Source organism: Lepidochelys kempii, chromosome 7 (assembly GCF_965140265.1).
Source record: "Lepidochelys kempii isolate rLepKem1 chromosome 7, rLepKem1.hap2, whole genome shotgun sequence".
Taxonomy (NCBI): domain Eukaryota; kingdom Metazoa; phylum Chordata; order Testudines; family Cheloniidae; genus Lepidochelys; species Lepidochelys kempii.
Genome location: NC_133262.1, coordinates 122,765,299 through 122,882,151, shown reverse-complemented (window position 1 = coordinate 122,882,151; position 116,853 = coordinate 122,765,299). Strand labels below are relative to the sequence as shown.

The 116,853-nt window shown below is 46.9% G+C and overlaps 2 protein-coding genes across 4 annotated transcripts; one reads left to right on the top strand and one right to left on the bottom strand.

Annotated features, from left to right (window-relative positions):
* Window positions 1–39,662: 39,662 nt before the first annotated feature.
* On the bottom strand, window positions 39,663–101,172 carry SLF2 (SMC5-SMC6 complex localization factor 2). 3 transcript variants are annotated; one of them, XM_073354516.1, is made up of 20 exons: window positions 100,944–101,172; window positions 88,824–88,867; window positions 86,102–86,808; window positions 84,928–84,985; window positions 79,769–80,964; window positions 77,281–77,363; window positions 76,289–76,408; window positions 75,465–75,632; window positions 68,672–68,774; window positions 65,333–65,408; window positions 63,557–63,698; window positions 62,645–62,747; window positions 61,480–61,656; window positions 60,724–60,821; window positions 58,888–58,975; window positions 58,168–58,296; window positions 57,305–57,382; window positions 48,131–48,217; window positions 46,509–46,577; window positions 39,663–45,567 (listed from the first exon to the last, which is right to left on the bottom strand). In XM_073354516.1, exons 1-20 carry the CDS (start codon window positions 101,051–101,053, stop codon window positions 45,532–45,534), a joined length of 3,672 nt encoding a protein of 1,223 aa, XP_073210617.1. In that variant the 5' UTR covers window positions 101,054–101,172; the 3' UTR covers window positions 39,663–45,531. The 3 variants fall into 3 exon arrangements, with proteins under 3 accessions (XP_073210617.1, XP_073210618.1, XP_073210619.1); XM_073354517.1 differs by lacking the exon at window positions 46,509–46,577; XM_073354518.1 differs by lacking the exon at window positions 57,305–57,382.
* A 13,011-nt stretch (window positions 101,173–114,183) lies between these two features.
* On the top strand, window positions 114,184–116,164 carry LOC140915393 (uncharacterized). The gene is made up of 2 exons (XM_073354979.1): window positions 114,184–114,898; window positions 115,486–116,164. The coding sequence occupies exons 1-2, from the start codon at window positions 114,316–114,318 to the stop codon at window positions 116,025–116,027; spliced, it is 1,125 nt and encodes a 374-aa protein (XP_073211080.1). The 5' UTR covers window positions 114,184–114,315; the 3' UTR covers window positions 116,028–116,164.
* The last annotated feature ends 689 nt before the right edge of the window (window positions 116,165–116,853 follow it).

Here is a 116,853-nt window from a genome sequence, read left to right as displayed (position 1 = left end):
CTCTTAATGGCTCAGGGCTCCTCAGTCCAAGGCCAACGAACCAGCCCATTATCTGGACAGCCAGGTTAGCTGGGCAGTTGTCGCCTGCTTCCGGGCTAGGAGTCTCCGTGCCCCTGCTGGAGCTTCCGGCTGCAGATGGTGGAACCAGGGATGTTTAGATCAAGGTGTAGGCCAGGTTTTGTGGTCTCACAAAGATTTCTCACCACCATGAGTAGCAGATATCCCAGGAGATCAGCTCCTGGGAGACGGCCGTCATCTTGACCTGGACCTGGAAAACAGGCCCCTTCTGCGTTTGGGCTCACCTTGGAACCAGCATGGGTTCAACCCTGGCCTCCAGCCCCAAAGCACGTGTGGTGTCAAGGCAAAGTTGGGCTGCAGGTTCCCATTCACTATACTCCTGACCAGTAACTGGTCCCAGAGCCTCCCAACTTCAAGGTGCCCATTGGAGCCAAAGGCAAAACTCTCCTTGACTTGAAGGGGTCAGGATTTCAATGTGCTGGGTCCTGGTGTTCTGCGAAGACCATTCCCCGTTCTATTTGACTTGTCCTAGCCCACACAATCCCACAACGCAGCCTGGGGCGTGGGCCTGGCAAAGGGGTACGGCTCCCCCCAAATAAATCAGGTGCATAAATCCGCCTGGACTAACAACACCCTTCTTCTTGGGAGCCGGGGAGGCGGGGCAGAGAAGGTCTGGTTTAAGGGAAACAGAACAACTTCAAACAGGATTTCAGCTGTTTGGAACAACAGGTTAGATCAAGCAGCCAGCTTCACAGGGAAGCAAACACAATGGGGATTAGGAGAAACTCTGATCACACGGATGGCCCAGGGCTCTGGTAATGAGATACAGAGCCTTCCGCCTCTGAGCTGCTGGCTCCAACTCAGACCCAGGGCACAATGGCGGAGGGGAAGTTTTCCAAAGGCACAGATAGGAGTGGGAGGCGCACATCTTCCACTGACTTCCCATGGGAGTTGGGCACCTGAAACACCTTTTGTGCCCGCAAAAAGAAAAGGAGGACTTGTGGCACCTTAGAGACTAACCAATTTATTTGAGCATGAGCTTTCGTGAGCTACAGCTCACTTCATCGGATGCATTCAGTGGAAAATACAGTGGGGAGATTTCTGTACATAGAGAACATGAAACAATGGGTGTTACCATACACACTGTAACGAGAGTGATCACTTAAGGTGAGCTATTACCAGCAGGAGAGTGGGGGGGGGGGCTGCAATCAAAAGGCTGTTTCAGGAGGGATTTGGGAAATGCTGGCATTAACTTGGTCCCTCCATGACGGACTCAGGGGAGAAGCTGATTGGACTAGAGTAGTCCTCAAGGCTGTCACTCCAGATGGGAGGTGGAGCAGCAGGACTAGGGGGTGGGGACTTGTGACTGCACAATGGAATAGCCCTTCTCCAATGCTTTCAGTCAGTGTCACAACTCACGTGAGCAAGGATTTGGCTCTTAAGCTGCTTGTTATTATGAGTCATGAGACTATCCATCCCCTGACAAAACCCAGCCACCAATTTGAGCCGATGCTTCCTGCAGCAGTGAATTGCACAGGTTGTGTGAGAAAATATTACCCCTTTTTTGTTCTAAATTGACCAGTCATTGACATTGTGGTAAGCATTCAGGAAGGAGCCTACAAAGACCGAGCTGAATGTATACCTATAGGTGACCTGTTGCATAAGAACCACTGAAATGCGCTTCTGCCCCCTGAATTGCGGGGATGGTAGCTTTAAGCAGGATGAGTGAGCAGTGTTCTTTCCGAGCCACTTTCACGAGGAGGGGAAAGGAATGTGGAGCCAGTTACTTGACGTCTGAACTCAGGCAAGAGAGCAAAGTGTCTGATGCAGGGCCCTGTTAAAACTTGTCTGTGTCTAATGCTTAGCACGCCTCTGGATGAAGAGCACTTTCTAGCCATTCTCACCCTGCTGAGCTAGGCATTATAAGACCATTTGATTCCTCCTGTTCCCAGAAGGCTGAACTCCCCACCCATCCGTGTCTGTCCAAACTTTCCAAATACCAGCCACTCTCAGGCAGAGACGGCGCCTGGAAAACATCAGCCCAAAAGGTAGAAGCTGTGAGCGACTGAAAACAGCAGGAGAGTGGAATGAAAACAGTTGTGCAACCTTTAATAGCCGCAGAGCCTCCCATCTTGGATGTCTGCCTACAAGAGAGGATCTCCATCAGGGAGAATGGAGGGAGGTGGGATGTGATTACCCAGCATGCAGTTTGGCCAGGATGCCCAGCCTAACAACCCAATGCCCTTGCAAAAATGCATGGTAGGTTCTTTAATGACCACACCTGGCCAGAAGCTCCATTGGACAGTTCATCCAAAAGATAGCACCTCCAGAAGAACAGCGCCCCCTAATGCCAGTTTTAGGCACCAACATCACATAGCACGAATATACTTCAGGGACGAGACGGTAAATCGAATTCCCATGACGTGTCCATTTCCCTTAGCCTGTTGCCCCAGCGTGCCCGTCGCTCCTTTGGCACCGACAACAATACGGGGCTTGTTTAAGCCTGTCAGCGCTGCAGTTATGCAGTGGGGCTCGAGTTTATTCCAGCTGGCAACGGTGCCTTAACCTCAGTCATTTCCTTTAAGGAGGCTTCATGTCTCCCATTGCTCACCAGCGATCTCCCCATTCTCAACCATCTTCTAACTCTGCTCCGGGTGCTGCCAACCTCACTGGTGCTCAGAATATCCTGCCCCATGGGGACGGCTTTTTTCCTTCATCTCCTGTGTAATTTCCCACTCCCCGGTGATCCTCCTTCTCCATTTTGTAGCTACATCTATATTTACTGCATCTGTTTTTTAGAATGGAAATGGCTGTCTCAAAATAATCATTATAGCTTCTCTGCAGGGATCAAAGGGGATAGGGATGGAGAGGGGAATACTGTGATCTCTTTGTGGATGGATTTAAGGTCCTTTTGCAGTGGGCAGGCGTCTCCCGTAATAGACTCGAGCTGGTTCCCTTCTTGACAGATTCCCAAGCGTGGCAATGGATTGTCTACCTCATGGCGCCTTTCCGTCAGGGATTGGATGTCTGCCTACCAGAGAGGATCTAGCTCACTAGCAATTGTAATCATGCTAATCTGGGACTGCGAGAGTCCCACGGTGATGGAGGCCAGCAAGTATAGACAGAGGCAGGAATTACTGGGTGAGATTCTCTGACCTGTGTTATGCAGTAGGTCGGATTACATGATCATAACGGTTCCTTCTAGCCTTAAAATCTATGACTAAGGGGTCCCTGGAGAATAAACCCCCCTCTTATTCCAAGGGTTGGTCTTTCCTGGCCAGGCTGGTGGCCCAGTAGCTGGGGAGGGGGAGTGAGGTGGGGAATGTTTGTTCTACAGCTTTGAATGCCATACCTGTTCTGGGAGATAGTTAGAAGATGTCAGTCTATAAGGCTGGCAATGCACCCTGCACAACCACTGAACTCCCTTAAAGAAAAAAATTATGAGCTGAGAATTAGATGGCAGAGTTTCCAATGCTTGCTGACTAAACAGATATGGAGAGACAGACCGAATTTCTGTGCTGATCAACATATTCCTTAATGATCTGGAAAAGGGAATGAACAGAGAAGTGGCCAAGTTTGCAGAAGATACAAAATTACGCAAGCTAGTTAAGTCCAAAGCTGACTGTCAAGAGTTACAAAGGGATCTCACAAACCTGTGTGACTGGGCAACAAAATGGCAGAAGAAATTCAAAATTGATAAGTGCAAAGTAATGCACGTTGGAAATAAATAACCCCAGCTACATATATATAATGATGGGTTTGGAATTAGCTGTTACCACTCAAGAAAGAGATCTTGGAGTCACAGTGAATAGTTCTCTAAAAACATCCACTCGATGAACAGTAGCTGTCAGAAAAGTTAACAGAATGTTAGGAACTATTAGGAAGGGGATAAAAAGTAAGACAGAAAATATCGTAATGCCACTATATAAATCCAGGGTGCACCCACACCTTGAATACTGTGTGCAGATCTGGTCACCCCATCTCAGAAAGGATATAGTAGAACTGGCAAGGGTCCAAAGAAGGGCAACAAAGATGATCAAGGGTACGGAACAGCTTTCATATGAGGAGAGGCTAGAAAGATTAGAGCTTTTCAGCTTACAAAAGAGATGATTGAGGAGGATATGGCAGAGTTCAATAAAATCATGAATGGTGTGGACAAAAGAATAGAGAAGTGTTATTTACCCAGTCTCACAACACAAAGAGCCAAGGGGCACCTGATGAAATTAATACATTAATACACCAGGTTTAATACAAAGAAGAGGAAGTACTTTTTCACACATCACTCCGTTAACCTTGGAACTCATTGCCATGGCGATGTTGTGATGGCAAAAAGTATAACTAGGTTAAAGAAAGAATGAGGTGAGTTCATGGAGGATAGGTCCATGAACGGCTATTAGCCAAGATGATCAGGGATGCAACTCCATGCTTGGGGCGATGCTAAACCCCTGACCGCCAGAAGCCAGGAGGGGAAGCCAGGGGTGAATGACTCCAACTGCCCTGTTCTGTACACTGCCCCTGAAGCTCTGGTACTGGTCACTGTCAGAGATAGGCTACTGGACTAGATGGACCAGCACGGCCTTTCTTAGGAAGGACTGAGCCTCCAGAACCACCATCTCTGCTGCACATGGAGTCAGGAGCACACGTTAGAGCCGGGGTGGCCAACCTGAGCCTGAGAAGGAGCCAAAATTTACCAGTGTACATTGTCAAATTGCCACAGTAATACGTCAGCAGCCCCCCGTCAGCTCCCCACACTACCCCACTTCCAGCGTCTCCCACCCATCAGCAGCCCAGCTGATCAGCGCCTCCCCCTCCCCACATCTCCCGATCAGCTGATTTGTGGCATGCAGGAGGCTCTGGGGGGAGGAGGAGGAGAGATGGCCACAGGTGCCAACTCCGTGGGTGCTCTGGGGCTGGAGCACCCACAGGGAAAAATTGGTGGGTGCTCTGCACCCACCGGCAGCTTCCTGCTCTGCCCCCCCGCCCTAGCTCACCTCCGCTCCGCCTCCTCCCCTGAGCGCACCACTGCGTCCTGCTTCTCCCCCTCCCTCCCAGTGCTTGCGCCGCGAAACAGCTGTTTCATGCGGCAAGCGCTGGGAGGAAGGGGGGAGGAGGAGGAACGTAGCGCACTCGGGGAAGAGGCAGGCCCAAGGAGGGGATTTGGGGAGGGGTCCAATAGGGGCAGGGAGGGGGCGCAGTCGGGGCGGGGGGGCAGAAGTGTTGGGGCCGGGGGCAAGGGCACGGCAGGGTGAGGGGAGGGCACAGGAAGGGGTGGAGTGGGGGCAGGACCTGGGCCAGAGCCAGGGGTTGAACAGTGAGCAACCCCCGGCACATTGAAAGTTGGCCCCTGTAGCTCCAGCCCCGGAGTCGGCGCCTGGACAAGGAGCCGCAGATTAACTTCTGAAGAGCCGCATGTGGCTCCGGAGCCCCAGGTTGGCCACCCCGGCGTGAGAGGGTTGTTTTGTTGGTGGTGGGGTTTGTTCCTTCACCCCCATAGGCAACTGTGCTCCCCAATCCTGATGTTACCAGAGGAATACTAAAAAGAGAGATGTTTAAGGGTCACTGCTTCCAAAGCAAGTTCGATTTCCCTGAATTAGGGTCTATCACCTATAAACAGTCGCAGTAAAACAAGATACTTAAAGATATTTAAAGGGTGAACTAAAAGGATTTATTAATAAAGAAGATCTACAGACATAAACCAGGTATAGAGCGATAGAAAACAACTATAAAACAGCTCGGTGGTTTACCAAACAAATGGGCATTAAGCCAGATCCCAACGAGAATAAATGGGCTACCGAACAAATAGTCTTAATGGTACGGTTAGATGACCAGAGGCTGGGGAACCTCCAGGACCACACCACCAAGGGGTCAGGACCCCCAGACGTCTGGAGCAGGTCACCATCACCGGGTGGATTGCAGGCAGGTGGTTGATGTTCTCCTGAAGAACCGCGCGACCCGAACGCAGGATCACGGGCTACGTCCTGGGCGGACAGCAACCTGTCACCCTACGTCCGTCCCTTATATCCTGTCCTGTTACCAGGCAGATTACTTAGGACTATGTGACCCTTTCCTGCTCTTTTTGTCTGAGTTTCCCGCCTTTGCTCAGTTGCTGGGCAGGATTACCTAAACGTTCACCAATCAAAAACGAGACATCACAAAAAGACGGGCAAATCCAAGCCTGAAGATAGTGCATCGGAATGGAGGGTAAAAGCTTGCCCCGGGATTCCTGCCGCCCCTGTGCCTCTCTCGGTGTGCACACCCGTGACAGCACCCCGGGGGGATGTCACCCGGGGAAGGAAGCTGATGAAGAAGGAGTTGCTGACCCTGAGCATTGGAGAAATGGGGGGGCCGTGAGATTGGAGGCAGTGTGTGATCACTTACGGATGCTCTTGGAGCTTTGCAGTCCCACCCCTCCTGCAGGGCGAGTGCTGGGGTACAATGGCACCACGTGCGAGTTCCCTAGCAACCTCTCTGTCCCTCGATCTCAAAGCGCTTTACAACGGTGGGCACGGATCACTAGCCTCATTTTACAGAGAGGAAACTGAGGCAAAAGGTGACGGGACTTGTCCACCATCACGCAGCAGCCCAGTGTCAGAGCCAGGAACAGAGCCTGGTATCCTGCACCCCAGGCCAGTGCTCTACCCACTAGGTCACACTGCCTCTCGCGTTATAATGGTAATAATGTTACCTAGAACAAATCCATTTAAAATGTCACCCTTTTCAGGCCTGCTTCTTTTGAGACAAACCCCTTGGATGCTGCTCTCTCGCCCCCCTGCTGGGGTTGCTTTTTCTCTCTCTCTCTCTCTCTCTCTGTGCCATCTGCTGCTCTAATTAGTTCTCATCTCTGGGAATTTTGTTTTCACTGGATTGCTTTGCCACCTCGCTGTTCCTGGAGAAGGCCTGCGTGGGAAGGGTGTTTTACGTATCGCTGTTCCCATCCAAGCAGCAGTTAAGCAGCATTCTTGGTTCGCTGCAGTGTCGTGTGCTTCAGAGAGATCCCAGAGGAACGGGAGTGGGAGGGAGGGAATGGAAATGACCCATGCGCTCCTCAGCTGGCAATGCAATGGCTGGCCTTGTGTGTGATGAGTTTGGTGGGTCTCTGCCCAATTCTCTGTGGACAGGTGCTGACATCACCAAATCCAGCCCACCTGACACGATCGGCCCCTCTCTTGCAGCTTCAACAGAAAGACCCTTTCCCCCGACTCTGAAACAGCCTGTGTCATGGGGGCACACACACACCTGGCCCCCACTCTCACCTGCGGCTTCCTCTGGCCCTGAGAAGCGCTATGCTGTGGCTGAGCAACTTGGAACCCAGACGTTACCTGGCCACGGCCGTGAAGGAACACCCGTTCGCTGCAGACAGAGGCGGTGAATGAAGCCCGGAGGAGGTCTGGGCAGGGAATCACAGCTGTTCATCGCATGCCGATCTGGGTAACCTTCCTCCACTGCAAAAATCAATTTGCTCTCTAAAACCGGTCAGGGTAAAGTTCATGTTAGAGCTACCATGGAAATGAGCTGAGCCAGTTGGGGGGGACCCCACACACACCATAACCTGCTCACTGGTGTGACCACATGGTTTGCGTGTGGTCTGAAATCGCAGGCCCCAAGCAGGTGCAGTCAATTGCAGGATCAGCCCTTACTTTGTAATTGATATTACTTCATACCACACTCCTCCTGCCGGCTACCCCTCTGGCTTAAAGACTAGACTCTTTATGGATTTTGCTGCATTAACGACATACCCTGTAATGAAATAATTATCACATAAGAGAAGAGAGATCACAACCTTGTGCATTAAATGCTGCACATTCACAAGACAAAACCTGAGCTGCTTAATTAAAGAGACACTGTCAGGTGAGAGATTATATATTTGAAAAGCTCTTGCCGCTTTTACGAACAGCCACTGAGATTGTTCCAAAGGAGAGAATTTAAAGAGACACCATCCACTTAAATTCAACTCCCATCATTTCGGAAAGAAAAGTTTCTATAAAAGCCAAAAGCAACACGGTTTTTAAAACATTCCAGTGAAAACGGTCATTTGTATAACAACAAACTCTCCCCCATAGGGGCTGAAACACCAAGACTGCAGGGCCAGAGAAAGAAAAGTAAATAAAGAGCATTTCCAGTGTCAGGGACAACAGGAGAGAGGAATTGCCAGACTGGATCAGCCTCACCATCCATCTTGTTCAGCCAGGGGCGCCGGAACAGGGGGGCCAGGGGGCCATGGTCCCATCACTTTTAAAAGTGGGAGGGCTATGCCCTGCAACTTTTTAGTGGCTGTAAGGGTGAGCGGCTGTAAGGGTGACAGGAGGGAGGGGGCAGAGAGGAGTGAGCGGGGGCGGGGCCTCGAGGAGAAGGGGCAACATGGGGGCAGGGCCTCAGGGGTGGAGGCGGGGCCACGGTTCAGGTGCCGGTGGCTCCCCCACTTTTAGGAAGCTTCTGCCCCTCCTGTATCCAATACAAAGGCCTGTACCAGGAGCGGGACAATGATGGGGAAACCTGCCTTGGGAATATTTCCTCCTTGGATCCTGAATGTTTTCACTGTTAATCACAGGCAATGTCTCCCGCAGGAGTGCTGTACGGGCCTAGGAATACCGGTCTACTACACCAGCAGAGCACGCCTCGTCTGGATGGAGCTATGCCATAAAAACTGCACTCTGTAAAGGGCCCCCGCCCACAAGTGAAACAACATATACCAGCAAACACAGTCATTTGTGAACAAGGGTCTGATGTTCAACCTCTTGAGGGGCGTAGAAAAGAGCAGCTCATTTGGTCTGGAAATAGTCTGTGTTCTCGACCTGAACGTCAGCCCTATTCAGAAACTGGGAAAACCAAACCGAGGCCAGAAAGACCGTCTTGCTCTGGAAGGTGTGTACAGGCTACCGAAGAAACGGGAGCTCTCGGTGATGCCAGGCAGGACCGTCCCTAGGGTTTATGGGGCCCTATGCAGTATTATTAAACTGGTGCCCCTACGCCCGACGTGCTCTTAGCAACACAAACATAAGCTTACAGCGCTGGAAAACTTACCACATGCACTGGATTAAAAACAGCTTAAACACATGAAGCGCCCTATGATGCTGGTGGACTATACTTCCACTAAAGAAGTAGCACTGCAGAAAAAGTTTGGATCTATCGACAGAATGATGCGGAGAGTCACAGTTCCCCGCAGAGACCCGACCCCCGTCCCCCCGCACATCGTGCAGGCTAGCGGCCCCGTGCGTACCAACTCCTCCCCTTCCCTCCCAGTGCTTCCGGAGTCCCGCAAACAGCCAATTCACGGCGTTCAAGCTCCGGGAGGGAGAGGGGGGAGAAGCAGGGATGGGGCGCGCTCGGGGGAGGAGGCGGGGCAGGGGTGGAGCAGGGGTGGAAGGAGGTGGGGCAGAGGCTTGGGGGAAGGGGTGGAGTGGGGGCAGGGCCTGGAGTGGAGGTGGGGGGGTTGAGCACCCCTCAGCAAGATGAGAAGGTGGTGCCTATGGTCCTGGTGGTGCCCCAAATTTTCGGGGGCCCTACGCAGCCACGTATACTGTGTATGCCTAAGGACGGCCCTGATGCTAGGAAGGTAGAGTGTGTGAAGAAGTTTGTATGCCCAGTAATTCCTCCACATGAACCTATTTGCTTTAGTAAATGTCTTCCTCCTGTGGAACCTTGCTCCAAGGGACACACAGACTTGGCCACAGTGAGGAATATTGTAGAAAAGCCCATCCAACAGCATCAGTCACAAGGCAAACAGATTCATGTGAACGCTGATGGCACATCAGACAAATCCTTCAAGAGCGGTGGTTGTGGGTGTCTTCATGCAGTGGCCTATTGGAAGGAGAACAAGTTCAGGACATAGCCACTCAAACAATATGGCCAAACTGAAAACTTTCTTCACTGCACTGCAAGAAATACACAGAGCAGAAATAGAGGTGGATGCCGTGACATTTGTTAACTTGCAGGTGGCAATCCTCGGTTCCTTTTGGAGAAACCAGAATCCCACCAACAATGCAATTCATAAGAGGACTCGGAAAGCAAGGCAGTATGTTGACTTTTCAGTGGATTCCATCACAATTTGATGCAAATGGGAATGTATAGGGCCCTTCTGGTCTTAAAGTCTGTGAGTCTATGAAGTAGCAGATGGCCAAAACTGGAAGATTGGAAACACCGCTGAAATGACAACGGTTGAGGATATTGACACCCTAAAAAGGAAATATTAACTGAAATAAATGGTCAGAAGATGGAATCTCCTCCGAGTGATACCAAAGCATCTTGGAAAATAACATCCACTGTTGTGAGCCTGAGGACAGGGCACACTGCGGAACTGAAAACCAATAGAGATGGGACCAAGACCATCTCTGCATGATGTATCAGGAGCTGGCTTTGACACCTGCCCACGCTTTTGAATGTAATATTGTAAGGAAAGTGAAGCTTTGCAGATTGGATACCTTGGAGCAAACCTTTACAAAGGACCCTGAATGAGCTGCCAAATTCATTCTTGAACCTCGTGGCCTAATCTGATTATCGTGGGACAAAACAACAACAACAGTGCAATTTTGCCGGTATAACTCTGTCTACACGAGCAGCTTCTGCCAATCAGGCTGTATCAGTCAGCGATCATACCCTCACAGTCCTGATTGGCACAGCTCTGCCAGCAGAAGTTTCCACTATAGATCTGCCCTGAGATGGAGTCAGTGAGCTAGAGAAATACATTGCACTAGTTTACAACGTATCGTTTTTTTAAGATGACTGTGTCATTTTCAATGAAGAATCTAACATACTCTTTGCCACTGACGAGGCCAAGAACTTAGCGGGATCTTTGAGGGGGGTCAAGAAGCATGTGGACAAAGGGGATCCAGTGGATATAGATTTTCAGAATGCCTTTGACAAGGTCCCTTGTTAGGGGGCTTATTCCTTCACCCACTTACTTCCCTGGTCCTTCTCGCATGAACAGAGAGCAACAATACCCGAAGTCCAAAGCTGCAAACAATTCAATGTTTATTGGGGTGAACTTCCAGCAAGCATGATTCCAGTTTCCTTCCTTAGTGTCCCCCTTCCCAGCTCTGACACCACAGAGCCTTACACCTGTGTCTCTGTTCCCATTCTTGCCTTTAGCCAAACATGATTCCAACTTCCTTACCCCCATTCCCTGTTCCCATCTCCCCCTTTAGCAAAACATGATTCCAATTTCCTTACCCCCATTCCCTGTTCCCATTTCCCCCTTTAGCAAAACACCTTATCCACAGTACACCCAATTGTCCACCCCTTGCGTAGGCCATTGATTCTGCTCCTCCATAGTCATAGGAGAGGGGCACATCCAAACATCTTCTATTGATTTACACTATTTTACACACCCCTCCATTGATTCCCAGTGAGCTCCTCCCCTTCTCATTATTTCCATAGGGCTTGTGGGGGCCACCTTAGTTGCCATTCCATTTCCAGGTACCATGGTAGCTATTACACAGGTGCTGGCCTCCTAGTTGAGCATTTTGCATTCCCATACACATCTCCCCCGCCCAAGGCCAGCCTTTGGAAGCCATCCCCCACCCATGTCATGAGGTTTTCTGTTCATTAAAACACAACAATGCTAGCAACAAGACAAACACCACCAGACAAACAACACAAAACATAGATCCATGGTATTCTGGGTTATTTTTCCCGCTGGCGCCAGCTTGCTTGTAGTGTCTGAAAAACAAAAGAAACAATTTCCACCCCCATGGTGGGGACAGACTATTGCTTAATAATAATAATACCACTTTCTCTTACAAATTTCCTTGCTAATTGCAGGAAAAACAGAAGAATTACCTCCAGGCTGTCCTTATTTTGTTCTATAGTCAGGCTAGTGAATTACTCCACTCACTGGTCATTTACGAAATTCATGAGATGGTGTACCTCAGTTTCCCCTCTTGTACAACAGACCAATAGTTTCTCTGCTGTACCAAGCTTTAAGTTTATTCTCAGGTAATAGCTGAGACACAGCTTCAGACTTTAGCACTGTACACACACACACACACCCCTTAAGGTTAACCTGTCCCCCTTATTTTCAGGCTTGACTTGTTTTTTCACCTCCCTTTCCTGGAGGGCCATAATCTGAGTCTTCTAGTAGCTTGTTTGCTGACCAGATGTATTCATTATTTGCAGCTCCTTTGTGCCCATCAGCTAGGTAATTTGCATTTACACAGAGGCTTACTAGCTTGCTTCTGGATCCAAAGCTGTTAGCAGTTTAGAGAGTGTCTTAAAAGGGAAACATTCCACTTCCACTAGAGTTCTGATTACTTTCCACTTTCATCTCCTGCTCCAAAAAAAAGCGATCTGAAAAAGAAAGCACAATCTATTGTGGCTCCTTTTGGAGCCCTATTAGGATTTTAATGAGGTACCATGTTTTATTTGCATTTCTTTTACCCTTTCTCCAATATATACTGCACATGTCCTGGGAAAATGCACATTCCTTCCATATAGTTTAACCTCCATAACATTAGCCATATTAATTTTACACATGGTGTAACTGCCTCTCCCATGCCCACAGAGTTTTCATGCACACCCACCAAAGCAACAATCTGATCCCCCAGAGCCACCCCAAGGCTCAGTGTTCCCATCATCCCTCACCAAAGGCTCTTAAGCAAAGTAAGCTGCCATGGGATAAGAGGGAAGGTCCTCTCATGGATCGGTAACTGGTTAAAAGATAAGTAAACAAAGAGTAGGAATAAATGGTGAGTTTTCAGAACGGAGAGAGGTGAATAGTGGTGAGACAGGATACCCTGTGCCAGATACTAAGGGCGTGTCTACATGGGAAAGTTATACCAGTATAATTATACCCCGTGTGGACACTCTTAGGCCAGCTTTTTCAGTTTAGCTTATATCCCTTCCACAGTGACGTAAACGACACTAAAAAAAGGCCATTCTTATACCAGAATAAGAGTGTTCACACAGGGATTGATCCCCATCGGACGGTACTGACTTAAATTCCTCCTATAGCTTCCACCGGTATAAATGTCCTGTGTAGACAAGCCCCCAGGGTCCCAAACCACAGATATAACAGTGCTAGGCATGGTATAAGAACCCATACAGAATAGAACAGAACAGGGGTTGGGGTCCCATGCAGTACACACTGGACAGAAAATCCCGAAGTAATCCTTGCCCCAGCTGCCTCACTGAGCTGTTGGGGGGGGGGAGGGGGCTTGCACCTTTCCCTGTGAGACAATGAGCACTTGTAACCCACTGGTGAGTGTGTTTTATGGGACTCCCCCTCTGGGCCTGATCTACAGGGGTAGGAGTCTGTTCTACGGCCCCAGTTACAGAGCTTTGGCTCAAGCCGTAGCTGCTGCAGCTTTTAGCACTGGAGGTGCCTGGTGCAAACCCTGGCATGTCGGCCAAAAGGGCAGCCCTTGCGCACTCACAACAGCAAACAGAGGTGATGGGCAGTGAGGGTGCTCAGCACCGTGCAGGATCAGGCCTTTGATTGTCTGTGCGGCTTTCTGAGATCCTCTGATGAAATCTGCAACATCCAGCAAGCGCAAAGCGTCATTCAACACGTGAAGTGCGAGGCAAGTACGAAGCACTCCCGTTCTCTTTACACATGGAATGAGACCGGTTGGCCTTTCAGGCACCCAGAAATCTAGGTTAAACCCAGCTCCACTGAAACATTTCAATCAACAATATATTCTTTTTCTCCCCAGCTGGCGTTCTAGATGAAGTGTGTAATTAACACACTTTGGCGGCGCAGCAAGACGGTTGCGACTCCGAACTGCAGAAGCAGCTAAGCTCTATCAAGGCAATTAGCGATGGCAGACAGAGAAATATTAATGGGATTAAAATGGTATCAGCTCTTCTATAAATAAGAACACTGACTGACTGCTCCAGCCCTTGCCTTATGTTCTCCTGTGTACTGATGCACTTCTGCAGTGTTTCAAAAGCAGGGACAGGGCTTGCCCTGAGCAGGGTTCATTGCACGGGGGGATCAAACGATGCCAAGGTTGGTTTAAAAAAAGAAACAAAGAGGCTCATTAGAAGTAAAACCCAGCAGGCAAAGCCGCCTCGGTCTGGTAGGATTCTCGACAGGAACAAGGCGGCCGAAGGTGCACAAATGTCAGACTCCCGCTGCTAGGCTCCTTTCCCTTTCCAGAGTTTCCGCGGCCGAATGTGGAAAGCAGGGAGTTGTTTGTTAGTTAAGCTGTCATGCAGCAGAGGTCCTTTAGCTGGCATTAGCACACGCGTGTGTAACGCAGACAGACCCTGGGCATCGGCAGACGGGATTGAACCTGGGATCTCTGAAGCTTAGTGTATGAGCCTCGACTGCATGAGCCAAAAGCCGTGTGTCTCTTAGCTAGCGCTGTAGCAGACTCATTAATCTCTAGGTGGTTGAGGTGCCACTAGACGGGGACAGAGCACCAAGCCCAGCAGGCATGGGTTACGCGTGCACACACGCACACCCACACCCCCACCCCCACACACACACGTTCTAATTGCAAGGAATCTGCAGGGGGGATGAATTTTTCATTAAAACCAGGACATTTCTTTATGCATGCCCATGCAAACAAATCCATCTCAGCCGATCAGAATGGAGACATTCAATCTGGCCGTCTTGGTTGGCTCGCCAGTTGTTGCTGTTTGGTTGTGATATATACGAGAAAGGGGCCCTTCTTTCCTGGCTATGCAGCTTCTGAGACTAAATGAACACTCATCATGAATTTAGATTCAATCATTGAGAAAGACCCTTGATCTATCCCCCCGCAGTGCAGAGGATAAAGCAATACAGGGTGGTGTCACACATTAGTTCCTAATCCACACTGTGGATGGGAAGCAGATGCCAGGATAATAATTTTGTATAACATCTCTGTGACCCAGGGACAGATTGGTTCCAACTGGCAGTGGGCACAGGGCACGCATAGGGTTTAATAGGGATCCCCGGGTCGGATATCTGCATCATAGTTCACGCGAGTACGGCACGTGAGGTCTCTACCATGAGCATAATCACTGAGGAATGTATGTATCCATACTCATTAAGGAACTACATCTCTACGCTAAAAATTATGCTCTTAAAATCTTGGAATTAAGGTAGGTCACCAGGCAGTGACAAACCTCAGAAGTGTTCCTTTCAGGCAGGAAATAACTAAGACTTATCTTCTTGTATATATTTGTGTATTGTAGGCCTATTTGCATATGGACCCAGGTGTGAATTAAGCAACAGCAAAATCTACAAGAGGGGGAATCTATAGGAAGAAACAAAGAGCAGGGGGGTGTCCTGTTTATAAACAAAGACATCAGATTATTCTGGTATATCTTGGAGTGCAACGGGACACACTGAATCCTTCACATAGAGGCAAACTGACAGAACACATGTCTCATGAAAGAATGGTCCCAGCCAGCCCAGCTGTAAAGCACTGCAAGGATTTTGGGTGAGCAATACTTGGTTAGACAGATGAGTATCTTGTTAATTAACTCTAGGTTCTGGGATGTGTGTTATGATTTTATTTTATATGTAACTGTGTGCTTCCAATACTTCTACTTGGTATCTCACTTGAACCTCCACGCTTTGTATGTGATTTCACTATCAACATATCTCAGTGCTGCATGTTCAGCAGACTGGTGATCTGCGGGGGAATTGGTAAGCTGGGGTGCACTGGTTCTTTGGAACCAGCGAATTGGTGAATACTGCCAGCGTCCCAGGGCTAGACACTCCAGGGAGATTCTTGGAGGGGAAGGAGCTCGGGGTGTGCAAATCGCTAACCTGTAGAGGGTCATTGAGGCCTGAACGGGAGGACTTGCATTGCCAGTGGCTAGTGGAGCTGATGCATAGCGGCACGGACAAAGCTTCCTCACACGAAGGGCAGGGGGTAGTGAGGTGCCTCGCAACCCTGGGTACCCTCAGGAGGTGTCACAACTTCCCCAGGTGCTACCCAGGACAATCTGGCTGCAGAGAGAGAGAGGAATCCCAAAGCAGAGAGAAGCAGCATGAGCCAGTGTAAGAGTCTGGGCCCATGGGGGTTCTAGGCTGCCAACACTTCTGCATTGCCAGCGGGAAGTTCAGGCTCTGTGAAGCTGGACGCTGCAGGAAGTACCACCCCCTGCAGCCCACTCATGGGCCCAAGCTGGTATATAAACCAGGAAGCTGTCACAAGGAATCGTCTGAGCAGCAATGCAGACTGCTTGTTTCTGCTCCAGACCTTGCCGTGCTGTGAACCCCAGATTCTGGCTCCTGCCCCTGGTGTGTCCCCGACTTCGCTACTTGCCTCCTGCCTGCGGCCCAGTGCTGACCCCGGCTTCCTGGCCTCCTGGCCCCGACGCCTCTGCTTGTCTCCTGACCACAAGCTGGTAAGTGACCTGTGTTCTCAGACACCCATAACCCGGCCCAGACAGCTCTGGCCCCCTGCCATTCAGCCCTCCACTGAAGATGGAAGAGGCGGGTGAAGTCACTCATCTGCAGGGGGAGAACCTCACGTTACAGACCCCTACAGTGTTTGCAACCGAAGCACAGACCATGCACGAGCCGTTAGCCCGCTCGCAGGCCCTAGGGAGGCGGCCAGTGTGCTCAGAGGGAGAAGCAGCCATACGACGTGTCTCAACCCATCACCTGCACAGGCTCCCAGGATGCTGCTGCCTGACTGGGCCTGTCCGACATTCTGGCGGTTCCTGAGCCAACCCAGGCTGCTCTTCGTGCTCCGCCCCTGAAAGTATCCCACAGACCAGACAAAGGTGGGGCTAGTCGTCAGCCTGCTCACCGGGAAGGTGCTCAGCTGGGCTTCCCCCCAGTTGGAGCAGAGCAGCCTGTTGCTCTCCGCCAGGGACACCTTCCTGCTTCTTCTGCAGGGGCTGCCAACCAGAGGCTTTGTCGGGGCAAGAGCCGGCTACCTCCCATGCCCCTCACTTCTTATGGCTTGTGGCTGATGTTGAATGGAATGTGGTGGCCCAACTACCCCAGTTCTGGTGGGGACTCAGTGTGGAGGTAAAAGATGAGCTAGCCCACTTTGAAAACCCCACCTGCCTAGAGGCCTGGTGTCTCTAGGTCACTGGTTCCAATAAACCCCAAGTCAGTAAATACCCAGCCTTGTTCCCGTCCAATGGGCATCTGGTGGTCCATGTGACCAGAGACGTGATGGGTCAAGGGTGTGTCAGAAAGCCCACCGTCCTACTTGGCACTTGTGTAACCTCTGGGTGGGCTAGAGTTTGCTTCAGTGCCCTTCTCCAGGGACTAAAAAACCCAACTCCCATGGAAAAGCACCTGGAGATCCAGAATTCAGTCACTAAGGATTGCACAGGGTTCACCTAACCATGTTCAAGTCCAAAAGGAATTAAATTCCTAAGTACCAACTTTCTAAAGTCTTATGATAAAGAAAGAAACAACAACTTAACTGCTACAGCATAACATGATGGCTGTGTAAGCCACACACATTATCTTCAGTTCTACATCAACAAAGAAAATTAAAATAAATTAAATCTAAACAGGTCGGTCCCCACAGAAACACAGGGAGAAGAAACTCAAGAGTTCCCAAAAGCTGAGCTTGAGTTCCCCTGAGTCTCAGTTAAGAGTCTTTGATCACCAAATTTATACAGGCTTCTGAGTCAAAAGCAACATCTTCCCTCCCCTTGCTTGTAGACATCTTCAGTTGGAATCCATGCAGACTCCTCCTCTGTTGTAACCACTCAGCGAGCTAGTCAGCTAATTAAGTAACCAATCACTCAGTTAAGTACATAGATTAAAAACAAAAACCCTGCTGCATAATGCTTCCGAGTTAGGAACACCAGCCGGCTTTCTGCATCTGCCTTCAGCTTCTCCCAACTCACACAGGGCACGTGGCCTTTTGCCAAGCAGCTGCCCTGACCACACGCCCTCCTGGAGTCTGAGTCCAGCTACGGGGGACCTAGTGAGCAGACCCCAAACCACTGCACCCAATTCCAGAAACTTCTGAGTGTGGAGAGCTACTTGTGATCTGCCCAGCCGCAATGACCCAGACACTGCTCGTTCCTACCCCCACCCCCACCCCAGACCTCCGAAAGCGACATCTCCCTGTTAGGTACGTGGGTTACACCAACATACCCTCCTGTTGGCCAAGAACAAGACGGGGCTTACACAACCCCCCCCCTCCGCTGATCTCTCCAGGGCAGGGAGCAGGTCCATGAGGTGAAGGACACGGTGTACCATGGCTGCGAGTGCTGTGTCTGTTCGGTGGATTCAGGGCTCTCAGTCCAGCCTCTCTCGCCAGCCCTGAAGTGGCCAACTGTTAAGGAGGAAGGATGGCTCAGTAGTTAGAGCTCAAGCCTGTGACGTCAGTGACCTGGTGCAATGCCCAGGGGTCAGGCAGGTCAAAGGGCAGCCAGCTCTGGACTCAGCGTTCACCCAAGAGGTCTGATAGCCAGGAGATCCAATCCAAGGGTCGGGCGAGGCGGGGTCCAGGTAGTGACTAGCAGGCAACAGCTTGTTGCTCAGACAAGGCCAGATAGGAAGCGGGACGTTTATATATATATATATATTTATATGGTCACCAGCCAATCAGGGTCAAGCCCATGTGGCTAATCAGGAAGCAGGTGGACGCTGGCCCACCCAGGTCTGTGAATCCCCTGGTGATGGGCTGAGTCAGTGTGGCACAATGGCCAAGGCTGCTTCCCAAGGACCCAGAGGCCCTGGGTATAAGACCATGGTCCTGACACCCGGCTTTATTGCTCTGCTCTGCCCCAGCCTTCCTGCGTGACCCGGGGCCCAGCGTAGGCTCCTAACTCCCGTTGATTCCTGAGGATGTTAGGAGCCTAAATACCGCTGAGGCTCTGTGTTTTACCCTCTCTGCCTCAGTTCCCCATCTGTACAATGGGCGTAACAGCCTAGCCCTGGCTCACAGGGGTGTCATGGGGGTAAATGCGTTAATGATTGTGCTGTGCTCTGGTACTTCAGTGACAGGAGCCAGAGAAGCAGGTCAGATAATTTGTTTAGAGCAACGCCCCGCCCCACTTTTAGATTTCTGTGCCAGGCCCTCTCCAGCAGCATGTAGCTCAACCCTACTGTCCCATTGCCAGAGATGGGAGCTGGTACATTTATTTAGACGGGAGGAAGTTTTAATTGCAGGTTGCAGCAGTGTAAACACAAACAAGAGGAGGCTTAGCGGGATCAAATAACCAGCTGCAGTCAATTGAAACTAAGCTGGCTGTGTAATTAGAGAGTCACTTGTGTAGTTATGCAAAAAGCAGCCATGGGGAGTGCTGCGTTCCAGTGCCCAGGGCTGGAGTGGGAGCGGTCTCCTTGGAGAGGAGATGGGAGAGCTGCTGTTGGAATCACGGCATCTGGGGAAAATTAAGCCGAGCAGTGCCTGTCGGGGCTGGTCAGCTCCTCAGATCTCACCCCCCCTGCAGGTATGGGCCTGATCACTACCTGGATGGGAGACACAGCCAGGGAAGCTGCCGGGAGTGATGCTGGAGCCACCCCCGTGCCAATGGCCTAGACTGGCACTCGAAGGCACAGCACATGACAATTCTACGAGCCTGGAGACGAATGATTGCACCTGTCCCAGGGACCAACCCCACCTAAAGGCTGTGCGGACGTCTGGGTGAAATGGGCGGCTGGGAAACCATCCATTTCCCAGAGACCTCACAAAATCCATCATTGCAACTGGCTTTACCTGGTCCCTTCGTCATCATCTCAGCAGAGACCGGGCCATGGAGAGTGAACTTGCCTGGACAGAGTGAACTTGCCTTGGCTGGCCCCTCTAAGTCAGGAGTGGGCAACATGGCGGCAATAGGTGGGGGAAGCCACACGTGCTGCGGGGCTAGAGAGGGAATTCAGGGCCGTCAAGCCAGCAGCCTTGACAGCCCTGCATCCACTTTAAATGAAAATGGGGGAAGATATCCAAGAAACCCATCAAGGCAGCATGTAACTTCGAAACGGGGAACTACACAAAAATGAGGAGGTCAGTGAAATGGAAGGGGGAAAAAGGAGCCGTCACCAGAGTGAAATGCCTGCAAACTGCATGGAAACTTTTTTTCAGACACCATGATAGAGGCTCAAACTAAATGTGTACCCCAAATGAAAACAGCAGGAGGACCAAAGAAATGTCCCCATGGCTAAACAGAGTAAAAGAGTCAAAGACAAAAAAGACATCCTTTAAAAACTGGACGTTAAATCCTACTGAGGAAAATAGAAAGGACCCTAAACTTGTTTGGGGGGGCGTAGGGGGGAGGCTATCCCTAACCCTAGGGCTAGGCAAGCGGGTGAAGGCCTTTGTGTGCTATGTATCCATGGATTTAGGGCCACGCTATGTGGCTATTAAAAGAGAGAAACCAAACCATCTCTGCGGAAACACAGCTGAGGTCCCAAGAAACAAATCAGAATGAGACTCATCGCCTCCCTCAGCCCATCTGAGCTCCTGGCCCAACCACAGACCCAGGGATTTCGGAGCCAACTGCCAGCAAATCCCCTTCAGCCTGAGAGGTCACAGGCGCTGCTGTGCATTGTGCTACGCTGGGGTATGTGCGGGGTGGATGGGGAACGGTGCCCAGCACACTCTGTCCCAGCTGGGAGGTCACCCGAGGACTGAGAATAGATTGCGGCCTATTTAAATCCTGAGGCTACCAGAACAATAAAAGGCCTCACCCTTCTCCGATGAAGCAAGTTACGGGGGACAACGGATGGAAAACAGGGAGGAGGGTGTACATCACCAGGTCCAAACAAGGGGTCGAGGGGGGACACTGACTAGAGAGCCCCAGACAACACCCACTGCTCCGCCAGGGAGTTGGCGGAAGCAGCCCAGAGGAACTGACTCAATACGTGCACGGCTGAGGGACCAGAAAGAGTGCCAGTCCCTGGAGGTCCTATCTCCCCAGTGTAGGGGTAGAGCCGGTGCAAGCTTCCCACGTACCAGCCCCCCTCACAGCCCAATGGAGCGCCTGAGCGTGGACGGATGAGCTCAGTTTCCTTGGCCTCTCTCCACTGAGGCTGCGATCTAGAGCCCTCTTGGTCAACAGCTGGGACTGAATTGGAGTCCTCCAGAGAACTCTGCCCAGCTCTCTAGCCGCTCAAGCTGAAGAGCCAGGCCCTCTAGCTGTACCAGGCCCCTCCCCTCAGTGGACCAGGGACAGGGAGGGACACGTAACACACGCTGACTGGCGTGTGCCGTCCCACTGCCATCTGAACTGGGACCCACCTACTCAGGTCCCGTAAGCTGCTGAGATGCCTTCAGCGGGTGCTGTTCAGCTATGGTACCGCTGCTCCTGAGCTGGGCTGCATTTGACCTGGTGGTTTAGAGGGGGAAGGCTCCCAGCTCTCAAGCCGTGTGTTTTTACACAGATACCCACACCTGGATCCACCCAGCCTCACCCCGAATCCACGCTGCCTGGGGGTTGTACCCTCAATGGTACAAGGATGGGCAGAATTACACAAGGGCTCGTCCAAGCCGCGAGAAGTGCTCAGAACGTTCTTATTCACGTTCATCTCACCAGCACGAGGAGCTGGGGTTAAAACCCTGCACAGGGTACTCATCCCAGACGCCCGCCCCCTGTGGGGTCGTGGGTAGGTCACGGGGCTGGGAAACTGGGGTTCTGCTCCCAGCTCTACCCCGACCCGCTGTGTGAGTTTGGGTGACTCACATCCCTGCTCTGTGCCTCAGTTTTCCTTCACTGTGAAACATGGCTGATGGGTCAATACAATTGAGGTAGACAAAGAATCCCCCTCTCCCCCGCTCAGGGAGATCAGGAGGGTTAATTCAATCCTCTCTCAAGTAGCTGTGAGATGCCAGGGTAGACGGTGCTCTCAAAATGCCCAACATTGACTTACTGATAAGAGCCAGTGGCCGGGCCCATGCCCTGAGTCTCCGCCACAATGAACTAATTAAAGGGGAGTGATTAGCCCTCAGCACTGTCTCCATTCAGTGAATTAATAACCTCCTTCAGGGGATGGCTCTGAAGGCAAATGGGCCCGTACATTCGCTGAGCCGAACCCGTCAGCGGGCGCGGGGATAGTTAGTCCGGAAATGACAGCTTCCTGCTTCGCTCAGGTGGGCACCCGGGGATTCCCCGCCGTAATGAGCGGCTTGGATTTATCGAAGGCATCCAGGCAAATGCTACGTCTCATTCACCTCCGAGAGCTGCCGCAGAGCTAGGGTGACTGAGCCTGGAGAACCGAACACCCAGCCCGATGCTGAGAGCCCGCCAGGGAGAGGCAGAGAAAATGATGAGCGAAAACCCAGGCTCTGGTAATGCCCTACGGGTGGGGTGTGTGGGGAGCATGAGTGTGAGAGAGAAAGAAAATAAGATTTAGCCACGTTCCCATTTTATTAACTTTCTTCTCAGACATCTTGTTACTTTTCCACCGTTTTTCTCGGCGATTCCACTGTGTCCTTGCGCCAGTTCATTGGCAAGGGCCGTCCTGTCCTTTTCTGGATGCAGAGATCTGACCTGCTTAGCAGATGTCTTTGTCCTAATGGAAAGCCCTGCAGAAGCTGCTGGCCTTCCCGCCCCCAGACCCGGCTTTACATAAATCTTCCCCAAAATTTTGTTACCTTTTCTGTGGCAGCAGGCTGGCTCCACTTCAGAGCCCCTGAAATTTGCATTGACACTAGGGTCCACTTTTCCTGCCCAGGGGCTCCCCAGCAGCTCAGCTCTATCAGAACCAACGCTGGTGTGACTGCTTCTTTTGGACGCTGTTGGAAGCACCAGTGCCCTGGGACCGGATTTCCAGCTGCTGCAGAGGCTACTGAGCTGAACCAGGTCATCAAATTCAGCATCTCTCTTTGAGCCGGCGACTGAGGGGGGCAGCCCAAGACATGGGTCTAGCTGCAGCCACCCTGCGGGGTTCCTAGTGCAGAAGGGAGCAGGCTCCCACCTGGGACTGTGAGTCACCAGGCACAGGTCAGAGCAGCCCCTGAATTCCTGCCCCTACTACTCATTAGACCCAACAGCCCCTCGGAAAGGAGTCACCTTGGCCGGCATCATCCTCCAAGCGTGGGGCCTGGTAGATCCAAAGATCTGGGCCTCTGTAGTTCCAGCCCTGGAGTTTTTACGGGGTGGCTATCAAGCATGAGAGCCTCATTTCTTGCACCTCCAAAACTCCCGTTGACTTATGTAGATTTTTGGGTGTGCAAAGCAACGCAGGATCGGACCAGAAATAAACGAATAACACCTTCTCCTCAACAAAGCCGCGGTCCGGTGACTACAGGGGCAAAGGTCTGGAAACTAAAAGGGGGAAAAGGTTTCTGCAAAGCTCACATGTCAATCGCACGTGCCCACCCCCACCCCATCGCGTCCGGCCCTTTGGGAGCGTTCCCAGAGCTCAGACATCAGCGGGCAGGTGGAAATGCATTGCGGACAATGACATGTGCAAATGAATGACGTGCAAATGAACGACGTCAAACAAGCCTTTCCACCTCTGCGATTGTCCCGGTAATTGCAAACCAGGCACTGTTAGCCCCGGAGAAGTGGGACGACAGCCCGGTACACGAGCACAAAAGGCAGGTTTTCTCATATCAGGGCAGCGTGAGTAACTCCGTTGTTTGGCTGCACGGTGCAGGAGGAAGGGCCAGGCTCACGCCGTGTCATTTGTCCGCCTGCGTTTGCAAGGACGCCCGGGTGAGACGGGCGAGTAAACAGACCCCGCCTCTGCTCTCGGTTACCCCGAACCCCCGCCCTGAACCCCCGCTCCCACGCTCCACGGCCGAGGTCTCTCCCAAGGTCGCTGCCTTGTCAGCGGGCTGCGCGCACCGGCAGAGCTGGTCGGTGCAGGTGGCGTGGCTCTGTCCCGGCAGACAGCAGCGTCTCTCAGCTCCCCAAGGAGGGAAGCATCGTGAGCCAGAGCCTCAGTTGGTATAGACGAGCCTACATCCATGCACCAGCTCCGGGCTTGGCCCCAAATCCACAAAGAGCCCATGGCATAGGTGCCAACTCCAGGGGTGCTCAGCACCCAGCAGCCACAGCTGTTTGGTGGTGGCCCCAATTAGCTGATTGGGCAGCGGGAGGAGAGGTTTTGGGGAGGGCAGAGAGCAACGAGCAGGTGGGGGCCTGGGGAGGGGGAGGGAACAGGCAGAGCGAGGGCAAGGCCTTGGGGGAGGAGAGCCCTGCTGGATTCTCCATCGCTGACCATTTTTTTTAATCGAGATGGGCTGTTTTTCTAAGAAATCTGCTCTTGGAATTGCTTTGGGACCCTTCTCTGGCCTGTGCCACACGAGATGATCACAATGGCCCCTTCTGGTCTTGGCTTCTATGACTCTAATTTTTCTTCCTGCTCCGCACCATCGTCCTCCAGCCAAGAGCAGACCCAGGGCAGCTTCCCCTCCTTCCGGCAACGCGAGCCGAGTACGTTCATGCCTCCAAAACCAAACCGTGGGAATACTCAGCAAGCCCGCACACACGAGCCAGAATGCCCTGCACTCTGCCGGGTTTCCCAGGCCCCACATGGGCGTCTTTGTCAGCTGCTCCATGAAACAGCCCAGAGCAATGACGAGTCCGCCTGTCAGCACCGTACTCACAGCGCGGTCACCATCCTGGCTGAGCGTGGAGGTGTTTGCTCACTGCCGGCACTCCGGTGTGGCTGGGCGTAGCAGGCCTCCTCTCCTCTGCCCTCCCCTGCCGATGGCTGCTCCAGCCCTGCGGTGCTCTGGGTCTTCTCATGCCTCCAACCTCCCCACACCTCAGGGTTTGTCCCCGCCCCTTTTGGGAGGATACGGCCTCTTCAGACCTTTCCCTGAGCCTCTAGCCAGACTCTCTCCAGCTCCTTTCAGGGTTAGAACATCTTTAAAACCTTCAGTCGACTCCGTTCCCCCAAAGGCCACCAGCCCGCCCTTCAGGGACCGGCACACGCTGTTCCCAGCCCGATTCCCTCCCTGACCCTTCTCTCGCGGCTCAACTCCCTTTTCAAAGCCCTCGCCCAGTCCTGCCTGCTGCCCAGGGATGGTCCAGGTCCCTTCCCCTTCAGCTCAGCTTTCCTGACCTTTTTCCAGAGCTTCCTCTCAGCAAACAATCCCTGTGCTGCTTCCTCCTCTTCTGCCTTGAAGCCCTACCCTTGGAGTAGCCACCTCGTCCTCGCCAGGTGGGTCTCATCACAAATTGGTCCTGACCCCTCATCCAGGTGCAACTAGATGCACTTATTGGGCTCTCCAGCTCCTCTTAACCTCTTCAGTGCTGGCACGGGGGTTTACCCCCCATCACACCAAGATTTTCAAAAGTGACTAGTGATTTTGGGTGCCCAGTTTCAAAGGGACCTGGTTTTCAGCAGGTGGCTGCTCAGCACCTCCTGATCCTCAGAGCTCCTTTCCGGTGTCTCAGATTGGCTACCACAACAATCAAGGCACCAAAAACCCCTCGATGTTTTTGCAAATCTTTTTCCAGGGCTTTATGGCAACATACTGTACAGGGATTTCAGCATTATCTACTGCAACTAACCACAGCTCACTCCTACTGCCCAGCAAGTGAGTTGGACCTTTTCTTCCTGTGCAGTGGCCAGTTGATCCGGGCTTGTCAGCAATGGAACAAATGGCTGCCACCACCCCAAGCACTGTCCCCACAGCTGCCATTGGCCGGGAACCTGTGGACAGGGCAGCGCGCAGAGCCACCTGGCTGCGCCTCCGTATAGGAGCACATGTGCAAAAGGTCCCAATAGAAATGCTCATTACTTTCAAGCTGCTGAACCAATTTTCATCAACCATGGCTTATTTCTTTAGATCTCGGTGAGATTTACAAAGCAAACCAAGCACCGTTTCTGAAGGCAAGAGTTTGGTTTGGGTTTTATTTTACTGGAAAGGCTGAAGCTAACTTTCAAAATAACTGTCTCTTGGCTGAGAGCCAGCAGGGAAAATTTGAGTTCCAAAGGACTGTGTGTAGGAGAAAGTTATAACCAGCTGAAAAGGGGATGTCAATCAGAAGCTGGGTCTCAACCTTAAAGCACACCCTGTTTGTAGCTGCTGTAATGGACGTGGTGTTCATTTCCTCTTGCGAAGTGCTGAATTGCTAGCTCCTAACGCTCAGTAACAGCAGTCGTTACTTCCCCGAGTTACATAAAGCAGCAGTCCTTTCCCCCAGCTTCTTGATCACATGCTGTATTTCTCCACTGTCCCCATTTGGTGGGGAAAATTGGGATTTTCTGCCTAAGGCTGATCATTAGCACAGGCTCCTGCCGTGTGACTCTCAGCCGTGCAGTGTGATGCCAGGCCAGCCTGGAGTTTCTCAGGAGAAAGGAGGGTGAGTCATGGCAGTGTATGATTTGTTCCTATGTGTCAATTAAGCTCGGGGCGCATAGAGGACAAGAGTTTGGCTCGGGAACCTGGCTGGTTCATTGGTTGGTTTGTAACCTTTTTCAGTACCTAGGCTGCGTTACAATGTGACTAACTTCCCTTGTTCAGGGTGTGTCATTGCGGCAGGAAATGGGAGTTGTGATTGCTTTGATAAACAGCTATACAGGGCTGGGTCCTCCCCTGCCCTTCTCCCGAGCAGCTGCACTGGGCTGGAGCTTTCTGCACAGCCATGTTGAAATCGTAAGTGGCCCTAAAACTCTCTTCTCCCCTCTCCTTCAGATGCACTGGGAGGAAAAGCAGCAATCTCTGCCACGTGATAGGCCGAGGACACCATCATTCACTGTGCAAAGAACACCGTATTGGCCTTCAAGTCAGAGACTGCCCGTAGGCACGTCTGTCCAGCGCCTAGCGCAAGGGAGCCCAGGCCTGGCTGGCCTGTGGGTGATATTGCAATCACAAAGCTGTGGTTAACCAGGAAAGTAGCCTTTTCCCCCAGATTTTAAAATTGCCGGCTGGATGAGAAACAGCTTTGTGAGCAGTATCCAGGCTGCCGTTCCGTCACAAGTGGGGAGCAGGGGTTGTGGTGTGGCGGTCCAAACACAACACTGACATCTGTTCTCAGCTTCGCCACTGATTTGCTGTGTGACCCTGAGCATGTCCTTAAACCTCTCTCTGTGGCCTTTGAAACAGGGATCGTGAGACTTATTTACTTCCCATGGGGATTAATGCTGCACGTACAAAGCGCCTTGAGAACCACAGGTGAAAGGGATTAGCAGATGTTAGGAACTGCTCAAGTTTACCTTCAGCCTTACTCAAGGAAGCAGTGGGTCTCTGTCAGGTGGCCAAAGCAGCAACCAAACTCTGGCACTGAATTGTCATAGGGGAAGCCCTCTGCATTCTCCCTTCCATAATCATTCCCCTTTCTTCCCTCATGCTGATTGCTCCAGGTGCAGCGAGGGAAATAATGGTTGGCTTCAAACTGGCCACATCAGAGGGACAGAAATCGTTTTTAAAAGCAGTGGAATTTCTCTTCTCGCTTTCTACCTGTATTACTTCTATGGGCCACGTGAGCATCATCTCTGAGCACCTCCCACTCTCTGATGTGTTCCTCTTCACAACACAGGGCAGTGCTTTTATCCCCGTTTCCCAGACAGGGAGCTGAGGCATGGAGAGACTAAGTGATCTGCTCAAGGTCAAACAGGCCATCTGTGGCAGAGCAGGCAACTGACCTCAGATTTCCCAGGACCAAGCTAGTGTCTTCATCACTGAACCATCTGTCCTCTGCTTTAGATTCCCACCCCATTCCCCAGCAAAACTTTACATACAAGCATAAGAATGGGCAAACTGGGTCAGAGCAATGGTCCAGCTAGCCCAGTGTCCTGTGTCTGATAGCCAGTGCCAGGTGCCCCAGAGGGAATGAACAGAACAGGGCAATTCCAAGTGATCCGTTCCCTGTTGTCCAGTCCCAGATTCTGACGCTCAGAGATTTAGGGACACCCAGAGCATGGGGCTGCGTCCCTGACCATCTTGGCCAATAGCCATTGATGGACCTATCCCCCAGGAACTTAGCTAATTCTTTTCTGAACTCTGTTATACTTTCAGCCTTCATGGAAAGGAGTGCCAAAGATTGACTGTGTGTTGTGTGAAGAAATACTTCCTTTTGTTTTAAACCTGCTGCTTATCAATTTCATTGGGTGACTCCTCGTTCTTGTGTTATGTAGTGGGGTAAATAACACTTCCTTATTTACTTTCTCCACACCCAGATAGCAAGCGTAAAAAATTGGGACAGGGGGTGGGCGAGTAATAGGAGCCTATATAAGAAAAAGCCCCCAAAATCAGGACTGTCCCTATAAAATCGGGACATCTGGTCACCCTACCTCCTATGGAAGCTGTTCCATACCCCAATCGGTTTTGTTGCCCTTCTCTGTATTTTTTCCAATTCTCATATGTCTTTCTGAGATGGAGTGATCAGAACTGCGGGCAGTATTCAAGGCATGGGTGCACCATGGATTTATATAGTGACAATATGATATTTACTGTCTTACTATTTATTCCTTTCCTAATGGGTCACACACACACAGAACCATCAGGTTAGAAGGGACCGCAAGGGTCATCTAGCAGAAGTGCCGACTTTCTAATGTGCCGGGGGGTGCTCCCTCCGGGCTCCGTCCCAGGCCCTGCCCCCACTCCACCCCTTCCCCCAAGGCCCCACCCCTGCTCTGCTCCGCACCACCTTTTCCCACCCCATTCTGCCCCCTCCCATGAGCACACCCTGCCCTCACTCCTCCCTCCCCGTGCCTCATGCATGACGCAGAACAGCTGATCCATGGGGAGGTGCTGACTGGGGAGGGGTGGTCAGCGCCTAGTCTAACCACCTGCCAAGATGCAGGATTTGGTGTGTCTAAACCCAGGGCCGTCCTTAGGCATACACAGCACATGCGGCTGTGAAGGGCACCCGGAAATTTGGGGTACCAGCCTCGCTGGCTGCAGCATGGACTCCTCTCCGGCCCCTCCCCTGCACTGGGCTGGCAGGCTTCTCCCCAACCCCCTGGCCCCTCAGCTGGCCGGCTGAGGGCTCCAGCTCAGGCCGGGCCTCAGGGGGCCAGGAGCGAAAGTTTGCATGAGAATGAGCAGGAGGAGCTGGGCCAGGTGTGTGTGTGGGGGGGGGGCAAGGCTGCCAACAGAGTGGGGGGATACCTGGAGTCTGGGAAGAGAGTGGGGGAGCCAAGCTCGGAGGGTAGAGCTGGGCACAGGATTTCAGGGAGCAGGGGGCAGAGAAGGAATCAGGCTGGGGATGACTGGGGGTGTCGGGCTGGGAAGGGAAAAGAGCCGGGGGGGTGTCTTTGTTTGGCTCAATGAGCAAGCAGCAAATGCGCTAGGGCCTCCGGGGGAGCAGGCTAGTGACCCCAGGGGAGAGCAGCTGTTTCGAGCAGCCGCCCATTCTGCCTGCCCCTCTCCCCTCTTCTACCCATATGCCCTGCCCCAGCAACTCCCTGCAATCTCTCTCCTCGGCTCCTTTTCACTCTGCCTCCCGCTTCTCTGAAGTTTAATCCCAGACGGGGAAGATCCCCTCTGGACTGTCACCTTTCCTCTCCTCCCTTCCTCAGCGGGGATCAGCATCCGCGGACTGGGAGGAGGAAGAGGCGCACACAGCCAGGCTGGGGAGGAGGGAAAGTTAAAGGGAAATAAAAGGTGGCATTTGCTTTTCCTGCCCATTCACAATAGCCCGGTGAAGACAGGAGGAAATGGACCCTGACACAAAACGAGGAGGGGGATGTACCTGGAGCAGAAAAGCCGCAATCAGGGCTGCAGAATGTGAGGGAGGGAGATGGACTCACACTTGACAAGGCTGGAGTAGCTGAAAACTTTTATTTAGGCAAAAGGGACGTGACTTTTCTTCTTGTGGACCCAAGTATCTCCAGGGCTGTCTGTCGAGCTGGCAGCATTGTGACCGAGGGGGAGAGCCAAACAGTGCAGCGTTGAGTGGGATTTGAAAGGTCCCTTCTTCCTCGCCCATGGGAAAGACCTTGAAAAACAGCCTGAAATAATCCAAAACAAGAGCCACTGTTCAAATGAGTCCTGGCAGGTTATGGCTCCAGCCCCACTGTTGAAGCATGGTTGAAACTGCGAGCAGAGTTATACCCAGTGCAATCCCACTGAGCCGTGTGTGGCAACCAGGGGTGTAAATCAGGGCAGAAGAAAGGCCTGCTGCCTGAATAAAATTCCTTTTCTTATTAAACTGCACCTCCCAAGCACCTCTTCATTGGTCAGGACTAGAGGGAAATGCTCTAGTTTAGGGAGAACGAAAGGCTGTTTGGGAGTTGATGGCCCAGAGTGGTGGCAGGCAAGGGCCCGGAAGAGGGCTGGACTCAGCCATTGGTATCAGCTATTTCTTTTTTGTCATTCAAACGGATTTTGGGCCATGGCTGACATCCCAGCCATCATGTAAAATGCTTCTCTGTGGCCTTTTGACATGCACAGCGAGGTATCTCACTGCCAAGTTCCCATCCTAGCAGGGGAGAGGAGAGGAGGGGGAAGGCTGCAGGGGGATCTCCCACCTCCATGCAGCCAGTGGCCTATGCTTGCCACTGCCATGCTGGAGCCTCCACATTTATTTATTGACAACCTTTGCAGAATTTTAAAATATTGTGCACAGAATTTAATTTTTTGGTGCTGAATTCCCTCAGGAATATGGGGTGCTGGGTAGTTGCAGGAGGCTGTGGGTGGGGGGAGATCGCTGGGCATAGGGATCTGTGGTAGAGAACTCTGGGTGAGGGGCCACTGGGCACGGGGGTTGCTGGCATAAGGGGGTGGGGGGTACTGGGCAGGGGAGCAGTGTGGCGGGGTACACTGGCAGCGCAGGGCTGGGGTTAGGGGCGCAGGTGGGAGGGAAGTGCGGAGGTTAGGGGTGAAGGCGGCACAATTAAACTGTTTTTAATAAAGTGCTTGTGGCAAGTTTTCCAATACTGTAATCTTATGTTTGTGTTGCTAAGAGAAATTTAGGTATAGGGCCACCAGTTTAATAATACTCCATAGGACCCCATAAATCCTAAGGACGGCCCTGTCTAAATCATCTATGACAGATGGCTCCAGCCTCCTTTTGTAGACTTCCACTGAAGGAGCTTCCACAGCCTCCTGAGGTGTCTGTTCTATTGTCCTCCTGTTCTTACAGTTGGGAAGTTTTTCCTCAGATTTAATCTAAATCTGCTCCGCTGTAGTTTGAACCCATGGCCTCTTGTCCTGATCTCTGTAACAAAAGAGAACAACTTTTCTCCATCTTTTTAATGGCAGCCTTTGAAGTATTTGAAGACTGCTCTCATATGCCCCCTTAATCTCCTCTTTTCCAAACTAAACATACCCAGTTCCTTCAGCCTTTGCTCACATGGTTTGCATTCCATCCCTCTGATCATCTTTGTCACTCGCCTCTGGATCCTTTCCAGTTTCTCTACATCCTTTCTAGACATTGGTGACCAAAACTGGACACAGTTCTCCAGCTGAGGCCTAACCAATACAGCGTAGAGTGGTACTATCACCTCCCGTGACTTGCATGCTGTGCCTCTGTTAATGCAACCTAAAATTGCATTTGCTTTTTTTGCAACAGCGTCGCCTTGCTGACTCAAGTCGAGGTTGTGACCCACCACAACCCCCAGATCCCTCTCAGCAGTGCTGCTGCTAAGCCAGTTCTCCCCCCCTCTGTGTTTCTTCCCTAAGTGGAGCTCCTGACATTGGTCTTTGTTGAATGTCATTTTGTCGCATATACCCCAATTCTCCATGTTAAGATCCCGCTGAATGTTAGCTCTGTCCTCCAAAATGTTGGCAATCCCTCCTAGCTTTGTATCACCTGCACACTTGATCAGTGTGCTGTCGACCTCCATCCAGGTCATCAATAGAGCTGTTAAACAACACTGGACCCAGAACAGATCCCTGTGGAATCCCGCTTGAGACCTCCCCCAAATCTGACATCATTCCATTCATAGTTACTCTTGGTTTGCAGTTGTCCAACCCATGATGTGTCCACTTAATGGTCGTTCTGCCAAGACCACATTTCTCCAGCTTATTTATCAGAATGTCATGTGGGACTGTGCCCAAAGCCTTCCTAAAGTCCAGGTATATTACGTCCACCGCATGCCCCCATCCACCAAGCCAGTTAGCCTGTCAAAGAAGGAAATCAAGCTGGTTTGGCATGATTTGTTCTTGGTAACTCTACGCTGGCTGCTAGTGATCACCCCTCCGTCCTCCAGGTATTGCAAATAGAATGTTTTATGCATTGCTCCAGTAGCTTTCCAGGTATCGAAGTCAGGCTGACTGGTCTATAGGTCCCCAGCTCCTCCTTTCACCCCTTTTCAAAGACAGGCACTATGGTAGCCCTTCTCCAGTCTTCCAGGACCTCTCCTGTGATCCATGAGTTTGTAAATATTACCGCCAGCGGCTCTGAGATTTCTTCAGCACCTCAGGTGAATAGCATGTGGCCCTGCTGATTTGAATTCATTCAAATTGGTCCGAAGATCCTGGCTGTGTGTATAGATTATTTCACCTACCACCACTGCAGCTACCTCTAGGGAGGAAAAAAATTAGGTCAGTAGGGTGTGAATAAACCAAAGTGCAGTCTTCCTCCACTGGCCAAAAACTCAATTTTTACATCTGATCCAAAAGACCCTCATCTCGTTGTTCCCTCACTGGCCCTTGGGTCACTCGTGACTTGGAGGGATACCTACAGCTGTGGTTTTCAACCTTTTTTTATTTGTGGACCTCTAAAAAATTATGAATGGAGGCATGGACCCCTTTGGAAATCTTAGTCCGCAGACCGTCAGGGGTCTGTGGACTACAAGTTGAAAACCACTGTTTTATGGTAACAACCACCTTTCATGGGCCCCTTAGACATGGGCTGCGGACCTCTAGGGGTCTGCGGACCACAGATTGGAAACCACTGACCTAGTGCATTTCCAGCTTCTCTTTCTGAAGCATGGGGTTGTTTCAGAAAGACTTTTCATGCAAGTCCTTGCCCAGCTAGCTGGTGCCTTCTTAGGATGAACTGCCATGGGATCAAATGAGTCAGCAGAACCAAGGAAGATTTGAGGGCATTCTTGATATCTCTAGTTCTATTCTAAAGTTGCTGTTGAGGGCAACCTTCCCCAGATGCAGCTGAGAGTATAGCTTTTGTCATTGCAAAAGACAAGGGAGTTAAATATGTACTTACCCAGTGAGTCATCTGATAATGGAACAAAATGGACAATACATATGATTTGCCGAAAGGCTTAAAAGGGGACATGGCCAAGGTTGACTGGGCTGAAATGCTACCTACCTTTTCAAAACTACAAGACAGGGTCTCAGAAAGTCTCCTCCCAGTTCCTACATCCTTATCCCATTGTGTCTACTGCCCGTCTCCCCCTCCAAAAAGAGCCAGGTACTGCAAAAAGGCTGTTACAGCTGAGTCCTAATAGATTGTGCACAGGTCAGAGAGAGATGTAGGATTATTTCCTGCTCCACTTCGCCTCACTGCCTTGTTGAGTCACTCCACTTATCTGTTCTTCAGCTTCCCTCGCTGTAAAGGGGACAGTGCCCACCTTTTTAAAGGGCATTGTAATCTATGGATGGCTAAAGCCCTGAATTAATGATGTGTGGGGTTATTAACAGAACTTTCCTCTCTAGGTAACCCCACATTGATCATTGGTCTTCCAGGTCTATGGGGTGCTAGGATATGTTTGCTTTGGGAGGGCAGAAAAGACACTTCGAGGTACACGTACAGTGTCATGACCAACGTAATTCTTTCCCTCACCTTGCATGTGTCCTTATGAACCAGCAGTTTAATGTTACCAGAGTCATACAAAAGAGACAAACTCTTCTGGTTGAAAGACAGGAGAAGATGACGACTGTGGAAAGAGCCACACATAAGCTGTGGCAGGCAGGTCCGTTTATCAGTATTAACATTTCACACTTCACCCTGAAGCATCTCCATGTGTTTTAACCATGCAGCCCCCCTGAAAGGCAAGCAATGAGCACAGACTGGGCTGCGCACCCGTAAGGGCAGGGTAAATCCTGGTACACTGGAACAATTCTTTTATGGAAAGTGCCACAACAGAGCAGAGAAGACCTTGAATTTTAGGTCCCATCCAAAAGCGGGAGCCAGGAACCTGCAAGGAGCTCCATTTTCTCTAACCCAGAGTCAGCCCTCCTGGGAACAGAACCTTTGGCTCCATCCAGTCTACGTGTTTTCACTATTAACCCATCCCCTCTGGCAGGTGGGGTGCTAGCTTGGACCCTGTCCTTTTTTAAATGGTGTTTTTAATTAGCTGCATGGGTGTGTGAGAACATGACGTCGGAGAAATTCTGCTGGCTCTTTGTAAATCTGCATGTACAAACTCCATTGATAGCAGAAGTGCTATAAAACCAGGATCCAAGTGCAGTCCAGTATGGAAATCTTTCAAAAATCTGATTCATTTTTAAAGTACATTGCTGTATACATTAACTAATTTAGAATCTGACTAGGCTAACAGTTAGTAGTGTGATGTGATACGTTTGCTAAAACCACCAGAGAAACTTCACGGGCTACAATATCTATTTGCATAAAATAGCATGTAAGGTAGCATTTGTGCCCAAAAATATTTTATGTTGGGTACCTGAAGCCTCTGTATGTAACCTGGGGAAAAAAACCCCCAAAATAGCAACATCAGGACACATACAATAATGCCAACGTGTTAACTGAGAAAGATAAACAAAGCTCATGTCAGTGGAGCGCAAGAGTTACCAGCGACTGGGCGGTTGTGGTACAAGTCGATATATTTCAGTCCAGTTCCTAGTGGTCAGGTGTTTACCTCACAAAAACCAACAACCTAAATGGCACCATGACTCAGAAGGGAGGTCCAAGACCGAATGGGGCCACGGATGCTAGACGGCACTGACAGTCAGACTGAGGTTCCTTCCTGTGCCTCTTTGCAGCACGTGATATTAACACACAGTGTGATTTAATTAATAACCACTCTAAGTTGTGAACGAATCAGGAGGCTTTTACCATGTTATTAACCAACGGTAGTTGATAAAATACTGCTACTTGGTCAGTCATTTTGCTGTGAGAATCATAGATCTAGTAAATGAATCCATGAATTCACACTATGGTGGCTCTCTTGGGTAATAGCTCCTGACCCACTGAGGTCCAGGTATCAGAGTATCTTTGGAATCCAGGCAACAGGTGGAATCTTGTACATGTTATTCATGCCGTACCACTGCTGTAGAGAGCGCACTTCCATTTCTAGGGCTACCAATTTAGCATCCTTCATCAGCAAGACATTTGCCCACACACCTCCAAAAGAAAATTTTTTAAGCCTGAGATTAAAATTGCTCACTAATTTCTTCTGTTCAAATAAATACTTGCTTTGAGATTATTGGCAGTAAAACTCAATCTATTTAATATTAACGGGTGGAATAGTTTTCAGCTATTTACTCCCGAGGTTCCCCTATAGCGAGGCTACATCTGTAAAGATCCAGGTGTGCAATATTGCATTAGGTCTCCCCGACCTTCGTGTGGCTTTAGTTGTAGTCCGATTTTTACAAGGGAGCTTCTGTTCCTATATGTGACTATGAAAATCTTAACATGCATGGATTGCTAGGAGATTAAGGGAATATAGGCAAATGAATACAATAAGATTAAAGATTACAGGACAAATTCTGCCTGCAGTAAGGGTTATGTTATCACAGGACTGGAGGGATTAAACCATAGTTAATTCTATTACCAACAATAAAGGAAATGTAGTGTAATGTACAGCCTTAGTGGTTTGCAAGTGATCAATAAAAAAAGGCAGATTCCCTCCAAATAAATGAGATTTGGACAGAGATCAATTTTAAAATCTCTTATTTTGGAAGTTTCCGCCAATCAAATTGTTGCAGCTTGGCAGTATACTAGGAAAGGCTGAAGAAAGATGGCTTAAAATATATATGCCTGGCTACAGAAGATAGGCCAGACTAGAGGAAGGAGAGCAGGGTTTAGGACATCAGGAAGTCCAGCATTGTACGCTCTGCCACTGTGGTGCTGGGTGACTCTGGGCAAAGCCCTTCACCAGTCACGGTGGGCAGGTGCATCAGAGAGAAAGAGAACCTCCCACAAGTCTGTCGCAGCAGAAAAGGCCTACTGGCTTTTTGGTGATGGGATGAACAGCCTTCCCCTTCGCTGTTCCTAGTGGGTGCCCACCCCCCCACTGCTGACTCCGGTCAGGCCCCGCCCTGGCACTTTCAGCAAAGAGGCCAAGGACTGAATGAACCACAGAGACTTAGGTCTGGTCTACGCTACAGAGCTACATCAGAACAACTACATTGCTCGGGGCTGTGAAAAACCCACACACCCCTGAATGATGGCATTATACTGACCGAGCCCCCAGTGTAGACAGTGCTCTGTCGGTGGGGGAGCTTCTCCCATCAACATAGCTACTGCCTCAGGGGGAGGTGGATTAACTATGCCGGCAGGAGTAGCTCTCCCAATGGCTTAGAGCGTCTTCATTAAAACGCGACAGCTGCACGGGTGCAGCGTTTTAAGTGTAGCCCCAGCTCCATGGTTGCTTTAGTAGGCCTGTGTGGGGAAGTTTGCCCCATAACCATCTATGCCCCATAGACCTGATCTGGCAATAGACAGACTTCAGACTTGCTATAAATCCAACATCCCTCCCATGTGTTATATTTATGAAAGGGGGGGGGGCAGAATTCACTTTGAAATTCCATTGCAGATTGTTGTTTTTATATCTCCAAATTAAGCAGGCAGTTAGTCACTGCAGCTCAGAGAACAACCAGCAATCTGCTGGTGGTTAAATAAAAAAAAAAAAGGCAGCACAGTGAGTAAACATGACAATTGATGGCAGCATAGTGGATTGGTCTCATTGAATTACAGAGCCAATTTGGAAACAGGTGCCCATGCAGTTCTCAATCAAAGGGGGAAAAAAAGTTAAATACATCAGAAATCAGAAACCTGCCCAATAATCAGCTGGATGATTGATGGGGCTAAAGGAGCATTCAAGAAAGACAAGGCTGTTGCAGAGAAGCTAAATTAATTTTTTTGCATCAGTCTTCACTGAAGAGGACATGGGGGAAGATGGTTTAGGTGACAAATCTGAAGAACGGTCCCAAATTGAGATGTCAGTAGAGGTGGTTTTGGGAGAAATTGATAAACTAAATGGTAATAAAAGTCACCAGGACCAGATGATATTCACCCAAGAGTTCTGAAGGAACTCAGATGTGAAATTGTAGCTACTAACGGGGGTGTTCAACCTATTCCTTAAATCAGCCTCTGTACCAGGTGACTGGAGTGTAGCTAATATAATGTTGATTTTTAAAATAGGCTCCAAAGGTGATCCTGGCAACTACAGGTTGGTAAGTAACTTCAGTACAAGGCAAACTGGTTAAAACTATAACAAAGAACAGCATTATCAGACAAACAAATGAATAGGATAGGTTGGGGAGGAGTAACACAGCTTTTGTAAAGGGAAATCATGCCTCGCCAGTCTACTAGAATTCTTTGAGGGTGTCAACAAGCATGTGGACAAGGGTGATCCCATGGATATAGTACTTGGACTTTCAGAAAGCCTTTGACAAGATCCCTCACCAAAGGCTCCTAAGCAGTCATAGGATAAGAGGGAAGGTCCTCTCATGGATCAGCAACTGGTTGAAAGACAGGAAACAAAGGGTAGGAATAAATACGTCAGTTTGCAGAATGGAGAGAGGTAAATACCAGTGTCCCCCAAGGATCTGTATTGGGATCAGTGGTGTTCAACATATTGTGACAAAATTCCTCCTCTACCTTGGTGGGTCTTTCACTTATTGGCGGATTTACTCGCCTTGGAGCTTCACAGCAGCCCTCAGTTTGGCCGTTTTCATGAACCCACAGTCCAGGTCAACTCCTTCTGTGTCTGACCAGGAGTTGGGAGGTTTGGAGGGAACCCGGGCCCCTCTACTCCGGGTTCCAGCCTAGGGCCCTGTGGAATGCAGCTGTCTAGAGTGCCTCCTGGAACAGCTGTGCGACAGCTACAACTCCCTGGACTACTTCCCCATGGCCTCCTCCTAACACCTTCTTTATCCTCACCATAGGACCTTCCTTCTGGTGTCTGAAAATGCTTGTACACCTCAGTCCTCCAACAGTCCGTGTTCTCACTCTCAGCTTCTAGCGCCTCTTGCTCCCAGCTCCTCACACGCACACCACAAACTGAAGTGAGCTGCTTTTTAAACCCAATGCCCTGATTAGCCTGCCTTAATTGATTCAAGCAGCTTCTTGATTAGAACACCTGCAGCCAATCAGCCTGTCTTAATTGTCTCCAGAAGGTTCCTGTTCTGGAACCTTCTCTTGTTACTATACCCAGGGGAAAGGGACCTACTTAACCTGGGGCTAATATATCTGCCTTCTATTACTCTCCTGTAGCCAGCTGGCCGGACCCTGTCACAATATTCATATATGATCTGGAAAAGGGGGTGAAAGTTGAGGTGGCAAAATTTGCAAACAACTATCTTGAGTAATTTTGTATTAAGTCCAAAGCTGACTGCAAAGAGTTACAAAGGGATCTCACTAAACTGGGTGACTGGGCAAGAAAATAGCAAATGAAATCCAATATCAGTAAAGAATCCAAAAATCCAAAATGTAAAGTAATGCACAGAGGAAAAAATAAACTATACACACAACATGATGGATTCTAAATTGGCTGTTACCACTCAAAGATCTTGGAATCATTGTGGATAGGTCTTTGAAAACATCTGTTCAGGGTTCATCTGTTCAAAAAATGAGTTACAGCTGGCAAGAAACGTTACAGACAACAGGAAGGGGGGTCTTCAAATGTGTCAGACAAAAATGGAAAGATCAAGGACAGTGTGGGTCCACTGCTCAATGAAGGCGGCAAGCTGGTAATGGAAGACGATAGGAAGACAGAGCTGCTTATTGCCTACTTTGCTTCAGTAGTCTCACAAAAATATGTGACCGGACAACTAGCAAAGTTATCAGACAATAAAGGGGATGGGATGCAGATAAGAATAAGTATGCCCACCCCTTTTGAAAAGGAAAGCAGCAAATATCTCCAACCGTCAGTGATGGGACACTAGATGGGAAGGGCTCTGATTTACAACAGAGAATTCTTGCCCAGGTGGCTGAGAAAGTCCCACCAGCTACATGCTGAGGGTCTAACTAATCACCATATTTGGGGTCAGGAAGGAATTTCCCCCTGGGTCAGATGGGCAGAGATCCTGGATTTTTTTTTGCCTCTCTGCAGCATGGGTCATTTGCAAGTTTAAACTAGTGTAAATGGTGGATTCTCTGTAACTTGAAGTCTTTACGTAATTGTAGGACTCCACGAACTCAACCAGAGGTTAGGGGTCTATGACAGGAGTGGGTGGGTGACGTTCTGTGGCCTGCGATGTGCAAGTCAGACTAGATGATCATGATGGTCCCTTCTAACCTTAGTCTATGTGGACTGCCTTTTTCCGTGTCTGTACAATGCCTAGAACAATGGGGTCTGGTCCGTGACTGCTGCTCCTAGGCACTACAGTACAACAACTATCCAAATTGGAATTTAGGCACGACACCAGGGTTAACATCCACCTCTACTTTTTGCCAAGTGCCATGGGCTCTTTAATGAGCCATCTGTTTTATGTCTCATTCATACCACAGCCCCTTCAGGAGCACAACAGCACCATAGCACTGTGCTGATTCAAAAGAAAACCACCACCTATTGACCCACCAATGCCAATCTATGCTGCAACAAACTACGTTTTAATGAGTCTTTGTAGTTTTGACTCAACAAATGAAGACTCTAGAGAGTACCTGCCTTCACTGATCCTGCCAAAGAGTTACGATAGGAAGTAGATTCAAGCAGTTCTCAGCAAGCAGGGGAGGCTAACGTACTGTAGGGAAAACCAGAGCCAAGAAGAGTGTGAGGTATAAAAGTCAATTGGAATAAAACCCACATCATACTAAGTAAAGTTTATAAAAAACGTTAACACCGAAGCCCAAAATACCAAAACAAGTTTAATATACAGAACTAGACATTCAGACAAAAGGTACAAAGCAACAAAATGCTGTAAAAAGTCACAAAATAAATCCTTGACATTTTCTTCCCCACAGCTTGCATAAGACAAAGATATGAATGACATTGTTCGTTCAGTGCACAGACCAGAACAGCGGCAGAAACCCCATTGTGAACAGTGACCTCTAGGAAAAGCTCACAGCTGTAACACAAATGACACTGCTTTTACAAAAGTCTGCAGTTTGAACAACACAGGAAAAATCAATGCTTGCTGACTCTTTCCCTCTGCCTGCTCCCAAAAGCCTGACTACTCAAACGCCTGCTACCGAGTTCTTTTTTTGCCATCCTAAACATGGTGTTTATATATTGAGGTGAGTAGCTGGAACACCTGCCATCAATCCAAGAGCACAAAAGTCAGTCTTTCATTTCTAAGCAAGCTAAATAGAGAAACTAGTAAACAAAAAAACCCCTCCCCTGTGATCCCTCAGTGAAGCTTCAGACCAGGACCTGAGATGAAACACTTGTAGCTCTGGTGATTGACCTCCTCCCATTCATAGACAAAGAAAGTACAGCCATAATCATCCTGCTGGATCTCTCTGCAGCATGGATATGCAATTAGGTTACCCACCTCTTAGACATGACAGGGGTGAATGTAACCACCTTGAAACGCCTCAATTCTATTCTCCCACACTGAACCCAGGAGTCTTTATGGGCAATTTTTCATCCCCAGAGCAGTCACCTACAGAGTCCCCAAGACTCCATTGCTCCCTATTATTCAACACCTGTCATGAAAGAATCGGTGAGACAAATGGAGATGAAGTGCCAAGCAGCTCACAGACACCCAGCTCTGCATCACCTCTCAACTTTCTCACCATGAGGATGAAGAGGAGGTGCCCAAAGCTGAACCCAGGCAAGACTAAAGCGATGCTGGTAGGAAGAGGGAAGCACTTTGAAGAACTTTAACAGCCCCCATTTTCAAGGGCACCTGCCTTGAAATTATTTCACTGCCTCAGAGCTCCTGGGATGCTACTGGGTGCTTCAACAGTCATGGGGGCAGAACATGCCTACTTCCATGTGTGACCAACCAAAAGATTTATCTCTCATTACATCGGGCACACATCTGGCCGCAAAAACCTCCGGGCTTGATTGAAAAACTTTTGGCTAGGTATGGAGCCACAGAGCCTAAAAAAGCTCCCACTGACACAAAACACAGGAACCCATCTGTTTGGCAACACATGTCACTGAACAGATCACCCCTATGCTCTGCTCTCTGCACTCCACCATAGAAAGGGATTTCAGTTCAAGCAGTACTTGAAATCCTCCATGGGATCGGCCTTGGCTTCCTGAGAGGTCGCTACTCCCTCTGCAACCAGAATCCCCCATAATTACTACATTTCACTGAAAAATAAAGGGGTAAACAACAGGCTCATGAGTGCCGGAGGCAGATTCTCAGGAGCTAGGCCTAGACCGCGGAAGCGACAAAAAAAATCCGCTACGTTAAGTCAGAGGAAGATTTTGCATTTAGATACTGCAAACCCTACTCCCCACGCAAATTCTTCTCACAATAAAGAAAATCACCAATTTATAAATTAACCAAGCTCTCTTACAGGCTGGGAAAAATGGAAGACTTATTTTTATTTCTATTTTTAAATAGTTGGCAGATGGGAGGAACCATATAAATTGTATAGGAGATGCTCTCATCCCACCTGACAGTGGCAGGGTCCTTGGTTAAGACACTGTTTTCACCGCCTATCCACACCGCAGCAATGCAATGCACTAGAGCACGAAACCCTCAGCTCTTAGGAAACTCCAGCTAGTACAGAGCTCTGCAGCAGGTCACCTTGGCATCATGGGCTACTGCCATCACATCAAATTTAATCTCCATCCTCTACACTGACTTCCCATAGAATACTAAGTCAAGTTCAAGGTCTCAGTCCTTCTCTTCAAGGTGCTCAGTGGGCTGGGCCCAGCGCTCCTATAAGACGGTTAACGTTCCTCAATAAAAACAGTGGTAAAGAGCTCTATTCCTCTGGTACAACAAAATTTTCTACCAGAAGGGTAAAGCTCATCTGTGCAGTAGGACTGGTCTAAGACTGTGGAATAAACTCCCATAGAACTAAGGATAATCAGGAATCTCAGCACCTTCTGACTTACAATGCAAGACAACTGAGAGCTGCCTTCTGACAGAGCAGTATGTACATTTAAAAAAAAACTAACACGAGCACTGTACTGCATACATATTTCTCTCCTTGGAAGGGGAGAACAAATCACATGTTGCAGATTTGTGGTCACACTGCTTAATGCAGTAATGAAAGCGTACAGATACTACAGTAATAAGCATGGTATAAGAACCTATACAGATCATAATATCTAGATACATTATTTCCATACTCCAAGTGCATAGAGTTTGAATAGCTAAAATTGCACAACCCATTAATAATTTTATCAAAAAGCATTTTCTGTTAAAAACGTGTTTACTTCCATGATCCACCTATTGTACTGATCTTGATATGCACCCAACAAGTTATACATATGCCATATGTCCCTGATGTTCTAGTTACCTGAGATCCACTAAGCTCAACAGCTGAATTCCCTTCATAGGCTTCAAAAAGTTCTCACAACTGTCACCTTGAATGAAGTTTTTCAAACGCACCTGTGGAGTGTAAGTCCCCACTGACTTTTCAATGGGACTTGAACTCAAATCATTTAGGCACTGTAGAAAAGCCCAACTCATATACTTAAGACCAAAGCACAATAATAGGGACAAGACAGTAGAGTACAAATATTTGTTGCCACTGTGCTATCAGATTTTCTTAATTTAAAAACATTTTATTGATCTAGTTTTGTAAACCAAACAATGCTTGTCAGTAAAACAAACGTGTTGCGTAGAAGCATGAATGTACATTGCGTAGTCATCCTTTCATTTCCTGTCTGTGACAGCGTAGCAACGTGTACCTAATTACCCATGGAATGAGATAAAGCGGCTCTCGGTGCAGCTAGCATCATTTTGAAAGATAAACCTCAGTGCAAAGTGCTTATTTGAAGACAGCAGAACACATTAATGGTGCAATTAGCCTTTCTCCAGAGGAGCATTAGCATCATAGGGAGCTAGCAGGAGCACAGTGGGCTAGCAAAGCACAACAGCCATGGATTCGGTCAAAGTTGGCAGCAGCCAGCAGTTCTGGAGGCAGTACTGAGCTCAGAACAGATGACAGGTGAATGCAAGGAATCCCTGGCATGACACTGAAGCAAAGCTTTGGAACCATCTCTGTAAATCAATGATAGGTTCCCACAGAACCACTGTCCAACTTTCACTGGCTGGGGAGCTGTTCCTTCAAACACAGGAGAGTTGAAAGTGATTGTGTACAAATCAAAAGAGAAAGGAAAAATCCCAGGGTTTACAAAAAAGGCAAAAGTGCAAAAAGTACAGGAGTACGTGTGCTGTTACTTCAAGACGTATTGTAAGGCATTGCAGTAAGACAGAAATAGGATGTGCAGTGATTTTTCACGAAGTGAAAGTTCTTATTTGCATGACTGCCTGTTTTATGTGCAGAGACATCTAATTAAAAAACAATTCTAGCTTTATTTTCCATTGGAGCTATTAAATAAAAAAGCAAATATCAAAGTGGCTATTTAATCTGAAAAAATCAGCAGTTTCAATTGGCTTTGAACGGCAATAAAAAACGAGACTGGCTGTCCAAACCCTCACCTACCAGTCCTCAGAAATGTACAAGACAGGAGCTTCCTCTTCACTTAGTAAGAAAATATATACACATTAATTACAGTAAGTAAAAACCAATATATTCGGCACTTTTTTTAAACTTTACACGTGAGAAAAATATAAACACTAATAAAATTATGTACAATAATATAGTCACAAATGCATCCTGACACTAAAGGATGCATTTATATAGGACAAACTGTAGAGAGAGAAGTCCCCTACCCTTCATTACCCAAATAAAAAAAATACCCTTGAGGTAGATTTCTCCAAATCCTGGTGACAGGTTAAGATTTTTTGTTTTTAATAGTGCCATCACCATGAATCTTGTTCTAACATGTGAAGACCTTGTGAAAGGCACAAAGATGCTGTGGCTTTCGACTTTATTAATAAACTCACACACTAACGCTTGAAATGGAGGACAAGAAATAGTCTGAAAAGCAATTTAGCAGCGAGTGTCAAAAGCAAATAAAGTCAGGTAAGGATACTTTTCTCCTCCTTACAGGTCACTCCACAATTCTATAATAGTTTCTTCTACATATTTACATGAGGGAGCTTTTTTTAAAATTGAGTCTTTTTTGGCTATTTTCTCCTGGGAAAGAGTTTGGAATATGAGTTTTATTATACAAATCAACCATAAGTACAATTAATACTTGTAAAACCAAAAAAAAAACATTACATGTGTATTCTATGTTGATATCACTAGAATCTCTGGGCTTGCCAACACAACCCTGCAGCCCACACTAGTATGCTATGCTGTAACTTCCCCATATAGACCCTGAGAGCATGAACTAAAAGGTACTTAGCTTGCATTAATGCAGTCCTGTTTTTAAAAAAAGAGGACTACATTCACACAAACTAGGTACACCTTTTAGTTTGCACCAGCAGCATCCACATGGGGCAGTTACAGCTTGTGCATACTGCAGTTCAAACTCTGGCAGTCTGAACTGGAGGGCCATGTAGACATAGCCTAAGTTTTAATTAGCAAAAGATTCTTGTTGATGTTTCTACCAAATACTTGAACTTATCTATTTAAGCACATATATTTCATAGATGAAGTGGTATGCTAAGCACACTATAAGTAGTGAGTGCCAACATTTGCTCACAAACAAAGGTATTTTGTCCTTAGAATATTACACACAGCTCAAAGATTTCAACAAGAGTTCTGAGCACACCTCTAAGGGCAAAATTTAGCACAAATGATTTTGGACAAGTCTAATATGACTTTCTCAGCTACTTCAACGTTGGCAAAGTCAAATAAGTTCTCATTTCCCAAATCTAAGGTGATATTTTAAAATTGCTATTTTTAAGTTGATATTTTGGTCATTTACAGAAAGGTGCTGAAGTCAGACTACATACGTAAACAGGTGAAATTTGTGTTTTGGATACTATGACAGCAAATGTTGCAGGAAGATTTCTCCTTGTAATATTCGTCTTACATACAACTTAGTTTTCTGCACACTGTCACTATATATAAATTACACAGACTTGCTAAAGCATGAAGGAGGAAAATTAAGTTTAAATTGAACCTAATACATCACTGTAATGACCTCTTAAATTCTCCTTTGTTTATGGGTACAGCACAGCCATGGAACAAAGAAAAGTTCAACAATCAATCTGCCTGGACCACTATTTACACTGCAGTCCCCATCCCTTTCATTGAGGGGCCACCATTTCCTACTTCGCACACTCAATTCATGGCTGTTCATTTTCTAGCTGTGCAATAGCAATACTTATGGATGCATTTGGGCAACAGAACAAAAGAAATTATATTACCATAGTTTTACATTGTAGTGATTAGCAAGGGAAGGGAAATGAGAAAACTCTCTCAGCTTTCAATAGGATAGAAGACTAGTGGACAATTCAGATAGGCATACTGAAAAGGTATTATTTAAATCTTGCACATACATATACACAATTTTTCAGGAATGTTACTGTATCTATCATAAAGTCAGAAATCAATTGCACAGGTTATGTTTTTTCTAGTTGCCTGCACCAAGCTGAAGTTTTGATTCAAGTTGTTGATTTAGTCTGTTCGACCAGGCTAGAGTTTCAACCCTCTTGGAAAGTCTTCCTTAGTTGCAAAAGAAGTTCTTGTTCAATTTCTTTCTTTGTTGTTTTCTCTGACCTGGCTTATGTTTCACAAATCTGGCTCCCAGAAATCATGCAGCTTCCCCTTAAAAGAAAAAAGAACAGGAAAAAAAATTGAGAAACATACAAATTTTATTTTTGAGAGAGTAATAAGGTAAGTAGATAAGTAGCTTGAGCTACGGTACTGCAAGTAAACCTGTAAATCCATATAATCTTCTTACTTTAAACAATAAGCCTACCAATGAAAAGCAAGTTTCCTAGGCAACAGCCAAATGCATATCTAATTTAAAAAACAATTAGAGAATTGCATCATCAGAAATTTCCACAACCTGATTTATAGAAAGCTTTTTCAGAAGTGTATCACCCTCTAGTTCCTTTCCTTTCATGGCATTTTCTCTCACAGGGATTCCATTCATTTTACCAATGTTACAATTATGTCAAATTTTCAGCAAGACTGCAAGAGCTATCAATATGCTAACAATGCCAATGTTTAATTATTCAATAATTATTTCAAATAGATTTAAGTGTTTATACGTGCTTAAAACTCAGTCCAAGAAGCCTCTTTCAGATTACTGGTTCAAGCAAAACAAATTTCGCTTTAAGATAATTGATTATATCCCCAGTTAGTATTAAAATAGAAAATAGGTACTCTGATACCATGGCATCCTACTGAGATACAAAACCTAGAGATTGATAGAAACAGCCCCAAATCTTGGATATCCAACTTGGATATTTGTACATTCCACACGAGATCATCTACATATCTTGAAGGCACATCACTTACAAAGTGCAATCAGAGTTTACTTGGTCACTCAAGCCATTTGTTAGAAAAAAGGCTGAAATCCTACCGAAATCATAGGCAGGATTTCACCCAAGATTATAGCAGCACAGCTAGTAGATAGTGTACTTTACTACTGACTTCATTTACTAATTAGAAATTGCTTTTTAAAACTGCTACATTATACTTTCAAGCAACACAAATTAGTAAAATGCATTTAGCAATAAGAAAAATTGGTTTAACAGTACCTGAGTAGGCCGAGAATTTTGTATCATTTCCTGCCACTTGCCATATATCCTAGCAACTAAGTCTTTTACCTATAAACAAAAATTAATTCATTTACCTATTTAATAGAATAAAAACAAATGTGAGACTTATCGGACAGCATATGAAGATCCCTTTTAAAGCTGTGATACAGCAGGGCTTTGGGGTGATAGCATTTGAGCTCTTAATCAAATGCTTATACTCCATATGCGGATACTAGAGCGATAGACAATTTTACAAGCAAGATTAAACTTGATTATCTCAATTTAACACGTAAATAATGTCAGTGCTAGAGATCAGCGTGAAAGCATTTGCCTGAGATCAGCGTGAAAGCATTTGCCTGAGATCAGCGTGAAAGCATTTGCCTGAGATCAGCGTGAAAGCATTTGCCTGATAATACCGGTGTCTCACTCTTTTTGGGTTAGCAGGGTGTAAAATGCAAGTCTTGCAGTTTGCCATTGGATTGATTATCTTGTTACAGTAATTACTCTGGGCAACAAACAGCAGCACAGACAGCTTCTAAAAGGTGTTCCTGATACATAAGGCCATACTTCATGGCTACCAATCTTGAGTATGCACTCAAATTTCTGCTCTGAAGAGCTTACCTTATTTCTTACTCTGCTTGTACAGCACCCAACACAATGGTACCCCCACCCCCAAGAGCTACTTCACAACAATACATACAAGCAGAAGTGGTGGGGAGAAGCAATTAAACAGGAAAATAATAACCCCTTCCCACCTCAAGGGTAAGCGGAAAAAATACACAAAAAGATATGTATGGTGGTGGGGATACAGTTTAAACTTGAAATATAGTTAAAGTAGGTCTGCAGTATTAATTGCACCAAATGACAGCTCTATAGAATCAAATGTCAATAAAGAGGCTTTTTGAAGGGTAGGAATTTAGTGAATTCTCTAAGCTGGTGTAAAACAGCATTAAAATATAAAGGTTTGACTTAACTGAACAAAAGGCTTTTGAAAGGTAAGGACTGCCATGCCATGGCTTGCTACTAAAGCACATGAAAGTAACTCAAGTAACAAACTTGAGACCCTCATAAGTAAAGCACCACAACATATTATAAAATAGGTGAGCTAGGCTTAATTCTGCATCACTTTGGGTTTTTTGGTGGCTTAATTAATTATGTATGTATGTAAATTACTTGTTAATTCAAATAAAAGCTATGGATCACTGTGCAAAAGAATCAGATTACTTTCCAAGTCCTCTTATCTTTTTCTCTGTAAGTGCTGCTTGGACAGATCCCTTGTCCCAAAGAGCACTTCCCCCATCAACAATCAGTGACGTCTCTAGGCAGGAAAAACCAGCAGTATCCAGAGATCCTTTGCAGCTATCTTTTTTTTCTGGCCATGTGGCCCCGATCTGTCAGTGATTTACACACGTGCTTAACTCTATGCACTGAAGAGTCCTTCTGACAGCAAATGAGACTATTCGCAGTGCACAGAGTTAAGCAACATGAGCAAGTCTTTGCAGGATTAGGGCCTACATGTATAAAAAGCCAGCAAGGAAATGTAAGGGAATCTCAGTACTTCTAGAACCTCCTAAATTGGGGCACGGAAATGGAACACACTTCGAAGACACACATATGCTTACCTTAGTTCTATAAAATAGCCTTGCATCTTCCCTAATATCACACTTCACATGTTTTTCTAAGGCACCACAGAGCCTCAGTAAGCACTTCTAAATAAACACAAATTCAAAAGTATGTTTAAGTTCATCACTTCAAAATTAAACTTTGTCTAAACCCTAAACAGAAAAATTGCAAATACAGGAAAAAGCACACAGTTTTTGCAGGGCTTTTTAATTTTAATTTTTTTCAGTTTTTTTTTTTTTTTTTTTTTAATTTGAAGCATTTTCTCCAATACACACATCTGGCTGACTTTAGAACCATAAGGCCACTGCTGTTAGGTACCTTTAACACCACTTAACTCATGACTAAACATTTTTTTAAATAGTAGTTCCAAAGTTATATTCACGGAGCAGATGTGACAAAGCGGGACTGTTCTTAAGGTTTCTTCTGAATAGTGTGGGGGTGCCTCAGTTTCCCCTATGCAGTTCTTAAGTATCTAGGGGGTGGGATAAGGGTGTATGATCATTGCAGAGCCCTGGAGGGCAGGTGTGTGCAGGGGTCTGGACACAGTTAATGGCCAACACCCTGTTTCCTGGCAACTGATGGCCTGGGTCCTTCCCCCCTGCACAGTGAGAGCTAAAGGGGTTGGAGAACAAAGGAACCAGGTGACCTCCTGGCCCAGGAAAGGGACAAAGCCCAGAGGAGGAGGGGCTGGAGAGAGTTTCGGTTTGGGGCTGGCTGGGGACATGGAGTGAAGTGCAGACGTGGTTGTCTGGCTCACTGCCCCACAAAATGGACCTGGCTGAGGGGTCCTGTTTAATTCTGACTGGCTAGTTTTTTGAGTCTTCAATGCCCTAGAAGACTACAGGTGCCAGATCAGAAAAGCCACTCAGATCAAATTTTCATGGAAAGCATTGAAACTACAATAGTCAAAATATAATTTTTCAGCAGACAAGTCAGGTAATCATTAGGCATTTCCTGGAAGAATTAATGGTCTTTTCATGTTTGTGGCAGCTCTCCTGGAAGATTATTACTCTTCTGGCAACATCCTTTTGCTTAAATATGAACTAGGATCCATTTTACAGTAGTTTTGGACAATGAAAGCCTGTTCCCATATCTAACGGAAGCTTCACTGCAGAATTCTGTTTCCTTCCTAAACAAGTCTCCAAAAACCAGAGTTGACTTTCCTCTGTGGAGACTGGAATTGTGTGCTTGGAGGAGGGAAGCTTGCACTTTGAAGCATGGACCTTTTATTTTTGATTAATAAAAATGGAAAAATCAAGGAAGATCTGAATCTCAAGATAGATCATTTAAATGGAAAATAAATATACTAGTGGGTTATGCACAGGCCCTTCACTTCTAGAAACCTACTTAAGGTCATCAGAAGTGAAGCAGGCGAACAACATCCTATTCTCCACAGCAGTAGTTCCCTAACCTTTTTTCCAATTCTATGAACCACTTCATAAGAGACTTCTGTCCTCCATCTCCCAGTGAATAGCCGTCAAAAGGTTTCATTCTGTGGACCACTGCTGATCCACAGTAAAGAACCACTGCTCAGGGACATCCACTAGCATCACAAAGATACCGTATAATCCTATGTAGTTGGTTCAGTCTAATCAGGAGAGACAATACTGAAAACAGCTGCAAGTGCTAAAGGCTTTATACATTGCCTATCCCATTGACTAGACTGTAGAAAGGTATTCTATCATGCCACCACTTTTCATTAAAAAAGTAAATTTGGTGGAGAAGAAATGAGTGGGATTTCTAACTGAAAACACAACATTAGGGAGGGGGCAATGTATTAAGGTACCTATTTTAAAAAAATGAATTTCCAGGAAAAATGTGTAAACAAAAGGTTTATACAATACAAGTCACTAACATCTTCACAATAAAGCTACTATGAATCTTTCTCCACTTTCAAAGGAGTCGAAGATTCTCAGTCACACAAATATTAGCAACAGACTGGAGCAGACATAAGAATGACATTCTCCGTCTTAAGGGAGTCACATGATAGTCAGATTTCTTTAACCACCATGTGGGAAGATCCATGGAGTGGCAACAGCATCAGCGGTAAGAACTGTTCAGCTACCTTACAGTAAGCAATTCAATGGGAACAGATAAAGAAAGACCAAATTACTGTATGGGATAACAGATGTCTCCTGGTCAATATCCGCTCAATAAATGGATTGTAACATCCTAGGCCAAAAGAGAGCTATTGCTATTGAGCCTATAATGGCTGCTATATTAGCCTGCCGTTGCTGCACTCCAGTACTTCACTACGCTCTCTTAAATACTTTGCAATATCTAGAGTGGGTCAAAACATTTTTGACTAAATGTTTATTTGTCAAAATATGCTGTTTTAGAGCTGAAACTTTTGCTGAGATGTATCCATTTCAAAAAGAGTTCGGTGTGAAGGTTTTGAGGTCCAGGTGGACTGTCAGGTCACTTACAGAGACCTGAAACAAAAATCTAACCTTTTTCATCCGAAAAGACAGACAAACACAATTCTGTTTCATGAAAGTGTTCGAAAGAGAGGGTTACTCACCTTGTGCAGTAACTGAGGTTTTTCAAGATGGTTGTCCCTGTGTGTGCTCCACTTTCGGTGTCTTGATGCCCTGCGCTTGTAATTGGAGATTTGTGGTAGCTGTGCCCAGGTGGGCCACGCACGTGCCGTAGCTGTCTCATGCTGTTCCGAGTGGTTGCATAGCGGTGTGTAGTCAGCCATCCCCCTCTTCCTTTTCTACCCCCGAGAATCCGCACGAAACGCCAAAGTAGAAGGGAGGAGAGAGGGTAGTGGAGCACCCACAGGGACAACCATCTGGAAGAATCTCAGTCACTGCACAAGGTGAGTAACCCTCTCCTTCAAGGAGTGTCCCTGTGGGTGCGCCACTTTAGGTGACTGTTCAACTTTGAAGCCCCTCCCCTCCACTGAGGGGCACTGCTCGTCTGTTGATGCTGGATAACATCTTAAATCCAAAGTGAGCATCTGATGCTGATTGTTGTTCTAAAGCATAGTTTTTAGTGAAAGTATGGACTGATATTCAGGTAGCTGCTCTACAAATGTCAGTGATAGGCCACATAGGCTGCCAGTGCTCTGGCAGAGTGTGTGTGAACTCCTGCTGGAAGTTGTACATTATTGTTTTGGTAGCACATCTGGATAGATCTATGGTGGGGAACCCCCATAGTTTGAATATGGACTTGAGAATTCCGGGATTCATCTCCCATTCGTGAATTTGTGAGAAATCCCTGCTTAGTACACCCACTATTGTATTTGGACATCCCAGAAGATAGGTTGCAGATATCTCTATGTTGTTGGTGATGCACCAATTCCAAAGTCATATTGACTGAGTACATAGGGAGTATGATCATGCTTCCCCTTGGTGGTTTATATAAAACATGCATGCTATATTGTCCATGAGGATCTTGATGGCATTGTTCTTGATTAGAGGGAGAAAGTGGTTGCATGCATTTTGGACTGCCCTTAACTCCAGTAAGTTTATGTGCAGGTTGGACTCCGCTGGAGACCAGTGGCCATGAACCATATTGTTGAGTTGGTGTGCCCCCCCCCAAGCTATTAGGGAAGCATCTGTCATGATTGTAATGGTTGGAGTTCTTTGCTGGAACGGGACTCTTGAACAGACATTCTTTGGTTGTGTCCACCGTGTTACAGGGTCTCACTCTGCATGACATTGTGAGGTGTCTGTTGAGAGAATATCTGTGTGGTATATATGCTGGCAGTATATACTACACCTGCAAACATCTCACATGGAGTCTGTAGGGTTGCCAATTTTGGTTGGATGGATTCCTTGAGGTTTTATCACGACAATCTTTAATTAAAGATTAACCTTTAACTCCTAGAGATTCCAGGACAATCCCGGAGGGTGGCAACCCTAGGAGTCTGACACGTTTTACAACAAACATCGTTGCTGACATATGCCTAAGAGTTGTAAGTATGTTCTGGTGGATGTTTGTGGGCTGTCCATCACCGTTCAATTAGGCTGACTAGAGTGAGGAAGCGTAGTTGGGGGTAACGTTGCTGTGAGACAATCGAGGTAGGCTCCTATGAATTCCAACTTTTGGACAGGGACAGATGTGGACTTTTGTACATTTATTTGCAACCCTAGGTCCGTGAACAGGGTTATTGTGCGCTGCGTGGCATTTATTGCTTCTTGCTGCATTGGTGCCCTTGGACACCTTCTTTATAAGTATGGAAATATCATTACTCCTTGTCTGCGGAAGTGAGCTGCAATGACAGCAAGAACTTTTGAGAAGACTCTCAGAGCGGTGGACCGGCCGAAGGGTAGTACCCTGTACTAGAAGTCTTGCTTCCCTAGGATGAATCTCAGGAATGTTCTGTGTGACGGGTATATAGTGATATGAAAATATGCATCTTGGAGGTCAAGGGCCAAGTGCCAATCTCCCTTCTCTGGTGCTGGAATTATTGTAGTTGGTCACCATTCTGAAATGTTGTGTTCTTACAAATTTGTTGAGTTTGTGTAGATCCAGGATGGGTCTCCACCCGCTGGTCTTTTTCTGAGTTAGAAAATAGTGTGAGCAGATACCTCTGTCCCTGTGTTGTAATGGTATGGGTTTCACAGCACCTACTTGTACAAGGTGGTTTATTTCCTGTTGTAGTAGGTGCTCCTGAGAAGGGTCCCTAAAGTGGGACGGGGAAGGGGGTGGGTAGGTGGGATAGAAATAAAGGGGATGGAGTAAACCTTTCAGATAATCTCTGACACCCATTTGTCTGTCATGATGGAGTGCCAGACTGGGTAGCATGGTGACAGATGGTCTCCAAAAAGATGGGGGACCATTTCAGATTCTGGAATAAGAGCGTGTGAAAGACTCATGTCCTCAACTATGCCTTCAAAATTGTTTTCTGGAAGTGGATTGTTGAGACTTTGAAGGCTGGTCTTGATTCTGCAGACATCTATTCTGTCTTTGTTTAAAACCTGCTCTGCTTCTTTTTGTTTGCAGGTATGTAGATGCCCAGGCTTTTTAAGGTCGCCCTTGAGTCTTTTAGGGTATGTAATGAGTCCTGGGGCCGGTTTTGTTCAATATCTTCATTAATGATCTGGAGGATGGCATGGATTGCACCCTTGGCAAGTTTGCAGATGACACTAAACTGGGAGGAGAGGTAGATATGCTGGAGGGTAGGGATAGGATACAGAGGGACCTAGACAAATTGGAGGATTGGGCCAAAAGAAATCTGATGAGGTTCAACAAGGACAAGTGCAGAGTCCTGCACTTAGGATGGAAGAATCCCAAGCACCGCTACAGACTAGGGACCAAATGGCTAGGCAGCAGTTCTGCCAAAAAGGACCTAGGGGTTACAGTGGACGAGAAGCTGGATATGAGTCAACAGTGTGCCCTTGTTGCCAAGAAGGCCATGGCATTTTGTGATGTATAAGTAGGGGCATTGCCAGCAGATCGAGGGACGTGATCGTTCCCCTCTATTCGACATTGGTGAGGCCTCATCTGGAGTACTGTGTCCAGTTTTGGGCCCCACACTACAAGAAGGATGTGGAAAAATTGGAAAGAGTCCAGCGGAGGGTAAGAAAACTGATTAGGGGACTGGAGCACATGACCTATGAGGAGAGGCTGAGGGAACTGGGATTGTTTAGTCTGCGGAAGAGAAGAATGAGGGGGGATTTGATAATTGCTTTCAACTACCTGAAAGGGGGTTCCAAAGAGGATAGATCTAGACTGTTCTCAGTGGTAGCAGATGACAGAACAAGGAGTAATGGTTTCAAGTTGCAGTGGGGAGGTTTAGGTTGGATATTAGGAAAAACTTTCACTAGGAGGGTGGTGAAACACTGGAACGCGTTACCTAGGGAGGTGGTGGAATCTCCTTCCTTTGAAGTATTTAAGGTCAGTCTTGACAAAACCCTGGCTGGGATGATTTATTTGGGGCTTGGTCCTGCTTTGAGCAGGGGGTTGGACTAGATGACCTCCTGAGGTCCCTTCCAACCCTGATATTCTGTGAGACATTGGTTTTGTCTGCAAATAGTTTCTGACCCTCGAAGGTTAAGTCCTCGACTGTTGCTTGGACCTCCCCTGGAAACCTGGAGAGGTGGAGCCAAGATGTATGGCGCATGACCACAGATTTCATGATGGATTGTGCTGCCGTGTCTGCAGAGTCAAGGGAGGCCTGTAGGGCCATCCTGGTGATGAGAGACTCTTCAGAAATATTTGCTTTGTACTGTTCTTTTTTTGTCACTGGGTAAATTTTCAATAAAAGTTGACATTTTGGAGAACATATTGTGTGTATACTTGGTCAGCAGAGCCACATAGTTAGCTATGCAGAACTGAAGTGTAGCTGAGGAATAAGCTTTTTGATTGAAAAGGTCTAGCCTTTTCCAATCCTTGTCATATGGTGTCATTCAGGAGTTGTGTTGTTTCCCCCTTTGGTTGACTGCCTCCACTACTAAGGAGTTTGGCATAGGGTATGTAAATAGGAACTCAGCCCCTTTTGCTGGCACGTAATATTTTTTGTCAGTTCTTTTACACGAGGGTGGTGCTGTAGCAGGTGTCTGCCAGATTATTTTTTCAGGCTCAATGATTGCATCATCAATTGGCAGAGCTATCTTTGCCGACGGGGATGCCTGGAGTACGTCTGTGAGCTTCGGTTGGGCTTCTGGTAGCTGTTCTAGTGAAGTGTCTAGAGATTCGGCTACCCTTTTCAAGAGGTCCTGAAAGGATTTGAAATCATCCCCCGTGGTGGGTGATGGCGGCATTATGGTTTTTGTTCAGTGATGACGAAGAGAGGTAAGTAGGCAGCCAAGTGTCATATTCAGCTATGTTCTCAGGTCACTCAGTCTCTTCCTCTTGTGTTTCCGAGGGAGCTGGGACAGTTGGTGAAGAGTATCATGCTGTTCTGGACCTGGGCGGGCTAATGAGTCTGTGGTGTTGGGCCATATACATTGCCCATATATCCTAGTAGGACCAGTTAGGTGGGAATGGTATGGTGGGGGCGGTGCCCATGGCTGACCATACCATCCTCATATGGTAGGTGTTTGGTGGTGAGATGGTCTGGGCTTGGGTGAGGAATGGTGAAGAGTGTATATTACTGCTTCATCCTCCTCTTCCTCATCACCAGAGATAGGAGGGGCTGATCTGCAGGGAGTAGTCAGCTGGCTTGGTACTGATCTCGATGGGGTACCCTTGGTTCTGATCAAAGGAGATTCAGGCACAGAGCCCACTATCAGGTCTGAATGCCTCATGAACTGCTGCAGACCGGCACTGAGCCTCACGGGAGACGGCATGGCGGATGGCCCAGGAGTATGAGCTGAAGCTGGTGGTGCCAAGGATTTAGAGCTGTGAGGTATTAGGTACAGCAGGTGAAGCCATTGTACCACTCACTACCGAGGTAGTCTTCGGCTCTGTGGGTGCCGAGTTGGAAAGTTTCACTTTGCTGTGAGAACCTCCATTAAAGCTTGCCCACATAGGTTTTCAGCTCTTTGGGAATTCTCGGTGCCGGACGTTCCCAGTGCTCCGCGGTCCGGCACTCTGAGTGCCGTCGGTACCAGGGCAGATTTTTCCGTTGGAGATCGTTTTCTTTTAGGCAATTCTCGGTGTGGGGATGTCTATGCCTGCTTTTTGGTAGCCATGCTTGGAACAGGCTCCTTGTGAGCCATTGTTGGAGCAGAACCCATCAGCTGCTGTTCCCAGCAACCGTTGGCCAGGGGGTGTCCTGGACTCTGGATTTGAGGCTAGCCTGAGGGATTTCTCCATCATGAGGAGCTTCAGTTGGAGATCCCTGGCTTTTTTTGCCTGGGCACTTTTGAGTGATGTGTTATGTCAGAGACCAGTATAGAAAGTCTGCAAGTCAGGCAGCATTTAAAGCCAGCTGACGCGGGCATGCCTGAGAGCGTCTGTTTCTTCAAGGAAAAAACTGGGATGGCCCTGTTTGAGGCTATCGCTGTGTGCCTCTTGAAAAGACAGGGGGACAGTAAAAGGAAAAAGAATTTTTTTTTTTTTTTCATATGAAGAACATAAGAACGCCATACTGGGTCAGACCAAAGGTCCATCTAGCCCAGTATCCTGTCTTCCAACAATGGCCAATGCCAGGTGCCCCAGAGGGAATGAATAGAACAGGTAATCATCAAGTGATCCATCCCCTGTCTCCCATTCCCAGCTTCTGGCAAACAGAGGCTAGGGACACCATCCCTGCACAACCTGGCAAATAGCTATTGATGAAACTATCCTCCATGAACTTATCTAGTTCTTTTTTGAAACCTGTTATAGTCTTGGCCTTCACAACATCCTCTGGCAAGGAGTTCCACAGGTTGACTGTGTGTTGTGTGAAGAAATACTTCCTTTTGTTTTAAACCTGCCGCCTATTAACTTCATTTGGTGACCCCTAGTTCTTGTGTTATGAGGAGGAGTAAATAACACTTCCTTCTTTACTTTCTCCACACCAATCACAATTTTATAGATCTCTATCATATCCCCCCTTAGTTGTCTTTTTTCCAAGCTGACAAGTCCCAGTCTTATTAATCTCTCCTCATAGGGCAAACCGTGCCATACCCCCAATCATTTTTGTTACCCTTTTCTGAACCTTTTCCAATTCCAATTTTTTTTTTTTTAAATGGGGCGACCACATCTGCACGCAGTATTCAAGATGTGGGCGTACGAGGATTTATATTGAGGCAATATATTTTCTATTATATATAAATAAAGAAATATAAGACATTATAGTAGGGCAAGGCAGTAGGGTAGCTAACTACAACTAAGCTAACACTATTAACTATGAACTATCTGAGGTAAGAGAGGGAACTGCTGATGGCTCTGACTCAACCCAAAGGCGGCAGAGAAAAAACTGAAGGACGGTTGGCTGAGCACCACTAGGTAACTGCTCAGAACGGTGCAAGATGGCTACAGCGCGTGCACAGCCCAACCAAGCACTGCTACCACAAATCTCCAATTACACGCACAGGGTGTCAAGACACCTGAAGTGGAGCATCCACAGAGACGCTACTCGAAGAAGGTTTTGTTTCTGTTCTACTTTGGAAGGAAAATAAATTTTGAAGCCTCAAAATTTGTTACAAAACAGAATTGTCCTCCAGCTAGCTCCACTGATCTCTTACACAAAAGTAAGAAATGTTTTCCTCTAATATTTAACAAAATTTAAACTGTGTCCCTTTACAAAAAAAAGCACCATCATAAGCAGCCAATCACTTGAGCCAGTTACTTACCCTCTGATTAGAATTCACAACGTCAAAACAACTAACTTCACTGACCAAGTGAAGAAGATTGTAGGTCAGATAGTAGGCCTAGAAAGAAGCCAACATAATGAATGCTTTTAATATTACATGTGTGAACTTGAATCTTCGTTAAATTCAGAGTGCTGCCACCCTCCTCTGAAACTACACCATGGATAATTGATTTTAGGATCATTTTATTTTAGTGCTATATCATCTAGTTTTAAGCCCTCAGGAAAGCCAGATGGCAAGGTCATTAAACATGTATATCTGAAAATTTGCCTAAATAAATAATTTGAAACAAAATGGACAAGAGCACTGGAAAATACAATTTTGGAACAATTTTACATGGGTCCCTACATGACCTGAAAGGTTTTCTGTATTTCCAATTGTTATAATTAAACAAACTGGATGCATGAAATGGGTAGCTATGTTTTTCTCTCAGCTTACCTCCCAACATCAAACATGTATACCAAGATCCTGAAGGAATGGCTTTCAGACTAAGCCATCCTGCACAATCTCCAGTCTTCCAATATAGGCAAAGAATAATATTACTGCAGAGTAGACAGCTTCTAGACAGACGGTAAGCTTTTTGGGGGCACAAAGTGCCTTATTATGTGCTAGGCATTTTTCATGCACAATTCGAACTCAATCTCAGCTGTGGCCTCTAAGCACTACCATAACAATAAATAATAATAGTATCTCAGCTCATATGAATGGATATAAAATACTAAGAGCAAGATGCTGCAAGGCATTCCATACACAGAACCCCTCAAGCACTTAACTCTAAAACTGTGAAAGTCAACATGTTCCAAATGACAAAATAAATGTGTAGGAGGAATGCAAATCACATATACCTGCTGCTCTAGTTCTGTACAGACGGACTCTCCACTGAGGTCATCCTGTTGCTCCTTTCTTGCTTCTATCTTTTTCTGTAATAAGTCAGAAGGCTTCATCTGCACCAGATACTGATATAGAAGAGACATCTATATAAAAGCCAATAAACAAATGTTCTAGGAATTAGTATAGCTTCCTGACACTGCAAAGCTCAATACAGTACAAACAACAGATCACCACCAGTTGGAGACTATTTTGTCCACCAAAATGAAAACTCAACATCTAAAACAGTAGGTAATTTTACTCTATTCACAAACTAACAAGTTAATTCTTGTGTGTTGCCAACATTAAGCCAACACTATGTTAGTAACCAAATGCTGATTTTTGCATGACAAGCAATAAGCAGGAGAAACTTGCAAAAGGCATGGTACCATTATTGTCAGGAAAATGGATCTTAAGGAGTTAACATTAAAAAAAATAAATCACCTATTACAGAATAAAGCAATGGTAGCTGTGGAATAAGTCAGGGAATTGAAGAGCTATATTTAACAGCATACAGCACTTGTGATTTACAGAATTTTAGAAATCTAATCGGTCATCTTGAAGAACTCCTAAACCACAGCAAATATGAGCCTCAGAGAGTCAAGACCAAGATGTAAATTAAACACATTTAATCACTAAATAGCAAAATGAAACAAAACCCACACACAAAATTTTAACAGAAGGTATGTATACAGTACCTGCAGGTCACTGGTAACAGGTAAACTTGTATACTTTTTGTTAAGAAGCTTTGAAATTATCGTTAGGCTAAGGTGTCGTCTTATTTGTCTGAAAGAGAAGTTTGTTTTTTTAAAAAAGGAACATCTCAAATAAGTGCTTTTTAACATTGCATATGAGGCAAAATATGATTTCCCTAAAGTATTTTAGCATGTGCTTTTTTGCATATCTAGTGCAGATCTTCCAGCTTCACTAAATAAAGGTAGAAGGCCCAGTTTTTTAAAAATCTTTCCTCACAGGTCACGTTTTCTAAACCTTTTATCACTTTTGTTGCTCTCCTCTGGACTCTCTAATTTGTCCACATTTTTCCTAAAGCTGGACACAATACTCCAGCTGGGGCCCCACCAGTGCCAAGTACTATGGGACCCAATTACTTCCCATGTCTTACACACAAGAATCCTGTTAATATACCAAAGAATATTTTGTCAGGATTGCATCACATTGCTAACTCATTCAATTTGTGATCCACGATAACCCCCAGATCCTTTTCAGCAGCACCACCTAGCCAGTTATTTCCCATTTTGCAGTTGTGCGTTTGATTTTTCTTTCCTTAATGAAGTACTTTGCACTTGTCTTTACTGAATTCTATTTTGCTGATTTCAGACCAATTCTCCAATTTGTCAAGGTCATTTTGAATTCTAATCCTGCCCTCCAAAATGCTTGAAACCCCTCTCAGCTGGGCATCACTTGCAAATTTTATACATACACTCTCCATTCCATCATCCAAGTCATTAATGAAAATATTGTATAGTATTGCCAAAATTGACGCCTGCGGGACCCCCTAGAAACAACCTCACAGTCTGTCAGAGAACTACTGGTAGTTATGAGTATGGTCTTTCAACCAGTTGTGCACCCACCTTATAGGAGTTTCATCTAGACCACACTTCCCTAGTTTGCTTATGAAAAAAAGTCATGTGGTACTGTGTCAAAAGCTGCAGTGCTTCCCCCACACCCACTAGGCCAATAACCCTGTCCAATAAGGCAGTCAGGCTGGTTTGGCATGATTTGTTCTTGACAAATCCATGCTGGCTATTCCTTATAATCCTATTATCCTCTAGGTGCTTACAAACTGTTTAATAATTTAAATTTTGATTGTTTAATAATTTGTTCCTGAATCTTTCCAGGTATTGAAGTTAGGTGACAGGTCTATAATTCCCAAGGTCCTCTTTGTTCCACTTTTTAAAAAGACAGGCACTAGGTTTCCCCTTCTCCAGTCTTCTGGGGCCTCAACCGTCCTTTATGAATTCTCAAAGATAATTGCTAACGGTTCAGAGATTGCTTCAGCTAGTTCCTTAAGTAACTGAGGATGAATTTGATCAGGCCCTGCTGACCTGAATATATCTAACTGACCCAAATATTCTTGTACTTGTTCTTTTCCCTATTTCGGTTTGCGTTCCTTCCCCCTTGTTCTTGATATTATGTTGACTACCTTTTCAGTGAAAACTGAAGCAAAACTACCTCAGTCTTCTTGATGTCATCAGTTATCTCTTCCTGCCCACTAAGCAAAGGACCTATACTTTTCCTTTGTCTTTCTCTTGCTCCTAATGTAATTAAAGAATCTTTGTATTGCCTCTTACATCCCTTACTAGAAGCAACACATTTTGTGCCTTAGCCTTTCTACATGCTTATGCTATTCTTTTATACTACTTCTTAGTAATTTCTTCCAATGTTTCCACTTTTTGTAGGCTACTTTACTTAAACCTGTGTGTATTTCAGGATACGTCTAACGTGCTTAGCACAATTTTGATATTACATAAACTGTTAACTTATAAACATCAAATAAATGCAACACTTATTACCTTCCACGCTTTACCCAGCTAGGGACCAGTTGAACTAACCAAAGGAGATCATGGTGATGACTGGAAAGTTCACTAATTGTCAGACAGAGCTGAGGCATCTTAAAAAGGAAAAAGTTTTACTAAGAATGGATTATATTAAAATGGTCAGCTGTTACATGTATGAAAAGTGGTCAGAAAATCCACATATCTACAATCAAACCATTATCCCCTTCCTGGAGCCGTGCAGAAAGAAGGGAGAGTATGTCCTCAATGATATTTTTTGCATTGCATTTGTAGGTAGTCAGCCCATAGATATTCCAGGTTTATTAATTTACAGTAGGACAGTCAAGGTTTGTATGCCAAAAAACTTGCTTGCCAGCTACATTTAGGATAATGCTTTGCTTCATTCTTTCAAGCAGACATTCTAAATTTACAAGAACTCTGTTGAGTCAGATTCTTGTACAATTCAATATAGTGCTCGCTTACAAACAAGCCAGACAAGCACAATGGTAGAGAAACATTTACACTTACCCTTCTCCCCCACACAGTCAGTCACTTCCCCCATGATTACTCATCTTGCTTATGCTGAATTTTCCAATTGTGATTTTGTTATTTAAGTTAAAAAAATTTTTTTTTTTTTGCTAAGTCAAGAACGCAAGTCAGGATGACCACATGAACGTACTTCAGTACAGGCCGACGTTTAAATAAGAGCGGGTTTCCTTGGACCCAAGCTGTAATTTTGTATACCTAGCATTATAAAATCAGGTATGACGTTACCTGGGCATCCCAGTCTCTGATATTTTTCAGTAGGTTTAACAGCAGGCCCTGAAGATCGATCAACGGAATTTGCTGCAGTCGTTTTTCCAGGCTAATTTTAAACAGCAGTAACAGCAGCAGCAAAAGCTCCTTGTCCGCATACCCGTCCGGATACATAGTTGTACAAAAACCAAGAAACTTTTTGGGGAAAAAAACCCAAACATATTAAATTATGAGATTTTCAGTTAAATTACAACAGTAGAGTCCCATTTATCTGACCCCCTCCTTACTGGCTCTCTGCATTTACAGAACAACCAGGACTCCAGGGCCAGAAGCAGGTGATCTCGCCTGTGGCCACTAGATGGCGATGCAGCATTGCATTTTCCCATTCTTTGTCCAATCTGGCAAGGGGTCCCAACAAGACCAGATAAACAGGGCTCTGCCGTATTTTAAAATATATTCTAGGAGCTTAAATTTGCCAGCAGGCATATTAAATGTGTACTAACTGATGGGTTTCCCTTGCAACATCTCCTATCATACCAGGGGACTAAAAGGGAGTATTTTTTCATTTACAGTAGCACATTTTTCTTAAACTATTCACTCCCTCCTTTCTGTCATTCAGACAGGGTGTCTTTTCATCTGATTCCAATACAATATTCCCCAGAGAGGCTGGGAAAAGGTGCTGTAGCAGTGATCATCCCCCATGGAACAGACATTCTATATAAATATAGGGTGGTGAGTGGCTGACAAGCTTCCCAGCTAAACGAACAATACTTGAAAAATCTAAGATTTTGACTAGACGCTCTCAGGTATTACTGTATGGGTTAATCCCACTTTATTCTCTTCTGAAAATATATGTATTCCTTAACCTACATCCTGAAATACACATATTCTGGATTTCTCAAGAATGTTGCTCTAAATATTTCCTGTAAACAGTAATGCTATCATACAGTTACCGCTTTCCCTACACAAATGATATGTTATGACAAAGTATTTCCACAAGATATTTTTGAAGCCAGTTAAAAATTTTGTATTTAAATTTTAGAAACTTTTACTCAGAAGAGCTAGCTCAAAAACATGAGCTTGACTTTCTCTCAGGGTAGTATTACCCTCACAAGACATACCCAGTACTGCACTCAGACATAGATCTCCCTTAAAAAAAAAAACAGCACTTGAGAAATCTCACCTTGACCACGTTAATTAGGTTGGTTTCTGGCAGACAAGAAAAAGCGGGACCTGCAGAGGTTTCTCCACTTGTTTGTTTCCCCACTGTTATTTGCATTTCAGATCTAAGAGAAAACGTGTTAAACGACCTACACATTTTTTTTAAAAAAAAAGATACTCCAAAGCCATTTTGATTCAATTTAAGAAAAATATTGCATGATTTCTTAGAAAGCGTTACAGGGAACAAGCTCTGGGTGTCTCTAAAGCGAGGGGTCTCAACCTTTTTCTTTCGGAAGCCCCCCCACCATGCTAGAAAAACTCCACAGCTCACCTGTGCCCCAGCAACTGGTTTTCTGCATATAAAAGCCAGAGCCGGCATTAGGGGGTAGCAAGCAGGGCAACTGCCTGGGGCCCCATGCCACAGGGGGCCTCACAAAGCTACATTGCTGAGGCTCAGCCTAGGTGGCAGGGGTCAGGGACCTGGGCTTCAGCCCCATGCAGTGGGGCTTCGGCTTTCTGCCCTGGGCCACAGCGAGTCTAATATTGGCCCTGTCTGGAGGCCCCCCTGAAACTTGCTCGAGGACCCCTAGGGGGACCCCAGGCCCCTGGTTGAGAACCACTGCTCTAAAGCACTCTTAATGGTTTGGCCCAATTTCCTAGGTTGTGCTTTTTATAAAACTCAGCAAAAAGTTAAAGCAGGAAGAGCCAAGGACCAATAAACCCTCTGGTTTGTTGAACATTTAACTGGCAGAAATTGTTATAATGGTATGTGTTCTATGTACTATATGGTTAACAGTCAGGCTGTGTACACTTAAAAATCCAGAGAGAGTGGACATGACAGAAGAAAACCAAGGAAGCAGCTCCTAGTCTACATTCCAGCGTGAGATAGGATATTTATTGTTTAGAGCAAAGAAAGCAAGAGCTAATTACTTACAAAATATCATCTTCACTAAAGGTGGGCTGTAGATGCTGTAGAGGAAATAAAGATCTAAAAGGTACTCCCATATTGATAAATATAGCCGATATATCAGACAGTGAGGGAATCCACGCTTTAGACTGTGCATCATTGATGGAAGCTACAAGTACAAAACAAGACACTGATGTTTAAAAAGTTAATTTTAGAGTTTGTTGCTTTTAAACGAACTGAATATGTGTAATGGCCATATATGTGATACAAGTGCTAAGCACTACTAACATGGAGGATCTTCTGTACATCGAAGTACAGGCCCGTTATCCACAAAGCCACCAGGATAATTTTGTAGCACTAAAGGTGTGGTGCTTGACACTGAAAGGCGATATTGGTTTTCTAGTTCAGAGCAGTTTATGTTTTAGGTGAGTTTTTGAAGTTGCTCCCCAACCCAGGGCATGATACGTAGGGTGAGGGTTACTTTCAGAGGACCAGATAAACTGCCAGTGGGGCTATTATCAGAATACCGGAAGGGTTATGCCTGCCTCTAAGAATGGACACAATTTCTAAACCAGAAAGCATTGTACAGGTATAATTTACTCTTGTTTGATGGCAGTTACCAAAAAGATGATGCTCAAAGCCTAGGGGATATTGGTTTATAGCATGCATTACTGTCTGACATACACATAGCAATTGTAGAAGATGCTCTCGAGCCTAGGGGTAGCTAAGTTAAGAAGGGAAGATAAAAATGAGATGCAAAATTTTTCAGACAAAAAGAATCAGGATTATAGCTCTGAACTGGGTCACGCTTTTATAAACTGGAACTTGATGCTGTTGCGAGGAATGCTGAAAACAGTGGAAACTGAAAGTGCCCCAAGCAGGATCAAACCCTACTCCTATGGAGTAACATTTGAGACAAAGATACACACGGTGATGTACAAGACAGAGGAGGACATGTTCCCTGTCCCGGAAGCTTACAATCTAAACAGACAACAGAAATCAAGGAGAAAATAAATAGGATGGTTCAGAGAAACTCAACCCATAGCAGCTTTTTAAAAGTTTATATGAAATGGGTGAGTAACTGCCTTTTTAATTAAAAGAATTAGCTGGTAGGCTTTAATCAGTAACGAGTTTTGAGGGATTTGAATGAACAAAAAAGCTGGAGAATATCTGGAGTGGTCAGACAGAAGTCCTTGAAACTGCAAATGAGAGAGGGAAGGATAAGCAGGAAATGAGAGCAGAGATGTAGGCAGGGGCAGATGCTTGAAGGCCATTTCCATACACGGGGCCCTCTGTTACCACTTCTGCTATTTATCCTGAAGGAAAACCATGCAGCGTTTGATATAACCAGATATAACCATCTGAAAAAAATCACACTGCCTTCTAGTTTTTAGTCTATGGACTGTTTGCCTATACCTCACAAAATAAAGGCTGAGGAAAAGACTTCTGGGAGGGAAAAAGTCAACATTTGATCTACTGGACAGATGTCTTCCTAGTTTTAGTGCTATTTGGGCAAGGATGGAAAGTAGTTGACCAGAGTAACCTTTGTATTGGGTGTATCACCCCTGCAGCTGTACAGTGAGATCATGACCAGCTGCATGGCTTGCATACAATCACTGAAAGACTAGCAGCTATGAAATGTGTGCCATATCACACAGCAAAGGGACCTAAACTCACAATCTGGATCTACAGTGGCAATGTAATGAAAGAGAACCAACGTATTCTCTGTTTTTCCTCTTTCTAGATTTGGGCCTAATGACCATTTTCCTCAGTCAATCACACTGTCTCGTTTAAAAGACTCACCATTTTTAATTGTTATCTCCATCAGCGTATCCAAAATCTGCACTGAAACATAGTAGTCTGAATGAACTGACATCATCTGTTGAAAGAAGCATTGCAAACTAAATTACGTATTAGGTACACTGCAGTTTTATTAATAAAATAACCTGAATCCTTGTTAAGAGAAGAAACACATTACAAAAAGATAAATGCCAAAGCCTCCTAAGCAAGGAACAATGTGAGGCATGATACCACAGGGTATTTGGGTTATTTGCAAAAAGAAAAGGAGTACTTGTGGCACCTTAGAGACTAACCAATTTATTTGAGCATAAGCTTTCGTGAGCTACAGCTCACTTCATTGGATGCATACTGTGGAAACTGCAGAAGATATTATATACACAGAGACCATGAAACAATACCTCCTCCCACCCCACCCTCCTGCTGGTAATGGCTTATCTAAAGTGATCACTCTCCTTACAATGGGGGGGGGGAGGAGAGAGAGAAAGAGAGAGAGAAAGAGAGAGAGAAAGAGAGAGAGAAAGAGAGAGAGAGAGAAAGAGAGAGAGTGTGTGTTTGTTTTGTGGGGGGCGAGGGTGAGAAAACCTGGATTTGTGCTGGAAATGGCCCAACTTGATCATCACACTCATTGTAAGGAGAGTGATCACTTTAGATAAGCTATTACCAGCAGGAGAGTGGGGTGGGAGGAGGTATTGTTTCATGGTCTCTGTGTATATAATGTCTTCTGCAGTTTCCACAGTATGCATCCGATGAAGTGAGCTGTAGCTCACGAAAGCTTATGCTCAAATAAATTGGTTAGTCTAAGGTGCCACAAGTACTCCTTTTCTTTTTGCGAATACAGACTAACACGGCTGTTACTCTGAAACCTGATCTCTGAATCTTGACCTCTTCCCCTCAGAAACATTTGAGATGTAGCAAACAGTAAAGAAAAATTGGTAAGGAGGGAGAGCAGCATATCCTAAAACCAGCAGTACTGTATTAATCCATTTGGAGACCATCTTCCTGAATATTGTTGGAGAACTGGGGAGGAAGGTTTTTTAAAGATATAAAGACAACCCTAAAGAAGATTTCCTAAATGGTGGTTCACGTCTTTTCCTAAGGCCAATGTGGCAAGTGGGCTCCTGCCTTCTGGAATCAGTTTTTCGGAAGCTGCATATTCTCCAATGATTCAGAACTTGACCCACCTACTCATGCATGTTGAGGATTTTGGGCAAGATGAATAATTCCTTGTGATAAATGGAAGGATGTTTACCTTGATACTAAATGAACTACAGAGAACTGCTGTATGTAATATGCTGTAAAGCCAGTGCCTTCTAAGAGCAGAGACTTCAGACTCTTTCTGTGTAAGTCTTTGACACCAGGAAGCATGTCTTTATGGAGAGAAAGAACGGAGGGGACATCTACTTTCCAGTGACTTGATAGGTTGCAAGAGCTTATAACCCTACTCCAGGTTGGAAAACAGCTAACTTTTGGATAGACAAATTGCCCTAAAAACTTTGATATCAAAGTCTCTGAGCTACCTTATGACAAACCTGTGAACACTATTTGCTGCTGAGATGCAACTGTTCAACTCCAAGTCTAGGATGAGCTGCAAGTAATCCAGTGGAGATGGAATCTCTGGTTTCCAAGTTGATCTCCCCCCCCCGAAACCATTACTAGAACTGTCAATACTCCGTATAAGCTGAAAAAGGTAAAATGCCCACAAGAAAGCTAGGAGAGTACCTTGTTTAGCAACTGCTGCTGAACAGCCAAGCTACCCCGTTTAGGTAGTTGAGGCGGTTTCCAAGAACAGACTATGGGACGGGAGAGGCTGTCTGCAGAGAAGGAACTGTTACATCTCTTCATTTAACTAGTTGAGAACCATGTATTCTTGGGCAATTGGGGTGACCACTGATTGCTTCTTCAGTTTTGATCTTCTGAATCACTCATTTAGTAGTTGCGTGAGGGGCTGGAAAAAGAGTGGTGTCAGAGCTATTTATCAGAATCCCACATGCCTGAATCATGTAACCAGGAAAGTACCCTGGGGTGCTTCCTGTATGGCCCCTGGGGATGAAGCTCTGATGAGAATGTCAAGATGAATTCCTGGACTCCTTAAGTCTGGCTAGTGTCACTACTGACAACATCAGAGCATCCTGGGGGCAGAAGACAGACTAAAAAGTAATGCTTTTTGTGGTGATTTCTGCAACTGAGCAATAGAAGTTAAACAGGTCTGAGAGACATGCAGATAAGCTTCTGCCATAACCACCAGTGTCAATATGTTTGATGGAGAAATTTCTGCTATAACTGCAACTAGAGTCTCCATCTTGAACTTTGCCCTCATCTAGCTGTTCATTCTCCTGAGGTCCAAGACAGGTCAAACTCTTCATAATCTATTCTTTACTGTGGAGAATACAGACTACGGCCTTGAGCATCTTTTATCACGAAAGACAGGCTTTAAGACCCTTAACTATAGAAGTGAAAGGTCTCCTTCAGTCAGTTTAATTTTTCTCAGGGTCTAAAGAGGAAATGAAGGGTGTGGAGGAGCTCCAGAGAACATCTATACTGTACAGACTCCTGTACCCACATGTCTGAAGTCAACAGCATCCATATGATAGACAAGAGATATTCCACCCTTAGGCCTGTTTCAGGACAGAACCACCCCTGTTGAGGGTCTCTACAGAAGCCTGCTGGTGATAGGGGAAGCGTCACAAGGGAATGGAAAACCTGATTTGCTGTCCAGAGTCAGAGCCCCTTCCCCAGCATAAGATTCTATGGAATGGGAGCAGGTGTGGCAGAGCTCCCCAATCCTTCTGACTCCTGACAGAAAGAGCACCTACTGGTCTTCTACTTGCACTGTTTGGCCAGCTCTGCCTTGATTGGGGAGGGAAGAGGCGAAAAAAGGAGTTTGGTAGATGATCATACTAGACAGACTGGGTACAAGAAATTTGATCTCCTAAAAGGGATAACAGGGATGGGAAGATGGAAGAGAGAGCTTTCTGTTGTCCCCAAAATAAGATTTAAGACACTAGGATTCTAAAGAATAAGGCAGGATTACTGAAGTCCTATTCTGTTTGTAGTGCCAGGAAGGTGAAAAGACCGAAGTGGCATGGCCAAGCCCCAGAACCCCACAGTGTCTGAAATGTCTCTGGTGTTTGCAGGAAGAGAGGTGCAGCTGAAATATTTCAGATTGGAGGACAGATCAGGATCCAGAAAGACAGGGTGATTTATGTTTAAATTAGAAACTGATCTAATAGGTTCACAATCTTGGGTATTCTAACTGTATGACTGTATAACTATATGTCCCCAAATAAACTAATCATGAATATAATTGTACCTAGGAGAAGTGAAAAATAGCAGTGATCTTACCTGAAACAGCCACTTCAAAACTGGCATGGGGCACTGTGTACAACTGTAAGCACAACTGAGGAAACCCTGAGTTGTTAAAGAAAGCTGCTGTGTTACCTCTGATCTGTGAAAATAGTTAGAAAGAGAACAGAAATCAATTTGGTGACAAAATCGACATCTCCAAAACCATAAAAACAGTATTCCCCCCCCCAAGATCTCACTTAACGAGAATTCTGAGTTTATGAAACATCCATTACAAATATTCTTTTCACTATATTCCTGGTGGATACAAGTTGCAGGCCATGTCTATGCTACAGAATTAAGTCACCTTAAGTTTTGACAATGATCATAAGTTGCTTTAACATCGGTGGAGCACGTCCACGCAACGTTGTGTCAGCTGAGCACGTCCACAGTCATTGCTCTTGCATTGACAGAGAGTGTGTTGGATTAGGGGTAGCTATTCCACTGTACAACTCACCACCCTTTGTGACCCTCTGCTGCTGGGAGCTCTGGGAATGGATCATAGTGCATTATGGGGCTGTGCATGCCATCCTGTGATGCAAGTCTTTCCATCCCATCATTCCATGGGCTTCCTACCTCATTTCACACCATTTTTCAACAGCCCTAGTAAACTGTGTGCCCACTGCCGGTAATTGACAGTATGGATCCTCAGCTACCGATCACTGTGATGCTGAGCATACGAACACAAGGCAACTGGTCCGGCAGTTTTCCATGAGCTGCAGAACAGGGTGAACTGGTGTTCCCTGCTCTGCAGTCTGCTATGGAAACAAATAATTCAAGATTGCTGCTGCCATTCACAGAACAGCTTGCCAGGGTAGACCATCAGTACTGGGCTAAGGAAACAAGCACTAAGTGGTGGGAATCGCCTCGTGATGCATGTATGGGATGACAAGCAGTGGCTGCAGAACTTTCAGATGCGTAAAGCCACATTCTTAGAACCGTGTGCGAAGCTCACCCCAGACTGAGGTGCAAGGACACCAGAACGAGAGCTGCCCTCACTGTGGAAAAAAGGAGTGGTGATCACTGTGTGGAAGCTGGCAACTCCAGACTGCTAAAAGTCAGTCGCAAATCACTTTGGAGTTGGAAAGTCCACCCTGGGTGCTGCGGTGATGTAATGGCTAGGGCCATTAACTGCATCCAGCTATGAAGGACTGTGACTCAGTAACATCCAAGAAATAATAGATAGCTTTGCGGCAATGAGATTCCCTATCTGCGACGGGGTGATAGATGGAATGCATATCCCAATTTTGACCTCTGACCATCTTGAAACAGATTACATCAACCAAAAGGGTGACTTCTCCATGGTCTTGCAGGCACTGGTGCATCACCCAGGCTGTTTCACTGACTTCAGTGTGGCGTGGTCAGAGAAACTGCACGATGCATACATCTTTCGGAACACTGGAATGTATAGACAGCTGCATGCTGGGACTTTCTTCCCAGAAAATTCCAATGAGGGATGTGCAAATGCTCATAGTGATCCTTGGAGACTGTGCATACCCCTTAGCTCCCGTGGCTCATGAAGCCTTATACAAGAACCTAGCCAGCAGAAAGGAGCACTTCAATAACAGGCTCAGCAGGTGCCAAATGACTGCTGAATATGCCTTTGGCCGATTAAAAGATTGCTGGTGCTGTCTTTTTGGCTGGTTAGACCTCAATGAGGAAAATATTCCAATGGTCATTACAGCCAGCTGTATTCTCCATAATATTTGTGAATCAAAAGGGGAAAGTTTCTTCAGGGATGGGCCACTGATTCTGAGCAGCCAGCTGCCGATTCTGAGCAGCCAGATTCAAGAGCAATTAAAGGGGCGCAGCGGGAGGCTTTTCAAATCAGGGAGGCTTCGAAGGAGCATTTTGACAATGACTCCCAGTAATGTGTCAGTATGTGATGCATTTGGCCAAGTAATGTTGACATGCCACCATGAATTACCCCTGTAGTGCTTGCTTCTTGAGCATTAATTGCAAGGAGCAAATAGTCCTATCTATAGCCAATGTGTTTCAATGTTAGCACTGAGCAATGTATGTATTTCACAAATAAAGACATTTAATTTCAGAGTCTCAAGTCAAACAACAGGATCAAATGCAAACTTTTGGTCAAACAGGGGACACAACAAAGAAGAACAATCTCACAGTTAGGGCTCTCACAGCTGGGTATAACTCCAGCTTTCACTAGGAAACCAGTCCCCCAGCATAGCGTGCACATGGTACGACAAGGGACGAGGAACCTACAATGAATGTGGTGGGGGAATTTGGGGAGCGCATGGACCAGAATTCTGTAGCGGCTGGAGGAGGAGACAGGCACAGATTTGCTGTGATTGCAGGCTAATGAAGGACTTCAACATCTCTGTCTGGTCCTCGAGGACCTTAATTATCCGCTCCTGCCCATGTCCTTTCCTGGCTATCCAGCCTCAGTCTTTCATTGTCTCCCTCCATACTCTTTGTTTCGCTCTATGCTGTATCTGTTGACTGCAGCACCTCCCGAAACATATCCTCCTTTCTCCTCCTGAGTCACTGTCTTATCTGATGGAGGTGCTCTGCTGGTGCGAAGGAGTGTGTTTCTCAAGGGCACATCTGTAGACGAAGGCAAAGAAACAATGAATAGAGACAATATTGTGAGTGCACTCACAGCTGAGACTATCAAAAGTTACACACACCTCTTTCTCACTGTCTCTTGGCTAGCACACAGGTCGCCGTGAGTCCCAATCATGGTGAGTTTGGGGGGAGGAGGGGGGACAGAGGGGACAAAGGGTGTTTTGCGAAGGGGGTTACTATAAGTGGCTTGGGAACCTACTCTGAATATTGGTACATTTTTCCACAGGCTGGGGTAATTGAACCCAATATCTCACTCCTAAGGGTAACCCAGGATGCAAGGGGGCATCTGCTGCATGCAGGTGGCTTCAGACTAGCTCCATAGGCTGCTTGCTTGCATACTGCTCTGGTCCCTGCAAAAATAATTGCTGCGTGGAGCAGCAAAGTTTCCTACAGATGGGGGAGAAACAGAGCAACTCTCCCAAGGAACCTTCAGCAGAGGATTGCAGAATATCTTCAGGAAAGTTTCCTAGAGATCACTATGGAGGATTCCAAAGAGACATCCCTGTGTACACTAACAAACTTTTCTGCCGTGGCCCCACTGCATAGATGGACAGGCTCTGTTAATTTCTGTCCCTTACCCCATCCTCCAACCTATAGCAAAGTACATGAGAGCTCAATCTCTTTTCACCATGCAGTATGAAAGCAAAATGAGCACTTACCGGAGCTCCCCTCTCCTGCACATCAGAGCAGGACTGCAGGGACTGGCTAGACCCTTCCAGAGTGGAAAAGAGGTCCTGACTAGCCATGGCACTGGACAACTCTGCCATGTGCTGCACAGCATCCTCCAGCTCCACCTCCTCGTCCACCACTTCCTCATCAGGGCTGAGTCAGCAGTCTCCATTCGCCCCAAAGTATCCACGGGACTCTTGGTGGTGGAGGTGGGGTCGTCGCCGAGGATAGCGTTCAGCTCCTTTTAGAAGTGGCATGCCTTCGGTGCTGAACCAGAGCGACGGTTGGCCTCCCTTGCCTTCTGGTACACCTGCTTCAGCCGCTTTATTTTATCATGACATTGCTGCGTGTCCCTGTCGTGCCCCTCTCCTGCATGTCACTGGCAATCAGCCCATAGGTATTGAAATTCCCATGGCTGGTGCGAAGCTGTGATTGCACAGCCTCCTCTCCCCATATAGTCAGCAGATCTAACAGCTTCTCTGGGCTCTATGCAGGAGCGCGTCTGCTGCATAAAGCCAGCATGGTCAGCCGGGATGATGCCGTGTGAACTGCGCACACCGAGCAAATGAGGAATTTCAAAAATTCCTGGGCCTTTAAACGGGGGAGGGGTGCATACCTGTGTACCTTCAAACTGGTGACCAGAGCAGTCATGAGGGGCATTGTGAAACACCTCCTGGAGGCAAATTAGGAGACATAATCAAGTGAGCTGTCTATACTAACACTGCATTGCTTTAACTACATCGCAATAAATTCTATGCCGCTCCTCGAGGTGGTTTTATTGTGTCAGCATAGCAGGAGAATTACATCAGCAGGAGAAGCATTTCAATGTGTATACCTCTACTGTTTTGCTGACTTTTGTCGACAAAACTGTAGTTTAGACAAGGCCTTAGTCTACTACAGTGGCTGTACCTTATTCATAATAAAACTTTTCAAACTCAGGTGACTAATTTTAAAGCAATTAGTCCTCTCTCAACTGTCATAATATACATTGAAAATTTTAAGATTAAGAAAGAATAATTCGCTTTCAAATATTCACTGGTCTTCATTAAAAGGCATAATTGTTTTAAAGATATGTACTTTTTAAACAGTGTACTAGCTCTACTAATGAAAAAACAAATTCTAAGACTAATTTGGATTATATTTTTATAACCAAATATATGCACTGCTAAGATGGATCAAACCAGTGGCCCCCGCTAGTCCAGTACCCTGCCTCTGAAAATAGGGGCTACCAGTTTCTTTAGTGGAAAAACAGAAGAAACTTTATAGTGAACACTTGTGAAATAAGCCCACGGATGAAGTGTCTTCCTAATTAGATACTGGCTTATACCTTGAAGCATGTGTGTTTTTACCCCTTCTAAGCAACCGTCTCATATAACCATGTATGTTTTTATCATCAGTGTCTAATTTGCTGAATCACTGGCCTCAATTATAGCAACTTCTGGTAAGAGTTCACAGGTTAATTAGGCATAGTAGTATTTCCTTTTATCAGTTTTATACCTGTGGAATTACAATCTTATTGAATCTTTTGTTCCTATATTACGAGAAAGGATAACTAAGAGCATCTAGTTTTCCTTCTATGTCCAAATCATCATTTTGTATACCTCTATCATATACACATATATCCCTTCTCTAAAGTGAAAGGGATAATCACCTCAGTCTCTATTCTGGGAATGGTTTAATAAAATTTAAAAAAAAAACAGAAAAAATTGAAAACTACTTGCATTCCAATATTTTCCTGCAGTATTTAAAAGCCAAACACCGTAGCATCATAAAACAAGAGATTCTGGAGGTGAAACTGACTAACTTAAAAAAAGAATTTAAAAAAGCAGCACAGTCTAATTTCCTGCCCAAGCTCAGCAAAATGCAAAAGGAAAATTAAAAACTGAATAGTGAAACATTCGAAATTTAAAACTGAGTTTTGATCTTTATGAAACTATCAAAGGGGTATAGTGTCAGCTGTTGCTTTTGTGATGTGTATGAAGCCATTTAAAGTACAAGGAAATTTTGCTCTTGTGGGTTACACAGGCATACAAAGGATCTTAGTTCTATGATTAAGCCTTGATAAGGGGGATAGGGATGCCACAGATTGTAACTTTTTTTTAGGTCCCTATTAATTTTATCCTCTGATGATAGGTGAAGAGAAACACTTCTGTTTGTTTCCCCAAAAGGGAATGAAGAGAAGATGCTGGACCCTTGGTTTCCCTCCCCTTCCTCTGGAAAGCAGTATGGACCGATGGATAGGGAACTGGATTATGAGTCAGAAAAATTGGGTTCTTTTTGCAGCTGGTGTGTTATGTGACCTAAGACAAGCCACTTCACCTCTTTTCACATTCAGTTAGGGCCTCTAAACGCTAATGTAAAACAGATAAGGAATTAAGTGCCACCTCCCTGTAAGGGAAAGAAGATGGAAGGAGTTTGCCATGACTTACCGTTACTTCCAAATTTTCTCATGACAAGACAGCCGTATGCTTAAATTGGTTCTAGGGGTTTTGTCATGAGACTCAACTAGTTCTTCTGATGGGCTGCGTGATTAGATACACGAAGGATTCTAGGCTTCACGTCACCCCAGAACATAATGATTAAGCTGTAAAAACTTTTGTTTGAATCCTCCTTAGCATGGCAACCTTTCTACAAATGAGTGCAACAAGTACTACAGCTCACAGTCCATTTTAGGAGACCCGATCTTCTGGGTCTTGCCATACCCAAGCAGCTAACTTTCTTCATTCATTATACTGTATTTTTCAGGTCTGCCTTAGCAAACTGTCAAGCTTGTGAAGGATTCCATGGGCCAAGGATTCCAAGAGCCAACAGAAACAGGGGGAAGCACTCTATCCTGAATCCTTCTTCATCCATGTTAATGAAAAATGGAGGTGGGTTGTTCAGTGAGCCTGGAGGTGGCGTGACTGGGTTTATAAACCGCTCACTGGACAGGCAGGGTTAAGGAGCACCTCTGGGCTCAGGAGGCCCTGTACCTGCCTGTGTCCAGCATTCTTGGGTTGGAGGCGAGATTGAAAAGGCAGCCAAACAGCATAGTTGGGGGTGGCAGGACAGGGAGAAGGATATGCTCTAGGAGCTCCAGGGAAGGAGGTGACCCAATACCGCACCAAGTCAACCCTGGATCGGAACCCAGTGAAGTGGGAGGACCTGGGGTTCCCTACCCTACGTGAGAACTGCACCACGATTGGGCTGCCACTCGGGAACTGTGCCCACAAGGTAGAGCTGCCACCTGGAGCCCTAACCACTAGGCAGGAGACCCAGGTTCCCACCTACAGGGGGAAACAGCAAAGCCTCCTTTCATGCAGTGGCATAATTGTTTTGTAAAGCCCCCTAGGAAAACCTGAGTTCCAGATAAAGGGGTCAGCACTGGTTTTCAAGGTAAAGCAGAACTCACTTCCATCCAAAGGCTTTTTTTTTTTTTTTTTTTAAACTCTTCAGAAAAATCTAGACAGTATGACAGCCTTGCAAATAAAGGGCAACAACATTGGGGGGGGGGGGGGGGGAAGAAGAAGAAGAGGGGGAAAAAAAATATCCTCACCTAAGAAGGAGTTTTTCTATAGGATTTTGAGGGATGAAACCAGAATTCCTCAAATCAAGGTTTTGTTGATTGAAGATTTTCCCAGAGTTTGAGAAGTGAAATATTTCTTCTCCAGGATGAGAATCAGGAATGGCATCAGATACTACTGAAAACCTCTTTATAAATGCCCTGTAATACACACAATTGTTCTTGTGAACTTAGATAATTGGTACTACCTGTCTGAGACAGTTTTATCCTTGGCTGATGAACATTTCAGCCTTAAACTGAAAAGCCTCTTTAGCCTAGATTCAATACAGTTATTGCCAAGTAATTATGTAGGACCCTGAAGATAAAGTAGGCGCTTGCATTTTAAAAAAACAAAGAGGTAACAGGGATAGGTTACAGGAGCCACATAAATCAGGAGTTCTCAAACTTTTTCTTTCCAAGTCCCCCCCAACTTGCTATAAAAACTCCACAGCCCACCTGTGCCACAACAACTGTTTTTTGCATATAAAAGGCAGGGCCAGCGTTAGCGGGTAGCAAGCAGGGCAATTATCCAAGGCCCCACGCCACAAGGGGCCCCACAAAGCGAAGTTGCTGAGGCTTTGGCTTTAGCCCCAGATGTCGGGGCTCAGAGCCCAGGGCTTTGCCTTTCTGTCCTGGGCCCCAGTGAGTCTAATGTCGGCCCTGCTTGGTGGACCTCCTGAAACCTGCTCAGACCCCTCCGGGGGGCTCAGACCCCTGGTTGAGAACCACTGACATAAACATTACACTGACTATGCATGCCCATGTGGGAGAATAAAGAAACTAAACAACAGATTTAGGTGATATTAAAGAGGAAAAACCTGTGTTCTTCTGACAGATCTCTATCTTCATCAGAGTTTTCTTGCTCTTCGTCTCCAGTTGAAGAATTTAGTCCAATTTCCTGCATGTCTTCTTGTAGTTGCTTCTCTAGTTCATCTATCCTGCAGTGGAGGCAAGAGCAGAACACCCTATTATTGCTAGTCCATTTTTACAACGAACGGAAGTACGATTAGCGTTCAGATCTCTGATTTCAGCATCACATGAAGCACATTATAAGGTGATAAAACTGGCTGAATGTACTCTTCTGAGTATATCAGTTTAAAACAAAAATTTGATGAAGACTACTATAGCTGTATGATCCTACTTGTAAATAATATCAAGAAATTATTAACAACAGGTAAAAGATCAACGGGAAGAATACTCTTTTTCTATTACTTTAAACAGCTTTTGAATTTACTTCTAAGATCAAGTTCGTTACTAGCTAGATTGTCAATAGCACCCCCTCCCATCATCACAAACTGGCATCAATACACATTCCAGCCTATGGCTTTTGCCTTAAGGACATCTTGGAAGGATGCTAATTGATTGCACCCACCAAACTGTGGCTGTTCTGATCCTAGTATGCAGCAAGAACGACGTTAGTGTCTGATAGGCCTACCTCTATAACAGCAACCAACTCAGAAGAAGCGACAGTAAAAAGTCTATGTAAGTATGTACCTGCCTAGCAGCTGTTTGGTGACCTACAATAAGGGAGACGATAGGAACTGGAATGAGACTAAGGACAGGTATACACATCACAAAAGCCACAACTAACACTATGTCCTTTTACTGACAGTCTCATTAACACACATTCAGATGGTCCCTCTAGGTACAGATTGAGGCACACTGGCAGCAGTAGCCAAATCTTAACTTGCTACGGCTCATGCTGTGCCAGTTCTGGGAGGAATAAAGAACCTATGATTCCACAAGCAAGTTTAGCATTTTTCACAAGTATCATTAGTATTATTTACCTTAAAACAACAAACATGCTAACCTTTTGGATTCTTCCTTCTCCTTCAAGAGATGCTCTAGGCTGTTCACATAAGACACTTGACTCACAACAGGCATCTTCGAAAGCTGTAATGAAGTAGTATGAATTTTTTTTTTTATAATGGGGAAAACAGTCTTCTTAAGAGGATTCACGGCTAGACAAAAGGCAGCATTCATAATAATAATTTAATCCATCTGCTCAAGAAGATATATTATATGAATTTGCACTTAGAAACATACAGGAGATCCTGAAAAATAAAATCTAAGCCAAAGAGCCCCATTTGACAGATTACACAACCAATTGCAAAGAGCAGAAACATTTTCTCTCAGACAGCACTGACCAGCAGATGAAACATTGGTCTTACCATCTCAGATCTTAGTTCTGTTTTCAGCTCTATTACAAGCTTCCTATGAGGCACTGGGCAAAAAAATCACAACCTCTCTAAGCCTCATTTAACCGATACGTAAAATGGGTGTCAGATACTGCAGTGAAAAGCATCATATAAAAGTTACGCAAACACGCTTGCTAACTTCTTAAGGAAGCGATGCCAGGTTTTACCAAATAAGGGCTGAAGAGAATTAAGGCTAGGCAATAGAATAGAGGAGGAGTCTAAAACACTGGGCACAGGGTTCAGAGCTAGGTGGGGCTAGCAATCACAGAAGCTCAAAGGAACATTTTGGTGGGGAATGAAGAAGCGCTTTTACCAGATCCTGCATTTGATTAACATTTAGAAATTCGACCCCGAGATAGCTTTAGCACAATTCAGGAGCTTTTTTTTAATTTCTGATTTTTGTTCTATATTGTTGTGTGCACACCCTTTAAAAAATAAATAAATAAAACATGAGACTATCCCACAAAAGATATGGTCATGACAATTCTTGAGTAACATACTATTTATCTGTAGTGTCCGTTTAATTCCACAGACACATAACTAGGTAAGATGTTTGCAGTAAATGTATGTGACCAAACATCTGATCTAGTATGTGCCTCTAATTAATGGTCATTACATGTGTGTATAATATTTGTGTTTTTTCAGGAAACAAGGCAAACAGCACACACACATAGACCCCACTATTTCAAGAGTTAGAAACAGAATAAATTTTTATGTAGTCATGATATTTGTAAGACAACTTTGACTAACGTTTTAAAAAAATCAGCTGTTTTCAAGGTAATTAGCCTTCTGTTAGGAGCACTACATTAGGAAAGTCTTATGCTAGAAGTGCTTAAAGTTAACCCTCCTTTATATTTTATTATAAAAATTTAAATTAGAAAAAAAAGCAGCTTTTTTTCCAGGTTGTGCTACTGAACAAATAATTTGTAAAGTGCTAACCTTAAGTTATCCCCATAATACTCATGTAAATTGTAAGATGTGGTTCATCCTAATGGACAGACCGAGGAAAAAAGGAGAAGTGATGGCAGGATAAGTCCTAGCACCTCTTGCAAGTTCCCAAGTATTCTCAGCTTCCTTGAAATTCAGGCTCCCTCAATAGGATGGTCTGATACACTTCAAAGAACACTTCATGCTCACAGGTCAACCTCCTGAGCCTTCACAGCTCACTAACTACCTAGGTTCCCGCTAAGCTGCGTGGTCGCACAGCAGCCTATTAAGCACCGCGCAGGGCTGTGGTGGGGAGAGATGACTCTTCCCCAGTCCCAGACCTGCCGCAGCCCAGGGTGGGGGTGGGAAGAGGTGCCTCTCCCACCCACCCAGGTGCTGCTGCGGGTAGGGCGAGCTGTGGGGAGTTCTCTCTCCCCACTGTAGCGCAGGGCAGCCTGCACCCCAAAGCCCTCATCCCCAGCCCCATCCCAGAGTCCACACCCCCAGCCAGAGTTCTCACCCCTTGCACTCCAACCCTCTGCTCCAGCCCTGAGTCCCCTCCCACACTCCAAACCCCTCGGCCCCACTCCCGCCGCATGAATTTTGTTATGTGCGCCAATATGGCACACATCACCTCCATACTGGTGCACATAACAAAATTCATTCCGCACATGCGTGGAAAAAAATTAGAGTGAACACTGCTAACTACTTTTAAATTCATCAAGGTGGATGAACTTCTAGAGACTGGGGAACAGCTTACTCAGCAGCCAGCCCAACAAATATTGAACTCCCAGAAGAAATGAAGCAGACCAAGGAAGGATCTTGCCACATTCAGGACAGTATGGAAATGTAAAGCCTATTTCTGTTTTAACAGGAAGAGTAAGTGGAAAACAAAGTTCCTGAAACCACTAATATGCTCAAGTGGAAGAGGCCAAAGGAACTTATTTACTTTATGTAATCACTGCAAATGCTCAGATAGCATAGGTATGAGTGTGGTATAATACACGATGAAAGGATGCTCACCATGTTATAGGATCAGAACTGACTACCCAGTTTTACAGCCAATTACACAAGACTTTACAAGAGAGATTCTTCTTACATAGGAAACACTGAAGTGTCAGAAGAAAAACACCTATAAATTTGACTCAGATGAAAAAAATTTTAGCCACTTACAGGACGTTTGGGTGATGGAGTCAAGGTGTCCTGTGAAAGATCCTCAAGACAAGCTCCCTCTGGAGTTCCAGCACATGATTTTGAAGTTGAGGACAGGATATCTTGCAGTGGCAAGAGCATTTCTTCTTCATCGCTGTCCAGATTACAGTCAAAACTCTCATCTTCACTATCAGAACTGATGCTTAATTTTCTATTCAACACAGAAGTTGTTATGGTGGAGCTTTCAATGTTCAACTCATTTGAAATCTGTGAAGAACTAGTGCTATTAGCTGAGCAACCATCTTCAAAATACAGTGAACGTGCAACAACTTTGCCAATCTTTACTGAAAATACAGGCTTCTCAAAAATTTCCACTGAAGGCAAGTTAGAATCATCTTCTGAAGTCTTTACACTGTTCTCTTTTGATTTAGTAAAGTTCTTGTGAGAATCTGAGGGAAGCTGTACATTATCATCTTTACAAAGGATAGGTTCAGTCTGTCTCACTCTGTCTTGCTCTTTCTTAGTTTCCAATACCTGAGATGAACTAGCACTTTCAATGTGGGAAGAAGAATGTAGGCATTTCATTTCTTCTGTGCACACTGTGTTTGACTGAGTTTTAGTTAATTCATGGATATAAGTCTTTACAGTAGCTTTTTCCTGAGAAAAAGATGTTGACTTTTCTAAGAGGAAATGTGAGCGGGTTGCTTGCAACTGATTTTCTTTGGTATCTGCAACATGGATTTGGTCATTTTTATTAGCACAGTGTCCAGAATTTAAAGGTGATAAACCCACATATGAGGAATTACCTTTTTCCTTTTTGTGGCTTATGTCAAAATATTCCTCTGAAAGAGACAAGTCTTCTCTATGTGACATAGCAGCATCCTTTAGTTGCAGAACACCATTACCTGGAGACTCTAGTACAATGTGTTTAATGAATTCAGACTTTCTACTTTGGCATTTTTCAGACGACCTGCTGAAATGAGGTTCATTCAAACTTTGTACCACAGGTTTTCCTGAACTTTTCAAATCCATATTCATAGATATTCTTTTTTTTTTCCCAGGAAAGTCTTTTTGTTTGGACAGTCCCGAAGAAATTTTTGAGTTAAGGCGGAATGACTGGTTTTTCCATATATTAACAGCCTTTTCAGATGACCATCTTGATAGAAGTGGGGAAGAAACTTCAGGTTTTGAAACCTGCTTTGATTGAGATGAATCATCTGTGGAAAAAGTTTGAAAAAAGTTTCATATTTTGTAAAAATTTCAGTGTCTCTCTTGAAACTGTGTCACAACATTCCTCTTTTATAAAGTAGTAAGACAACTGTTAGTTCCTCATTAATGACATAACTGACAAAATGTTTGAGCACAAACAGCAACTCTCTCACTTAGCCCACAGTATTCAGGCTAAGATCAGTTATCTTTAGTTGAGATTATACATGTGCATTACTACTTGTAACTAATTTGGCAATGAAATAAGAACAGTTTCTTTTAAGAAAGGAGCTCAATATCATATTGGGGCACATGCTCCATATGCTAGAATTAAAATATGTTGGACTGATAGTAGCCCAGACTAAGGGAAGAGGGATCATGTCTGAGAACAGAGGAAAGTTTCCATTAAGTCTGAAGTAATTTATTTCAAATACATTTATTTATACCTGGGCTTCTGAAAACTGATTTTGAAAACAGAATTAAAAGTATCACAGTAACTAACATACTTATCAGATCCCATTCCCTTTTGGATTCTTTTAAAATATAGGTACTGATCTTCTGGGTGGTGGTCCAATTCCAAATTTCTAATTAGGCATTGTCACCTCTGGCAGCCTGGTCGGAGGGGTGGGGGGTAAAAAATGCTACCGTATATAAAGCTATTGGTTGGTAAATCCATCCAACTTAAAGAGAGACCCAAGGATGCCTTCTTCTAAAGCTAAATTTGATACCTGAGACACAGAGCTGGGCAAAAGCACTGTTATTCTGAAAACTGGTGCACTAACATGCACTGTTTATTTTGCTATATTTTGATATTTAAGTAAACAGAATCAATATCTCACATTGTCAACTATGCATTAATTTTGTGATGTTCGCTTTTTAGGTAAGTATGAATCTGTCCTTTTAAAAAAAAAAAAAAAACAGATTAAGCAAAGTGACCTATGCACAAAGTGAATGAAATTCTGCTCTTATTTATTCTAATTAAGGCTATGCTTTAGTCATGGGTATTTTTAGTAAAAAAGTCATGGACAGGTCATGGGCAGTAAACAAAAAGTCCATGACTTTTACCATATACCCCTAACTAAAACTTGGGTGGGGGGTCGTGGGTGCTCAATGGGGAGGGTGCTGTCTGGAATCCTGCTGGTGCTGGGGTTTTTTGTGGGGCGGGCAGGGGCTCCCTACCTAGTTCCGTGTGTCCCCTGCAGCTCCTAGGCGGCGGAGGGGTCAGAGGGCTCCGCGCGCTGCTCCCGGTCCCGCCAGAAGCGCCGGCTGCGTAGCTCCCATTGGCCAGGAACCACAGCCAATGGGAGCTGCGGGGGCAGGGCCTGAGGGCACAGGCAGCACACAGAGCCCCATGGCCCCTCCTCTACCTAGGAGGTGCAGGGCCATGCCAGTGAGAGCCAGGGAGCCCTCCACCCCAGGATAAGTGTCCCCCACACCACCCAAACCCCTGCCCCTAGCCCTGAGCCCCCTCCCACACACCCAAACTGTAGCACAGGCTGCAGAAGTCACGTAGGTCACGGAATCCATGACTTCCGTGACAGACTCGCAGCTTTAATTCTAATGTAAACTCAAAATAATTCCATTGAAATCAATGGAATTACTTTAGGATTTACTCATTTGGTTTAATCTTTTTTTTTAATTCAGTTTATGCAACATCTATATACTGAATAGTACAAAATTATGGTTTAAAAGGAAAGCAATATATTAAAAGTACAGCTGTCAAGTGATTTAAAAAATTAAACGCACTGTTAAACTAATAGAATACTGTCTATTTAAATATTTTTGGATGTTTTCTACATTTTCAAACATATTGATTTCAATTACAGCACAGAATACAAAGTGTACAGTGCTCACTTTATATTTATTTTGACAAATATTTGCACTGTAAAAAACAAAAGAAATAGTATATTTCATTTCACCTAATACATCTCTTTATAATGCAAGTTGAACTTACAAATGCACAAAAAAAATAACTGCATTGAAAAACAATGTAAAAACTTGAGGACCTACAAGTCCACTCAGTCCTACTTCTTGTTCAGCCAATTCCTAAGACAAACAAGTTTGTTTACATTTACAGGAGATACTGCTGACAGCTTCTTATTTACGTCACCTGAAAGTGAGAAAAGGTGTTCACATGGTACTTTTGTAGACGGCATTGCAAGGTATTTACATGCCAGATATGCTAAACATTCATATGCCCCTTCGTGCTTTGGCCACCATTCCAGAGGACATGCTTCCATGTTGATGATGCTCGTTAAAAAAACGTGTTAATTACATTTGTGACTGAACTCCTTGGGGGAGAATTGTATGTCTCCGGTTCTGTTTTACCTGCGTTCTGCCATATATTTCATGTTATAGCAGTCTCGGGTGATGACCCAGCACGTGTTCATTTTAAGAACACTTTCACAGCAGATCTGACAAAACGCAAAGAAGGTACCAATGTGACATTTCTAAGGATAGATACAGCCGCCGACCCAAGGTATAAGAATCTGAAGTGCCCTCCAAAATCTGAGAGGAGCGAGGTGTAGAGAATCCTTTCAGATGTCTTAAAAGAGCAACACTCCAATGCAGAAACTACAGAACCCAAACCACCAAAAAAGAAAATCAACCTTCTGCTGGTGGTATCTGACTCAGATAATAAAAATGAACAGGCATCCGTCCACTTTGCTTTGGATTGTTATTGAGCAGAACCCATCATCAGCATGTACGCATGTCTTCCGGAATAGTGGTTGAAGCATGAAGGGATAGATGAATCTTTAGCACATCTGGCACATAAATATCTTGTGATGCTGGCGACAACAGTGCCATGCAAACACCTGTTCTCACTTTCAGGTGACACTGTAAACAAGAAATGGGCACCATTATCTCCTGAAAATTGTAACCAAACTTGTTTGTCTGAGCAATTGGCTGAAGTAGGACTGAGTGGACTTGTAGTGCTAAAGTTTCACATTGTTTTGATTTTGAGTGCAGCTATGTAACAAAAAAACCCCAAACTACATTTGTAAGTTACACTTTAAAGATAAAGAGATTGCAATACAGTACTTGTATGAGGTGAATTGAAAAAGTTTCATCATTTTTACAGTGCAAATATTTGTAATAAAAATATACAGTGAGCACTGTATACTTTGTATTCTGTGTTGTAATAGAAATCAATATATTTGAAAATGTAAAAAAAATCCAAAACTATTTAATAAATTTCAATTGGTATTCTTCTATTGTTTAATAGTGCAATTAATTTTTTTAATCAGTTAATTTTTTTGAGTTAACTGCGATCAATCGACAGCCCTAATTAAAAAGTAAAACCATTATTTTTTTTTTAAACAGTTGAAAAAGACAAAAGTTGTAAAAACTACAACAATAAAGGTGGAATTTCCAAATTAATCTTGAATCCATATTGTGGTTTCTATGTTTAAAGGTCTTAGGAATTCATGCTTAATCCTTTTATAGCAAACTGATAACACAGCTCATTTCTGCAACATCATATCCTGATTTAATTATATATACACTAGAGAAAGACCAGGTAAGTGAGGTAATATCTTTTATTGGACCAAGTTCTGTTGGTGAGAGAGACCAGCTTTCAAGTTTACAAAAGCCCTCATCTCTCTAATATCCTGTGACCAACATGGCTACAGCACCACTTAATTACATACTGTATTTTAATACTTTCAGCAGCTCCAAGTCATTTTTAAACTTTGCCACACCAGACCAAACCACTGCAAAGCAGAAATAGTTAGGTCTGTTTAACTGACATTACTTAAAAAAACCCACAGAATATTTGTGGTACAGTTTCATGTTTAGTTTCTTAGTTACTGATGAGCCTCTATGAAATTATGAGAGTCTCAGTTCATCTTCATACACATACAAGGAGTATTCAAACTTCAAAAGGAATCTAGCCATTAATAAAGGACAATCATTAAAATGAGATAACCTATTTGCTCCAACTAATTCTACATCATTAGCATTGTTGTTTCTACCTGAGGCAGTCTCCCATGAAGCAGAGCTTGATCTTTTTCTTAAAAGACATCCATTGCCCTGTTAATAAGATGAAAAAAAAAAAAGTTACTTGGTTGAGCGTAACAGTGTTTTTAAACAGGGCTCACCGGTTGGTGAAATAAATACCATATTCAATTTTAGAAAAAAATACCAATGCCATTTCCATTTATTTAAAACTACTTTTTGTTTCTCTTGGCTGTAAGGTTCACATCTAAAAGAGTGTTATGCTTTAACTCAGGGGTTCTCAAACTTCATTGCACCGCGACTCCCCTCTGACAACAAAAATTACGACATTACCCTAGGAGTGGGGACCAAAGCCCAGGCCCACACAAGCCCTGTCACCCCAGGCCGGGAGAAGGGCGCAAAACCCAAGCTCAAGGCTTCAGCCCCAGGCAGGAAGCCTGTAACCTGAGCCCCGCCACCCATGGCTAAGGCCGAAGCCAGAGCCCCACCGCACAGGGATGAAGCCCTCGACACCAGCAAGTCTAACACCACCACTGGTGACCCTATTAAAATAGGGTCATGACCACTTTGGACTCCCCAGCCACAGTTTGAGAACCGCTGCCTTAATTCTAAGGTTGTAAATACCTAAAAAGTGGCACACAGGGAGAGAGGATCACTGCTTCACCTAAAATTACCTTGTCAAAAACAAGCTTTTTTTTTTTTTTTTAAAAATAAAATGCCATCAGTTATATCAATATACTTCACTTCATACTATTTTTGCACACTTGTACTGGTTTCCAGCATCAGTACACCTGCCTTTGCATTTAAGTTTACCACTGGGAGAGGGACTACAATTTCCATCAAAGCACTGTGTTTGCACTGAAAATTGAGATTGAAAGCAGACCACTGCTGCCAGGAAGAGAGCTAATGTCCCTTCCTATTGCTCAATGCTTATGGCTAAGGTTATGAATTATCAGATGGGTCCTCAAGATTTGGTGTATTAGAGTAAACTTTACCTAGCTTCGGTAGTCTTCTGTTTTAACCAGGCAACTTTTCAGCTAGTTGTTTCTGATTAACCTAAAAATAGCTAGTAATCACTTTATCAATGCTTTGCTTAAAAAGACAATACTATGTAATATATTCTGTATGTAAATCACATTCATCTAAAATATTGGTCAGAGGTTTGGCCCTTATTGACACTTGCAGACATACCTGATTTGATATACCTGGTCCTAAGAATACCTTTACTGGACTGAAGGGCTGCAGTTTAGGTTGTTCCATTCTTTGTCTCTTCTTCTCTCCTTCTCTGCAGTAAGTTTCCAGTGGTAACCAAAACTGAGATTCAACGGGGCTGTACTGGAGCTTTGTGGAATGCCCTGCTTTTTGGCACAAAGGTTTATTGTTCACGTTACCATTACTTCTGGCATAGTTTTTTAAGATGTCAACTTCTGATGTTGAAACCCATTTGCTGGCAACATCTGAACTGGCCTCCTCTAGATCCACGCAGTCAATCCGCTGTTCCCTACCATTTTCATAAAACGGTGTTCTTGTTTTAATTGGACACTTTTCATTCCTCCCAGGTTCTCTCTTACTAGTCGTATCCTTTTTTGTCAAGGAATAGCTGGGAGAGCCTGCAGACATAAGGAGTTTTCGAACCACAACCTTCGGATACTTTGTGTTTAGCACCATGCATGGTCTAGTCTCTAAAATTTTTGGACTGTCCTTTCTCTCTCTGTTAGCTCCTCTCAATAAGTCATCCATTACAGGACTCTTGTTTGGCGATTGGACTGGAATCCTTTCCCTTCTAGCTTTCTTCTGAGATGATATTTTCTTTTCAAATCGTTCTGTACATATGACTGACAGTTCAACATCCCCATTTTTTACATTTCTTTTGTCCGGAGAACACAATACAATTCTGTCTTTATTGCCAAATTTAAAGAGATACAAAATATAAAATTAATTATGCATAATTTAGTCACCACACTATTACAGAGAGAAATAAAAAAGCTTTTAGACACAAAATATGAAGTAACAATGCAGAACCTACAGTCAAATAAAGAAAAGGTATGTCTGTCCTGCAAAAAAAGGGTGTATCCTTAATTCAGTTTTAAAAGGGTGTGTCCTTAACATGGCAGTGAAGAGCAACACAGTTTTTAACTCTGTTTAGCAGCTTGAGTTAAAACCTCTATGGGAACCCAAGTTAAAAACTAATTTGGATTAGCAGCTTGAGTTCAATGCCATGCTCCCAGAGACTAACTCAACCTGCTAACCAAAGTTAAAAACTGAGTTGCTGTCTCTCTACTGCTAGTTTAGTTAACTAACCCAAATTCAGAACACACCTTTTTTGCACAGCATAGACCGGAGCGGGCAAACTTTTTGGCCTGAGGGCCACATCAGGTTTCCAAAATTGTATGGAGGACCGGTTAGGGGAGGCTGTGCCTCCTCAAACAGCCAGGCATGGCCTGGCCCCCGACCCCTATCCAACCCCCCCTGCTTTTCTCCCCCTGATGGCCCCCCCTGGACTCCTGCCCCATCCACCACCACCCCCCCGACCACCCACGCCCCGCCCTCCTTCTCTCCTCCTACTCCCTCCCCGCCCCCCCAGCCCTGCCACCCAGAGCATTGTGCCAGTATGAGCTGAGGCTGGGGGAGGACGGGGCGGGGGTGGTCAGGGGACAGGGAGTGGTGGATGGGGCAGGAGTCCCAGGGGGGCCATCAGGAGGAGAAAAGCAGGGAGGGTTGGATAGGGGTCGGGGGCCAGGCCATGCCTGGCTGTTTGAGGAGGCACAGCCTCCCCTAACCAGCCAGGAGCTCAGGGGACCAGGCAGGAGGGTCTCATGGGCCAGATGTGGCCCGCAGGCTGTAGTTTGCCCACCTCTGGCATAGACATATCCACAGACTCCATCTTTCTCTCTCACCAGCCAAACAGACTATTAAGTAATTCAGTGTTCACTTGCACTACGTAAATTATTTTGAACAGTATTTTAATGCCCAAAACATAAAAATGAAACTGTGTCATAGCTTGGGTTACTATCCACCATCTAGCTTAACTAGCCTCAATGGAAAGGAAATTTGTAACCTTGCCATTATTACCCTACTAGAATTCATGCAGGGTTACATCGGACCTATTTGATCAACAACATTACACACACATCTGGTTATACAGCTAAGGCAGGGGTGGGTAAACTTTTTGGCCCGAGGGCCACATCTGGGTGGGGAAATTGCATGCAAGGCCATGAATGTAGGGCTGGGGCAGGGAATGCGGGGTGTGGGAGGGGGTACGGTGTGCAGGAAGAGGTTCAGGGCAAGGGGTTGGGGCACAGAAGGGGTGTGGGGTGCACGAGGGGGCTCAGGGCAGGGGGTTGGGACGCAGGAGGGGACTTGGGACAAGGGGTTGGGGTGCAAGCTCTGGCCCGGCGCCACTTACCTGCAGCGGCTCCGGGGTGGCAGCAGCACCCAGCGGGGCTAAAACAGGTTCCCTGCCTGCCCAGGCCCCACCGCTCCCGGAAGTGGCCAGCACCATGTCTCTGCAGCCCGAGGGCTCCACACGCTGCCCTCGCCTACGGGTACCTCCCCCAAAGCTCCTACTGGCTGCGGTTCCCCATCCCTGGCCAATGGGAGCTGCAGGGGACGGTGCCAGAAGGCAAGGGCAGCGCACAGAGCCCTCTGCCATCCTGGCCCCCCCGGGATGTGGTGCCGGCTGCTTCCGGGAGCAGTGCGGAGCCCGTGGTGCCACGAGGGTGGTGATCTGGCCCGCATCCAATGCCCTAACTGCCTGGATCCGGCCCACAGGCCATAGTTTGCCCACACCTGAGCTAAGATCTTCTATAGATTACAAGTTTCGCAACTGGAAATAAGTTTAGTTAGATTTCTGCACTTGTATAATTTAAGAAAACTCATGTACGAAAGATCTTTCATAACAATATTAACTTACCTTGTTTTGGAGCTGGTTTGAAGAAATCTGTAATAGACTGATTTCTGAAAAGGAAACAGAAGTATTATAGCCTAAATATACAGTTTTTATAATATCAATGCTGTCATAAGAAATACAGATAAAACTGAAATCCTGCAATATTTTACCCATTCATTACAGAAAATTTTGTAAATGTCAAAACTAAGTTCCAATAGCATTCTGTCCAGTATAAAGCCTTGAAAAAAACAAGCAGATGACATCATTCCTTTTCCCACTCTGAATGGAATGAGAAACTATAAATAAAGTAGGTTTCAGAGTAGCAGCCGTGTTAGTCTGTATTCGCAAAAAGAAAAGGAGGACTTGTGGCACCTTAGAGACTAACCAATTTATCTGAGCATAAGCTTTCGTGAGCTACAGCTCACTTCATCAGATGCATCCGATGAAGTGAGCTGTAGCTCACGAAAGCTTATGCTCAGATAAATTGGTTAGTCTCCAAGGTGCCACAAGCCCTCCTTTTCTTTTTATAAATAAAGTACTAAGCTAAGTTCTCTGCAAGCTGTGTGGCCACACAGCAGCCTATTTAGCTGCGCGGAGGCACTCAGAGAACCTGCTCGGGGACCTGCCCCAACCTACTGCAGCTGGGGCAGCCCCCCACCCCAACTATGCCACAGCCCTGGACCTGCCTTGGCCAGGGTGGCTCCCAGCCCCAACTATGCCGGGGCCGGGGCCCAGCCAGGGCCGGGGAAGCGCAGCATGGCCCGGCCCCAGCCTGGACTTGTCACGGGGTGATCCTCCCCGAACCAAGCCCTGGCCAGACCTGCAGGGGCTGGGGGAGGGCACCCTATCCTGAAGTTCCAGCTGTGGAGCTGCTGTGGCAGGGAGAGGTGCCTTTCCCCCGCAGCCCAGGTGCTGCTGGGGGGAGAGGTGGGGAGGGAGTCCCCTCTCCCTGTCATAGCCCCCTTCTGCACCCCAAATCCCTCATACCTAGCCCCACCTCAGAGTCCGCACCACCAGCCAGAGCCCTCACATCCCTGCACCCCAACCCACTGCCCCAGCCCTGAGCCCCTCATCCCTGGCCCCATCCCAGAGCCCGCACCCCAAGCCGGAGCCCTCACACCCCCTCCCACACTCCAAACCCCTCAGCCCCACCTCTACCACATGGATTTTGTTATGTGCACTGATACGAACAAAATTCATTCCAAACATAGGTGGGAAAAATTAGACGGAACACTGGTACTAAGTGGTCATTTTTTAAGGGTGAGATTTTCAAAGTTGATGAGGGGATTTAGCCACACTGCTTCCATTAATTTCATTTGAACCTGTGTGGCTAAAACCCCTGCATTCAACTCTGAAAATATCAACCAACCAGTCTTGTTGATCAAGCTCTGGAGATAGGTATAGCTGATTTACAACAATTGCAGCCTCCTCCTCTCTGAACACACTGCCTTCTCTCTTTGTTATCCAATAATCACATCATGCCCCTATCTGAATCCCTCCACCGACTCCACTCTTCCAAGGCATCAACTTCAAGCTTCTCCTCCTACCATTCAAGACCTTTACAATTCTCCTCCTTCCCACTTCAGTATAAGTGCACTCAATTTACTCCTTTTGAGTCTAGCATGAGCTAGACCAGACACACTGCGAAGTAACACTAGAGATGCTGCAATGCCCTATCTCTAATGATCAACACCCCCCAGGAAAACACCTTTCAAGGTCCATGGCTCCATAGCACAATATGTGGTGTTCCTCATTCAGTGCACTAAATGCCCCAATAGCAACTATGTGGGTGAAACCAGACTATCACTATGCTCTCAAATGCACTCACAGAGAAAAATGAGGAGAGACAAAACACACTATATCACACGTGGGTGAATTTGCTTTTCACAAAGTGATCACTATCTCTGACCTATCAGCCCTAATTGTCAAAGGAAACCAGCACAATACTTTCAAAAGAAAGCCTGGGAGCTTAAATTAAAATTTTTGCTACACACTAAAAATCATGGGTTTCAGAGTAGCAGCCGTGTCAGTCTGTATCCGCAAAAAGAAAAGGAGTACTATTTGTTAGTCTCTAAGGTGCCACAAGTACTCCTTTTCTCTTTACTAAAAATCATGGACTCATTCGACACAGTGGATTTTATAGCTTATTACAGCAATCTATAACCTTCTAACAACCCCCTTCCCCAGTTTGCAAATTAATTCCAGTTCTGCAGTTTCTCATTGAACTCTGTTTTTGAAGTTAGATATGCAGACAGAGTTGGAAACGCGGTTTGTTGCAGGGATTGGTTCCTGGGTTAGAAGTCACCTACTACAGGACAGGCCCAACAAAGAAAATAACAGAATGCCACTAGCCATCACCTACAGCCCCCAACTAAAACCCCTCCAGCACATCATCAAGGATCTACAACATATCCTGGAGGACGATCCCTCACTCTCAGACCTTGGGAGACAGGCCAGTCCTCACTTACAGACAGCCCCCTAACCTGAAGCAAATACTCACCAGCAACTACACACCACACAATAGAAACACTAACCCAGGAACCAATCCCTGCAACAAACCACATTGCCTACTCTATCCGCATATCTATTCAAGGGACATCATCATAGCACCTAACCACATCAGCCACACCATCAGGGGCTCATTCACTTGCCCATCTATCAATGTGATATATGCCATCATATGCCAGTAATGCCTCTCTGCCATGTGCATTTTCCAAACCAGACAATCTATGCAAAAGAATAAATGGACACATAGGACATCAAGAATTGGAACATTCAAAAACCAGTAGGAGAGCACTTCAATCTCCCTGGACACTCAACAACAGACTTGAAAGTGGCAATTCTTCAACAAAAAAAACTTCAAAAACAAATGAGAAACTGCAGAACTGGAATTAATTTGCAAACTTTACACCATCAAATTAGGCCTGAATAAAAACTTGGAGTGGCTTGGTCACTACAAAAAATAATTTTCCCTCTGTTGCTACTCATACCTTCTTGTCAACTGTTGGAAATGGGCCACAGCCACGCTACCTGAATTGGCCTTGTTAGCAATTACCCCCCACTCGGTAAGGCAACTCCCATCTTTTCACGTGCTGTGTATTTATACCTGCCTACTGTATTTTCCACTCCATGTATCTGATGAAGTGGGTTATAGCCCATGAAAGCTTATGCCCAAATAAATTTGTTAGTCTCTAAGGTGCCACAAGGACTCCTCGTTTTTGCTGATATTTGTATGTTTGTCAATATCACTTTTCACAGCACACTCAGTAGCTAGCTGGGAGGCTGTGATAAATGATACAATACTAACAAATATACAAGTACCACTTACCACAGCCTCTCAGCTAGTTAGTAAGTCTGCTGTGAAAAGTGATACTTCTATGTTTGTTAATTCACTTCTCAGCAAGCCCCAGGACAAATTAAGCCCTGGATGAGGAGGTCAGAGGGGGAAGGCAGTGAGGGCCCAAAGCAATGGGGGGAGAGGCAGGGTTGAGCCTGAATGGCCGGAGACGGGGGTCAGCGCACGCTGCTGTGTGGTCAGAGCAGGGTCTACACAGCTGAAGCCGCAGGGTGGAGCCCACTGCTGTGCAGCCAGGACCAGGGGGTCAGCACCCAGGGCCAGCTCCTGCCACATAGCAGCAGGTGCCTGGGACCAGAGCCAGAGGGCAGCAGCCAGAGCTGGAGGCCAGAACCCGCACAGCCTGGCTCCTGAAGTCCTGCCACTGGAGGCACCCCAGGGGGAACCCGTAACAGTCTAATTCGGGGTGGCCAACCTGTGGCTCCAGAGCCACATGCAGCTCTTCAAAAGTTAACATGCAGCTCCTTGTATAGGCACCGACTCTGGGGCTGGAATTATGGTGCCAACTTTCCAGTGTGCCGGGGGGGGGGGGTGCTCACTGCTCAACTCCTGGCTCTGCCACAGGCCCTGCCCCCACTCCACCCCTTCCCACTCCCACCCCTTAGCCTGCCATGTCCTCGTTCCTTCCCTCACAGAGCCTCCTGCACACCATGAAACAGATGATTGGGAGGTACGGAGAGGCACTGATTGGTGGGGCTGCCAGTGGGTGAGAGGTGCTAGGACCGGGGGGCTACTGAAATATTATAGTGGGTCTTTGCCAATGTACATTGGTAAATTCTGGCTCCTTCTCAAGCTCAGGTTAGCCACCCCAGTCTAACTCAAAAGTAATTAAATGACCACCATCTACGCTCTTCCAAGAAGAGAAGGAAATTATTACTGACTTGCAAGATGGTTCCTATTTTTTTTATTTGTGGAAGTTTCTTTAGGTTCCAAACAAATGATGTTGAAAGGATGAGTCTGATGTATGGTGAGAGATCTTTATTAAAATTGTTTCCTATGGGTGATGTAACCAGAGTGTACTTTCTAACACTCTAGTCAAACTGAATTAGTATGCAGATGGAAAGTATAAGATTACAAAGACCAGCTTTATTTGTTGAGGACTGTCATTTAAGATCTCCAATTACCCATATTTTGGTTATGCTTTTACAGATTAAAGTGATAGCTTGTTATATTGGAATTAAGCAAGGAGAGACATGTTACAAAACTCTCTTTAGCTCTGAGCCAGAAGAGGACAGTTAGCTCTGTATCTAGAAGTCCAGCAAATGCCTCAATTCAGGGACTTAAGCACATGCCTTCAGAAAGTCAGTGTGACTACAGTACCCACATATTTAGAGTTAGGAACATACTTAAGTACCTTGCTGAACTGAGGCTTAAGTTTATAGCACTTTTCAGTCACCTTTTAAGAGTAATATATTAATTTTTACATTTGATTTTTAAAAAGACTGGAGGAGAAACCTTATGTTTAAAAAAAACAACACTAACTTTTGATTCTGTTGCTTTTAAGGCGCACACACGGGAAATTTCCTGCACCTAACGTTAATTTAAATGGGTTAAATTAACATTTGAATTTCAGAGTATACTCACAATTGCAACAAACATGTGCTGTGACCAGACTATATGACCACCTGGATTTGTGCTGGATATGGCCCAACTTGATGATCACTTTAGATAAGCTATTACCAGCAGGACAGTGGGGTGGGAGGAGGTATTGTTTCATGGTCTCTGTGTGTATATAATGTCTCCTGCAGTTTCCACGGTATGCATCCGATGAAGTGAGCTGTAGCTCACGAAAGCTCATGCTCAAATAAATTGGTTAGTCTCTAAGGTGCCACAAGTACTCCTTTTCTTTTTGCGAATACAGACTAACATGGCTGCTACTCTGAAACCTATAATAACTATGTATTCTTGTTAACATCTAGGGTAGATGTAACATCACAGCCACGCTTGGGGGGAAATCCATACTTAGGAGAAAATAATTTTACATACTATCAAGATAGACAAGTCATGAATAGTACATAAAAAGCCCTGATCATCATTATTCCGATAATTAATGATCTTCCACCTTTGCCTCACCCAGCAGGAGAAGGCAGGCTCTTGGAGGAAGCTCTACTCTCCAGCCTTCTCCCTGCAGGCCCACAGCAGTACCATTTTCCCTGCCCTTGCACGCTGAAGCAACAGTGGTCAGAAACTTCAGTCCAAAAGAAGGGACAGAAAAACCTGAGTATATATGCTTTTCTTTCAGGGTTAAAACAGTAAATGCTATGGAATTTTATTTGGTATTTGCTCTTTCCATCAATTTTTTTAATGTCACTGTAAAATTTAGAACAGAAAGGGTAGAAGGATAGACCTTAAAGACACATTGCCTTTTGTAACCAGGGGCGATAGTATCTGTCCTATTAATAGGTCAATGATCACTCAAGACTAATATCCTCTCTCAGACAATGGAGTATATTAGATACTTCAGATAAAGGCAAAACACGACAGACAAATAACTCAGTGGGGGTAAAAACCTAAAAGGATGCATAGGTATGTGCGTATTCAGGGAAGCAGTGCATTTTTGCTTCCCCTTAACAAAAAAACAAAAACAAAAACCCAAAAAACATTGAAAATCCAGGTCATCAGCCCTGGAAGATGGAGAACTAGTGAAGTGACAGTGTCACAATAATTAAAAGAATGAAAGCAAGTAATTGAGAGGGGAAAGATTTTCAGTCAGACTTTAAAATGTTTTTGTCAACACCTACTTCAATTTATTTATGTTTTCAAGGGGGGAAAAAGCCTTTACTAACACTCTTTCAATTAATGTGCAAGTATTAATCCAAGACAATAAATCCGAGACCATCAAAAAGGACTCAGGAGGACCCCACACACAACCGGGATGATCTTACTCAACATTCCTGATAATAAGACAAGAAGCAAACAAAATCCTTCAATTAAAAAAAAAAAAAGCAAACAACCCTTCTAACACTTTTCAAGCTTTCTTCATATCTCATACAACAGGAAACAACAGCACAAGCCTATTTTTAATAAAAGTTCCTTATAAAGGACTTTTAACCACTGAAACTAATGTTTAATACCCTAAGAACATAAGGGTCCACAGCCCTTCCAAACTATTTATTATCTATATCCATCTTATTCAGATCCAGTAAGATCCACGTTTAATCTCCAAAGAAATCTGCAGCAGCACCAATATTGCTAGTCCATCAGACAAAGCACAGTTACACAAAATGGGAGCAGGGTACCAAACATATCTGCCCCTGCCGCAATGGAGCATCTCAAACTAATAGATCTATAGGAGTAATGACTTCGTTTTGTCCTCCTGGAAGCTTTTTAACATCTACCATCTCATGACAGTCTTTTCAAAGTCTGCAAAGTAATAGGATGCAAGTTGGCCAAAACACATTTTCAAAATAACCACTTTCATCTAAACGCTTCACAAAGAACGAAAGCCACACAGATCAGTTTCACTTTCCCAAACAGGAAGTAATACAGAGAGGAAAATGAAACCATACCTGTTTTCCCTCTAGAACAGGTAATATTAAGATGGAGGAAAAATAAAGGAAATAGAAGGGCAAAATAAGGTGCTCCATCATGTAGGAGAAAGCCTCCTGTCACGTACAGAAAATTTGGGATGGAGCTGACCAAGTCATCAGCAGAATTCAGCTGACTGCAAGCATAGCACCAATAGAACCTGGTCAGCAGTGGGCGGGATAAACTTGAGACCTCTGAAGCTTAGTGTATGAGCCTCAATTGCATAAACTAAAAGCCACATGGTTCTTACCCGAGACTGTAGCAGACTCAATCTCTAGCTCAGTGGCTCTCAAACTTTTGTACTGGTGACCCCTTTCACATACCAAGCCTCCGAGTGCGACCCTCTCCTTATACATTAAAAACACTTTTTAATATATTTAACACCATTATAAATGCTGGAGGCAAAGTGGGGTTTGGGGTGGAGGTTGCCAGCTCATGACCCCCCCCATGTAATAACCCTGCGATCCCCTGAGGGGTCCCGACCCCCAGTTTGAGAACCCCTGCTCTAGCTGGGCTAGGTGCCACTAGAGGGGGACACAGCACCACACCAAGCAAGCATGGGTCACACAAACAGCTGGACAGATGAACCCAGCTGGTATAAAAAAAAATTCATTTGGTGCCACCCTCATGTTGCTTTGATTTCAAAACCATGAGCTGGTATTAGTCATATCTGGGACAGGCCAACTAGAGTTAAAGATAAACAGAAGCTCTCTCTTTTGATCTGAGCTCTTAAGACCAGTTCTCTCGATTGGCTACAATTCTTCCTGGACTCAAAACAGACCAGCACATGTTGACAGCTGCAACCTCTGCACACAGGAGTATGACTTCCTGAATTAGTACTTCTTGGGTCAGCCACCATTTTCAATTTGCTCCCAAGTCTGCCATTCAGCCATCTTGTGTTATCAGAACCACCGGCATCAAATAAAAGTAAAGAAAGAGCTAGCCCATCACCTACCACCCTCCGAAGAGTGGAGAGATCAATTTGCCATCAGCACCTGTTATTAAGCAACACAACACTATCAATTCTTCATCTGGGTGTTGGCGCTGCTGCAGTTTTTCCTCACAAGCAGGTGAGCACACGAACTGCATAAGCAACCACCCAGAGCTCCACAGAGGCAAGCCCAACAGCCCTTCTAAACCACGAGATGCACTTTGCATCTCATGAAGGCCAAACCAAGCCCAGAAGGCATCTGTCTGTTTTGACAGTGTCCCAAGTGGGTGGAACTTGGGAGTGTAGCTGGCGACAGAACTTATTTTCCTCTGAGTTGGGCACTTGCAAATGTCTATATGGGAGAATCCTCCTAGAAAAACTGAGATGCAGCAGCACATGGCAAATGCTGCCATCTCCTCTGGAGGGGAAGGGAGGCACAGCCCCCCCCCCCCCCCAGGGCACGCTGGGCACTGCAACAGGTTTCAGAGTAGCGGCCGTGTTAGTCTGTATTCGCAAAAAGAAAAGGAGGACTTGTGGCACCTTAAAGACTAACCAATTTATTTGAGCATGAGCTTTCGTGAGCATCCGATGAAGTGAGCTGTAGCTCACGAAAGCTCATGCTCAAATAAATTGGTTAGTCTCTAAGGTACCACAAGTCCTCCTTTTCTTTTTGGGCACTGCGGTCTCCCTGCGGGGGGGGGGGGGGGAAGGATGCACAGACACCCCCCCCAGGGCACGCTGGGCGCTGCCGTCTCCCTGCGGGGGGAGGGGGGGAGGAGGCACACCCCCCCCCCCGGGCGCGCTGGGCGCTGCGGTCTCCCTGCGGGGGGAGGGCGGGAGGAGGCACAGCCCCCCCCCGGGCACGCTGGGCGCTGCGGTCTCCCTGCGGGGGGAGGGCAGGAGGAGGCACAGCCCCCCCCCAGGGCATGCTGGGCGCTGCGGTCTCCCTGCGGGGGGAGGGCGGGAGGAGGCACAGCCCCCCCCCCCCAGGGCACACTGGGCGCTGCGGTCTCCCTGCGGGGGGAGGGGGGAGGAGGCACAGCCCCCCCCCAGGGCACGCTGGGCGCTGCGGTCTCCCTGCGGGGGGAGGGGGGAGGAGGCACAGCCCCCCCCAGGGCACGCTGGGGTCTCCCTGCGGGGGGAGGGGGGAGGAGGCACAGCCCCCCCCCCAGGGCACGCTGGGCGCTGCGGTCTCCCGGAGGGGGGAGGGGGGAGGAGGCACAGCCCCCCCCCACAGGGCACGCTGGGCGCTGCGGTCTCCCTGCGGGGGGGGGAGGAGGAGGCACAGCCCCCCCCACAGGGCACGCTGGGCGCTGCGGTCTCCCTGCGGGGGGGGGAGGAGGAGGCACAGCCCCCCCCACAGGGCACGCTGGGCGCTGCGGTCTCCCTGCGGGAGGAGGGGGCACAGCCCCCCCCCAGGGCACGCTGGGCGCTGCGGTCTCCCTGCGGGGGGAGGGCGGGAGGAGGCACAGCCCCCCCCCCCCCCCCCAGGGCACGCTGGGCGCTGCGGTCTCCCTGCGGGGGGAGGAGGCACAGCCCCCCCCCCAGGGCACGCTGGGCGCTGCGGTCTCCCTGCGGGGGGAGGGGGGAGGAGGCACAGCCCCCCCCCCCCAGGGCACGCTGGGCGCTGCGGTCTCCCTGCGGGGGGAGGGGGGAGGAGGCACAGCCCCCCCCCCCAGGGCACGCTGGGCGCTGCGGTCTCCCTGCGGGGGGAGGGGGGAGGAGGCACAGCCCCCCCCCCCCCCCAGGGCACGCTGGGCGCTGCGGTCTCCCTGCGGGGGGAGGGGGGAGGAGGCACAGCCCCCCCCCCAGGGCACGCTGGGCGCTGCGGTCTCCCTGCGGGGGGAGGGGGGAGGAGGCACAGCCCCCCCCCCACAGGGCACGCTGGGCGCTGCGGTCTCCCTGGGGGGGAGGGGGGAGGAGGCACAGCCCCCCCCCCCACAGGGCACGCTGGGCGCTGCGGTCTCCCTGCGGGGGGAGGGGGGAGGAGGCACAGCCCCCCCCCAGGGCACGCTGGGCGCTGCGGTCTCCCTGCGGGGGGAGGGGGGAGGAGGCACAGCCCCCCCCCAGGGCACGCTGGGCGCTGCGGTCTCCCTGCGGGGGGAGGGGGGAGGAGGCACAGCCCCCCCCCCCCCCCAGGGCACTCTGGGCGCTGCGGTCTCCCTGCGGGGGGAGGGGGGAGGGGGGAGGAGGCACAGCCCCCCCCCCCCCCCCAGGGCACGCTGGGCGCTGCCGTCTCCCTGCGGGGGGAGGAGGCACAGCCCCCCCCCCAGGGCACGCTGGGCGCTGCCGTCTCCCTGCGGGGGGAGGAGGCACAGCCCCCCCCCCAGGGCACGCTGGGCGCTGCCGTCTCCCTGCGGGGGGAGGAGGCACAGCCCCCCCCCCAGGGCACGCTGGGCGCTGCCGTCTCCCTGCGGGGGGAGGAGGCACAGCCCCCGCCCCAGGGCACGCTGGGCGCTGCCGTCTCCCTGCGGGGGGAGGAGGGGAGGAGGCACAGCCCCCCCCCAGGGCATGCTGGGCGCTGCGGTCTCCCTGCGGGGGGAGGGCGGGAGGAGGCACAGCCCCCCCCCCCCCAGGGCACGCTGGGCGCTGCGGTCTCCCTGCGGGGGGAGGGGGGAGGAGGCACAGCCCCCCCCCCCCAGGGCACGCTGGGTGCTGCGGTCTCCCTGCGGGGGGAGGAGGCACAGCCCCCCCCCAGGGCACGCTGGGCGCTGCGGTCTCCCTGCGGGGGGAGGAGGCACAGCCCCCCCCCAGGGCACGCTGGGCGCTGCGGTCTCCCTGCGGGGGGAGGAGGCACAGCCCCCCCCCAGGGCACGCTGGGCGCTGCGGTCTCCCTGCGGGGGGAGGAGGCACAGCCCCCCCCCCAGGGCACGCTGGGCGCTGCGGTCTCCCTGCGGGGGGAGGAGGCACAGCCCCCCCCCAGGGCACGCTGGGCGCTGCGGTCTCCCTGCGGGGGGAGGAGGCACAGCCCCCCCCCCAGGGCACGCTGGGCGCTGCGGTCTCCCTGCGGGGGGAGGAGGCACAGCCCCCCCCCAGGGCACGCTGGGCGCTGCGGTCTCCCTGCGGGGGGAGGAGGCACAGCCCCCCCCCCAGGGCACGCTGGGCGCTGCGGTCTCCCTGCGGGGGGAGGAGGCACAGCCCCCCCCCAGGGCACGCTGGGCGCTGCGGTCTCCCTGCGGGGGGAGTGGGGGGAGGAGGCACAGCCCCCCCCCGGGCGCGCTGGGCGCTGCGGTCTCCCTGCGGGGGGGGGGGGGAGGAGGCACAGCCCCCCCCACAGGGCACGCTGGGCGCTGCGGTCTCCCTGGGGGGGAGGGGGGAGGAGGCACAGCCCCCCCCCCAGGGCACGCTGGGCGCTGCGGTCTCCCTGGGGGGGAGGGGGGAGGAGGCACAGCCCCCCCCCAGGGCACGCTGGGCGCTGCGGTCTCCCTGGGGGGGAGGGGGGGAGGAGGCACAGCCCCCCCCCCAGGGCACGCTGGGCGCTGCGGTCTCCCTGGGGGGGAGGGGGGAGGAGGCACAGCCCCCCCCCCCAGGGCACGCTGGGCGCTGCGGTCTCCCTGCGGGGGGGGGGGAGGAGGCACAGCCCCCCCCCCAGGGCACGCTGGGCGCTGCGGTCTCCCCTGCGGGGGGGGGGGAGGAGGCACAGCCCCCCCCCAGGGCACGCTGGGCGCTGCGGTCTCCCTGGGGGGGAGGGGGGAGGAGGCACAGCCCCCCCCCCCCAGGGCACGCTGGGCGCTGCGGTCTCCCTGGGGGGGAGGAGGCACAGCCCCCCCCCCAGGGCACGCTGGGCGCTGCGGTCTCCCTGCGGGGGGGGGGAGGAGACAGCGCCCCCCCCCAGGGCACGCTGGGCGCTGCGGTCTCCCTGCGGGGGGAGGGGGGAAGAGGCACAGCCCCCCCCCGGGCGCGCTGGGCGCTGCGGTCTCCCTGCGGGGGGAGGGGGGAGGAGGCACAGCCCCCCCCCCCGGGCACGCTGGGCGCTGCGGTCTCCCTGTGGGGGGAGGGGGGAGGAGGCACAGCCCCCCCCCAGGGCACGCTGGGCGCTGCGGTCTCCCTGCGGGGGGGGGGGAGGAGGCACAGCCCCCCCCCAGGGCACGCTGGGCGCTGCGGTCTCCCTGCGGGGGGAGGGGGGAGGAGGCACAGCCCCCCCCCCCAGGGCACGCTGGGCGCTGCGGTCTCCCTGCGGGGGGAGGGGGGAAGAGGCACAGCCCCCCCCCGGGCGCGCTGGGCGCTGCGGTCTCCCTGGGGGTGTCACCCCCCGCCGAGAGGGGGCGGGCCAGGACGTTTGTTCACACCCGCTGCCGCGCCCCAGAGCCCCGGTCCTGCCCGCCGGTACCTGCCGTCTCGGGCGCTCTCTCTCCCGGCGGCCGCCGGCTTAAAATGGCGGCCGGGGGTCCCCCCGGGAGAGCCCTGTGCGGAGGAGCCAGCGCCGAGGTGCCGGGTCATGGCTCCGGCTGCACGAAGGCCGCCGCCCAGGCGCGAGAGGAAACCAGGGCCGCGCCCGCCGCCTTCCCCACAGCCCGGCCCGGCCCGGCCCGGCCCTCCAACGCCAGCCGCGAGCGACTCCGCCCCTCTTGCGTGCAGACCTCTGATTGGCTGCGTAGGCGAGGCGCGAACTCTCCAATTGGCTCCCACAATGCATGGGGGGGGGTCGGACAAGAGACCGAGCGTCCCTCTGATTGGCTGCTAGGCTGTAAGGGCGGGGGAGCGGCGTTGAGCGAGAGCCTCCCCCCCCGGCTCCGCCTCCCGACGGATAGAGGTGGGGGGGGGGAAAGGGGGTGGGAAGGTGCCTGGCGGCCCCGCCTCGTGCCGCCTCTCCCTCTCCCATTGGTCCGTGCCCGGCGCGCGAGGGGGAGGGCGGGAAAGCTTCGCGCTGGTGTTGTTATTGCGCGCGCCAAGCGTCGTCTGCGGGTCACAAAGGGGTTGGGGCGGGTGGCAGGCTCCGTCCTTGTGTGAGGGGAGTATGACCCCATACAGACACCCCACCCCCCGAGCTCAGTCACTGCTTGGGCCCTGCCTGACAGCCCAGCCTAGTGCCCTTTCCAGCGGGGGGCCAGTCAGCAACCCCCTGCCTGGTGCTGAGGGGCCAGTGCTGGCCCTACCCCTGAGCAGCCTCCCTCTCTCTGGCTCTCCCCCCAGTCCACTGCCGCACGCCGATCCCCGCCCTTGATGTAGGGCCACAAGCACATTTAAACAGAGCAAGACCCGTGCTTCCAGCTGTTGTAGGGGCACAGTGTAGTGGGGTCCCCTCGTGCAAACAAAGCCCCTCAGAGCAACAGTCTTCAGCCCTGGAGAGCACTGACCTAGTGTAAATAGAGGCAGAGGTGGCCAGCCAGCAGCACAAAACCCATATGGGCCTGTTTAAGGTACTTGTATGGTTCCCGTAACCATAGTATTCATGTCTCTTTAACACATCCTCACAGGGTCACAACACCCCTCTGAGGCAGAGAAGTGCTGTTATACCTGTTTCACAGTTGGAAAATGGAATAAATGACTTGGCCAAGGTCACACAGCAAGCCTCTGACAAAGCAGGACTCAAACCCATCTCTCCGAAATCCTAGAGGAGCATCCAACCACTTGACCAAGCTTTCCTCCCAGGTTACCCCTGCCTGGAGCAAACAGTGCCTTTCTAGGCAAGGGGTTTATATTAGTCTGATTCACCGAGTAGGTAACACGAATGGTTGCCTGTGCGGCATAGACAAAAACCTCAAGCCTTAGCCAAAGGCTCAGAGAAATCAATAGCATAACCAGCAACCTCTAGCACCAGCTGTTAGGCTATAGATATTCAGGCCTGTCTGTAAAGGCCTATACTCTAAGAATATAGGTGTATTCTTAGCACTTGGCTAGTTATAGAGGTATAAAAGCAAGAATCAAAATCACTGTCTGTCGGTGTAAGAGCCTTCTCTTACTGTGACAGTCTGAGGCCCTGTGCTTAGGCTAAGGCCTTTGGCTAAGCAACAGAGGCAGCTGTAAGCTGGGAAGCGACCAGTCACCTCCTCACATTCCAACCTTGTCACATTGAAAGAAGGTGCTAGTGGGCTGTTAGGATACAATCCTGTCCTGATAGTGCCTATCGCCTCCAGAGAAAGGGAAGTGCCTAGAAGATGTAAAAGGAAATTTAGTTTGATAGCATCCTGTCTGGCAAGAACTCATTTATCAATAGCTGGGATGTGAAATCCTCATTTCTTTAAAAGAAAAGGAGGACTTGTGGCACCTTAGAGACTAACCAATTTATTTGAGCATAAGCTTTCGTGAGCTACAGCTCACTTCATCGGATGCAGAAAGTGGAAAATGCAGTGAGGATGTTTTATACACACACACCATGAAAAAATGGGTGTTTATCACTTCAAAAGGTTTTCTCTCCCCCCACCCCACTCTCCTGCTGGTAATAGCTTATCTAAATGATCACTCTCCTTACAATGTGTATGATAATCAAGGTGGGCCATTTCCAGCACCCATTGATAAATGATAAACACCCATTTTTTCATGGTCTGTGTGTATAAAACATCCTCACTGCATTTTCCACTTTATGCATCCGATGAAGTGAGCTGTAGCTCACAAAAGCTTATGCTCAAATAAATTGGTTAGTCCCTAAGGTGCCACAAGTACTCCTTTTCTTTTTGCGAATACAGACTAACACGGCTGCTCCATTGAATATAAAGACTAGAGTGCAAAAGAGGTTATGATTTCCCTCCTCAGAACAGTGCCATAGAAAGGAAACTCGGGAAAGTTACACTTTATATTGAAATTATTTTTTCATGCAGCATTTTGTCTAAAAATACTATCTTTAAAAAGTTAGCCACCACCAAGACATACAGCATAAAGACTGGGGTTTGATGTAACAGGAGGTAAGCCAAGCATTAACATAGCAGCAAGGGTGCTGCACTGGGGTTGAGGAGAAAAAATGGGAACAGCCAGGATCTTCCCAAGAACCAGAACTGCAGTAGAGACTTGCCACCCCCTCCCTCCATTGTGGAGAAACTAGGACAAGGTGGTGAATCCCTGCCATGTGGCCTTGGGGAAAATCTGTAGAGGATGGAACTAGAGACTGTAGCTGGTAAGAGCAGCTACAGGAGCAACCAAAGCAGACATGTAGAAAACTTTTTAGAGTTTTGACTGGCCTTGAAGAGTTTGCAGGTACAGTGCACTCTCCTTTGGTTGAGGATATATACAGTACCTACAATCAATCAATTTGGGCTGCAGTTTAGGAGCACGCTTGGATTCTTCGCCAACACTAAGATCTCACATAGCCACTTCTGCAAGTAATGCTTTCTATCATCTCTGGTTGGCTAAGAGACTACATCCCATCATGGTGACTTGGCCTGTTATTCACACCTTTTGTCACTTTTTGGTGGGAGTACAGCAATGCAGTGTAGCTGGGCATAAAGCCTTCAGCACTTAAACTCCAACTAGTACAGATGGTGAAGCACAACTCAGCAACAAAGGCTACAGCAAGCACATCATACCTATTCTACACTCTCTCTACTGGCTTCCCATAGAATTTTCAATCAAGTTCAAGGTCTTAATCCTGATCTTTAGGAGCTCCATGTCCTGGGCCCAGGATATCTGAAAGATCTAAAGATGATGTTCAGAGGTGAAGACAGTGTTTGACCACTACACTTTTCTGGCACAATGGAAGTCTCCACACAATGGGTAAAGCTTGTCTGTGCAGGAGACAGAACTTTCTCAGAGGCTGGGCCGAGCCTGTGGAATGAACTCCTTCAGGAACCAAGCGCCTTCTGCTTCAAGTGCAAGACATTTCTTTGACCGTGTCTTCTCCAACAAAAAAACAAACAAACAAACCGAAAACCCTACCAAAACAAGACACACTGTTGTACATGCTTCTCTCTCTGGGGAAGAGGATTAGAGAACCACCACCACATGGTGGATGTATTGTCTCATTATTTAAGGCCGAAGTTACTGGAAGGTGCTTAGATACTATCGTGTTGAGAACAGTACAAGAACAGATTAAAAAAAAAAATAGACTGTCTGCCCTGTGCTGATAGTTGTTTGCTCCAGCCCTCTCCCTCCATCAGTCTCTTCACCTCAGCTTCATTCCACTTCTGTCCGATCCCACTTATTCCCCTCTCCTTCCATGTCCCTTCATTCACTTTCTTTCCATTTAATTTACCTCCTCCTAATGGAGAGCACACCCAAAAAATATTGTGGAACTAACACTACATCTGCTGCCATTATAGTACACTCCTCTTATGTGTTCAATCCAGGAGCGTCAGATGCTTCCTAAAAATGGGGTGGGGCATCTGTGCCCAAACCAAGGCCCCCCCCCCCGAGGCCATGCCCTGCCTTTCCCCCTGCCCCCGAGTCCCCGCCCCCTGCTCGCTTGCTCCTCTCCTCCCATACCCCCCGTTGCTTACCCTTACAGCCAGTAAAAAGTTGCAGGGACATGGCCTCCTGCTCCCCCCCCTTCCAGCGCCCCTGGTTCTATCCCTTTCGCTAATCCTGGGTCTGTCTTGTCTATTTAGATATGCACACTCTGGGGCAAGAGCTGTCTTCTACTGTCTGTACAATGCCTGACACAGAATGGTTGATCCTTAGGCATTGCCATATTAAACAGGTGCTTAATAGAATATTTGTATCCAGTATTTGACACTCAACAAATACAAATAGTATATTTGTATCCATATTTGACACTCAACACTCTTGAGGGATATTTTAGGATTAAGTTGGTGCCTCTGGTCTTGTTATTGTATAGATTTGCTTGAATAGAAGTGACAGCGCATACCTGAATTCGTTTTTAACTAAAAGTTTACAAAAAGCTTCCTGCCCAAGGCTATGAATTGAAGTATTAGGGATTATTTCTGCAATTCTCTTGAGGAGATGGGAGTGCAAATTATAGTATGAAGATTGTGGTTTCCTTTCAGTTTAGAATTCTCAGCCTTGAACAACTGACAGTATTTTGGAACTGATTTGGTGGCAGTATGTAAATAAGTTGTCAAATAACCAGCCAAAGCCAGACATACAATACACCAATCTGTCTGAAGAAAACTGCAGAGCAAGCACTGCAGTTTTGCAAAGGCCAAATAGATTCAAGGAGAGGTTAATGGCAGCAGGAGGTTATGATGTCATGTTAGTCATATGGGAATCTGAAGGAGAAGATAATGAAAATACAAAAAGCAGCAATTGTATTGAACAGACTAGATATGTGATATCTTTTGGCTAGTACTTGAATTAGAGTAACTGAAAAGAGAAGATAATCATGGTAAAGAGTGAGTGAGGGGAACACGAAGAGAGGAAAAATTTGTCTACTATTGTATCAGTCAAGTATTTTCCGTGGGAGAGCTACAAACACTACAGATGCGTGCCATTTAATATGCCCACACAACACCGGGTTTAACCCTAAAGATGTAGGCAACACTCTTTAAAGGCACAGATACAGACGTAAATAGGAGTTAATACAACACTTGATAGTCCTCTTTATGTTAATTAATTCTCATTTTAACTAGAGTAGCTATTCAGATCACCCTAAACGTTATTTACTACTGGAGACTGAGGACTCATGTTCCCAGACTCTTCCAACCAGAGCACTAAATTGACTTACTTATTTTAGACCTGTCTCTGCACTTTCACATTCCTTTCCTCTGGATTAAGCAAAACAGTTAAAAGAAGCTTACCTCATAATGTCTTGCATTATAGAAGTTATAGGAGCTTAAAACTTCTTGTCCAATCCCCTTGCTTTCTGTTTTCATTAATGTTCCCTGTATTCTCTGACGGTTCAATCTTAAAACATTTATTTCTGCATTTTGCTCCCCAAAAAAGCAAACAGTCAAAAACCGAGAAAGTTAAATACCTGGAAAACTATTAAGCTTTTGGAGTGGAATCAGCACTATACAATACATGATGTTACACAAGACATTCATAGCAATAAGTTTCATTTCTGTCTCCAGAATTAGTCATGCCTTTGCTATTCCGCAAAACCAAGATGATATTGTTCTGGCTAATATTCCACAAGGAAGCCCCAGATGGACTAGTCACAATACAGATAAATCATAGTGAAGAACTAGACACTGCCTAAGGGCCTTTAACATCTGGAATGGATTGGCCATAATCCTGCAGTCTGTTACGTAATTTCTCAAAATTTAAGCTTTTAGATAAAGTTGTTTTAAAAAACCTTATTCTGAGAAGGGCAAAAATACTCCCAGGCAAAAAATAAAAACAAAGAGAAACCAAAACACCATTGTCAATCTGGGAGGAAATCCGTTTCAGACTCCAGAAAGTATAGTTGAATTCCACAGTCATTAAGTAAAAACTGAATTACATTAATGCACTTCTTGCTTCTGCCACATCATCTGGAAAAAGAGCCAATAATCCTAAAATACCACATTAACAGTTTATGCATTTGAAATTCCCAATATTAGAGCTGTATCAGAAATCACAAAGAAAGAAGGAACCTCAGTTTCCTGGACAGTTTCTATTTGCTTTCAATTTCAAAATACAGTGAAACCTGTTCATTCTGAAACTCTATTGACAGAAGTGTGACATTGCCTTCCTTTCCCTTTATGGAACTCACAGCACAGAGATTGTGGGGATGCCTGTCATCTACAATTTTCCAGGTATGTCATATTATTAGTCCTCTAATCCTCCCCACTTCTGTACTCATTGTTCCCACTCAGCCATTAATGCAAACCTCCTCTCCAGCTGTATTTTGAATTTAAGATAGTGTTGGTTTATATTCTTGTTATTTTTGAATCCCCAAGTAAACAGGAATGTTTGCTTTTAAATCATACTCTGTTATTCCAAGGGTTGTTTGAATCATTAATAAGCCTATTAACCCGTTCCTGGTTTTGATGTGAACTACAACACCAAAGCCATCACAGATCAAGAGAGGGACCTGGCATCCAGAAGTGACCACTTGCTATTTCAACAAGGGAATTAGATTGAAAATGAGAGCAGATAATTATGTTAACCTGAAAAGGACCAGGAAACTCACAGAATGTTTAGGTCTGAGATGGAAAAAGCTAATTTTTTAAAAAAAGACAAAAGGACAGAACCAGTGATAGAGAAATGAGGTTGCAGGTGGAAGACTTCCACAGAGAATACCTGAAAGATTGCATACAAGGGCAAAGGTAGCTATTGCTACTATCCTAAATTAGTGTTGCCAGGTGTCCGGTTTTCCCACCAGAACGCCCGGTCAAAAAGGGAGCCTGACGGCTCCGGTCAGTACCACCGACTAGACCGTTAAAAGTCCGGTCGGCGGTGCTGCGGGTCTAAGGTAGGCTAGTCCCTATCTGTCCTAACACTGTGCTGTGCCCCAGAAGCGGCCAGCTGGTCTGGCTCCTAGGCAGGGGGGGCACAGGGATCTGCGTGCCGCCTCTGCCCCTAGCACTGGATCTGCACTCTCATTGGCCAAGAACCGCAGCCAATGGGAGCTGCAGGGGAGGTGCCTATGGGCCAGAGCAGCGTGTGGAGCCTCCTGGGTGCCCCCGCCTAGGAGCTGGACCTGCTGGCCGTCTCCGAGGTGCAGCGCAGTGCCAGGACAGGCAGGGAGCCTGCCTTAGCCCCACTTTGCTGCTGACCGGGAGCCACCTGAGGTAAGTCTGAGCCCCTGCCCCAGGCGTGAGCTGCCCCCAAACCAGAGCCCCCTCATCCCCAGCCCAGAGCTCACACCCCCAGCCCAGAGTCCAGCCCCCTCCCACACGCCAAATCCCTTGGCCTCACCTTCCAGCTTGGAGCCCCCTCCTGTACCCCAAACCCCTCATTCCTGGCCCCACCCCAGAGCCCACACTCCCAGCCGGAGCCCAGAGCCCCCTCCCACATCCAGAACCCCTCATTTCTGGCTCCACCCCAGAGCCCACACCCCCAGTTAGAACCCTCACCCCCTCCCGCACCCTAACCCCCTGCCCCAGCCCAGTGAAAGTGAGTGAGGGTGGGGGAGAGTGAGCCACCAAGGGAGGACGAATGTAGTGAGTAGGGGCGGGGCCTCGGGGAAGGGGCAGGGCTAAAGTGTTCACTTTTGTGCAATTAGAAAGTTGGCAACCCTAAATCCTAATAGGCCCCTTCAGCAGGTAAATCAGTAACCACTGCAGCTTGTGGTTATTCTTTGCCATGTGACAAGTAAAACCATGTCATCAGTCTTGTCCCAGCACTGATGTGTGTCATATTCTTATGTGGTGTCTGAAGAAAAATGACTTGTGGCAAAAGTGAGGCAAATAAAGTCACCTGACTCCTTCAGTATGGAAGGGAACCTGGCAGAGAGTTAGAGGAAGTGATTTACAATGCTTCCAAGTTTTCCCTGGAAGAATGGCAATATTGAAGAGAAGTCGTGGGAGTATGGAGTGAACTCCTCCATACTCTTACATAGGGAAGGCCTAGAGACACATGAGATCTACAATACATTCTATTGGGAATGTGGAGGGGAACAGCTAGATAGTCATTGAGAATTTTTAAGAACACTCATCCATGAAAGGATTTCACTGGGAAAAGGCTCATTGGCCCAGATTATCAAAGCTATTTATGCATCTAACTTCCACACCTTAGAGGATTTGGACTGTTTTCTTTACAAGATGCAAACAAAATCTATGTAATAAAATGAAGTAAAATAAGATGTGAATTTGATCATATATACTAATTAGAAACCAGGTTATGTGATAAATTCATAACAAGTCAAAGCAACATTATTGCATGAAACTAACTGTGCTAACAGTGGATATTTGTAGGGCTAGTGAAAACCATATTTCCCTAATGAAAGGGTTAGCAATCAGTGACAAAATAGAAGCACAACTAATTAAAAAGGGCAAAGATAGAAGGGCACATGAATAGCAAAGACCAGATTTATTTGCAGTGAATATGGAGGCAATAACAACACAAAGGTGATCAGCAGGAAGGGTGTATAGTCAGGGTTGCTTTTAATTGCTGTGTTTTGCAAAAGCCTATCAGCCTTCACAAACTGCAAAGAAATATGACAGCAAAACACAGAATTAATAAACATCTGAAGGAGAAATCTCTCCTGATTCAAAGATCTCTTTTTTTTTTTTTTTTGGTGTCTCTATATTTACAAAACACAGTTGTACAACAGATCAAGTTGTAACACTGGAAATAAATGAACAAAAAGTGAATTTCAAAATGGATACTGTGAGTGCAAAAGGATAACAGCAAGAATACACAAAATTATTTTATAATGATCACATGAGTTTAAATGGCAAAGCCACACTGGCATATTTTCATAAGGACAGATGCCACTGTGCAGAATCTGAAATAACTGAACAGGAAGTCCAGTGTGGGCTTGTGTGGAAGAGTAGCCTATAAATACAAATAATCTATCAACTAAACATGCTGCCCATGGGAAGGGCTGCTGCTTTGTGGCCTCCCCGCCCCCCAATCAAGACGCAAAAGAAAGATTCTTAAAGCATACAATGTGGTGTTTAATGGACTGCTATTCTATCCTTAATTCATCCATTACATGGATACAGAGTCCCTTTAACACAGAGGTTAAGTAAAACCTGAACTTCACTGGATGGTAAAAGTTAAATTTTACGGAATGGATTCAGTAACCGTGACTGGGTTACTCCTGTGGTAACTGTAATAAAACCAAACGAGTTATGATGTATGTATATATCCAAAAAAATGGACTAAGGCCCTCAATACAAGCACTACTGCATGAAAACAGCTGGTGTACAATGTCTTATGGTACAGTAGCTGCTTTTATGGGAATTTGCCTTTTGCCTCCCCTGCATTCTCACTGTACTCCACTCTTGCCAGAGATCTGGAATGCCTAATGTTGCATTTTGTGTTTGTAAGTGTTTGTTATTTTGCACCGGTTACTTAATGAAGCTAGCTTGGGCCCCTTTGTCCTCCACACATCCACTCATGTCAGGATCTCACATTAATTTCTTTGTCAGTGATCTTTTGAGACACATAGGATTGCAGTAAAGGGTAACTAGACAGTGTTTCTCAAACGCAGCCACCAGGGGCTTTTCTTGCAGCCATAGCCTCCTGGACAGTGATTTTGGGGGGGCGGGGGAGGGGAGGGAGGCTGCAAAGAAGTGGCCCTTCCTATGGGCAGCGTGTAACCCGCCCCCTTCAGGGAGGCTAGCCCCCCAGTCCCACCCCTTCCACCAGAGGACCTGCCCCTACCCCCACCCCTTTTGTGCCCCCCCATCCCACCAGAGCCCTGAGGTGCCCCTGCCCCTCATGGCCAGAGGAGCTCTGGCCAAACAGCCCCAGCCATCGAGTCCCAAGCCGCCAGCCACGCCAACACCCAGGCCAACCCCTGGCCACTGGCTGGCCCCAGCACTGGCTGACTCTCAGGCCACCAGCCGGACGAGCCCCGAGCTCCAGAATGCCGGCCCAAGCTGAGTACTTGTTGGCTTCATGGGAGCGGGCGAGCGATGGTGGGGCCTCAGGGCAGAGCGTGGGCAGGGCCGTGGGCAGGGTTAGGGGAGGCTTAGCCTCCACTGGCCTATGGTACCTGCCACCCATGGCCCCTCCCCTGGGTCTGCAAGGAGAGGTTGGGCCCTGCCCCATCTGGAGCCACAAAAGCCGGAGGAGCAAACAGCCAGTGTGAGTTCCCCACCTTCCCAAGCATGGTGGAGCTCAGGCTTCTGGTTTCAGCTCTGGGGTGGCAGACGGCAGGCTCTGGCCATGTGGTGGCGGGCTCCAACCATGGGTTTGGGGCTCTGGGCTTTGGCTATACCGTGATGGGCTCCAGACCCTGGCCGCTGGGCTTTGGGCTCACCACCTCCCTCATTGCCCTGGCCCCCCTGCTGCCACCCCTGGCCCTTCACCCATCCACCCAATCACCCCTAGCCCCTGCTGCCTCCCTACCCATCTTCCCATCCAGGGAACAAATTAAGCCTTGGCTTGCCAGGGCTGAGTAAGTCTGCTATGAAAAGTGATATGTGCATGATTAATATCATTTTTCACTGCCTCCCAGCTAGCTAGCAAGTCTGATGCTGTGAAAAGTGATATTAACGATCATACAAAAATCACTTTTCACAGAAGCAGGCTTACTAGTTAGCAAGTAAAAAAAAAACGCAACCAAAAAAAGTGGGGAAAACACAACAAAAGACAAGAACATGCAAAGCACCTTATCTGTGTTTCTATTCTGTTTAGGTCCAGTAAAGAATAGAGACAACTAACTGTATGTTGTTATTATGGATTCTGAAAAAACCCTACATAAATAAATTACACTGATTTGGACATGTCTATGTGCATATTTATTTATTTTTCCTAAAGTTAATTAAGTATTTTAGGAAAAATTGTCATAGTGGCAGTGGCTGGATGCTGAGACCTCCAAAAAATTTGTTGTGAGAACCCCTGTGAGGATGCCTGCAATGTTTTCTTTGTTGCTTATCTAAAACTAATAATGAACTACGGATTCTGATATCACTATTCAGATAGCATTCTTGTTCTGATCCACCCAATCCATAGTTCAAATACTGAGCTGATTGGAACTGGTACAGTTCCAAAATAAATCTTTGTACATTTGAGTGACTCTCTAAAGTACATACTGAATAACATGCAACTTTTAGAAGCACAGTTTTCATGTACAAGATTAATACTTTTAACAAATTTGTTAAATTTATTTCAATGACTAAGGAATGTAGACAGATTTCAGAGTGGTAGCCATGTTAGTCTGTATCAGAAAAAAAACTGAGGAGTACTTGTGGCACCTTAGAGACTAACCAATTTATTTGAGCATAAGCTTTCATGAGCTACAGCTCACTTAATCAGATGCATGCAGTGCAAAATACAGTAGGAAGATATATATACACAATTTTCCACAGCATGCATCCGATGAAGTGGGTTTTAGCCCATGAAAGCTTATGCCCAAATAAATTTGTTAGTCTAAGGTGCCACAAGTACTCCTCGGTTTTTGTTTTTTAAAGGAATGTAGCTGCATCTCAGTGCTAATTATTGAGCATGTTAAAGTCCAATTACACTTTTCTCTGTGTGTGTGTGAGAGAGAGAGAGAGAGAGCACGCCCCAGTTTCAAAACAGTTTTGTGTTTTAAGACAGATTCAGTAAAAATGATTCACATAATAACTTAAAACATGATCTGTAAACTATCGTCTTTGTTCCATTATGAAATTTTTATTTTCAGGTAGCAGCTTGAGTGAATTCAAATTCTGTAGCTGTGTAATATATGCACGACATCCAAAGAACATTTCTCTTGTTAGAAGTATACAAGTTAGAGGAGTTGAGCCATATAAAAATATGAAATGTTAAATGCTTCTTTGGTTAAGCCAGAAGTAAAATACACAAGAGTTGGAAAACATAGAACTAGGAAAGACTGTTATACCTCATTCCCCTTGGCCAGAAGATTCCTCCAATTCCTATTTGCAGGATCAAGTTTCCATACAGAAAGGTAAGCTCACCCCAGAGCAGCCAGTGATTAAGTTTGTTTGATTAAGATCTCAAAAGAATATTAGTATCTCCTTAGTAATTGTCACAGGGAGGGCAGACAGCAGTAAATGCACCCTGTTCCATAGTCCAGGAAAGTAGATTTTATTGCAGTTAATACGGTTATGCTGAGCAGTACCAGTGCCTGTTTGGATCCCAAATCTCTTTAAGATTGGGTGTGACAATTAACGAAACTGTCAGTACAAGTTTATCACAAGACCCCAGCTAGACAAAAGGGGTTGTGAACCCACCTATGAGTTTTAGACTGAGTGGACAGAGGGGCTTTCGCTGCGTATTGTTTTGGGTAAAGCGTATGCGTGTGTGAGGGAAGGGAAAGCAGACTGACAACAGAGAACGACTTAGGGCAGGTCTACACTAAAAGTGCTACGTCAGCGCAGCTGCACCGATGCAGCTGTGCCACTGTGACGCGCCTGGTAATGATACTCTGTGCTGACGGGAGAGTGCTCTCCTGTTGGCATAATTACTCTACCTCTGCGAAAGGTGAAAGCTATAAAGGTAGAGCGTCTCCCACCAACATAGCGCTGGTGCAGACAGCGCTTAGGTCACTGTAACTTGCATCGCTCAGGGGTATGTCTTTTTCACACCCCTGAGCAACGTAAGCTAGATCGACTTAAGTGGTAGTGTAGACCTACCCTCAGAGACAAAAAGCAAGACAGCCAAGCCGCAGCCTTTGAGCAAGGTGTACAACCCTGGAAGAAGCCAGAGATAATGTTTTGGTTCTGGTGTTGGCTAAAAAGGCTTGGGGCTGTAACCTAAGCAACTATGCTTTTGGTTTGGATTTCTTCTGAGTTTGGAAAAGCAGGACTTTGTATGTTCCTTGTAAATAAATAAGACCATGTCAAAGAAAACACCCAACTCCCTCAAATTCTACTCCCAACTGGGACGTCCCCAAGACCTCAAAACTAGCCAGCCTGCTTGAGTCAAAAGCAGGTTGGGTAACAATAGAATAGATCATGTTCAGCCGAGTTCCACCCCTTGGTCTACACTAGGACTTTAGGTCGAATTTAGCAACGTTAAATCGATTTAAACCTGCACCCGTCCACACAGTGAAGCCCTTTATTTCGACTTAAAGGGCTCTTAAAATCGATTTCCTTACTCCACCCCTGACAAGTGGATTAGCACTTAAATCGACGTTCCCAGCTCGAATTTGGGGTACTGTGGACACAATTCGATGGTATTGGCCTCCGGGAGCTATCCCAGAGTGCTCCATTATGACCGCTCTGGACAGCACTCTCAACTCAGATGCACTGGCCAGGTAGACAGGAAAAGAACCGCGAACTTTTGAATCTCATTTCCTGTTTGGCCAGCGTGGCAAGCTGCAGGTGACCATGCAGAGCTCATCAGCACAGGTGACCATGATGGAGTCCCAGAATCGCAAAAGAGCTCCAGCACGGACCGAACGGGAGGTACGGGATCTGATTGCTGTTTGGGGAGAGGAATCCGTGCTATCAGAACTCCGTTCCAGTTTTCGAAATGCCAAAACCTTTGTGAAAATCTCCCAGGGCATGAAGGACAGAGGCCATAACAGGGACCCGAAGCAGTGCCGCGTGAAACTGAAGGAGCTGAGGCAAGCCTACCAGAAAACCAGAGAGGCGAACAGCCGCTCTGGGTCAGAGCCCCAAACATGCCGCTTCTATGATGAGCTGCATGCCATTTTAGGGGGTTCAGCCACCACTACCCCAGCCGTGTTGTTTGACTCCTTCAATGGAGATGGAGGCAATACGGAAGCAGGTTTTGGGGACGAAGAAGATGATGATGATGAGGAGGTTGTAGATAGCTCACAGCAAGCAAGCGGAGAAACCGGTTTTCCCGACAGCCAGGAACTGTTTCTCACCCTAGACCTGGAGCCAGTACCCCCCGAACCCACCCAAGGCTGCCTCCTGGACCCAGCAGGCGGAGAAGGGACCTCTGGTGAGTGTACCTTTTAAAATGCTATACATGGTTTAAAAGCAAGCATGTGAAAGGATTACTTTGCCCTGGCATTTGCGGTTCTCCTAGATGTAGTCCTAAAGCCTTTGCAAAAGGTTTCTGGGGAGGGCAGCCTTATTTCGTCCTTCATGGTAGGACACTTTATCACTCCAGGCCAGTAACACATACTCGGGAATCACTGTAGAACAAAGCATTGCAGTGTATGTTTGCTGGCATTCAACCAAAATCCGTTCTTTATCTCTCTGTGTTATCCTCAGGAGAGTGAGATATAATTCATGGTCACCTGCTTGAAATAGGGTGCTTTTCTTCAGGGACACTCAGTATAGCCCATTCCTGCTGGGCTGTTTGCCTGTGGCTGAACAGAAATGTTCGCCGCTGTTAGCCACAGGGAGGGGGGAAGGTTGAGGGGGTAGTCACGCGGTGGGAGGAGGCAAAATCCAACCTTGTAACGAAAGCACATGTGCTATGTATGTAATGTTAACAGCAAGGTTTACCCTGAAAGAGTGTAGCGACTGTTTTATAAAATATGTCTTTTTAAATACCGCTGTCCCTTTTTTTTTCTCCACCAGCTGCATGTGTTTCAATGATCACAGGATCTTCTCCTTCCCAGAGGCTAGTGAAGCTTAGAAAGAAAAAAAAACGCACTCGCGATGAAATGTTCTCTGAGCTCATGCTGTCCTCCCACACTGACAGAGCACAGACGAATGCGTGGAGGCAAATAATGTCAGAGTGCAGGAAAGCACAAAATGACCGGGAGGAGAGGTGGAGGGCTGAAGAGAGTAAGTGGCGGGCTGAAGAGAGTAAGTGGCGGGCTGAAGACAGGGCTGAAGCTCAAATGTGGCGGCAGCGTGATGAGAGGAGGCAGGATTCAATGCTGAGGCTGCTGCAGGACCAAACCAGAATGCTCCAGTGTATGGTTGAGCTGCAGCAAAGGCAGCTGGAGCACAGACTGCCACTGCTGCCCCTCTGTAACCAACCGCCCTCCTCCCCAAGTCCCATAGCCTCCACACCCAGACGCCCAAGAACGCGGTGTGGGGGCCTCCGGCCAACCAGCCACTCCACCACAGAGGATTGCCCCAAAAAAAGAAGGCTGTCATTCAATAAATTTTAAAGTTGTAAACTTTTAAAGTGCTGTGCTTAAAGTGCTGTGTGGCATTTTCCTTCCCTCCTCCACCACCCCTCCTGGGATACCTTGGTAGTCATCTCCTTATTTGTGTGATGAATGAATAACGAATGCATGACTGTGAAGCAGCAATGACTTTATTGCCTCTGCAAGCGGTGATTAAAGGGAGGAGGGGAGGGTGGTTAGCTTACAGGGAAGTAGAGTGAACCAAGGGGCGGGGGGTTTCATCAAGGAGAAACAAACAGAACTTTCACACTGTAGCCTGGCCAGTCATGAAACTGGTTTTCAAAGCTTCTCTGATGCGTACCGCGCCCTCCTGTGCTCTTCTAACCGCCCTGGTGTCTGGCTGCGCGTAACCAGCAGCCAGGCGATTTGCCTCAATCTCCCACCCCGCCATAAACGTCTCCCCCTTACTCTCACAGATATTGTGGAGCACACAGCAAGCAGTAATAACAGTGGGAATATTGGTTTCGCTGAGGTCTAAGCGAGTCAGTAAACTGCGCCAGCGCGCCTTTAAACGTCCAAATGCACATTCTACCACCATTCTGCACTTGCTCAGCCTGTAGTTGAACAGCTCCTGACTACTGTCCAGGCTGCCTGTGTACGGCTTCATGAGCCATGGCATTAAGGGGTAGGCTGGGTCCCCAAGGATACATATAGGCATTTCAACATCCCCAACAGTTATTTTCTGGTCTGGGAAGAAAGTCCCTTCCTGCAGCTTTTGAAACAGACCAGAGTTCCTGAAGATGCGAGCGTCGTGAACCTTTCCCGGCCATCCCACGTTGATGTTGGTGAAACATCCCTTGTGATCCAC

Bases quoted from the DNA above. Each gene is read 5' to 3' on its own strand.
- SLF2 (XM_073354516.1), bottom strand. From the start codon at position 101,053: ATGACCCGGCACCTCGGCGCTGGCTCCTCCGCACAGGGCTCTCCCGGG. The intron at 76,409-77,280 runs GTTAGCATGTTT...CCTCCACTGCAG, and splicing joins GAGAAGGAAGAATCCAAAAG to GATAGATGAACTAGAGAAGC. The intron at 45,568-46,508 runs GTACTGTTAAAC...TTTTCTTTTAAG, and splicing joins AAAATTCTCGGCCTACTCAG to GGGAAGCTGCATGATTTCTG.
- LOC140915393 (XM_073354979.1), top strand. From the start codon at position 114,316: ATGCAGAGCTCATCAGCACAGGTGACCATGATGGAGTCCCAGAATCGC. The intron at 114,899-115,485 runs GTGAGTGTACCT...TTTCTCCACCAG, and splicing joins AGGCGGAGAAGGGACCTCTG to CTGCATGTGTTTCAATGATC.